General features: G+C 38.1%; 3 protein-coding genes and 1 long non-coding RNA gene across 6 annotated transcripts; all 4 read right to left on the bottom strand.

Annotated features, from left to right (window-relative positions):
* Positions 1-14,895: 14,895 nt before the first annotated feature.
* Positions 14,896-22,952, bottom strand: LOC131347453 (uncharacterized). The gene is made up of 3 exons (XR_009203770.1): positions 22,883-22,952; positions 16,907-16,960; positions 14,896-15,041 (listed from the first exon to the last, which is right to left on the bottom strand). It is a non-coding gene; the product is annotated as an uncharacterized LOC131347453 (long non-coding RNA).
* An 11,022-nt stretch (positions 22,953-33,974) lies between these two features.
* Positions 33,975-105,396, bottom strand: mtss1lb (MTSS I-BAR domain containing 2b). 3 transcript variants are annotated; one of them, XM_058381357.1, is made up of 14 exons: positions 104,898-105,396; positions 92,911-92,972; positions 92,734-92,807; positions 53,910-53,994; positions 52,556-52,647; positions 52,377-52,451; positions 48,898-49,055; positions 48,502-48,609; positions 47,371-47,468; positions 45,255-45,474; positions 44,002-44,073; positions 42,182-42,346; positions 41,091-41,256; positions 33,975-40,959 (listed from the first exon to the last, which is right to left on the bottom strand). In XM_058381357.1, exons 1-14 carry the CDS (start codon positions 104,979-104,981, stop codon positions 40,193-40,195), a joined length of 2,226 nt encoding a protein of 741 aa, XP_058237340.1. In that variant the 5' UTR covers positions 104,982-105,396; the 3' UTR covers positions 33,975-40,192. The 3 variants fall into 3 exon arrangements, with proteins under 3 accessions (XP_058237340.1, XP_058237341.1, XP_058237339.1); XM_058381358.1 differs by having other exon boundaries at positions 44,002-44,076; positions 45,255-45,387; positions 104,898-105,395; XM_058381356.1 differs by having other exon boundaries at positions 44,002-44,076; positions 104,898-105,395.
* Positions 105,397-125,548: 20,152 nt separating this feature from the next.
* On the bottom strand, positions 125,549-136,432 carry cpeb1b (cytoplasmic polyadenylation element binding protein 1b). The gene is made up of 12 exons (XM_058381360.1): positions 133,161-136,432; positions 132,487-132,655; positions 130,786-130,971; positions 130,036-130,253; positions 129,669-129,918; positions 129,202-129,315; positions 129,014-129,103; positions 128,573-128,709; positions 128,106-128,304; positions 127,741-127,835; positions 127,549-127,629; positions 125,549-126,810 (listed from the first exon to the last, which is right to left on the bottom strand). The coding sequence occupies exons 1-12, from the start codon at positions 133,173-133,175 to the stop codon at positions 126,700-126,702; spliced, it is 1,665 nt and encodes a 554-aa protein (XP_058237343.1). The 5' UTR covers positions 133,176-136,432; the 3' UTR covers positions 125,549-126,699.
* Positions 136,433-136,505: 73 nt separating this feature from the next.
* Positions 136,506-143,578, bottom strand: rbpms2b (RNA binding protein, mRNA processing factor 2b). Its single transcript, XM_058381361.1, has 7 exons — positions 143,150-143,578; positions 141,663-141,740; positions 141,220-141,258; positions 140,917-140,979; positions 138,444-138,594; positions 138,008-138,156; positions 136,506-136,576 (listed from the first exon to the last, which is right to left on the bottom strand). Exons 1-7 carry the CDS (start codon positions 143,198-143,200, stop codon positions 136,508-136,510), a joined length of 600 nt encoding a protein of 199 aa, XP_058237344.1. The 5' UTR covers positions 143,201-143,578; the 3' UTR covers positions 136,506-136,507.
* Between the last annotated feature and the right edge of the window lie 601 nt (positions 143,579-144,179).

The following is a 144,179-nucleotide window of genomic DNA, read 5'->3' on the forward strand; positions in this document are numbered from 1 at the left end:
CATAGTACTTTTTTTTTCCCCCTTCTCCAAACCTTTTCCTTTTCTTTTTTTCTACCAGAAAACCTTGGAAATACTAGACATGAAGCAGAAACACACCATACAAAGAATACATTGTATACACAGTCACACAATTATTCACACCTAATGGAAATTTAGAATTCAATGATTTGTAGAACAAGAGCAAACTGGAAAAGCTTGTGATCGAACCAGGAGCCTTGGAGCAGTGATGAGATGATGCTGCTGCCCACTGCGGCACTGTGGAAAGCTTCATTTGGGAGACTTGATTTGTGTCCTGAGGCCAATGCATTGACATGCCTTTCATGCGGTTTGATTAAAGCAAATGTTGAGCACATTAAATAAAGCTGACACATTAATACAAAATCCAATTATTGTGATGCACATTGTATATCTGGGATTTTAGTTTATCGACTTTGAACATGGCACAGCCAATGTTGCACCTTTTAGAACTAAAACTAGAATTTATAATTAGCATCATTTGCTGTAAAATGCCTCAGGTTGTCATTGTCAGCAGCAGATGATGAAGGCTAATTTGGGTGAGGGATAGAAACAGGTGCTACAGAACAGACTACCAGGGTTGGATGCAATAGCAGGGCTTTAATAGCAAAAAAAGTCACAAAAATAGGGACAGGCGAAGGTATTGGAACAAGCAAAACAGGCACAGCAGATAATCCCAATCGTCAGAGGAAAAAACAGTAGTCAAAGCAGGTGAAAGTCTACAGGGTAATCACAGAAATATCAGAGCTAGACAGGATCAAAGTCAGGAAAACAATCAAAGTCATAAATAAATAAATAAATCAATCAATAAATCCACATCCCACAGAAAATCAGAGCTAAAAATCTAAACAGCCTAGTAATGTCACAAACCTAAAGAGCTGAATGATGTAAACAACGAGGAAGTAAAACCAAATGGCTTCAAAAGATGATCTGAACATTTTGAACATAAAAGTCATGGGACTGAATGTAGGAGTGCTGGTGGTTGCTGGGAGTTGGAGTCTGTGAAAGACGCATTTGTCAGCCACGGTGAAACGGAGACGTTAAGCAGTGTGACTAAAATACAACAGTAGGTATAACTGTACACATAACAGATGCAACAGAAGATTTAAAGTGTGTTTTTTTTTTATTATTAAAAAAAAGCAAGAATGGGAAAATAAAGTGTAGAGATTAATATTTGTAGTAATAAAATGTAAATAATTTAAATAATTAGAACACCTTTATATCTTTCTGGTTTCCATCTACAGTATGGTGCATGTATGCATGTGTACATTAGTTGCATGTGCTGGTGAATATTATGCTAGTTGAATTTTTTAAGAATCTGAGAGAATTAGGTTAAAGTGGAAGCCGCTAGTTGTGAGTTAGTATCAAAGTCAAAGTTACTGACCACAGATAAACCACTTAGCCAGTTCTACACATTTACTTAAAAATGTCAGTATGGGGGAGCAAATACACCCATTGGACCCTTCATGTAGGACTTTGTCCCAAGAAACCATAGACCTTCATGTACATGGTGAACCTCATGTACATTACAAACTACATCTCGATTTAAAATTTAGCCTAACTATTCTAGTGTATTGAATAACCTTCCCAGCCTTGGCCATACAGCAAGCCGATGCTGTATAGGGGAATAAAGTCTACTATTCCAGTTTCTAGGCTCAATTCCCTATTTCACAGAGTATATCTGATATGAATTTTGAATGAAGGAGACCTCCACTGACTGCAGCGATATAACATTAATAGGTCTCCATAACAGGTTGACTCCATAACAGGTCGAACTCTCCCCTCAAAGTCGTGGGTGCAGTCGATCGACTGTGTGTATTGACTGTATTCTGAGCGATCATACCCAGCAGGTAGGTCTATGCTTTTGGCTCAACTTACAGACCATATTTCACAAGTAACTGAGAAGATAAGTGAAGGGAAGTGGGAGCTTAGTGTTTAAGGTGTTGGACTGGATCAGAAGGTTGCAAGTTTGAATCCCAAGATCACCAAGTTGCTGAGCCCTCAAATGTTCAGATGTACAAAACAATCAGAAATGTTAGTTGCTCTGGATGAGGCTGTCTGCCAAATTCCATAACTGTAAGATAATATGTTATCAGTTATGAATGAATTTATTATAATGCAAGTCTTTAAATTCTTTATATTAGCGTGCCTTCTGATCCATTGATTAGTGTCTGAAATTGGCCAGGGCTTTTAGTCTGTTGAGCATGGGATTAGCATGGATTATGTGTCTGGGATATAAACAACATGGGGAGATTATCGAGACAGACTCGCGTATTGACTTTCAGTAACCACTTTATCCTGGTCAGGGTTGCGGTTGAGCCAGAGCCGATCCTAGGAACAATGGCCGTGAAATGGGAATAAACCCAGGATGGGACACCAGTGTATCACAGAGCACCATTCTTAAACACTTATACACTCATTCACACCTACAGGCAATTTATCTTAACTGTTGAAACCCACACAAACAAGAACAGCCAAAATTTTGCACAGACAGTAACTTGAGCTCAGGATCAATCCAGGGGCCCTGGAGCTGTGAGGTGGCAATACAAGACTCATTTCATTTGCCTGATATTTTTATCCAAAGCATCTTACAATCATCCCAGGACACTGAACAGGTGAGGGGTTAAAATTCTTGCTCAGGTACCCATGATGCTAGAATCTGAAGTCAAAAACTTCTGAAAAGTAGTAGAGAGCATACAACCAAGGTGCTCAGGCATACATTTCTGTCGAGCTTCACTTTTTTTGAAATAGTAACATGGATATTGCAATGAACTCCTATATTTTTTGACTTGATCTCCCTCTCACAACTCCCACTTCAACAGGCTAATGTGTTTTATTACCTTCTACACAGATTTGAATCTCCTATTGAAGAGTGCATTGAAAGATTACTCTTTTAACATGTAGCCTTAAGCACAGTTGATTAAATGCACTGCTGTTGCAGCAAAACAAGCAGGCAAACCAAAGTGCACAGAGGGCCTTTTTGTCAGCATACATGCAATTGTTTCCATTTAACATCCCCAAGTCTTCCAGAAGTCTCATATTAATAAGGGGAATTAATTAAGCACAAGCGCACCAGGGCTTGGATTGTCAGGACCGGTAACTGAGGACAGTCTGTGAACCTTTCTGTAGATTAGCCTAAATGCACTGCTGAATATTGCCTGTGGTACAAAAAAGTTTCTTCTAATCAGTCACACATTTGAATGGTCTACAAGACAGACGAGACACTGGCTTTGCTTGCAGCACGTAATTTGATCTAATAAGAGACAGAATGCATAGCTTAGGCGTTTCTTTTCAATAATGTACTTCGTGAGCATGTGGAACTACCTAAAAAGTAATACAAAAAATAGTGAAAGTGTACAATAATAAGAGTACATTTTATATGATTTCTTTTTAGATCTTTTTTTTTAATTAATATTTTTGTTATATATTTTAATTACATAAGAAAACGGTAAATCGTGGCATGAGTACAAATTCTAATGGTAGGCCTGTTATGCAAAATGGTGCTGGCTGTATAATAACCACTTCAGTGCTTACATTCTTCACCTGCAATCACTGATGCTATCACTCAGAAGTTTTTTCCTATTCTTTCAGATACTCTGCTAATCAGACCTTTTTGCATAATCAGTAACTCATCCATCTTCAGACTACTCGCTAATCTAGCAGCCTCACACCATAATTAAAACACATGACTGATTATTCATTTCCAAATGGAAGTGCGATATTCTGAGAATCACGGCCGATCGTGTTTTATTTTTCTTTTTTTAAGGGATTTTCCAGTAGACTAACTTGCATCATAATACAAAAGAGGTTTGTTCATAAATCCTTCGGGTCCAGATTATGAAAGGGCAACCGAGCAGTCAAGCATTCACGGAGCTGAGATTGTAAGGATTACTAATGTAATAAATTAATGCCGTTACTTAGTGATTTAGGCCTCTAGACTATTCAACGATCTACCTTTGAGCCAAGATTGATTTTAGTAAACTTGATCTTGGTTGCTACGTTAGATAAAAATTCAGTCTATGACTCCCACTCATCAACACTACATACTGACAGAAGCTCTCCATGGTTTTCATGTCTACATGTTGCTACCACTGAAGAATAAGCAAGTAAGAGAGTAATCTCTGCATGGATCTTGTTGAATGGTGCAGCCCAAACATAAGGATCCATAGTACTTTTTTTTTCCCCCTTCTCCAAACCTTTTCCTTTTCTTTTTTTCTACCAGAAAACCTTGGAAATACTAGACATGAAGCAGAAACACACCATACAAAGAATACATTGTATACACAGTCACACAATTATTCACACCTAATGGAAATTTAGAATTCAATGATTTGTAGAACAAGAGCAAACTGGAAAAGCTTGTGATCGAACCAGGAGCCTTGGAGCAGTGATGAGATGATGCTGCTGCCCACTGCGGCACTGTGGAAAGCTTCATTTGGGAGACTTGATTTGTGTCCTGAGGCCAATGCATTGACATGCCTTTCATGCGGTTTGATTAAAGCAAATGTTGAGCACATTAAATAAAGCTGACACATTAATACAAAATCCAATTATTGTGATGCACATTGTATATCTGGGATTTTAGTTTATCGACTTTGAACATGGCACAGCCAATGTTGCACCTTTTAGAACTAAAACTAGAATTTATAATTAGCATCATTTGCTGTAAAATGCCTCAGGTTGTCATTGTCAGCAGCAGATGATGAAGGCTAATTTGGGTGAGGGATAGAAACAGGTGCTACAGAACAGACTACCAGGGTTGGATGCAATAGCAGGGCTTTAATAGCAAAAAAAGTCACAAAAATAGGGACAGGCGAAGGTATTGGAACAAGCAAAACAGGCACAGCAGATAATCCCAATCGTCAGAGGAAAAAACAGTAGTCAAAGCAGGTGAAAGTCTACAGGGTAATCACAGAAATATCAGAGCTAGACAGGATCAAAGTCAGGAAAACAATCAAAGTCATAAATAAATAAATAAATCAATCAATAAATCCACATCCCACAGAAAATCAGAGCTAAAAATCTAAACAGCCTAGTAATGTCACAAACCTAAAGAGCTGAATGATGTAAACAGCGAGGAAGTAAAACCAAATGGCTTCAAAAGATGATCTGAACATTTTGAACATAAAAGTCATGGGACTGAATGTAGGAGTGCTGGTGGTTGCTGGGAGTTGGAGTCTGTGAAAGACGCATTTGTCAGCCACGGTGAAACGGAGACGTGAAGCAGTGTGACTAAAATACAACAGTAGGTATAACTGTACACATAACAGATGCAACAGAAGATTTCAAGTGTGTTTTTTTTTATTATTAAAAAAAAGCAAGAATGGGAAAATAAAGTGTAGAGATTAATATTTGTAGTAATAAAATGTAAATAATTTAAATAATTAGAACACCTTTATATCTTTCTGGTTTCCATCTACAGTATGGTGCATGTATGCATGTGTACATTAGTTGCATGTGCTGGTGAATATTATGCTAGTTGAATTTTTTAAGAATCTGAGAGAATTAGGTTAAAGTGGAAGCCGCTAGTTGTGAGTTAGTATCAAAGTCAAAGTTACTGACCACAGATAAACCACTTAGCCAGTTCTACACATTTACTTAAAAATGTCAGTATGGGGGAGCAAATACACCCATTGGACCCTTCATGTAGGACTTTGTCCCAAGAAACCATAGACCTTCATGTACATGGTGAACCTCATGTACATTACAAACTACATCTCGATTTAAAATTTAGCCTAACTATTCTAGTGTATTGAATAACCTTCCCAGCCTTGGCCATACAGCAAGCCGATGCTGTATAGGGGAATAAAGTCTACTATTCCAGTTTCTAGGCTCAATTCCCTATTTCACAGAGTATATCTGATATGAATTTTGAATGAAGGAGACCTCCACTGACTGCAGCGATATAACATTAATAGGTCTCCATAACAGGTTGACTCCATAACAGGTCGAACTCTCCCCTCAAAGTCGTGGGTGCAGTCGATCGACTGTGTGTATTGACTGTATTCTGAGCGATCATACCCAGCAGGTAGGTCTATGCTTTTGGCTCAACTTACAGACCATATTTCACAAGTAACAAGCCCTTGAATTTCCAATGATGGCTCTTTGAGGATGAAGAAAATGCTCAAAACTTGAGTAAAATTCCGAAAGTAAGTCACCCAAGTCTATGAGAATTGAGCAGTGTAATCACCAGTAATGAGACAAATCAACAGGTGATGCTGAAACACTGACATAAAATTCATGTTTAAATATAAGAAAATGTTTTCAATAGCACATTAGTGACACCAACACATTTGTCATCTCAGTCCTTTTAAACAAAGTCCTGTAATGTTATTAGCAGCTTTGAATCTGCCAGTAATTCAGCAGGAGGCATTACGTTACCATTTAGTAGACTCTCATTTAAAGCTACTGATGTGCAAAGTATTAAACAGGTTTAGAAATGAACAAATTGGACATTTTAGACTTAGCTGCAAATGTTCTGTGTGACAAGATAAGGGCTCATGTTTTAACACTTGCACATTTAAATTACGGGACTTGTTTAGCAATCTTTTAGTAAAGCTTCATGGAACTGTTTTTGTACGCCAAACTAAACAAATTTCCTGGCAAATTTAAAGACAGAGAGATAGAGAGTGGGAGAGAAAAAAAAACAGTAACAATGTCTTCCTACTTGTGTGCATATTTGATAAATACCATGTTTATTCAGAGTACATCTGATCTCCCCATAAAAACCTCTGTTAAAAACAACAAAAACAATTAAACAGTTAAATAATAATCCTTCCAAAGTGGCAGACTATCCTTTCCTCAATTTTTTGGAGCACCATGGCTATCCTTATTAACCTTAATTTGTAAATTATTTTGTATTGCTTTCTTTTAAATGAATTTTTGTAAAATTTCTTTTGTAAATGTTCCTGCAAACAATTAATATCAGTTTCTATCAAGTTTGATAAATAAGTCTCATTATTAGGAAAGTGTAGAGGTATAAGCCTTTAATCCTGGTGATTTTGACAAGTCAGTGGATTAATCCTTGTCTCATAAGACATTGTAATTTGCCTGTTAAAACTCCTTGCAATGCATGATCTGTCTCACTTTGTCATTTGGTTGCACTCACAATCCAGAGCATGATGTGCATTAATTTTTAAACACTTAAAAACCAAATAAAACATACAGTTAAAAAAGCCATACACTGGAAATTGTACTGACATTTTGGTGTCATAACAAAACATACCCTATTTATTGAAATTTTGCCAGTTTCTCTATTCATTACAGATACTGTTAAAAAGAACTGAGCCATTTTGAAGTCCTTCAGCAAGCCGTTCACCACTGTCAAACAAAAGGCAGGGAAAATAATTACACATTACGCTCACTGTTGGAGGGACACGATGTGTGGCAATCATAATCAGTGGCTGACTGTAGTCAAGGTCAATGCACACACACAAACACACACACTTCAGTCTACTGCACTAAGCTCTGTATCTTTACGTTTTAATCAATTACACTGATGGAGTCCAAGAATCATGTGATCGTGACAATGATCTCAACATAGAAAATAATCAAGGGTCAGAAACCAAAAGACAGAAATCATGTAGAGGCAAAGAGAAAAGGGGGAAAAAAAACCTGTTCATGAAGAGGGAGAGAAATCAGAGAAATCTTCAACCTGCACTGTAAGTGGTCAACAATCTGATTAGATTTCTCAGATGGAGTGCTTCCAGAGTAGTAATAGGAAAAGATTCATGATATGTGATCCATCTCTGTTTTTCTTTTCCCCTGAATATAGCACCTGTGATATATCTGAATGAAACTTGCTGTATGCTTCCCAAAGATTTCCAATGCTTTGTCTCCCATTGCTCTGTAGGAGCATATAAACATCCACTGAATAGCTGAATAACTTTTAAAATTCAAATGGTCAATTATGCTTGTATTGGACGAGGGCCAAGTCATATCATTTCAAGGCATTGACACTAGCTTTCATATCGAACTGATCTGATCAAGTTGCAAATCATCTCCGGGTATACAGCTCTTCACTCAGCCTATCAATCAACTTCCAGTGGGATCTTGCCGAGACTGATTTATGATCTGTTTGCTGGAGAGACCTGAGGAGGAAGCCTCCTGCTGTAGCTAATAATGCTATCTCTACCCTGTAGCACCTGCCTCAATAATCTCTTATTCAAAGCACAGTGCACGACACAGCCTCGGTTGTAGGAGATTGAAAAACTTGTTTACATCTTGAGGTAGATGTGGAAGTAAGATGTGTACCTTCAAGCATAAAACAGATGACTTGCGCTGATCATTTGAATATATTCTTTGTGAAGACTGATTATCTAATTAAGTAGTAATTCTTAAAAACTTAGTAAAAACTGTATACTCCTTTAATAGGATTATAGCTTGATAGGATTCTTTGAGGCTAACTTGTTTATATTAGAACAAGGATATATATGATGGAGACTACAAATCGCTACAAACTCACTCTGGATAAGGCTGTCTGCTATTCAAGACTATAAATATATACTGCAATTAGTGGTAATAAAAGACAATTCAATGAGGATATTGCAATAGTGCAACTTAGAACAACAAAGCGTTTCTGGTTATGGCAGGATATGGTTTTATCTGTAAACAACATAGCTCTAGGATGTTTAGTCTGCAAGTATAAATGAATATAACTGCCTATCAGATTGATTCTGTGATTAAGTAAGGTTAAACTATGTATTGTAAGGTCATGGAAATGTATGAATGAGAAATGAAAGAGAGAGAAAGAGAGGGAGAGAGGGTGTGTGAATGTGTGTGTGCACCAACAAACTCACAGCCCATAGATTGTGCTATGCCAGAAAGCAGATCCACATTAAACAGTACTAAATAAATAAGAAAGTGAAATGCGGTAATCCCTACAGACATGGCGAGTCAGGCTAGTAAACATCTTTGAGGGAAACTGTGCATAAATCATGCTGAACTGGCTTCTAGGGAATAATACCCATGACTTTACTAAGGAAAAGACCTTCAGTTCAGCTCATGCTGTTACAGCTATGATTACTGAAGGAGCAAACAGTCATTGTACAATCAAGTGCAATGACTGTTATTAACAGCAAAATAATTAGAATCAGTAAGGCACTTGAGAAGGACAACATCATGTTCTCTTCAACAGGTCTTACTTGTAAGCATTTTATTTACTCGTACCTGCTGAGAAGTACCCTAGGGACCCATTTGTTATTTCATGCTGCATAAACAGTGTGTAAGGAATAATGTGTATTATATATGGACAAAAGTGATTCAGCTTCCTACACAATATTACAAAACTATGCATAATTCATCAACAATTGTTCGCTTGCATATTAGTTATCCTGTGAGGAAACATTCATAAACGTGTCTAATGTCTGAGTCCTTCAGAACTCCCTGAATAGACTGAATTTTTCAAAAAAGAGCAAACAATACGGCTTGTAAATCCATCATATGCAAATAAATAGAGGTCATCACAACATGATCATTTGAGCAGTTCTACTGCCTTGTACTCATGAAAAGATTGTTCTGAAACATTAGCATAAACCATATTTTCTTACTGCTAAAGATCCATTTAAAGAATACTTTTCAAAGTTGAACAGACATGCTGTGATGAAAGACCCAGCAGCACCGTGCCACTGTGGTACCAGCTGCATGCAGTAAGAGCCTCATGCTGATGGAGTAAAGACTGAAAATGGGCGTCCTAATGGAGACTCTTTTCTTGAGTGAACATACATCGTTGGTGAGATCCTGTTAGACAATAAAGTGTCAATTTCCACATGTCAATGGTAGAACAGTATGGTCACTGCCTCTCCGGTATTCCGATTCATTAGGAAGCAGTGGCGATGGGTAACGGAACAGCAGCTACCAAGCTTACACTGATTCATGCAGCGTCTAGGCTATTTAGAAAGATAATTGACAATGCTGTCACATCTAAGTACTTACTACCTTCAGCTTGAAGGGCTTCTAGTACTGTTTTTAAAGGGGAAATAGAAGATTTTTAGTCCTCATGCTGGTTTGGAAAGTTTTTGTTGCACAATAAAAGGCCTTTGGAGAAGCTTTTTCTTAAAGAGTAAAGCTACATTTAGTCTCTCTACAACCGTTTTTCAAAAGTATTCTGCTAATCATTTGAGGGTCTGAGTTTCTTGTTCAGCTAAAAAAAAAAAAAAAGCATTTTCGGACAGGGCAGATATACAGTGGATATAAAAAGTTTACACACCCCTGTTAATATGGCAGTTTTTTGTGTTTAAAAAATAAATAAATCAACGTTTCTCCCTTTATTAAAAAAAAAAAGTGAAACAGAGCCTTTTTTAAGTGGAAAAATGAAAAATAATAATGATTAAAAAAACACACACACAACAAACAATAACTTAGAAGTGTCTACACCACTAAACTAATACTTTGTTAAAGCACCATTTGATTCTGGAGATTCGTACCCAAAAAGATTGAGCGGTGTAATAAAACCTGTGTGGCATCTTGTCTTATTCTCCCACTCTTTCTTACAAAAACTGATCTGTTGAATTGTAAGGCAGCCTGCTTCAGGTCACCCGTGGATTTTAAGTTGGATTCAGGTCTGAGATCTAGCTAGGACATTCAAAAACACTGACCTAAAGCCATTCCTTTGTTGATTTGGATGTATGCTTTGAGTCATTGTCATGCTGAAAGTTAAAACTCCTATTCATCTTCAGCTTACTAGCAGAAACCTGCAGTTTTTGCCCTAACAATCGACAGGTATTTGTAGCCATTCACGATTCTCTCCACCATGATAAAAGTCTCATGGTTTGGGGTGATTTAGTTGAGCTTGGATCTCTTTTTTTGTGAGAATGGGCCTCTGTCTAGTCTTGCTACCCCAAAGCCTAGACATGTGAAGAATGAGAAATTGTGTCACATGCAGAGAGGAATCAGTACTTGTCAGATATTCCTGCAGCTCCTTTAATGTTACCGTAGGTCTATTGGCAGCCCTGGTACGTTTTTGTCTCATCCTTTTATAACTTTTGGAGGGATGTACTACATCACTAGAACTACTTTCCTCAGGCAAATCAGATCAACAGTCAATGAAAACATCTTGTTAATAGTAAAACTAAGGCCAGCAAATGCCTCATATAACCCTGCACCTCCTGCCTCTCTACCACTCAACCATCAGGACAATCAAAATTGTTGAGATCTGTGATCCAGTCCATATTGTTAATTTGAGAGCCCCTTTTCTGTAGTGCACCAAAGACTTTTCATAAAGCAATCTATCCTCCAAGCATTCTTTATAATGCCTGCAATTTTCACTAAACATGGCCTACATTCCCTTTGCTAACAAAGAGTTTTTCAATGCAAACATGACAAAACATTATTTACTCACCAATTACCGTCTTAAAAAAGAACTATTACCTTTTACAGATTTTTCTTTTAAATCCAGTGACCATGGGTTGATTGCATTCAGAAAGGTTTGTTCATTAGTACTAGGGGGAAAAAGTGGAGTGGATTAGTCCAAGCCTAAAAGCAGCATTGGGGCACTAATGGTTATTGACTATTGGTTGAAGGATGTCAAGAAAAAGAAGCCATCAGGAAATGCATTGCATGGATTTCCCAGGATTGTATTCCATTATATTTTGTACCCTTTTCATCTCCACTATTAGAACCATGCCGCTATCAGTATTATTGTGCTAAAAATGGCATTTTGCTAGTCCCGAAAAAAAAAACTTCATTTGATTTTTATCTCCACAATAAATAGAGTTCAAGCCGCACTGATTAATATTCTCACGGGTTTGTAATTCAATCAAATTAACATTAACAAATGTGCAACACAAGACAGCTACATATTTACAAAATTTGGATTTCTATAATGGAATTCATTTTCAGAAACTGGATAAAGGTTGAGCCAAGAGAAATGGCATCCGGCACTGTATGCATACTGTAATCCATTCAAAGACAGTGAAATGCGTACCAAATTTATCTCAAAGGTCCCTGCAACCAAAAAAAAATCATGTTTTGAAAGGACTTGGGCAAGCACAGGTATTGCATTTATGCGCCTCATTTCCCTCTACTACTTCAGATCCCCACTGATCCCTGCACACATTTATCACCATTGCTTTCTGGAACCAATATCTGCTGATAATTACTCACAGCTTTTAGCTAAATCTCGGTCAACAAATTTGTTTGTATTTAAACACAGATTATCTTCAATTGAATTACTTTCAAGTAATGCAAGGGATTAGTAGTCCAACCCAATAATTTTACAAGGGCCTAGATAATGCGGTCCTCACTGAACACATTACACATGTGGCTCTCTTTTTATTGGTGCGGGGAATGTGTGATATTCTCCCAAGTCAATCAAACCTAGTCTAACTAGCTGCTCATGGAAACTATGAATCAAAGGGCACAGAGGACAGAATCAAGTCTCACAAAATAGTACATTTGCTTCAACAGTGCTGGTGAGCAGCAAAGTGCTTGAAGTTTATACTTAAAGTGCATAGTTGCAGGTTTGTAGTGACATAAAAACCTTTTTGGGAAAACCACATGTGATGATGGACCTGGGCAAGCAGTTCAAGTTCTGTCAGTCTGCAGCAAGGCAAGGCTAATGGTTTTATGTAACTGCCATAGACATGGCTGGGGGCAATGCACATGCCTTTGAAGGGAGAATGGAAAGACTTTGCAAGGTGGATGGTTTACAAAACACACTCTGCCCTCTGCATCACAGAAGAAACCAGGGCATCGAAGACAGGATTCTCTTTCTTTGTTTTTTGTAAGCAGATTTGTGCAAGATTGCTGCTAGGACAAAGACTTGATAAGACCCAATCAACAACTGGGTAAATTGGCCAAGGGTCTCTGGTGCTGGATGACCTAAAACATCTGAAGACTCACAGTAACACAAGCGATATTTGACCGAATCAAATTTTTTGACATTCTTGTTTGTTCATCAATTTCAGTATATTGCAGTCTTCTAATTTAAAATAACTCACTACATCGCTTGAAAGAGCAAGGACAGATCAGCCCATGGTAAGTAGCGTTACTGGGCTCAAACAATAGCTACATCCAATAACCTATTCAGTAGGTCATGTGTAGGAGTGCACTTGTGTATTTAATCTCAATGCTTCCTGAGATTGGAGGGAAAAGGAAAGCTGGCCATCTTTTCATGCACATCCTTGCGAGTTAACAGAGGCATCCATGTGTCCTGCATTATTTGTTTGATGCCATGTTCTTCGAAGGTCAGGGTCTCATGCTGTTGCTATTAAATATCATTTAGAACTTGTTATACAAAATATTTTCCCTGGCTTTATCTAATCATATTACATCTTCATTCTAATTCAAAACAATTCATAAAAATCATTTTATGAATATATTTTTATCATTCATAAAAATAAGCATATCACCTAGTTAGTATTATCCAGAATTTAAACCCCAGGTCATTTGTATATACAGTATTGTTGAAGTATTATTTCATTGAAGTACTAACAGTAGTTACTGTAGATGATGTGATGTTTCAAACAAAAGTCCTTATGTTGATTTTGCCAGTATTCAACACAACAGAAAGCATTTTCATTAAACAGAATTACCCTCAGCAACAGATGAGGGACAAAGAAAAAATAAGCACCTTAATATATGATATGCCTCTGAATAACACTAGCAACCATTTGAGTCATTCTCCTTAGAAGAGAAAATTATGTAGGACTAAGTCACAGTGCAAAAAGTATAACTGATTCAAAATGTCAGAGACCATTCATTTGAACCTTATATGCATTATCTGAGAATTTGGTGTATAGAAGAGAGAGACAGCACATCTGAGACCCATCATACAGCTAGTAATGGACCATAGAATGGAAATGATTGTAGGAGTATGTTGTTAAAAAAGAAAGTCAATCAAGAACTTGGTCAGCCAAGCATACCAACAAGGAGACAAGACAACTGAATAACAAAAGGCTGGAGGATGTTTATACTGTCGAGACAACAAATCAAAATGATTGATACTTCAAGCTTTATTCTACAGATAACTTACAATTAACCCTTAAGATGTTACAGTTAACATGCATCGAGTTCAGAATTTATTTGATTGGGTTAATAAGCAATTAGAGTGACACAATTACAATTTGTCCAGCCTAAAATGAAGTCAATCCTAAACAGTGTTTCAATAAATGACATTATCTTAGGGATGCGACATAATAAATACACTCTGAATATATACAATACATTTATTCATAAATCACATAAACCAGAATTGTAGAGGCCTATTCGGCATTTATATGACTGTTTAATATATAGCCACAGTTAATCTTTGTGCAAATCAGCTCGCTAGCCTGAGGACCAAAAATATATATCAAATCATATAACATCAAATCAAAATCATTTAGTCACACTGAGATGGCAATTGTGTTAGCATAATAAAATACAAAGAAAGCTGAGATGGATGCAGGGGATGTTCTAGTGTATGCTGGAAAGAATGAAATCATGGAGACTGCTCTATTTACTGAGATGTAAATACTATATTAAAGTACTAACTTTTGAATTAATCTATTAGCAATCTGATTTACTGTTTATCCAGGCATTGCATTCTGTGCAGCTCCACCACTACAACACTGCCATCATGCTGTTGTTTTAAACATCAAGTCATCATCTCAAATACTTCTTTAAAGCAGCCAAGCATCTTTTACTGTGCTGCATGTCGTTAGCATACCACACGTCTTCTCTTCTTTTAGAGCCTTTTAACATGACAGTCCTCCTAACAGAACAGAACAAGAACCATTTCAAACACGTTTTCTGCAATCAGTAAGACACTCTTAGATACAACAGAGCTGTTAGGAAGCTTTGGTCTGCATGGAAACATCTAACTGAGGAGCTTTTTTTTTTTTTTATACCTGATACAACTTAAGGATAATTGTTCTTTATAACCATTTCTATATACCTCTTTTTCACTGATCGCATTTCATTTCCTTCTTCAGCCTTTTCTTTCTATCCGGCTCTCTTCATTAATGTCCAAATAGGTTTCTTTTATTGATGAAGGAAGCGTCTCATCTCTCATCAAAGCCCACTTCTGATGTGGAAATAGTGTTGAACTAAATGACAGAACAATTGTTGAATTATTTCTTTAATGCATAAAATGTCTTTATAGATCAGTCTGTCCAGATGAAACAAACATTACACAAAGAGGATGCATGCTGAGTAAGAAATTAATGTCAGCATTTTGTATGGAAAGAAAGGGAAACAATTTTTTTTCATTTAGAAGAACAAAGAGATTCGTATCACTGCAAAGCAAGTGGTACAGTACGATTGAAAATGCATGGTTTGGCTGTGCAAAGCATTAACTATTTAGTTGTAGCGTTAGCATTTGTGACTAAAATCAATGCCTCCGGGCCCATAAATGAGACACTTGATCACAAGCACACAAATCTGAAAAAGAAAAAAAAATTGTATGTCTGCCCATGGCCCCTATTCAGCATGATCAAAGCAGAGCCCTACTTTCAATCTCCATGGCCTATATAAAAGGCTAGTGTGCAAGGCCCAACACTGAAAACGCTGAAACACATCCACATGCTACGTTGTAGAAACACACGTTGAAACAATGCCAGCTGAGAAACAGAAAATTCACCGCTAATTTATACATACCAGCACAGCAACAGGATTTATCCTTCGCACTGAGTCACTCTCTAGCATTCACACAATAGGAGGCTGAATATATTAACTGCTCCAAGGTAGATTGTCTTAATGAGTCAGTCAGTTTGTAATGATACTAATAGTATCAGAGAAATTACTGCAGTCATTACTCTCCAGAGAAAACACAAGTTTAGATAACAATCACACATTAAATGGAAATGCTCCTCTTAATTAATACATTGCTACATCCTGCAACGCTCGTGGCATATTAAATTTAAGCTTAATAAGATCCCTCTTCTTAGCAAATTTCCTAATTAGTAAATACCTTGATTAGATAGGATGAATCATTTTGGAGAAGGCAAGGCTTCTTTTTCTTTTCTTTTTTTCCCCTTCCCTGTGGAACTATCCCTCAGGGTCTGTCTAATTTAACAGTGAATTTAAAAAAAAATAAATTAAAAAAAAATTAAGCACTTTGCACAATGAGCAAATCTGATTTAACAGTGCGGTAATTTTTCACAACAGACTTCTTAAATAAATCAATAAGAGTCAGCCGAAAGTAGTGTGCTTACTCAGGATGTTGGGATGAAGATGTCTGGTTGAGCTGTTTCATTTTCAATTATACCAAATCTATTATGGCTCTGTACCTCTACTGTATCTCTGCCCTTTTTATCAATGATAAGTAATTACCTCCACAAAAGGCTTGCTCAATATTGCAAGCCAAAGTGGATTCCTTCAGGTGATTATTAAATGGCCATCCATTCACTGGAGGCAGAGATGGAGTCAGGTCAACTCTGACCTGAGAACCATAACAATAGACACTGCATTGTTGCATATTTTCATTATTAGTTGCTGGTTATTTGTTATATACTGATCAAACGAGCTTAACTTGCCAAGAAAATGCAATACACACTGAGTATTAGCGCAGGTGCTCATTTAACCCAGGGACCGAGACACAGACAGGGCAGGTCATTGCAGGGAAATCATTTGGTGATTATAGACAACATTCAAACCAGGAAACAGCATACATGAGACCATGAACTCAAGCTAGAAAAACACAGCTTAGAATAAACACAGTACAGGTGAAAACATTCGGGCAACAAACCAACAAGGGGACAGGACAGGGGTAGAACAAAAACCAAAACAGTTCATCACCATGGAAACTGCAATACGATGAGGGAAACCATGACAACCAAGTCAACTACATCCACTAAGGAGAATATTGCCTGCCAAAGCAAAAAGTTGCTCCAGTGTAATAACTTGAAATGCATTACTCAGACAGTATTGTTTTGTATTTTTTTAATAAATGCTGACAACATACCATACTGACCGTCATTGCATTGCTCTTACGTCACCAATATCTTCTGAGTTAAATCAGGGATTTCTGTTGTAAAAGAAAAATTATATCAAACCAAAGTGAACAAAGTTACCCCTTTTTTACAATTTAATTAATTATTGTTCAGAGATGTTTTGTTTCAGACAAAAGCACATTAAAAACTTTGAAGTAAGTATTGAAAAAAGTGTGGGGTTGATCCGGGTCACACTGGATCCAGAGTCTATCCTGGAAACACTTGGCACAAGGTATGAATAAACTCTGGACAGGTCTTCTGTTCGCCACAGGATCAGGATTTCAATTGAATTATAAAATGTTACTAGCATTACAAGGATCCTGTGATAGTACGATCATACGGTGAGAGAATGTGTGTGTGTGTGTGTGTACTCAGCTGTAAACTGTAACTTTCCTGATTTACAAGCATGTGCTCTGTTTTCCTGGCTCCACCATTTACTCCAATGATCCCTAACAAGCTGGAAATGTGGCAGCCGGTTAGTTTATTTCCTGACAAGTGGTAGTGAAATAGGCTAAATAAATCTAATACAACGACAACCCTGAGAAATTGCAGATTTATTCAGCCTGTTTCCTTACCACTTGTCTGGAAATAAACTAATTTGGTGTGGGTTGACGGATTTCAAGCACAGTTAAACGGCGGAAAACGGAAGGTTATGCATGAAGCCACAGTTTTACGGCTTTTCTTCATACTCCTTCGACTTGATGTAGCTATTCCTGATGTATTGCAAGTTAAGGTTTGGACTGAAGTGGGCTGCCATAGCATAATAGTTCACTGGATTCTGAAAGGATATTATCTAGTATCTGAAAGGATAATGCTTGGTGAACAAAGAACACAATCAGCATAATGGAAGGTTTCTTCTGAACAATGATCATATTGGAACGACATTGTATGTATGGCATGGTTTCAAATGGACTATAGGTACCTCTCAAGCAGCCAGGAATTCTATCAGATAAATCACAGCTCACTAATAGATGGAGCTAGTCACTGCCTGAAGAAAACAGTGGAAAAAATATGAAAAGAGCAGATACTGTATGATCTACGGATGTGAACACGGGTATAAATCTATTGCTTTTCTATTTAATTCATATCTTGGTAGATTTGGAGGACTGACAATTAAAGTGAATAGTTCAGGAGTTGTTTCTAACAATGATATTCAAACTGCAGAAGTAGTTTTCACAGCATATCACTACTTGCTTCTGCCATAAAACAGTATTTAAAAAAAATCAAATCTGAATTAGATGCAGCTAAATGCAAATAATTACGAAATAAACATCAGTGATGTCAAATCTGCTATCTGTAAGTGAAAGCTCAAAGCTGTTGAGTGTTCGTGTCTGTGTTGAAGACAATTCCAAGCATATCTTGGGAAGTCAGTTCAATAGCATGTTGAATAAGACAAGCTGATCTACATTGATCTGCAGTTTTCATTAAGCAAAAAAAGCTTTCTTAGGTGTGATCAATTATTGTGTAACTTATTTTTAAAACGCAACACAGTGATACAGCCTTCGGATATAAAAGCGTAGATGTATAACTCCTCTCCCGAGAATTTACAGATCTCTATTGTATACTTAGATTTCCATCACAAGGCCAGGCTTTTGACTGTATTAGCAATTATTATATATATTTATAATTATTATAATATATATATATATATATATATATTATAATATTAGTTATTCTGGCATTTTACTATAGCTGTTCACATGTACTAAGAATGAAGGAGGAAATGTGTAAGAAAAAAAAAATGACATCATTCTTCTTGGCATTGCTTGTTGACCTTTATCCTACAGTCATATTAGCAAGTGACAATCTAGTACAATGTTGAACTATTCACCTATGGTAAGGCCTGTTTACATTTCTGACATTTTTCAGTACATTTTGTCTCAGAATCAACCCAAGTATTTCACCCATTACATTCACTCTAATGCAGCAAACCACTTGTCTAGTGACCAACAGAAACCCTGAAGAGGAATAATGTGTAGTCCTCACTAAAAGGAAACGGGGGATTGGCAGAAAAAATAAATAAATAAATAAATAAAATTCAGTAAACATTGAAAAAAAATAAAATGAACAAGCAGTTTGTAAAAGGAAATGTACTAACAGCCATTATAATAACCATGAAAATCTGTTGCTGCTCAGACCATTTAACAGAATGGTTCAAACAGCATTTCTAATGACTAAAATTATTAAGTGTTAGATTTGACACATTTTTTGTAGGCCTATTTATCTCTTTTTTTATCATAATGTCAGCCAGAAGGTCCATTTGACTACAAGATCTTTGGTTTTTAGCATATTTCTAATAAATATAGTTAACATGTTAACTAAATGCATCCATAGCGATCAATCCACATTAATGGCCATAAAGTGTATGTACAAAATGACAGAAATGCACCAGGCAGCAGGACGCATCTACTTTTGTCTGAAATCAAGGAGGTATGTTACCAACTTGGCTTGCTAGTTAGAACAATATCTATCGATTTTAGGAAAATAAATTGCATTTATCCTTACTCCTTCTGAGGACAAGTGATCCAAATGATCTGACGGTGATACAAATGTTGATGTTCCACCAACTGACCAGAAAATGTAGGAGGTAATGGATGGAGAAACCCACAGAGACAGAGAACCAGACCTAAACATACGGTCTGGAGTAAATGCTAATGCCCAGAAGTGCTTAATACACTAATCACCAAATGCTCAAACCAACGAAAGGAATGTGTTGAAGCAAAGAAATTCTACTAATAATTCGACCCAGAAGATCTTTTATATATAAATGGTGATGGCTTAGCCCTCCCAAGGGAATCATTAGGCCTAATGACAAGTCTGTTTCACTAACAGCGAACAAATAAGATCATTTTACATTGTTGAATTTATAAAAAAAATTGCATTAAAAAGTATGTGTACACAACCAGGAAATTGTGTTATGCAAAAAAAATAACAGATCTATAAAATTATGCATAACACCACTTCCATACTTACCCTTCACATGTATACTCCTGATACTGCCCTTTTATACAAATGGCCAATGCAAATTACTTCATGAATACATAAAATACAATCTGCTCCATTCACACATGTGAATGGAGTGAATGATGACAGAAAAAAAAACCTCAGAATATACATAAATAAATTTAAAAAAAATTGTAGGCAAGTACAAGGTAAAGGTTCTTGTATTAGATCAAGGTTAGAAAAGCATCAGGTTTTCCTTTTCCATTTTCGAAAAATGTACATTTATAGAATGGAAACATGGAAGTTTTGGCAATTAATGTCAGTGGTGGATATGACAAATATGTACTTATTTTAATCACCTGAATAAAGACACTAACAGGATGTTTTATTGTTCCATGTATGCTGTTACTTTCATTAGCATTCGTTAATTTGAGTAATGTAGTAAACCGAGTTAAAGGAACGTTAATGTAAAGCATTACCATGTTGCATAGTTAAACACATTTACTTTACATTTGTCAACAAGAATTAAAGAAATTCTTCGAACATTGTATTTATAAGGATTCGCTAAGTAGCTGTCTGAGGCTAAAAATCAAGATCTGGAAGACCAAAAAAAAATTCTCACAGTTTTAAATAAACCTGTTCATAATCAGGATAGAAAGGCAAAGCAAACCCCATATATGACACTAAAAATATGCAGGAAGGTTTAGTTGAAAAAGAAGTGGCGGTACATCGGTATCTTAAGTGCACAAAACATACGCCAGAGAGATGTTGGGAACAAGTGCTGTGGAACTGATGTTTTTTTTAATAAAAAGGAAGTGTGTGGAATTATTATGCTTCGGGGTTTTCTGACAGGCAGTGGCACAGGAAAAAAAAATTCACAAGTAGATGGACAGTCAGTCAAGAAAATGAACTAGAAATCATATTCTACAACTGGACATTGAACCACAACATACGTCAAAATCCACTATGAACTACAAGCATTTCAAATGCAGGATGGAATGGCTTTTGGAATGGCTTTCACAATCCTCTAACATAATTGAAAAGATCTTAAACATGCAAGACAACCCAAGAACTACAAGTGTTCTGCAAGGAATAGTGGATGAAAATTCATTAAACAACAATAGGTAGATTCCTAGCTGGCTGCAAAAAGCTTTTACATGCAGTGATATCTGCCAAAGGGGGTGTTACTCAGAGATATAAATACCTAGATGCCGCATTTGCTATTGATCGCTGTTTACGAGACAAGTCAATGGCTGAGCCAGAGCCGCAATATTGGGGCAGGATTCAGTGCTTAAAAAAAAACAAAGCACTAAAGACTGTAGAGTGATGCTTAGAGGTCTTTCCTGTAGGCGATTTAAGCTAGATTCAGCTAGATACAGTCCACAGTGTGGTACACTAAAACCTGAAAGCCTTATTAATTTGTGAACTTGTTTCTTCTCTTTGTCAAGACAAATTTTGGATATTGAAGTTTAGCTTTTTATAAGTAAATCATTGTATTGACTACTTATGAGTTAAAAAAAGCTTACCTTCAGGTTGAATTTACTCACATTAAGGCAGCAGGTGAACTTTCATTTCCCGTTTTTCAATGCATTTATGGTGGAAAGACTATAACATACTAATGTATACAAACACGATATATCCACGATACCACTAACCACAGAGCCATCTCACTTGTATGTTTATTAGGAGAACAGATTCCATACTCAAATCTAAAGTAATGATTAGACGATAGTATGAAGCTTCATCTTACAGATCAGTGATTCAAAAGCCATCAGAAACAGACTACACATTGAACCCTGATTTATTTTTATTTTTTTAAGACGCAGTGCATTATATTTCCAGTACCATTCATAAACATGATGCATTGTCCGTCATTTACAGTTATTTCACTCATGAGACATTCAAAGACTGTGTGGCATGTGCATATATCTGGACACCTCACTAAATTTGAACTTAGTAACACATAGATGCCACACTGTGTCATGGACTTTTGCATTGCTGCCATATCAGAGTGGTTTACAGTACACTTTACAGATCTGAAAACTAGGCATTTTATTTCATGTGTAGGTCATTTATTTATTGGGTGAAGGTTTTCATTCCAATGAAGCAGGAACCATACCCAGTTAATGAGTGGATCTTAGAATTCAGTAGATTCAGGTGTAGCATCTGATTGGTTGGAAGGACAACCTGCACCCACACTGGCCCTTTCTAGATAAGACTGGAAACAAGTGGTCTAGACTATGCATGCACATGTATCGCCATGTAAATTACTGAAATAAATTACTACATGTAAAATGAAAGGTCTTGTTTGCTGGATCTTTAAAGTCTGCTGTAAACTGTTTCAATATGGCAGCGAAGCAAAACTCCATGACACATTGCAGCTAGCCAATGAGGCATTTAGGTGTCCAAATATATGTACATGCCACAGTTGCTATTTTATTTGCCTTCACTTTTTAAGTTGACCAAATAAACTGTAATTGTGCCTCAATATTTGCAGAAAAAAATAGATTTTTAATAGTTTACTGCAGGATTGTTTACTTTTTTTTCTTCAAAAATCATCAAAATATGCAATATGGCCAGGCATGTCCATACTTTTGCATGCATGCGTATAATTTTTATGTTTATAGTTATATTTTCTTTTTATATTGATCAATCTTGATGTACATCTGGGAAATGATGTGCACACTGTAGATAACATTTGCAAATGAGACTCCAGGTTTATTGTCATGAAAGCATAATGACTTGAGTGAAACTTCAGCACCAAAATGTATCAAAATGTTCCTCTGTGCTCAATAACTCAACTCTTTTTGCAGTTCTACAATTAGCCCTGGCAACCAAATGCAACTAAAGTTTCTTAACTGCTGAGCTCTCTTTACCCATCAACATGCTGTCCTTCAAATCACATTTTTTTTGGACCAGTGGCAGTTGCATCTCCATCAGCTAATTTATTAAAGGTTATGGGATTGAGGAGAGAGAGAGAGAGAGAGAGAGAAAAAAAAATCTAAATCACTTACAGCATATGGCTCAAGTTCAGCTTAGCCAAGTCAGGGAAGATAATGTCACCTCCATCTCTCTGGCTTTTGGCAGCCGACTGAAGAGGAAAATAAGCATATAAATAAGCTGTCCAAATCCACACACAGGTGTAGACAGTCATTAATTACCCAATTGTTCTCCATGACTCCCTCTCTGGTTCACAGTCGATATGTGACCACTCCCCCACTGCTACAGGTTAATATATCATTCACACATTTTAAAAAAATATGTGACACCCAATAGTGAGATTAAAATGAGTAACATTAACGCAGACACAATGTCCCAAGGATTCTACATTTAATATGAGAGTGCGTGATAGGTAGCATGAATGTGTACACTTTTAATGTATGGAATAAATGGTTTTTCAATATTACAAACACAAACAAAGAATTTAAGGGAAAAATCAAAGGACTACAGTTACAGCATTATACATTTACACCCATATATCCAGAGCAGTCTTAAATTCATCTCACTTGTGTACTTGAGGGTTAAGGGCCTTGCTCAAGGGCAAAGCAGTGGCAGCTTGGTGGTCCAACTCACAACCTTCCGAGCAGCAATCCAACACCATAACCACTAAAATACCACTTTCCTAGACTAGAGTAGACTAGACTAGACTAAGGAATGTACATCTGCAAACAAACATGACACTGAAAACAAAAGGAATATGTGGTCAGTCAGATTTATGTATAGTTTACATAAAGATATTATGTTTTTCAACAAACGGGGATTTGAGGATATTTGCTTACACTAAACTTAATTTAAGCAAATTTCTAATTAATAGATGAGTAAGTTAATGAGTAATTATGAGTGAGTGTGATCAATTCATGTAGTATTAATGTAGACCAATTACACTGTGAAATCACTTGAGGATGTTGGCACTGATTGGAACTATAATTACAGTATTAAATGTAGGAAATTAAAATATGCATGGTAGAGTAGTGCAGTGGTAATGTGTCTGGTACAAAACACCACGGCTGTAGGTTTGATTCTCGGCTCAGGTGTGATCTCGGCTTACGATAAATTCACGCTCAAATAATGTTGGCTGTATGAACATCTTAAGTGGATGTATGAAATATTTTTTACACTTTTTTGGGTCACAGAGCTGTCTATTTATTCTTTTGACATGAATTGAGACATTTTGAGACTTGCAATTTGATGAGTTTAATGTCATGTCATTGTGACCAGTAATACTAATGAACGGAAAGAATATGCTTATAAACTCAAGCTTACTTTGTTCATGTGAACCCATTTTCTGCACAAGCCTGGATCTTGTTAACTGGCTGATGATGTAAGCCGTACATAATGCATTCATTTTCTTTAATTTAATTTAATTCTTTAATTTTCTTTAGTCTAATGTTAAAGGAACATTACATTGTATAATCTGACAGGGAGGACACATTATTGCACTTTTGGTTTGTCTGCCACTACCTTGTACAGAGTGTAATCATTTTAAAAGTGTGTCAACAAAACCAGGAAGCAATGACCAAAAAGAAAGTAGGAAACAAAATAAGTCAGACAGGTGTCAAGTGAGGAAATCAACCGCTGTCATGGGTTTGTTTTTGCTGATACTTTTCTGTAAGGATGAGCGAACTGATACTGATGTTTCAATACAGTCAGATGGTGGGAGCAATAACTATATCTGTACTGGGTTCTTATTTTTTGTGTGACACTTCTGCAATCTCTCTCTGCCCACCACTCCATTTCATATACACTCTCTCTCTCTCTCTCTCTCTCTCACTCACTCTTACACACAGACACACACACACACAACCAGGCAAGCATGCAGACAGGAGCAAGAGAAAGAGAAAACATTTTGTGATATTAATGAAAAGAAAATAAAGAATGTATAATGTATACTATGTTTAATTAAGAACAAAGAAAAAAATCTCCCAAACATTTATTAGAGTGTTCCTGAAAGCATTAGTGGTACGTTTTATTGAATTATTATTTTCAGTAAATTTAATTTGATTGTACTGAATTAGGCAATCCTTGAGTAACTGAAGTGAATAATTGAACAGGACCCAAAAAAAGAGAAAAGTTGCAGTATCAGTGGTGGTATTGTAATACTAGTCTTGATGCTACTTCCACTGGATTAGGGTAGAAACTGTCGTTGCTATTTAGAACTGGAGTGTATTAATAACCAAATGTGTAACCAAATGTGTTGCGCAAATGACCTGTGTTAGACTTCTAATTTAAAGGATATGATGCATAACCAGTCATTAAGACTTGTAGAATAAATAATCAACGTCAGCTCGTCAGTTCACTTTGAAATATGACACAATTTAAAAATTCAATAAGCAGAGGTCAAGAACACTGCCTGGGGTTTTACAAGTCATAATGACTTGGCTGTAGATCTGAAAAGTGAGACTCCAGATGCCACTGTGTTGTTTACAAGCTTCCTTGCCCCAGCATCCAAAAACTGCAATATATATATAGTCAAGACAGCTGATCACACAGCTGACAAACATAGAACAGATTTGTATTAGTTAACTGCAAGCTGCAAGAAAGCAAATGAAACACAGCAGTAAATGAATTTACTGTGCGAAGTATGTAAATGATTTTAAAAGATTAGGGAGATGAGTAGTTGTGCACAGAGCTGTGAGCTAAAGATGGAAAAGACAGTGATGAAATGGAGGTAGAGAAGGAATAGAAGAGGTGTTGAAAAGGAAGACCGTGCCAAGAGAAAAGAAAAGACTGAGAGAAAAATTAAAATGACAAAAGCAAATGATGTTCACAGAGTTCACAAATGATGTTCTTGGCAAAAAAAAAAAACTGCCAAGAAAGAGCAGAATAAACAGATGCTATGTCATCTGTAATTGTGCCTTTGTTGATCTCCTATCCTCTGCATGCTTATGTTGAATGTCTAGGTCAGTGTTCGTCCAAAAATCCAATCCTGATGGTCTGGAGTTGAGTACAATTAATTGGTCAGTTGAAGTAAGTGTTATCACCAAGAATCCAGGTCTAGATTTTGAGAAACTTTCTCATGGTTTTTAAACACTTAACAGATTGGATGGTTACAGCAGTTACTTATTTCTATTGCATTATACCACATTCATGTTGCTGCAGAACCAGAAGTCTAATCATAGCTTAGATGGTCCTATAAATATAACCCTAACCATAATCTTAACCTATTAGACATTGGACACAGAACAACAAATTCAACCTGACAAGGCTAAGATTAGGCTAGACAACTGAACCTTTTAGATGAGTACTTTAGTCATGTAGAAGAATTTGAGAGGACTGGAATCTTCCCAAAATTGTCAGTTCACAGATTTCTATCAGCAATTTATCATCTAATTGTATCTAATATTAGCAATTATAAGAATACAGCTGGGTTCATGTTAAATATTGGAACATCAGTTTCTAATCCTTAATAGCGCTAACATAGGTTGTATAAACTGAAATATTAAAGCTTAATTTTAAGAGTTTTTTTTTTCTAGTATGAACTGTAGAAGTCACTTCACTGTAGAAGTCAGCCTCACTTCTGGGTCACTTTGGGATTTGGGCTTGGGGATTTTTTTCCCAGCTGGAAGGTTGGAATGATGTTTTTCCTCCATATTACATGAATGCTGTGACTAATAACACATTTTGTACTGCTTAGCTTCATTCCTGATTTGTTTTAATCAGCGGTTTAGAGATGTGCCTATGCTAAACTCATTTGCCTGTTCGCTGATAGATTTTCACTATGATTATCTTAAAATTGTTAATAAAGCTCTAAAGATGGATTGCTTAGTTATTTCTGTTACAATACCGGGCTTGGAAAAGAGGAATTGTCAGAGAGTAAAGGCAGTAATCAGAATGAGATGCAGTTTGACAGAGCAAGGCTAAAAGGCAAGTGAAAACAGAAACTATTGTTAGAGATGTCAGGTGCATTAAAGCAAAATGATGAAGGAGAAGAGAAAAAGTGAGGAAGAATTAGGAGTGTGCTGCGTGTATCTACATCCTGCTTGCTCCTTAACAAGGCCTAAACTCCTCAGTTCACCCCAATTGGCCACGTTTAATCACAAACTGTCAAATGGCTGGGTACTTTATGAAATCTCATACATAAAATATCAAACCCTGTCAGGGAGTCAATGGAAGCTTTCTTTGGCTCATTTATTACTCGATATTTTATCCCACCTATTTCAAAATCATCCAATTTTCTGATTGTGTTAAGTCCGTAACTAGAAGTTTGTATGGCAGTTTAATAATTGAACTAGTTATCTCGGATGAGCACAGCTTTTCATTAAAGCATAAATTCTCATCATGGTAACACCAACTTATCATAGCCACAGTGCAGATAGGGTGATAAGTGTTCAAAAGCATTAGGAAAAAAAGAGAAGGAGAAAGAGAAGAACAGAGAGAAAGCAGCAGTGTTGCTGAGCGTAAAGACTACGATGTGTCTTCAATAGACGCAGTGATAATCGGACAATTTGAAAAATCATATTCAATTTCTACATCATGTTTAATCAGATGCTTGTTGTCAAACACGATAATGGCTTTCCATTCCATTTGCAGCAACCATCAATACTTTTCTTTAAAGGCCTGAGAACTAAGGTAAGTTGTTGCGATTTACAGACTTCGGAACAAAGACTCTGACATCCTAAACAACTTTGGAAACAGGACTTAATAAAATATTTTAACTGGAACTTGAAATGGGGAATTTGACCATGAAGATTTCCATCACCTCATGACATGATATTCCTATGGTGTGTAAAAGTGAATATTCTCTGTTGGAGGATAAAAAGGCAGTAAAAAACAGCAATACCACACAAAAAAACACCTATATTACAAACACAAATCTTAGCCTGTAGGCAAGCTATTTTCTACCCACACTAGAGAACATTATGAAGATATAGTAGTACCTTGTTGTTTGTATACTTCCCATTACAATTATATGAAGGATGAGGATCCCTTCACTGCAACTCATACATTATTTACAACCACATAAAATGTGTGTTTCTTAGCACCATATGAGCATCAGGAGGTCTGGTGAGATGGGTATAAGCAAGCTCTGCTGTGCTTTGATCTATAGGATTCATCTTTTTTTCTGCCTAATCTTATGATAGAGAGGTCATTCTCGTGCTCGAGAGACCTCATATAGCACATTTTATTTGATTGCATTTGCATTTTTCTTCTCTAAATCATCAAATAAATATTAAAATCGATAGATCAGTGTGAGGCTAAATTAAGTAGGTATCTTGTGGACAACAACATCCTTTTTTTTTTTTTTTTTTTACATGGATGATGATTGAGTCAATCTATTAAAATATGAAAAGTGCATATGTCATTAATAAGATTGTTCATAATATTCTGTTGCAGTTTCTTTCTTTGTTTTCATAGCAGAGTACCTAGACAGAGTTAATCGTGCCATTTCCTCTACCAGCTTCCCTCCATGATTTGCATTTCCAATATAAATTGGTGGGATTCTGTTTATACTTGTATAACCATTAAAAACATCAAGATTTTACATTTAAAATATGGGAGTGTTGACAGTCTCATGGCTTTGACAAATGACAAATGCAGTCTCACTTAAGTACAGCATCTCCTTAAAAAAACAGTCTACAGATTAAGAGTTAATTAAACCAATGGAGACTAGAGCTTGGGAAACATGTACCAAAACTCAGTAATGAATTCAGCTTTTTCAGTATTTCACCCGTCTTTTATTCAAAAGAAATAAAATATCTTTTCGTATGCAAGGCGTCTTATTCTTGGCAAGGTGTTTTTTCTGTGTTGCCAGGCTCATCAAAAGTGTTATCTATTACAGGAAAGAAACCAAAGGCCTTTCAAGATGATTACATGTTAAAGTTTCATATTAGCATCCCATTCCCATGAGCCTTTAAGAGCGGAGGGGATTGTAGTGGATCTGCATATCTGTTCTGAATATTAAATAAATATATAGAATAAAAATAGGTCTTGTTACTCCAAGCTGTGCTCTTTAGCAGCATGAGACCACTTGCTCTCATTTCCCACAGTAGAGGCTGATATTTGTGTGTGCTTGTGTTTCTCTTGCTATTGACCACCAAGTTTCTCTTATTCTTCAGCGCTATGTGGGCAGCCAGAAGATTAGTGCCAAAAGTAACATATTCCAAAATATCTTTTTTCTCTCATAAAAAAATGTCTAATTAACCAAGCAGAATTTCTTTAACCTGTTTATGAAAAGTCTTTAAACTTAAGAATAGAATAGAATAGAATAGAATAGAATAGAATAGAAGTTTTATTGTCATTGTACCATTTGCATGTACAACGAAATTTAAAAGTGCCAGCCAGTCAAAGTGCAGCAGTCATACATACATTCAAACAGTCTAAAAAAAGTACTAATTAGTATACAAACTATAAATAAATAAGATAATAAAATTAAATAGGTACGGAAAATTGTACACAGTCACATTCACCACTCTTAAGTCTTTAAGTCTTTAAATCCATAAATCCAAGTGAAAAGTGGCCTCCAAATGAATGAAAATATTTAGATTTTAGATTCCAGCAATAAGGATATTGTCGGAGAAACATGACTCCAATTTAAAAACTTTATTAAATGAGCTATGCGTTAATTAAGTGTTATTAGAGTTAAGTGTTAAGTCAAGCGTGTAGAAAATTGATTCTGTGAAGGTGATGGCATATTATTTCTATCTTACAGTGTAAAGTTAGTTTCATCCAAGTTTGTATCTTCATATGTCCAGGGAACACTGACTCATTCTTCTTCATGAAAGTGTAGTAGTAATGATGCTAGAAGTCTACATTGCCAGAAATGACACTGATTTCCACAGATCATTCCAAAGTAAGACTAGAAAGTGCAGACGTGCAAATTCTTCCTAACCAAGCAGTGGAAAATAAATGGTGGACCAGATAAGAGCAGGCACAGCAGAAACCAAAGACAGAAAGAGAAAATTTTGCGAGGGGAAAGAATAGGGTAGCATTTCATGTGAAAAGTGAGTCTTCCATGTATAATAACTTGAGTAAGATATAATAAGTGCTATTGCTTTTCTTTTCTTTACTGAGATATTAGCCAGGATGTGAGCATTGATATGCTCATCATTAGCTGCAGTTAATTAGACAAAATCCGGTTAGTGTGCAGGCTAGCCATGGTTTGAGAACAATACTGAGGAGCATTCACTCATTCGTTCATCTTTTCTGGTGAATCTCAAGGACATTGGATATGTGGTGGGAATACACCCTGAATGAACTGCTGGTTCATTGCAAAGCACCATGCACACACACACATTCACATCTGGGGTAAATTTAGAGTAGAAAATCCACCTTTTATGATGTTTTCAGGGCTAGGAGAAACCTGAGGAATTCCACTTGGCCACAGGGGAAAACATGCATAACTTACAGACAATAACCTCAGCCCAGGATTGCAGCAAGGAAATTGGACCTGTGAGGCAGCAACACTGTACCACCATGACGGTCCAGTGAAGAGCATTCGCACTGTAGGATCAGGTGCATCCTTTTCGTGAAGGTCTTCTGAGGGGAAGCATCGATAACGATACTAATGGATGATGAGTTGGGAGATGTACCTGTAAGAAATTCAACACAAGTACAGAGTAAGAATCTCTAAGAAAACCTCAAAAATTGTGTAAAACAAAAAAATAATATAAGATAAATAGAAATAATAAAACTAGCGAAAACAATAAAATAAATCAGTGTGTATGTATATATGCTAGACATGTGCAATATCTGTGGAATGACCACAAAGTGTTTGTGTATGGCTTACCATGCTAATTTACTCGTAATCATAAACAATGCTCTGACACCTGGATACAATACCACGTGATACAGCATTATGTATGTATGTATGTCAGTCTAGTATACGCTTCCATGCTAATGAACATCGACACCAAATGACCGTGACCTGGATGTGTTTCATGATTAATGATCAAAGCAAAGCAGACTTCAAACTCTGCACTGTGAAAATATATCAAGCGGTGGTATTACAGAATCTTCCTACAATACCAGTAACTCGGTTATAGCCTTTAAAGGGTATCTTTAATAGAGACATGAGGATGGTTGAATAGAGCACGCAGAGCAGTGGCAGCAAGAGTGGTGTTAAAAATGAGTGCAAGGGGCCATGTGTTCACACTAAGGTATTTGGGAGCATGAAGCAGTGAAGCAAGTGTACAGAGAAAAACACACGTGAGTGCCCTTCATTTCTGCGAGCACTGTGACACACTGACACACACATTTGATTGCTTTTACTTACCAATATCTAACTCAGTTATCCGGGTAAGTAGCAGCAACCAGCATAAACAGAGCTAAATAAAATTTTCTTTCATAACCTTGATTCATGAATATGTCCCTTATTATTAGTTATGGTATCAATGAGTATCATTGGTTTGGTCAAATTATATTCCTCAAATGGCATTATGTCTGTACTGTAAGTCCTAATTATTTCCTGTGAAAACAATAGCAACAACAACACAACACACCGAAGACCAGTGAGTCAATAGTACATTATTACTCATATTACATTTTTAGAAATAATGCACCTTTTCCTGTTCCTGGGGTTAAACTTTCAAGGTAGATCCATGTTCGCAGTCAGAAGTGCCATTTTCACTTCCTCTTAAAAAGCTCTCCTGTCTACAACATTGCTGCTGCTACCATACCATGATACAGCATGTGAACGATGCTCTCCATATGGAGCAGAAGATTGCTGCACTCATTCCAGCTCTCTTCAGCCTCCTCAGGAAATAGAGGCTTTGGTGGATGTTTTCAGTGATGAAGGGCTGCTGTGCCACTGATACTGAGTGATGAATATGTGGTGTAGGTTATCTTGACACTGTTTATCAGCTCCTTCTTCTTGTCAACAGTAAGGAAGAGGTTATATGCACCGGTCCATTAGCTAACCATTAGCTGTCTCACCTCCTTTCTGTTGGCTATCTCTGTCCTTTTGGTGATGAAGCCCACCACCAGTATCACCAGAAATCATGATGATACAGTTTGTTTGGTATACGCTTAAAGCTTATTTGAGGTACAAAATAATATAAGCAAGCAGAGCAACTTAATCAAGAACCTTGTCGTGGTTGATTATTGTGTGTAATGTATTTAATTCTACATTCAGTTTATAAGAGAATAAAGTGTGCAAAAATTAAAGTTCTATATGCCACAATTGTTCAAAATGTATCTTAGGAAGCTAGAGCAGATAGCAAGGCAATAGTTCTATAGTTTCCTCCAGGGCCAACTTCTGAACTTTTTTTCTGCACACCCCAGCAATTTAAGGCCAGCTGAATATAAATGGCCGAAGGATAAAACAATGTTTTATCTCTGTTTTTTTTTTTTTACAGCACCAATATTATGTATTTTTTTCATCGAATTAACATTAAGAACAATGATCTCCACTCCAAAATAACAGCAAACCATAAAGAAGTGTGTTTTTATGACAGATACCCAACATGTCCTTGCAAAAATGGCCTGAGGAAACTGATAAATGCAGCTATGAAAAAGCTGACCTGAAACACTTTAGACGGGTGAACCATGGGTCTCTACATCTCCCATTATTTGACACTTGCCTGGGAGTAGTCTTTTACACAGAAAAATAACGTTCACTCGTAGGTTGGCCTTGCTTGTTATGTAGCCTTAAGGCTAAATTCTATAGATTGTAACCAATCTACTAGTTCTCCTCTGTTCTTCTGGGCTAAACCCAGCAAACCCAGTAAACCTCTAGTCTACATGCTGTGAACTGAATTATTTTAAATCATGGTGGTTGTTTTTTCTAGTAGACCACCATAAAGTACATCAGATAAAAAAGTGTCAGAAAGATGATGCAAAATATGCATGTGGTCAGATAGAAAACTTGGGGTGAGACCAGACCTGAGTTTGTCCTTGAATAATTGTGAAGCCTATAGTGCTACATTAAGCCATATCAACATCTACTATAGGACTAAAAATAAACTACCACTAGGGAACATTTACAGTGTCATTACACACACATGTGAAGTTATTCCTATCTACATGCGGCTGGATTCAGCTTCATATTAATTATAGCTGAGATGATGTAACGGACACGTAAGACGTCATCTTTATATCAATACAAATTGATTCCTGCTGCCGCTTCGTTGTAATGGTCTTTGACAGCGTCAGTAATAACATAGGTAGATCACTCTAGTGTTGAAACCGCACAGCTGGACAAGTTCCTTTACACATTTAATTAATTAACAGAATAGAATGATAAAGTGATGAGCAACATCCCTCTGTTTCAGCCTTCAGTGTGGTTTCTGAATGAATTTCTTTTGTAAATTATCCGTGGCTTATTTCATTTTAATTAAACTCGCCTCAGTGTGGTTTATGAAGTCATTGGAGAGGCGATATGCTAAGAGGATCCATCCTCATTAAAGTCTCTTATATGAAGAAAGTCATTATGGATATAGAAAGACACTTGAGCTGTTAGAAATCCACTGCAATGTTAGGACTGGTGTATAGCATAGAAGGAAAAAAAAAAAAACGAAAACCTGCCAAATAAATTATTTGTATCACTTACTTTAATGGTATACTGATGTGTAAGACTCTCATTCAACACAGATTACACCTTATACATACTAAATAAATGGGAGTTAACGCAGTGATTGCTGGAAATATCTAGAGAAAGGTCTCTGGTGCCCCCTGGCTTTGAGGAAAAAAATAGTGAAATGGTTGTGTTTTTCATGGCTTGTCACTGTCACTGGAGTGCCAGTGCTTCTAAAGCCATTATGTTAGCCATTATATCTTAACAGGGATTGATGGACGTCAGTAAGACATTTCCGTTTTTAAACTTTGATTATACATCGTAGGGTTGATTTATTCTGGAGGATATAAAAGAAGACATTTCAAGCAGGCAAAATGTGCGAGTCAAAAATCTTTGAGTGGGATATTTAATCTCACACATAAACATTAAACATTAAAAAATCCGTCTTTCCCTCACAACACAAAGTACCCAATCCTCTTCTGTCATATTTAAACATGACTGATTTCAGCAGTGTGCTTCAGTAGTTCAGTGCTTCAGTAATTACATAATTGACTGATGAGGCTTTCTGGTGTTCCTGCTTGCTGTGTTGATGTTTGTGCTCCCAAACTTCCCATTCCAACGACATCGACGTGCACAAACACACACAGACACCAATACAGTTTAAGTACAATTTTTATTAATACTGGGATCATCACAGTGCGTTTTGTTACAATAGCAGTGACTAAAGTTAACAAAAGGAAGAGAAAAAATCTTACAAAAAAGGAATATTTGTCATCAGCAATAGAGGCAGATTAGCTTCAGAAAAAAAAAAAAAAAAACAACACAATAAATTAACGTGAAAAGGACAGAGATATAGAAGCAGAACAGAGACGAGAGCACCTGTAGTCTTACTTGACTCCATTGGAGGAACTGCGGGGGTTTTGTACACACACACACAAAAAAAAAAAAAAACGATCAAATTAAATTAAAACAAAAGGAAAAACACAAAAAAAAACGCACACTTTATTTCTCTTCACAAGAATGAGAACTAGGAAAGTGGTTTAAGGAGAAGGTCAGGTCACACTGATGCAGTATTCGAGTGGTCAGAAGTGTCAAAGCGAAAGTGTTTCTGTAAGAGAAAACCAAGGAATTTAGAGGTTTTGTGCAGAAGACAGAAAGGCGCCAGGTTGCCATGGTACCTGCTTGCATCACGCTGTCTGTCTGGCAGCACTAATGACAAGAGGAAGCATAGGTTCCACTGATGGCTGATATTTCTGAGCATGAGTATGAGTGGGTGAGAACGAGGGGGCATTATACACATAAATCAGGCCTTCAGCAGAAAATATGATGAGCAATGAAAGGCCAGGCGGATGAAAGACATGCTGCACTTTTAGTTTGGGCAAGGCTGAGTGATTTTTAGACTTCCACAGCATTTATTCACCACCCCCCTCCCACCCTCCCCCCTCCCCACTACTCCTTTCTCACCGCTGGGGAAATTAAGTCACAAGCATTAATGGCCACAACTGTAAAAGCACCGCTAATCAGCTTTTGGGAAGTAAACAGATGGAAAATTGCAATGTTTATATGAAATAATTTCATTAGGAATTTTAGAAGTAGTAATGAATGAGCTTTTATTAAACATTTCTATGTATAATAGAACATTATACATTTTTATGCATAATAATTCGGTTATTTTCATACAACTTTTGTGGCTGTGTTGCAATTTAACTGAAATCAAGGCAATGTGTGGAGGTAAGGGTTCTAATCAACAGGGAAGAACAACAACAAAAAAAAGAAGCAAAGTTATTAAGAAATCTGTATGTAAGTATGTACAGATCAGATGTGTGACAGCAAAAGCAGACTCTCATGTGTTTTGCGTCACTGACTGTAGTCTAGTTCATGTACAGTAGAATAGATTGCTAAAGTTCATATCCCGAGCCTTAAGTATTTTGCAAAGAAATAAGAACGAGTGAGAACAGAGCTCCGATCAGTCGCCCGTGCTAACACAAGATATCAATTTTCATCAGAAGGATTTCATTAGTTGCTCATGCAGAACCAGCATGTAGCTCAGTCACACCAGCCACAATCAGTGCGCTGTTTAAAATGTACTAGCATAGAAAATAAGAAATAATAGCATAAAAAGATGGATGTTTGACTGTTGGCTGCATATGAATAATGCATGAAGAAGAAATTTTAACAAGCACGGCCTATGGTGGAAATGAATGAATTGTTGAATGATGCAAAGAGCTCAGTTAGAGAAGAGGAAAAGATAGACAGGTGAGTCACCTGAGTACCGAGACAGGAGATACAGCAAGTGTGAGTTTGTGCCTGTGTGTGCTGAGTGACGGTTTAGTTCAGCGGTACCAATAGCCAGGATTCCATCCAATTTATCTGAATTAGTTATACACAGACCCTTCTTGTTCACTGCTTCTAGCAGATCTGTTTCATATTTTACTTGCATAATACATGCACAAATTTAATACTGCATTGTTTTTTCGCTTGGAATGGAGTTTGGTTACTGTGACGCAGTGGTGCATGTCGGAAAATCAAATTAGAAATGGGTAATTTAATGTGAAATGCTGAAGAGAGCTAAACAAGGCTGGTTTTATGGATAGGCTGGATATACAAAGTGAGTATGTCGCATCAGGTTAAAAAAATATTAGCTGAAATGCCTGACCAAGTCATTATATTCACCGAAAAATACAACAAACATGAATGATTTGGTCATTCAGCCATGCAAGTGCAGTATTCTAGATATTCCATACTGCTTTTCTGTGCTCATTTTTCATTTGTGCGCTTAGAGTTGACAAATTGAGGGTTGCTTTGAACAACTCGTACACTGGACTCATTTTAACTGGGTTCTTCAGGCTAATGGCTCGGTGCTGAAATATTTCTGTATGTACCTGCCTGTGTACTGCTTGCTGTCTATCAGTCACTGAGGAAGACACTTTCACTTCTGTCTGATGGAAACACTTTCACTGGAAATGGCAAATTATCAGGTTTTTTTTTCTAGCAGTGAGCTTATTAAGAAGAAGAAGAAGAAAAAGAAGCAGGAGAAGAAGCATGTTATAATAGATTACTGTGGGGAGATCAAATCGTCTTTCTTTGAGGAGCACAATGCTTAACGGTTTAAGATTTTCTACTTTAACACACCTGATTTAACCACATTTAAACATATTAGAAACCTATATAGCCAATAGAGGACAGAGATACTAGTGCAGGTTGTGTATACTCCCTTAAGATTTTCAGCCAAGGCCCCTATAAGGGTTTTTTTCTTTTCTTTTATCTCACTATCTGAGTCTATCACCATGTGAATTACACTCACAAACATGACTATTACTTCCAATATGTCACATTATTTACAGCCCTCTAAATAGAACTGCTTGACAGTATGTTAGTAAGCATATTGTAGTTATGCTTGAGGCCAAATAAACTAGCAGGCTAAGAGAGCTAGCTAAAAATTGAAGACAGTTTTCTAGCTAACTTCAACATTACATTTTCAACCACATGGCAGAAACACATTTAAATTTTGACGCAAATGAAGAACATATCATTCTTCTATATTTAATATTCTATTTTGTCCACAGATATCCGTTCATTTTACAGAGAAAAGTGGGATCAGTTATAGTATCCATGTATAGAACGACTTCATTAGCTATCTAGGCCTCTAATATGTATATTTATTGATTTCACTTATCAAATAATTGAGATCTGAATAAGTTGCGCAGGAAGAAATGAATTGAAAGGATGAATTTGACGCCCCTGATACAGATAAACGGTAAGAATGGTAATTGTTTTGTTCTTTTCTCTATATGTCTCCATTTCCCGGTGCCATTTAATCATTCCTTCAGAACCGTTTCATGTCTCCGTGCTTTCCTGTCTGTTATACTTTTGCTGTTTTGCATCCCCACTCTTTCTCTTTCAATCTTTCTTCTTCACTCTGTTCTCTTCCTTTCATCTTTTCCCCCTTGGTCTTTCTCACACTCACTGCATGGGTTCATATCTGGGTCAGTATGAAATATCAGAGCAATGTAAAGCACAAGAAATTAGCATGTTACACATTCAAACAGTATACAAATACTGACTTATTATTAGACATGGTTGTTTTTTTTTCCTCCTTGAATTTGACTAGAAACTCTGCTGTATTGCTGTCATAGATTTCACCTTTACTTTTATCCCTTCTTCCAAACTACTGGACAATGCGTCAGACATGATTTTATCCAGCGAGAGCAGTACAGTTACTCCTTTTCCACCTCCTTTTATAGTATATGTATCTACTGTATATATATATGTGATCATATATACAGAGCTGTACTGTACTTCCTGAAAGAGTGATCATCATTGCACCTGGCATATAATACCAGTCTTGTGCCTTTCTCACACCATTCCTTCTGGTACAGTCTTATACACTCTTGCAAAGCAGATACACATTTTTTTTTTTTTTTATTCCTAAAAGACAGGCATTCCTAAAACAGAGTGCTCTATTTATGCAAAATAAATAATCCCAAAACAAACAGAAAATATTAATAAGTATTACGTGTCCATTTAGTCGCACATGTAGTGGTCATTTCGAGCGACAGAACTATGCGAGACGGCAGGGGGTTATAGTGAACCATGGGAGCACAGAAGGTCACTCACAGACAGATACTACAGGACTAAAACAGTGTTTTGGCCACCTATTACCCACTCCAACCCCAAAAGGCATTCTTTTCTGTCACGCTTTGAAATGGGTACTCACAGGAAACCGCTGCGTCCATGCGATATTTTTATAAAATGCCACATTGTTTAATTTCATAACATGTCCTATTTTCTAGATCAGGCAGTGGAATGCTCACATTATAAAGCACTGGATGTCAATCCTTTGCCTTCTATCCTTTTTTCATCCTCTTTTCTCCCTGTGGTTCCACACCAGACTCTACACCATCTCTTTCCTTTTCGTTTTCACACGACTACCAGGTTTGTGCCTTCATCTTAGCTCATTTACCAACCTCCAGGACATCTAGCTGAGTCAGAGCGGCGTGGTTGGAGGCTCAGGATCTAAAGGTGAGATCAACTCACCTCAATTCAATTAAAAAAAGACAATTTCTCAATTTAGAAGAATTAAATAAAATTAAAATCATTTACCACCCAAAGTCACTCTTTCATTTACACATCTGATTCACTTTCTTTTCCACTCTTTTTTACTATCAAGCCATTTCTAATTTCTTTCTCTGTTTATCTGCTCCATCTGTTAGGGCGAGGATGCTCATCCATAGCTATGTATGGCCAGAGGTCAGTCCAGTTTGGTGATTTTTATGCTCTAATACACCTACTTCAACTTTGTTTCTTTTCTGAATACTCTATTTGTTTTCACTTCGTAGTGACTGATTTATTAAATCGGTTTTGAGCAAGAAAATTGTCGAATTAAAAAAAAATGCTTTTCAAACATTTCAATGTGTCAATCAGGGCTTTTATATCTACAATTATGACAAAAGAGGTCATAAAAGTTATTTGTTAGCCAGCTAGCCAGTGTTCTGTTAGATTCGACTTGATTTGCTTTGAGAAATCCTGTCATGTACGCTTATGGTAAGCACTAGCTGTGCTAGCACTATTAGCACTGAAGATTATGAATGTTTGCAAATGGCTTGCATATTCTGTTAATGCTGCTAGGGTTGTGCTTGATAGCAAGCTGGCTAACAAATTCTGTACATATATGGACTATGGTTTTTGAATCGACCACAAAACGTGAACAGTAAAAAACTAAATCAAATCAGACCATCCTTGTGACAGTTCTTCATTAGCCTCTCTGCAGACCCTCGACAGCTGTGTAAATGTTTTTTTTAAAATGATCTATTGTTTAATGTGTTATTTTCTTGAACAACATAAACAGATCACCAAACTGTGCTGGACTTTAGCCCTACATGCCCTGAGTTTGGTCCCTGCTTTAGGGTAAGCAGCTCTTTCTCCTCTCAGTATTTCCTGTACACAGTGCAGCTACACTGACCCCTAATGGCCACTACTGTGTCTTCAAAGTGCTTGGATTCCTATTTGCTTCTCTTGGCCTCCAATTTGCTACTCTTGGCCTCCTTTCCTTCCCTTAATATCACAACCAGAACCAAATTGCCCAAGGCCTTGCCCTGCCTACAACCTCTGCACCTACATGCATTAAAATCTATTCTTATACTTCTGTCTTTCTTCAACTTGAACAGAAAGATTATTGCTCCACGTTATATTGGCATTTTTTTAGGTCAGTTCTAAAAAATACATACAGCTGATATACACACCATCAATTTCAGGATCTGCAATCAAGATTATTTGCTTAGAATCAAACAAAAAAACGTTAACAGAGGTGTGTTAAGAGAAGATCATTTCCAAAACCACAAGCTGACCTGCAGCAGAGCCCTGCTCATCTTCAGCCTGATTGACAGTCACACTGACCAATCACAGACAGCTCTGTTGCCGTTGTTTAGCTGGCAGTGTGACATCGCAGAGCTGGAGGTGGCAGTGGGGCGAAATACAGGGAGAGTCTCTTTATGAGACTGTGCCTCCCGACCGTCCTCTATTCATTAGATGAGCTTTTCCAGCACTAAGTCCTGGAGTCCAGAATTAGGAAATGTTTTGTCCACTAATGCGCTGATTCCTTGTTCTTCCTAGAGCCTGACTATCCTGCCATGATGGGTAGTGTTAATATGACAAACATGCGTCCAGACACGCTACAAGTTACAGTGGCCTGAGCCTGTTGTTATTTAGAATTTTACTTCTATTTTTTTTTCTCATGATCGTTACTTACTATAACGACTTCTTTTAAACACTGAATTGAATTTTTTTAATCCTCTTCTTTTTGTAGGTGGTTCTCTACAGAGTCAGCGCAGAGTGCTTTTTTAAACTGCACCTTCATTTATCTCTCTAATAGCTGTCACAATATGCGTGGCGCCGAACGGTCATTGGAGACGGTCTTGCGCAGACGGACGCCTCGACGGATAGATACCAGCATGTCCTCTCCTTCCTGCGGGGGACATTTACTCTGTGGATCGGTCTGGCCCTCTGCTGCCAGTGAGGGAAAAGGGTACTGGCCATCTCCCAGGGCTTGGGCACTGGCCACCAGCTCACCAATTTTTTCCACCAGACTGTGGCGGTTTGCGGCTAGCAGCTGGTCTTCTTCTCCCGGCTGCCCATAAACGCTCATCTCGGCACCCGCTGTGCCCCAAGCTGCGTTGGGCAGGCTCAGGCGCTTCGGTGAAGCCTTCACATACTCCATAGCAGCAGGAGAGGCATCATCTGCTGCGTAGAACACACATTCCTCACTGCCCACACGTGCTGGAGGCCCAGGGTAGCCACCGGGTGAGTCTGGAATGGTGGGCGTCTTAACTGGCACTATGGGTGGCCGGATAGGGATGGGGCCTGCATTGGAGAGGGTGCGCCTCACACCAGGCTTTGTGGAAGGTGTTCGGCGGATGGTGGCGGTGCCGGGAGTGCCCAATCCTCCACCACCACCCCCAGTGCCTCCCTGGGCACCCATGGCACTGGGCAAGCCAGCTGTGCTGGCTGGCCGTTTGGTCTGGATCATGCGGCGGTAGTTCTGAGCAATATTGCTGTGGCGTGGAATTGTGGACGATTTATCAAATTCAGACTGGCCATCAGCATCAGCGTCACCGTTTACAGAGTAGCAATCATAATCAGAGCCTGAAGGGGCATAAGAAAGACAGAGGAGTGCATAAACAGAAAATCAAGTACACTGTCATATAATTGTAGTCAAATCACTGACAACAGGAAGGACAAGAGGTCTCTGTAAGTATAAAAAAGGGAGGCTTTACCCTGAGAGGGAATAGTGTCCTCAGAGCATGAAGGTGTGGTCGTCTGTGTGCTGTATCCACTAGAATATTGAAGCGAGTCTCTGCTGCTCTTCTGCTGCTCCATACTGAGGCCACGAGTAAGTACCATGGCCAGGTCACTGGCTGCTGGGGACACCTCCTCACCATGCTAGAATATTAAATAAATATATTTAACAAAAACATGTATTATCACAATTAAAAGTCGTACACTATAATGACCAAAGATTGTGGACATCTGAACATCACACCCATTTGTGCTTTCGGAATATCCCATTCATAAGATTTAGTCCCTGCTTTAATGCAATAGTAACTGCCACTTTTCTGGAAAGTCTTTCCATTAGATTCTGGAGAGTAGCTGTGGGGATTTGTGTTCATTTAGACACAAGAGGCTGGGGCACAGTTCCAATTCATCACGAAGGTGTTGGGTTGAGGTCAGAGCTCTGTGTAGACCATCCATGTCTGAAACATGTTTACACCATTTAGATCCACTGAAAAGAAATCTTAATGCTACAGCAAAGACAAGTTAGAGAATTGTGTGCTTCCTATTTTGTGCCAGCAGTTTTGTAAAGTCCCAAACAGGGGTGTGATGTTAAGGTGCCCTGTATATCTTACAGTATAGTGTGTATCATCATTCATTTCATTCATTCATCTTCATTAACTGCTTTATTTCTTTAACCACTTAATCCAGAGACTATCCAGAGTGTGATGCAGGAAATACAGAATATAGACAGAACACCAGTCTACAATTACAAGTGCACATGTGCACACTCTTTTTACACACTCACAGCAATTTCGAGTCACCATTCCCCCAAATAGCTAAGTACAACAAGGAGTTATTAAAGTCATTTGTAGTGCCCCATTCAGTCACCATCACTTGACTAAATCAAAGGGTCCTGTTTTTCTTACAACTTACAACAGCATTAAATCAGATTGCCTACATAGATTAGTAAAGAAGCACCTGAGTACCAAAGTTCATTGCCATCATAGTTCCATGCAGCACCTTCACTGGAAGAGGAAGCATATTACTGTAATCATGACTATATTGCCATTTGGCTATTCTACATGAACATTACCTTAGCTGCAATGGTGGCAGGGGTCATCCTGGACTTCTGGGGATCGTCAGGATGCACCCCAGCATAACCTTGAGATTGGGGCGATGATTCCGATTCTCTCGTCTCCTTCCTCCTCTGGAGCGTGTTGGCTGCTGGCTGCTCATGCAAGCCTGCCTTGGACCAATCCTGAAGGAGTAAGTGTGGTTATTTCATGGTAATGAACGGCCTATCCTTTTTCTCTGGGATAAGAAAACAACCTGCCCACTATCCAGCAGTTTCAGTGTCCTTTCACACAAACATTCTTGATTTGCGCATTTAGCACCAGCCTGCACAATTTGTATTAGAGTCGAGTGAACTCAGAAAGGACTGGAAAGGGCGTTCCATCCTTGGCCTGCTCCGTTTATCAAATCTCTAAGCTCAGAGATTTGAAATCAGGATAGAGGAAAAACTGAGGCTTGTGTTTAGGAGCACAATGAGGTAATGAATGAAGTTAAGCAAGAAATGAAATTAATGCAGTTGAAAAAAAAGCATTATTCAGGACAAGCGAATTAATGCAAAAAGTATAAGCAAAAGAAAAGAAAACTATCTGCAAAGAAATTGTGCGCATGGGAACAAACCTTCCAGCAAGGAACCTTTGATGTGGGAGAGGAAGTGTTGGATCCGGGGGAGCGACTATAGGGTGGGGACGCAGGAAGTATGACAGAGAAAGGCCTGATGGAGCCAGTGTGAGAGAGAGCAGGGCGGAAGGTAGCGAAGGACGAGCCAAACTGCAGAATGGAGAGACAAGATTCAGACAGTGAGTGGAGGTAGCAATCCCACAATCTTGTGACCCGGAAGCAGTGGCCAAGTGAGGGGACAAAATATTTCAGTGAAAAACACAGAACACATAAGCTGAGCACAAAGCATCTGCTACGTCCTTCCAGTGCTACAACCATCCACATTTTCATTGCTCCATACTTACACAGCAGCAATAGATTAAAAGCACAATTGAAGGAATATATAAGGTTTTATGGGGGAAAATGTTTATTCAACATAGGTTCCTAAATGTTGTTTCCACTACCAATACTTTGACCTGATTAATTACTTTGATTAAGAAAAATAATTCTAATTAACAAACTTTTTTTTTTATCAATCTTGTTTGTTATTTTTCTGAATGGAGAAAAAGAAGAAGACAGTATGATGTGTTAGGAATGTTGAGAGAATTTGTCAATTTTATCTTAACACTGTGACAATTAAGGATTGTGTTAGGATGTGCTACCATCTGAAAGACTTCTACTTCTGTCAAAATCTTTCAAAAAATGAATGAAATAGTATTTAGATATAAATATTTGTACAAATAACATGGGTTAGAAGTAATGGGATAAATGGCTATATAAAACACAATGGATGCACAAAACTATGAAAATGAAAGATACAGGCTAATAAGTTTAAACTGACCGCAGGAGAGGATTGCACAATGGAATATGTGCTGCTTCACTTTCATTTGGGAGGACAAAATGTGCTCATGATGATAGGAATACACCTTGTAAGACCTCTTTATAAGTATAAGGTCTTTATAAGAAAAAGGCTAAAATTTCAAGAATGTTTTAAAATTCCCTAAAACCCTTCTTTTTGTACCATTAGGGCGTTTGACATTGCTTGAATAGCAGATGACGTCTGAACCCAAGTACACTCGAAAGCTACTTATTTCACATGAATCAGAGATCAGCTTTCACAAAAAGCATAAGTATAAGTGTGAAAATGCTCATAGCACCCTGTCAATACCACACAGCCTAGTGGAAGAACTTGGGGAAAAAAAGAAAATTACAGGTTTGTGTGTGTGTGTGTGTGTGTGTACTTACTGTTGTAGGAGAGCTGCATTCACTCACTGACTGACATGTTTCTGAGGCCTCTGAAGATGCTGAACTTGACGACTTCTGAGGAACAAAAAGAGAACAAAAAACACATTAAAACACATCAAATCATTTACATTTATTTATTTACATATTACTCTATTTCAGTTACATTTAATTAGCACTGCTCATCTAACATTGAAAACGGTTGCTTCATTTTGACAACTTGCGGTAAAAATTTCATTTTACAACATAGGAGAAAGACACAAATAAGCTATTCAGACAAAACGTTAACCACATTTCTATTCAGACAAAACAATTTTTATTCAGACAAAACATTAGGCATTTTTATTTTCAAACATGGTGCTGTCCTTCACCATAATAACAGGTGTCTTCACAGCCAACAGATTCCTATCAGTAGCTCACTTTTCCACATGGTGTGCAAATCATCTAGAATTTCTGTGTGCCTATTTCTCTGTTTCACCAAAAAATCAAACCATTTTTATTAAACTGAGGTCTGGGTTTTTTTTAGGCTGGTCAATATATCCTGGTATTCATCATACAAATCATGAAACACTGAAATGTCAGTGCTGTACTTCAAGAGTCTGGCTAACAAAATACTAATTTTCTCACACAAACCATTATTCAAAATGTTAAATAAACTGTATCTGTACCGTATTTGCTCTTAAACTATCAACAGCAATAAGAAAAAAAGAAAAAATGATTATTTTATATATTTTTTCCACTCAACCATCATCTGAAACTTTACAACTTTGATGAAGGTGATCAGTTTATGACACATATCCGTAAAAAGCTTCTTTCCTGTTATAATGTAAATGAATATCGTAATCTGTTCCTTTATAAAATGTATAAAGCCCACTGTATTTTTTTTTATATACTAGGAAACAAACATCACTGTTTCTAGATAAAGTACATTCATGCAATTATACATCCATATCCATCCCCAATTAGAAGGATATTACTGTACAAATGATCTTTTAATATTTTTTTAAATTTTCCAACAAATCATTCTGTAAAACTCTAACATTAAAAGACTAGATTTTTTTGTTTTATATGCAAATAAAATATGAAATATGCAAATTTTGCATATTTATTTACAAATCCTCATCTGCATAAATAGATGCCTTTTTTAAGTTATAATACAACAAATAATTTTGAGAACCGTCAAAGACTTTTATACCCCAATTCACCTATATTCACAAGTTTCTAGCTTTAACTCTTTAATGATGAGGCTGTGATACCTGGCTGGTGATGTCCGAGGGCATGGGTGAGGGGGGTTTGGAGTAGATGTTGGCATCCTGAGAGATGAAGCCCGAGTCATGAGAGGAGACACTGCTGAGGCGGTGGGCACCTCCTGGAGGCGGATGTGCCAGGCTGCGGTAGCGACAGGACGAACTGGGTGAATGAGTTTGCGAGCCTCCCGATGAGCGAGAGGCACTACTGTGGGCGCTGTTCACACTGCTGCAGGGCGAGGGAGGCACAGCAGGCACAGAGGACACAGACGGGTGTGGGGAGGTGAAGGTAGGGAGGTGGGGTTCAGGGATGATTTGGGTATTAATGAGTCATGCAAGGAATTTCAAAAAGGGCAAAAAGGATGGTTCAGAAGCATGAGAAAATACGAATATGAATAGATACATGAAGGTAAAAATAATGAAGTGAGCAGTGATGAGACAAAGAGTTCACACCATTTAGAGTGAAATTTACATGATGTGATGAGTGGGATGCGATAATAAATATCACAGAAAGCCAGAGGAACGTAAATGGTGAATGGGTAATGTTTATGAAGGGGATGAGAGGGGGAGGAAGGAGAATAACATGAAAGACACACAGGTTGGAGAGAGTGTAAGAACGGGAGACACCCAGGTATGAGCTGACACTGTATAGGACACAAGGCCTGGCATGGACAGCATGGCAGATGTCCACACATGGACACTTCCTCTACCTCCATGCAAGGCTACACAAACATACACACATATATGGGCACACGATGGCACTTCCATACAGCACACTAGAGCATAACCTAGCCCAAACCTTGTTTTTTAAAAATTTATTTTTTAGCTTGATCTGTTAAATATAGTCCTGAGAATAATTGTGCTTGAGAATTAAAATCTATTGCTATTTATATATTTTTCAATGCCACATTTTTGATTTAATATTTAAAATGTTACTGCTGGACAAACTAGACAAACAAAATTTATATCAGACCCATTTGAATTAGATTATTTCATTTTTTGTTTTTCAAGCAAAATTTGGAATGCACCCTCTTTTTGGTCATGGTCTACACTGCAAGCTTTTTAAAATATTTTAATACAAAAGTCCAACGCCATTACCTTGTCACTGATTCTGATTGGTCGGGACAAGTTAATGTAATGTGCTTTTCAAATATTTAATCCTTTCTTAATTTTCTATTTTATCAGGAATATTAATTGTGAAATAAAGCAGTCTGTTTTGTCTTATGAACAAATGGAGAGAAAAAAAATGATACTGGTGAGGGAACCACTATTTATAGTTGGTTATAACATAAGTGATAACAGGAACTTATCTTTAATGGAAGCTACACCACATTAAATGTAATTTGCATTGCCATATTGTTGTGATACAAGAGGATGAAAACACACTGAGATGTTACTGAAAAGAATCAACCTCTGCTTCACAACATACCTAAATATTTCCCTGTAATAGCATAAGTTGTCGTGTTTCATTCCTTAATTTCTTTTTTGAATAGAAATGATCTGAGCTATGTCTACACCCCGCACATTATTTTATCAAGAAAATTAAATGACTACTAATAATTTAGCTTTATGATGCCTCCAGTTGTGACCGATTGGATAAAATAGGCTTAGTGTTCTATTCAAATCAATCTACAGGGACATTGTTTTACCACTGTTCACAGCAGTGCAGTTTCTAAAGCACTCAGCACTGAGGCAGAGTAATTTGTCTCCAAATCAACAGGCATAAACCATGTCAGATTACATCCCCTGTAACACATTATTACAGTTCAATACCCCACAGTTCAGTAATAGGCCATCACAGGTAATTATGGTTTCATATGACCACTCAAGCTGGGCCATTAATGTTTTGTTTGTAATGGGCACCCAGACAGGAACAGGATCACACACTGATATGTTAACACGCATCTGAAATACATAAAACCAAATGAACACGATGTGTGGGCTGGAGCAGCAGGTAGATAAACATGCAAGCACCACTTTAGCACAACTCCCCTCACACATACCAATACTATTTCACACGTCACTTAAATGCAACTGCAAGTTTACAATTGCAAAAGAAGAAGACATATTCAGTAAACAGTAGCATTAAAATAAACTCAGGAAGGCTGAGTTCTCCTCATCTCACCTGCACATGCTGCTTTTTCTAGAGCCGGAGCTACTAGGGGAGGATGGAGGGGTCTGGTAGGACCAGCTGTAGTCTGAACCTTTCAGATCCTTTATCACCTGACACAGAAATATAAGGGACAGTGCTGGAAGTTACATTTGTGTGGATTTGTTTCTAATAAAATACTCTTGTGTTTTTTTAAAAAAAAGTATCCATGTTTCTTTCTTTCTTTCTTTCATTCTTTAACAAAGAGTAAAATATAATGTAACACAGACAACTCCAAAAAAGTCATAGTAATGTCATGGCTAAAATTTTGCAGACACCTGATCATCACATCCATCTGTAGGCCTTTCCCAAACTGTAGCCCTAAAAAGCTGGAAGCACACAGTTGTATAGAATGTCACTGTATGCTGTATCATTAAGATTTCCTTTCACTGGAACCATTCCAGCATGATCTTTTGCAATAAATAAGGTCCACAAAGACACAATTTGGTGTAGAAGAAGTTTTTGAAAGTGAAACTGAACATCGGCACCCAATCTCAACAGCCACGTTCAGTAATCTAGTGGGAAGTCTAGTGGGAAGGTGTGATGGTCAGGTGTCCACTTATATTGGTCTATAAATAGTAAAAATTTACATAACTATCATCACTTGTCTATGGGGACAATAATATAAAACTATTTACCATTTACTATAAAGAAACCATGAGGGTAAACAAGGTAGTATAAATGCTATAACATGTTAGAGATACACTTATTGTGACAAATAATAACCATGTTTTAAGACACAAGCTTCATTTTAACATAGTAACATAAGAGGTTGCACCTTCCATATACATAAATCCATGAAGACACGTGAACATATACTCAGAATAACGTATATAAATCTTATAGATACTAAAATATAAACATATATTTTCTTATAACATAAATTCTCTTTCTCACTATACCAACTTTACCCATTAGTGAAATACTATTATATAATATTAGTGATAAAGGATGATTAAAAAACATTGTTGGTGGCATATAGTAGCAATTATATGCAAACACAATACATCAACACATCTTGTGCACAAAATCTTAATCTTAACCTTAGACCATGAAATCTTTCCATGATCTCTGCCATACTGAACTGAAAGCCTGGGTATGTTTTACCTGTTCACTGGCAGGAGGCAGTTTGTGGGGATCAGTTGTTAGCACAGTGAGGTCATCAATAATAGCCTGCAGATGTGTGATCTCTCCCAGCATGGCAATTTCTCCATTCTGTTGGATGAAAGGAATAGCAGATAAAATGGTCACTACTAAAGTGGACTAACACATGTTCAGTTTATTAGTCTACAGTCTAGTTTTCCTAGTAGTAAAGATGATGCTTGACACTTTTTCTTCACACTTCAGCTTTAAATTATTATTTTCTTGTTTGGAAAATACCTGTCATCATCTTGGTGTTGTTTTAATATATTATTAGCTCAAGTGGACTTTATTACATGGCCACTTGAAGAATCAAGTTACTTTTGTTGGCTGTGTTCAAAATGATATACTGAGCATTCTCACCACTACAGGCTGCAAGAAGCTGATGAAGGTACAGAAGCGCCCTCTTTCTTCCACCAGGGCGCGCCGTACTGCCTGCTTCTCCGTCTCCTCCATCAGCAAGTACATATCGTTCACATCCTGCATGGCGCTGTCTAACTGAGGCTGCAAATCCCCACGGCCTTCACGGAGGGACAGACAGAGTGCGAGAGGACAGACAGAGGACAGCAGGAAAGGAGTGTAGAACCCAGAAAGGAGAGACATGGGGACAATAAGAAGTAATAAGAAGAGAGTGGAAGAGAAAAAGCAATATGAGTTGAGGAGAAAAGATTGTGAATATCACAGTGAAGGTTTCAGAGCAAGACAGTGGACAAGAGCAGAAAGAAAATATGACATGTGAAAACGACATTGTCATTTTTTCAGTCACAGTACAAAATGAAGACAGACACTAATCCATACTGAGTAGCATCTACACAGCTAATGGAGGACAAACGGACTACAGACCCCAGTGCTTTCTAATCTCACTATGCAAAATGAAATCTCTGAAACATCTAATCATGTTACCGTTTTACAATTACATGCAAATTACTAACTGTGGCTATGACACTTAGTGACGATGCATAGTTGATGATGTGACCAAAAGAGAGTTATGACAAGCAGCTACCGATGCAGGAATATGCAAGAAGCAAGGCTTGAAGCAAACATAACAATTGGACTAGACCAGGGAGTCAGAATTTTTGTGTGCCACCATATTTTAAATCAGGAGAGCAGGAGAACGCCATGCAAAGTCAAACTCTGCATTCCAGTGTTGTTTTAAACATGCCTTTATCGACTTTCCCTTACTACCAGAAAGTGCATTACCTATAATCAGCTACTTTACAACAGGAACACACTTTAAGTGTAAGTTTTCCCTGAACTATGTACATATTATGTAAGAGATTGAATCCAATGACCTAATAACAATCAGAAGAAGAAGAAGAAACTAATAATAATAACAAATCAGTTCATTTTTGCTTAAATCTAGGTTATGTTTTATAATTGAACATTAGTGATTTTATGTTTTCACTTTTTAAACTCTGATCACTTATTATAACGTTAGTTAATTTTTAATTTTTTTTATTTTAGCTTAATAAGAAAACTGAAGGCCAAGTCTAACCCACTATTAGTGCTAATTGCGATGTTTACATTCTCACATGCAATTAAAAGCACTGAAATGTCTGCATTTGTCATAAGGGTACTTAATATTCTATATTATACTTTTCTAACTACAAAACATTAACTTTTCCAAAACCGTGCACTCTATCAAGGATACAGAGTGATTTCACACATATATTAACATGATTAATGTTTTGACCTGATCTACTTTAGAGGTGTGCCTATTTCGTTTGCTATAAATATATCCACATAAAAATAGGTTAGTGTTCTCCAGGTGGTTTAGAGGTTTTATGAAGAATCCTACAGCTCAGTGCTTCCTTAACAGAGACAGAGTGAATTCCAAGTAAACATTTAAGAAGACAAGAAATCCCCTGAGGATTTTTTAAGCAAATACACATATTTGTTTTCAATATACTACCATATATGAAAACTACTTTGCTAATTGGATTGATCAGCTACTTACTATTGCTAATAACGTAATCATTTTATATTATCTATATATTGAGCAATAGGCTACTTAAAACTTGACCTAAAAATATATATTTCTTAAATTATGAAGCACTTTTCTAAGATAAGATGAAGGGAAGTTGGCAAAGGCGTGTTGAAAAGTGCAGTGAAATGCAAGCTAGAGCTACAGAAAGAGTTACGGCTTTCTGGGGAATATCATACTTACCCTGCAGTTCTATAAAGGATGATGGGAGAGGGAGAGAGAGAGAGAGAGAGAGAGAGAGAGAGAGACAGTATAAAATGGAGGATGAAAAGGGGCATTCAGGAGAAGGATGTGAGGGGTGATGAGAAAAGGAGAGAGGAGGGAGAGCTCCATGTTAAGGTTAGTATAAAGAAGCCATCACAGCTTATTTCACAGCCAAAGGCCTTTGGGATTGTTAAAGCAAAATCAGCCAAAATAAAATAAAATAAAAAAATTAAACCGTCCTTCTTCGACTGTATTATACACAACATGAATCTTAATAAAGCATATAGTATATTCTGTTAAATACATGAACGAGACAAAACAAATATGCATCTTTCCACATAAAACTGCAGTGTTCCTTAGTCTTCCTAGTAACACATACACTTATCCTCTCTTCAAGAGCCCAAATTATTGGCTGCACAGATAAGAGCTCAACAAATGATGTTAAAGCTGTAGTTACACCCATCAGCCACCAGAGAGAGGTGTTACACAATCATTTTCTTCACTGCCGTCAAAACTACAGAAAGTGAGCTTGTGCGCATTGCATATAAACACCTTTATTAAAAAAAAATATCTATCCATCATGTCTAACAGGCATCATAGAAGAATCTGCATGTTCTTGTATGTGTTGTTATAATCTGCTGGACTACACTTTGAGGTGACCTTTCAAATACACAAGACGTTTCTGCTAAATCATTTTTAGATCAGATTGTGCACCAACAGATAATTAGACGCTGAAATCAGATCCTAAATATCGGCAGTTACAGAAAGTGAACTGAAACACTGAAACTGGAACTGTGTTTATTCGAAAGCTCGGCCATCGAAAGCTAGTCATTGTATAGTTAAGAGTAGAAAAGAACACGTTAATTAAAGCATCTAAGAATTTTTGCACTTACTTTGAATTTGTTTGTTTGTTTGTTTATTGCAATAGCATGCAATTTATTCGAATACACATGCTTTTGCTGCATGTTGTTCACAATGTTCAACTTTTATACTTAGCATTTTTTATTCACTTTGAATGTATTTGTTTTGGTTTGGTTTTTTAAAGCTTTGCATCTTTTCCAGAGTATCCTTTGTTCTGATATGAAAACCCACTGTAACTGTACCAGTGCTATTTTACCTATTGTTATCGGCTAAAAAACTAGCATGGTTTGCTAACCATTCTAATGCTAACCCTTTCCTAGCTAGCATTGGCTGATTACTTTAGCTTAGATTGCTAGCTAGTTTAATTAGTATTTATTTAGATTTATTAGAATAAAGATGAATGGAAGTTGGTTTAATTCAGTTAGCAGACTGTTTGTCTTTGCTTTGAGAAGCAAATCTGCTTGTAAGACGTGTGTAACTGAATGACAACGAACATCCCAAAATTAGCCAAGTTATTTTTAGTCACACCTTAATGTTGAGATATAAGCTAAGTAACATTTTCAACTCAACATTTCTCAATCCAGCTATTAATATCTCTACATAATGCTCTTTAAAAGACTTCTTATTGTAGGATTTCATGTAAAATGTGTGCTGGCAGCTGAAAATGGAGTGTGAAAGCAACCCATAAGTGTATCTAGCCCAGTAATAATCATATAAATGCAATGTTATGGATTGGGATAGTTTATTTATTTCATTATTCTGTTTACATTTGAAAAAAAAAAAGCTCATGTACCTTTTCTTGCTTTCTTCTGTAGTTTCATAGTGTCTGAAGATTTCTTCTTTATCTCATGACGAGATCGTTTATACTCTGTGGCAAGAATGAGATATATGCCAAACATGTCAATGTCAAGTATTAAGCATCTTAGAAATGAAATTGTAGCTCGTGTTAGTTTACGGAACACTGCGAGGAACCTTTGGCATGGTCTTTATCCAGCTGATTGGCTGTTTTCTTCCAGTCCTCAATCCGCTCTTGTAGAGGGGTGATCAGGCTTTCCATCAGAGCACTGGAGAAAAGAAGGAGAACAGATGATCGAGACCCAGATTTTATTTTGGAATGTTTACCAGGATGACTTCATACTCAAAACTCTGGTCCAAGTATGAGCCTTATTAAAATCTGCGACTGGATGCAAAAAATGTTTTTTGCTTTTTGTTTGTTTGTTTGTTTTGTGCACTGAAGGAACAAGGCTAATGCCAGAATATATGATATAAATATCTGCCTCATATTTATGACATGATTAATTATAATGCATAAAAATGATCTGTCGGTCCCTGCAGGATTTTGTGATTTCGTGATCACAGAAATGAAAACAAACTCATTTGTTTTGAAAGGAGGTTGCAAACACCAATGTGACGTCAACCCACCACTCATTCAGCCGAAGCCTCTTCGATTTACATGCAGCAAACATGAGTTCAGCCATCATCAGGTAATTACATACGTGTCTTCACTGGTAGGAGTTTAGAAGAAGAATCCTGTGGTTGCATTTTCGCCAATTTAAGTAGTTTCCCACTAAAAAACTGCACATTGCATCGCAAATTTTGATAAAAGCTGCAGCAAAATCAAGCATTTTTTAAGCCACTTCAATCACAAAATAACTTCAGGAAATACTGGGTAATATCTAACAGAACTCAAATTAAAATAAATGGTTGTTGGACAGTTATTAACAATCTGTGGCCGAATTTTATCATGGTGTAATTGTTGACGTACTTCAGATTAGTTACACTACACTGATATGTACATGTTTATGGAATATGAATATTTGTGGATGTAGGAGTAAACAAAGCACACAGAACATGACTGTAATTAAAGCACTTGTTTAACAGAAAACCTTATCAAACCCTTTTAAAGCACACAAAGAAGTGAGACACTAGAACTGTCACACATTCCACAAATATGCACTTTCATATCATCATATCATCAGTGATTGTACTGTTTACATATGCTGTGTTTTTTATATTTTGTCTATTCATTTTTGCCTCTGTTTTGCCTCAGCCAATTTTATTTTGTTTTATTTTATTTTATTTCAAATTACATTTTTGACTCTATTTGTACTTTGACTCTATTTTCATAATACAGACAGTCATGAAAAGCATTTCACTGCATGTCATACTGTATTTACTGGAGTCTATTGCCTGTGTCAGCATACAGTATGTGCTTTAACCCTTATGAAGAGCTTGGTACTGATGGGTGTTAAAGTATGGAATAATGATACACAGTGAGTTTTAGGAAAGTCTGTTGGGAAAAAAGACAGAACAGGCTGCGTCATACTTGGTGAAGTGGCGAAGTTTGGCCTCGATGCTGCGGTGACGCATACACATCCTGGTCAGGGCTGAGCCGATGTCTCTGGTGGCACCTGAACAACATACAACAGAAAAAGAGACACCTTTAAAATACTATTGTGCATTACTATCATCATGAACATCCTTTATAACTAAAACATAAGGGATTACGTGACTCTCACATGAATTGCCTGGACACTAATCACTACTATATACAAGACTTTTCTGTGTGTGACCCCAAACTCAGTCAAATATTTATTAGACATAATCTAACCATTCAGTCACAGCATACACAGTCAGAGGTTTTATCCAAACACTGCTGCATGTCTATATGTGAAACAGAGAAGGAGTAAACTCTATAATGGTGACATATGTCAAGCTATTTTTAGCAGCAGCTAAGCGTTTGGAAATTCCTGACCTCAGTATTTGGATGAGGCAGCTCTTTCTCTTCCAAAGAAGGCGGCCCGTGCCACTATTGTTTTCTCCTGTGTTTATATGAAGACCCGACATGTTGAACCGAGTGAGTAATATATAACAAAATCTCTGTGTCTGCTTTCATTCCCACAAAGCTCTTGGTCAGTCGCAGTGGCTGTGATTTACATGTCCACTGGAATTATGTTAACACTGCTGAATGGATACGAATAAAGTAAGACAAAAACATAGTAACTGCATTTAAAACATAGATCAAGATTTTTTTTTACTCATGTCAAAGCAATTTGTTAGTTATGTTAGCATGAGAAGCAAAACATTTACGGATACGGCTTAAAAAGGACTCAAGAAATCATGTCAAGTGAGCTTCCTGTTAGCACTGACTAGCACTAGCAGTGAATATCATGAACATGGGTTAAAAAATGAACGCTTACTAACGCTAACTTCTTTAGAATCCCCGTCAAGCTAGCTCATGTTAGCTATCAAAACTGATAATATGATAAACATTAAAAAATATAAATATTGGTTTAATAAATCATGGCATCCAAATGGATCTTGGAATGGAAAGCAAGTGTGTTTGAGTAATTAAGGTAAGAATTTAGCTTAAAATCACCTCAGAAATTCTGTTACATTAGCTTTATGTTAATTATCCATGATATGCTCTGCTATGTGTTAACTGTGAGAAGCACTGTGCACTTGTTAAGAATTATATACTACATTAATATTGCACAAGTTCTCTATATTATGTATATCTGTATTTAACGCAGTTTTTCGGACTGAAAAGTTAAACTGCTTCCACTTTCAACCACATGCTTTTACTATATTAAGGTTTTTAACCATTAAAGCTGTGTTCATCTGCAATGTTGATACTCGGAAAAGACCAGGCTAAACAGAGGTCGGAGATCAGTGGACTAATGGGCTCCATCAGTGCATCAGGACTTCCTGCACCACTCATAACCAGGGATCTGTGACATAATCGTTGAAGTTATCATACTCCAACTAAACATCAGCTAATCAAAATGTAGATAATGAAGCATTTAAAAACAAGAGGGCATCCCCCACACATCATTTTATCACGGTCTACCAGCTCATCATCAGTGTTAATATTTCCTTTGTACCTTACAGGAACTTCACCGTCATGCAGATTTTCCGCTTGGATGCACTGCACAGTCGAGACACGCACACATGCCAGTGCACACAAGAGCAAACACAGACAGTCACACACAAATGGAAAGAAGACCCATTAATAATTAACACATTCCTTCTTTGTGCCTACAGTTCTACCCAGCAACCATTCATTAATGCTGTGCACACACACACACACACACACATAGCAGAGAAAGCTGAAATACAGTCTAGTGTCACAACACTATGGTACTTTTAGCAAAAATGAGAGTAACGAGAGGATCAGCAGAGAGTGAGAGAGAGTAACAAAATGGAGGAGAGGTGGTATGTGAATTACACACAGTGAGTGTGAGTGTGAAAAAAAACAACAAAAACCAAAGGTGTAAGATACAGAGAGAGAGAGAGAGAGAAAGAGAGAGTCTCACACATGTTAATTGCTTTTGAATTGATTCTGTGTATGTGTGTGTGTGTGTGTGTGTGTGTCAAGTACACAAGTACACGAGTGGCAGTTCAATTACTTCATTTTTTCCTGTTTGCTGTTGTTTACTTCCTCAAAATTCTAACTCAGCCAGACTACTGACATCTGGGCAGCACATTTCCATCTCATACACTATTAAAAGTGTCTGGCTTCTGAATTCACCCCCTCTCTGCAACAGAGACCACCCCTTGTGCAACAGAATTATACGGAAACATAGTTGAGGCCATAAGTTAATGATGTTTGTCAGTTTGTCAAAGTCCCTTGTCCTGAAGACTTTCTTGTAAGCACTGATACTGGAGACTCCTTCCATAAATACACAGAAACATATTTCAACCAGCACAATAATATAAAGTCAAATAATTTATTTGAATTCTTGAATTCTTATAGAGAATTAATCAACATCTTTTGGTAATAATATTTTTATTTTATAGCTAAAACCTCACTATCACTGTCACTAAGTACCATATATTCTCTCATAATATAGATATGTAAAATGGTGGAGAAAATGTTTGAGCAAAAGCTGAAAAAATCTCACTTTTAAGTATTTTACTTCGAATTAAAAAAAAATACAAACAAATTTTCAACCACTGATGTCATAATACATACATTTACTTCTACAAACACGAGTAAATATTTCAGAAAGTAAAACGCTATTATATTCTCACGTATGTGTTTTGTATCCCAGATGACCAGCTCTCATTTATTAATCACACAAAGCCTGGTGTCCACAGCTATGTGTAAAGTGCTTCAGTTTTCACACTTCACAGTCATGTCCATCTGTTCCAGACATCCTGGGTTACACTTCTCTCCCCCCCCCCACCATGCTCAGCCCTTATTGATTTTTCTCAGGACTCTGAGTCAGGACTGCTAAGGGAAACACAAGGACTGGGGAAGAAGGTGAGGGAGAAAAAGAGCAGCAGAGGAAACACTCGCACATGCCATGACATGACCTTACAAGTGTCTATGTGGGTCACACTTTTCAACAGTCCCTTTGTTTCTCTTTCTTACTTTTTCTCTTTGCCTCTCAGACAGATTTATATTCACCTCACTGGTGTTCATATTCATTATACAGTTTCTCAAAACTACAACTGCTCACAGTGATGTGGTCACTGTAATATAGAAACTTCCCATAAACGTATTTTATACTTTCAGTGGAACTTAAAACATAGGTACTTTCCTATCTGGTGCTAAGAAAATCAATATTGTTCATTATCCTTATACAGAGTGAGATCCTCACTGAAATCTATTTTTTTTTTACATTTGGGAGTTTCCTGTCTCAGAATTCCTCCCATAAGCTTAAAACACACTTAATGAAAAACCATAAGTAAACACAAGTAAACTCCACTGTGTACTTGACCAATAAACAACAGACTGACAATGAAAATGCCTAAGAAAGAGCTTACATACTGACGCTACCCTAAGCCCTTATTCAACACTATAAGTGCTAACAATACCTCTGTTTTGTGGATTAATGCACACAAAGCTAATCTGCCGCTAACAGTGAAAGTGCAACGCAGCATGATTACATCAACACAAATCCAGGTGCTAAAATCAAATGCTAAATACCACATCTAGCATTCATACTAGGAAATAGCACTGATCGGCCGTTAGCCCTGTTGCCTCCAGCAAGTTAAACCCATCCAAAGGACACAGCAACAGTCTAAGCTCCTTGCTCGTTTCCAGGGCAACAGATGGAGTGAGTACCAAAGGTGTGCCAGTGCAGAGCAGAAAAAAATCAATCGGCCAGTGCAGAAAGATAGGGCAGCTTCGGACAGAAAAGTTGACGTTGAACTGCTTAAGCAATATTTATTAGCTGGCAGAGGTCCAAGCTGTTTTTTTTTCTTCTTTCATTTATGGCACCTTTATCTAGCACAAATTACATTTATCTCATTTTATACAACTGAGCAGGTAAAGTTAAGGGCCTTGGCCAAGACCCCAGCAGTACCAGCTTGGGATTTGAACTCAACCAGCTTAACCACTAAGCTACAACTTCCCTGAAAAGTGCAAAATTTCAATTTGATTAATGTTGGTGGGTGATGCAGGTCTGCTATTTGTTACGCTGGTTGTCTACCAAACCTCAGAAGGTTGTGAGTTCAAATCTCAGCACTATCAAGCTGCCACTGCTGGGCCCTTGAGCAAGTCCCTTAACCGTCAACTGCTCAGTTATATAAATGAGATAAAAACAAGTCCCTCTGGATAAGGGAACGATATGGGTCAAATTCCATAAATGTATATGTAAATGGTTAGATGTTCTGAGACTACCAAATGGACCATATTTAGAAAAGGCATTTCCCCAATGAGTGACTGACAGAATGATTGATTGGTCTCCTGTCTGTTCACTAAGTAGCACTATACATCTAAAACTCAAGAAAGAGTATCAGGAAGCATAGTTATTTTCTTACCAGCATACCGACAAATTCCACCTCCTGCACTTCAGCTTTCCCATCTGGATAAAAACACCACCATGGATGACATGATGGATGATCTTTGACCCTTCTCAGGATCAGTGTTTCTCAGCTTCTTACGTTATTTCTCAAACGTCTGATATGGAAACTGGGGTCAGGCTAAGTAGCATGGACTAACTAATCTTGCTTTAGCAGGGTGAACAATATATACTTATCCAGACTCATTGTACTTCTTCTTAGCATACGTTTAATATGAGTATGAGATTAAAGACACATGAAGACAAGTGCTGAAAGGCCAAAATGGATTTTTCTCAAGTGAATGTCAAAGAAGCTTTTAGATCTGACTTTTAATCAGAGCTCAGCTTTCATAACCTCCATATTTTGCTAGGAACCCTCTCTGTCCTAGCATTCTCCATCTATCTGTCTCTTATTCTCTCCTTTGTTCTTGTCATGAGACTCAGCAGTGTGGTCTGCACGCTACCTCATGACTCTGTGATGTGTTTTTTAGATATCGTACTACACTGTGGTAAAAAATTTTGCATTGTGTAAAAGCCACATTAATCTGTTTTGTTGACTTTACCTATTACACTCCTAAGTCCATGATTATGAACTCTTACCTGTGTCTTTACATGCACATGAATGTAATATGGAGTTGGCCCACCCTTTGCAGCTATAACACCTTCAACTCTTCTGGGAAGGCTTTTCAAAAGGTTTAGGAGTGTGTTTATGGGAAATTTTGACCCTTCCACTAGAAGCACATTTGTGAAGTCAGGCACTGATGTTGGATGAGAAGGTCTGGCTCGCAGTCTCCACTCTAATTCATCCCAAAGGTGTTCTATCAGGTTGAGGTCAGGACTCTGTGCAGGCCAGTCAAGTTCCTCCACACCAAACTCACTCATCCATGTCTTTATGGTGCTTGCTTTGTGCACTGGTGCGCAGACATGTTGTAACAGGAAGGGGTCATCCCCAAACTGTTCCCATAAAGTTGAGAGCATGAAATTGTCCAAAATGTCTTGGTATACTGAAGCATTGAGTTCCTTTCACTGGAACTAAGGGGCCAAGCCCAACCCCTAAAAAACAAGACCTAAATTCAATGAAATGGAGGGGTGTCCCAAAACATTTCAACCATTTCAAAAAATCAAAACATTTGGCAATATAGTGTATAAAGGTTACACATGTAAATAATAATGGTTGGGTAGATGCTGCTTTTTCAATGAGCCAAGTATAACCTTTACCTAATGCTATGTTCAGAAAAAAATAAATTTATCAGAAGCAAGTCGCCAGTCGCTGTACTATAAATTCGCCAAAAGTCAGCGTTCCTTATACTTGTTGCCATAGTAATACTGTTTATCAATGGGTGGCACAACTAGCATTTCAAAGGAGGAAGATTTGACATATATATGTATATGCATCATATCATACGATAAAGGAGAATCAGTGTGTGGTGCGGATCACATGACCCTGCTGTCTTCATTCTCACTGGTAGTTGCTGCACCAAGTGGCTCCATATTTTAATAAAGTTAAACTTTTCTTAACTTTATTGCATCACTGGACATGCCCAAATCTAGCTGCTGTCACTAGGGATGGTGTCACTCATGTCAATGGAAATCATCAGCTTCTAATGAAACAAAACGACCTCCAGTCACTCTGTCGCTGCAAATGTAGCATAATGCGAATATGAAATCAACATTGTTTAGCACTGTGTAAAGGTAGATAGGTGTGTTAGGTGGAGTGTTGTTCAGATTAGAGTAATGATAAATACAGGACACTGTAAAAAGAAACAAATGGTTAAAAATCTGGATATTTGTAAATAAATTTGCCTGGTTTAATTAATTTCTCTAAAGTCCAGATCATCTCTAATGAACAACATAACTGAAGGTCAGATTTATGCAGTAATGAGGAATTCAGCATGTAAGCTTGCAGTGTGAGCCTAATAAATCTTATATTTCTCAAATCCAATAAGATCTCAGCTTCCTGGAAGAGCATTCTCATTTTACAGACAAAGCCAAGGAGAGCACCAGAAAAGCACTGAAGAGCTGAAGAAGTAATTCACACGTCACATACTTATCTACGAGAGGCAGAGATACAGCACATCGCTTTACATTGTGATCTACATCATGCTAAAGAGTTCACTCTGAACACGTACTGACAGAACGTCTTTAACGTAAACGTCCCACAAACCGCAAGAGGACGACACAATCAGATCAAGTCATCAGCACTTGTCAGGAGTGACCTCATCTCGTTTCAGACAGCACACATTTACACACTAACCTGGTTATTCACACACACACTCACACTCACACATACACACACACACACACACACACACACTAACAGAACTGGTCAGTGCAGACACGATCTACTATTTGATCTATACCACCATTTCCAGTTTAGAAAGTTACATATAGAGGAAAACAACAAACAGGAAGCATTGATGTTTTTATGCTTCATAAGACACTCATATTATACTCAGACAAAAAACCCACACACCCACACACACCAACGTACTGCCCTAAAACCATGTTAACACACCCAGAACAATCTATCATAGACATCCATAATTTTCTGAGAAAATAGCTTTTTTACCACACACACACACACACACACACGCACACACACACACGCTTGTGAGCCGGAATAAGCATCAGCACTGAAGTGGAACTGAACCTGTCTTTCCCAGCAAGCACATAACTACTCACTCCTACAATCCACCATTTTTTGCTCAACCAGGACCTTTTTGGAAACAGCAATATCCAGTAGGAAACTTCCATCCTGTGACATTTTCTGGTTACGGCATCAGATGTGCTTCTAGAAATTCTGGAAAACTTTACAAAGCCTGGAAGATTTATTGTTTTCCTGAACAGTAACAGTTTTTTGGTAGGAACTCTAGGATCTGCAGGCTATACAATGAATTTGTGGACAGCTTGAGTGAAGCATCTGTTGTTGATTCAAACAAAATGGTGGCACATTTTAAAAAGAAAGGGGGGGGGGGTGTCGCAGCATCTGATGTCATCTCATCTCAGGAAGACAATATCACAATATCATTCACAAACATCATTCAACATATTGCACACAAAATGGGGTAATCCTAGTGGATGAGCAGATTTAAATGAATGCTGAAAGTTCCAGCTTGTTCTGATCACAACACTGGAAAAACTGGTAGACCTATGGAAGTCAAGAAGCATTTATTGTCATTTCAACCATATATAGCTGATGCAGTACATAGTGAAATGAAACAACGGTCCTTCAGGAGCCCGGTGCTACATGAAGATACACAGCTACATAAGACAACACAGAACTAAGGGCTAAAAAGTAAATGAACCTATCCTTATAGAGTGCATGTGTGTATCCTTTTGCAAACAGTGCAAGACAAAAGATAGAGACACTACAGAACAGATACACACAATTTCGCTGGATAGTGGGTTATCTTCCAGTATTCTAATTATTTGTCTTATCCGATTAGCAGAGAGATTAGATTTACTAATAGCTTTATAGCTGTGTTATTTTCTTAAGAACAGCTTGTCTAAGATGTATCTCAGTATTTTTCATTTCTCATGGTCATTTCTCATTTCTCATGGTCACTGTCTAACTGGTGGCTGGTCAGATGAAGCTGAAAGTAGCTAGATATCAAACAGCAAAACCTATGAGAATTGAAGCTACTTCTGCGTGGTTTTCTAGTAAGTGCTCTAGCACACTGCGACCCTAGTTAGTGCATTCTGAGCCTCAATCACATAAAAATTGAACATTACAAATTAGACATGTACATTTACATAAACTTGACTAAACTAAAAACACAAAAATACAGCAGCTTTTAAAAATGACTTTTATATATTCAATGCAGCACTAACACGTGTCTTAAAACTAGTTTATTAAGTGTTTTTTTGCAGTGGTATGCTAATTTGGTGGCTTTTATGCATCTTAACATCTAAGTAAATTCCAAGCATTTAGCTTAGAAGTATTCGACAGTGGATGTGAGCTAGATTTAAAGAGTTATAAAAGGTAATATAGTGAAATGTCCAAGAAATATAATATGTCTACTGAAATTTGGAAAACGCTCCAGAAAAACAGCAAACCAAATAATGCTTCAAATTCAGCTTTTCTTAGCTGAGCTACAAGCTAAGCTACTCAGCAACAAATCTAGCAGCACCAAATTAGTTAGATCACAAGTTGGGGAAATAAGAAGCTAGGCTTTTGAAGCTGGGTCCATAATTGATGTCTCATCCTTTGCTAAATGTGTATAACAACTAAAATAAACTCTCTGACCGAATTTGTCTGTAGTTGTAGTACAGATTTCATGAGGCATAGCTGAGCAGGAAAGCAAAATGACGCAAAATTAAAAAAAAAACTTTGGATGGGTTAATAAAACAAAAGGATTTATTATTATTTCTACATAATGCGACTACATTTCCCATCAGCCCTGGAAAACTAGTTTTCTAGTTAGGCTTCTGATTGAGGTTGTGATTGAAGAAATCACCTGGTTTGATCATGTGTCTCAACGATGCAGCCATGAAAAAAAGGAGACGCATATCACGATTCATGGAAGAGAGAAAGATACAGAAACACACAGAGACAGAGAGAGAGGGAGGGTGAGAGAGAGAGAAAGAAAGAGAGAGAGAGAGAGAGAGAGAGAGAGAGAGACTAACTAATCTGCCACATAAACACCCAATGTCTTTAGGGACGAATATCAATGAGAGTCTTCAAGCCTTCCCACTACATTGCCATAGCAACTGCAGAGAGATTCGTCTGCTTCTATTGCTCTTTCTGCTGCACCTTCAACACACACACACACACATACACACACACATGCCAACTACATACACATATCGGTACACCATTAACACTTTTATACCACACAAGACTGAGAAGGTTAGTAGCTTGGCCTTTTCAGCACACATGTAATCTTTATTTCCATCATTTCAACATCTGGGGATAGAGAGAGAGAGAGACAGAGGAGGGAGCAAGCTGGAGCTAATTATCAGGAGTTCCTCTGGGGGATTATGAGTTTTAATAGCCCTGTTTTATGAGTTACTTTCCTGCTGGGAGACACAGGATTACAGTGTGTATGACACACACACACACACACACAACATACAAAGCACAAATACAAGATCAGACTTGGATTCCCATATACAGACGCAAAAGAATCGCATGGGAATTTTGCTGATGCACACCCAGATAAGTTTCACAGATACATCAGAAAGTGGATCAGTCATGTGCTTCTTAATATGTTTTGATCCTATCTGCTGGGCACAGGAAACTCACACTAGATACACTAGCTTGTTGCATATACCTGCAGAAATGGTTTAGATTAGAAATGTTAAAGTAAAAACAATCGATCACTTGATTAATAGTATGATCTCTATCCAAGCCATTTGTTTGTTATTTGATTGATTGTTATAAAGCATATCTTATCATTTGGAGGCTTTGTGGTGTAGCAGATTAGGTCTCAAGCTCATGTCTATGCTTAGTTTTGCAATTCTTTCCAAGTCTCTGTGTTTGTGTTCCTTCAGTTCTCCAGTTTCTTTCCAACTACTAAAATTCCAACATTTAATGGTCACTGGGAGTAAGGTTATATTAATGTGTAAGTATAATGTATAATTAGTGAATTATTATGAAAATGGTAAGTCCTGTGTGTGTGTGTGTGTGCATGTATACAGTATAATACGAAGGTCAAGTAAAACACAGTTTCACTACCTCCAACCAGCAGGAAAGGAAAGGAAAGGAAAGGAAAGGAAAGGAAAGGAAAGGAAAAGAAAAGAAAAGAAAAGAAAAGAAAAGAAAAGAAAAGAAAAGAAAAGAAAAGAAAAGAAAAGAAAAGAAAAGAAAAGAAAAGAAAAGAAAAGAAAAGAAAAGAAAAGAAAAGAAAAGAAACTAGACTTTCCTGCTTTACAAACATTTTAGCATGTCCTAAGAGATGTGCTGCTATGATGTCATCATTGCTTACTGTACACACCTGAGTTTCTAATTCTATGTTTAGTGTACACAAAACCACCTGTCCTGTAACACACAGACGCTCCACACCTCACCTTGGCAGGTCAACATGTGGGTCAAGTCTCTTTGATTTTCCAAGTTGGTACTCTTGGAAAAAAGTCAGCCATGGAAACACAAAAGTCAGGTCATTTTTTGAAGAGGATTAAATAAGTTCATTCAAATTGAACAGCAACAAAACAGGAAGTAGGAAACTCTTCCTTTTATCTTATTAGATTTTTATGTCAGAAACTTGAACAAGTACATTTCAGTGCTATTACTCAGGAAACATGACTGTCAGTTTAAAAAAATGCTTTCCTGTAAACTGTAATGATGACATGACGAGGCATGCTGATATGAAAATAATCAGCAATGGGGGTGTGGCCTGGCACAGTAAGTTTCATTCCTTTTATTTCACAGGAATTACATTTTGTTTTACGTTTTGAACATCCAAAAAATATTCTGGCTCCATTTATCTCTTCAACAATAGTAGCTATAAACAATCACTCCATTACAAAGTCGTATATTTTTTTTTATAGTTAACACAACAAAAATAACAGTTAACAGTTTGTCATTTTAACAACAAGTCAGAAATTATAAAGTCCTCTGTCCTCATGAAGTCTCAGCCAAAGCGCTGTTAATAGAGACTCCTTCCACAATTATTAAACATGTCGTTACAAAAAGCCTCACCATTTTAACAAAGATACATTTCCAATGAATAAGATATTTGGAATCTGTGTATTACAGTGGCGGACCGTCAGGGCCAGCAAGACCTTCTCTGTTGGCCTAAACAGCAGTGATCTGAATCACTGACTTGCATTTTAATATATTTAATATATTTTTCCACCAATATGTATTAAATTATTCCCAATAGTCTATTCTGTACAATTCATAGCTTTTCTCTCGGTTGCACTGCTTCCAGTAGTGTACATTTATGATAAGAGTATTTATCCAATCATATTTCAGCCAGTGGCTGACATCATGTGTTGCCAGGGTGAAAGAAATCTGCCTTAAGGCCTTCAGAATCAATAGTGCAGGCGCCTGTAGCTTAAAATAAGTGGCAATGAAATTGTTAAATTAACCAATCAGATTTTGAGTTGGCGTCACTGGGGCCATCTAGCAGGTATACGATTTCGTCAGCAATTTCCTGTCTTTTGATTGGATAATTGGAGTAGTCAGAGGCAGCGACCCACCCATATACATTGTTTCTATAGTCGCTGCATCTCATTTCGGATGATGCGTCCTCCGGAGATTGCAGTTTGCTGCATACGTCATCAAGAATGTCTTTTTTGAGAAAGTAACCATAATAAAATTGACTATTCCTTGTGAGGTGTGAAATACTGTAGACTAATTTCGTTTTTTACTTTGTTATTTAACAGCTGATTAGTATCTGTTGCCGTGGCATCCAGAGGCAATTCTACAATTTTCATTTAAGGGGGGCTCAGCCCCCAATGAGGGTATAATAGTAAAAAATAAATAAATAAAATAAAGGTTTGACTAACAGGGTAGGATGGTAAACCTATTGTAGCATTCCACTGTATTGCATAGAGGTGTATAACATTTGAGTACTGAACAAGCCAAATACGAGTCTTCCTGATCACACACACACACACACACACACACACTTGTCCTCTGATCCTCGCTCTGCGATGCCGCGGTCTGCGGATTGAAGAACGCGCTGAAAGACGGGGAAGAGCTGAAGTCTGCCGGCGTTTTCATATGAAGTTTAAAGGGGACTGAGGCGATCACGAATTTGTGTTCAGTTTATGGAGAATCGCAGAATTTTAGGAGGGCTGAGTAGAAAATGGCCTAGCGACGCCCATGGTGGCGTCATAATGATGGTATAGAGGTGGATTAATTCAGGAAGAACACCAGTGAAGGCCTAGGTGTGAAATGCACGGCCCGCCACTGGTGTATTATTAGGTGAATATTATGTGGTTTAACAGTCATATATGAATTAACTGTTGCTATAACACAAAAGAGTGAGCACATTAATTGACCAATCAGAATCCAGCTGCATTGTGGTAAAATTTCCTGAAAATAAAGTCACACACTTTATGTAAAAAATTCGCAGTATATTATACAACAGAGCACATATATGTAGTGCAGACTTGTACATTGTATATTCTGAGGACCAACACAGAGAGACTCAGGAGCTTCTACCCTGAGGCTATCCAGCTCCTGAACAAAGACACTTCGGAGAGTCTGCTTATTCCTACCTCACCCATAGATACACAAAAAGCAAACCTGTTTGTACTGAAAAGATTACATAAGTGTATATAGGTCTACAAGAACCCTCTTTATTTTTTTTATTTTTTTTTACAATCCTCTTGTTTTTTCACAATGTACTGTATATACTGGTCAGTGCTATTTTCCTGTAGTGTTTTTGTATTGTCTGTTTGCACTAGGTTGCACACGATGCACTTTATGTGGCAGGGACAAGTTAGTTTTAGTCCTTAGCTCTGTGTTGTTTTATGTAGCTCTATTTTGCTCTATACAGTATAGCACCATGATCTTGAAGAAATGTTTCATTTCATTGTGTACTGTGTCAGCTATATATGGTTGAAATAATAATAAAAGCTTCTTGACTTGATTTTGCACACTGGATATTTTTGTATACATTCTATTACAATTTATTTGATCCTCATTACATTTCCATTTTTTTTCTTGTGTGAATCTATCATCTTCATCTGTTCTTTGTTGCACCATGGGGCAAATAAAGATCCTTAAGCATATAAGAAATACACTATCAATACACTACACTATCATTCAGCATCATTAGTATACAAAGTCCATTAATATACAAAGTCCAGCATTAGTATAGAAAGCCAGTGAAACAAAGTAAGACAACTACTGTATACCAGTGTTGGTTTTTCATGAATTTATGGTTGATGTGTATAGGAGTGAGTGTGTATAAAGTCTATAGACCTCAATGAAACAGTGACCCACTGAGTCTGGCCTAGTTCTCAGAGTCCACTGTAGCTCTCAGCAACCCATCAGGCTTTTAAACAGTCAGCTCACACTTTATACGAGTGACTGAGCATCCGGGCTGCACGCGCACACACACACACACACACACACATTCTATAAGCATTACATGCACGTCTACTGAAACAGTACAACGTAAAAGCACTTACAACTGTAAATATTAAGAACTGTTCCTATTCAGTAGCTGGAATGAACTTAACTTAATAATCACCTAATCATCTAAACTGATTGAGATTATCTGAGTCTCATTTTTAGATTAGATGCCCATCATATGTTTCCATACAAATATTTGTCATGAGGAAATACAGTATGACTTCAATTCTTATTCAGATCTTATCTTAATCTTAAACATATCTTAATCGTCAGAAACAGCTTTCTGCTGAAGAATCAACCATTTCAGTAATACAAATAAAAATGTTATATATATATTTATATTATTATTTGTGGCTGGTTTTACTTCTGTATTCCAACACAATATTTATAGACTTGTTCAGTTTAGTTTTTAGTTTTCAGCTAAACTTATAGCTGAATTGTGTGGTTGAGGATTAAGGTCCATGAACAGCAGTGTCAGTTAATATGAGCTCACCTGCTGGAACTGGAAGTTAATATGTCAATATAATGAAAAATTTCAAATAAGAAAGAAGTCAATAATAAATTACTGATGTTAGAGCATTGCATAAAATCCTGTTGGCTACATTCCTACAGAGATCAGATGTAATTCTGGGCAGACGCGGTATAACATCCCTGCACTCTAAGCACTGACTATTTCCTGTAATGAGGAAACTTTGGTTGAGGAGCTTTTTAAAAATGACCTAATTAGCTATTGTTGTAGCTCATTATGTAAAGCTATACCCAGCGACCTTTAGCAAGTCACACTGCCTCAATGCCCAACTGTGTTTCTACTAACAGGATTTTTAATAAAAATACACCAGTTTAAATAAGCTAGTTTTTTTTTTTTGAAGCATGGAAAGTCGTTAATCCCAGTTTGTTTGAACAGAAGCAATGTGTTTAGTTAGGCTTCTTTGCTGTCATAATGCATATAAATCCTCATTTTGCCTCACATCACAGCCTGTATTTCTGTTTATAAAGCTGAGCTATAGAGCTATACAGTGTTCGCACCTCAGAAAGTGATTTTCATTTTCATTTATTAGTTTAGTAGTAAATATTAAGGTCATTCAACTTTGAATGTAATTTATGGAAAGGCTTATGAAGAAAGCCCAATTCCCAAAACACCATCAAGCTTTGTATCAGTTAGAGCAGGAGTTTTACGCTAATGTGGCCTGAATACTCAAGATTCAGAGTCAGAACGTCATAATACGTTTTATTTCCTCCTAAATAGCTTAAAGACACATATACACCACCAGTCAAAAATTTGGACACACCTTTTAATTCAATGTTTTTTGTTTAGGGGTTTATTTTCTACATTCTAGAACAATACTGGAGATTTCAAAACTATGAAATAACACACATGGACTTAAGTAATCCATATGTAATGACAACAAAAAACAGTTAGTTGTTATTTTAAGACACGAAGGTCAGGTGTTCTGGAATAGTTCTTGCAAGAACAGTATTGTCAAGTGCATTTGCAAAACCCATCAAGCACCATGATGAAACTGGCTCACATGAAGACCGTCCCAGGAAAGCAAGACCAAAACTTACCTCTGCTGCAGAGGAGAAGTTCATTTAGAGTTACCAGCTTCAGAAATCACCAATTAACAGCACCTCAGATTAGAGCCTTTATGAAGGCTTTACAGAGCATCAGTAGCAGACATATCTCAATATCAACTGTTCAAAGGACATTATTGTGTATTCCGGCCGCCTTCAGCATTGTTTTACAATGTAGAAAGAAATAAACATCAGGAAAGACCATGGAATTAGAAGGTGTGTCCAAACTTTTGACTGGTAGTGTACATACCGAAATGTCTAAAGCTGTATGTCAGGCAAATACTGTAGTTGTGCCATAGTTATAATATTAGCCAAAGTTTATAGTCAACTAGTTGTACTGGTGCTGTATTCTCACCTAGGAGGAGAATTTGATTCAAATGGACTAAAAGCTGCACATATAACGAGGACCCTATCTCTACAATGATGATTCAAGCACTCACACATGACACTTCATTATAAAATTGTGGTGCGCACCTCTGTATGGTTAATGTGTCAAATCAAACCAAGAAAAAGAAGTTTAAAGGAGTTTGGTCCTAATGATGATGCAGAAGTCAAAGTACTGAGCCTTTTACAAGAACTGCGTAACGTGTTCAGGAGACAAATCTGGGAAATGAACACTTTTTAGCAAAATGTAGGTTTATAAACCAAACATCCTGTAGATGACTGCCATTTCTTTGTAAATACACATACACAGACATTTCTCCCAACTTCGGCAACAGTGTGGTGTGTGATGTGTTTGCAATTTTTTCTGCTAAAGTCTATTGCAACTTCCTGATCCATGAGAATGATATCAATACATTATTCCTTTGTCAAAGTCATTCTTGAAGACTATCTGAAAAAAATATATATAGATAGAAACTAAGTATGAAGCATTTTGAAAGACATTTTGCTAAAAGTGTTAATTTCCCAAATGTATGAAGACTTGAATATTGAGAGATCAAGAGTCAGCGGCTGACACTGAAGTCATTCATCAGCTTGTTTTCTTCCCACATGGCTCCTCCTAACCAACCAAGCCCTGATCTGCAGACTGCAAGCCCCAGCAACAGACACCACACACACACACATACACACACACACACACACACACAAAGCTTTTTTTCTTACACACATACACCGGTCTGGTTGTGAGTCAGCTTACAGAACTTGGACTAAAATTGTGTTGTGTGAAGTGTGAAGTGGGGAGACAATGTCAGAGTAACAGAGAAACCAGAAGCCCTCCATCAAGGAAATGCAGAGTGGGCTGACAAACCGAGTAATAAACGAGACACAGAAAGACTGTACCCGCACATTAGACAGAATAATTCATGCAAGGCTCTATTCCCAGCTCAGCATGCGTCCAAGATCGTGCCTCAAAAACATAGCAGCTGTGTGAGGAATCATACTGACGCATTGATGCCTCACGGAAACAAGCAAATAACACTGACGTTTATGAGGAAAGGGGGATTCTTTGAGTTCAGCTGATGATTCAAAGAGAGGCACATAATAAGAAAAGACGTCATCTACAAAACAAAAAACTTTGGAAAACACAGACTTGGACAGTAAGACAGAGCACAGATTACAAATTATCACACAGTGATTTTCAATTACGCTCTGATAAGTGACTTAACATGTGTATGATTAGTCTAAAGTGCTTTCTAAGCATGGGAGCACCAGATTAGTGGCTTTGAAAAGGATCATAAGTCCAGGTTTCTTCATTCATTCGTCTTTAGTAAATGGTGTAACTTGGCCATGGTGGAGGCGAATTCTCATCTCAGTCCTGAGGACAATAGATGCAATATGAGAAATAAACTGCATGGCTTAATATTGGACCAATCCACATACATTCTTGTTTTAGGAAATTAGGAGGTAACCAGGGAACCTTAAATTCCATGTGGACAACATGTGAAACTCTGCACAGCCAGTAACCAGAACTCAGGATCAAACCAGGGACCATGGAGCTGTGAGGCGGCATCATACGATTTCAAACATGGGAAGCAGGATTAATGCATTCCTGACATTCCTAAAAGCTAATATTCACTACAGTTATAACCTTGCATAGAAGAAAAAGAATCAACATTTGAATTCCACTTAGGTTAACTGCAAAGTCATCAACTGCATAACCTACACCAGCTCTCTTGTTAAGAGAGTTAAAGATAATAAAAGAGACTAAGAGAAAGAAAGAGAAAATAAGACTGGAGTATAAAGTGTCACTGCGATTGAGGACACTGATCTCCAGAGGGTTTCTAATATTCATCATGTTCTCCTCCTCACCAATTCACACATGTGGAACTTCTCAGGGGTGTGTAAATCATGCATGCCCGTGGACCCGCTGTCCTTTTCCCAGCACGTTCTCAGATAATTTAGAAAATGCACAAACACAGAGTGGCGATGCATAAAGTTTCTCACACCAAGCCTTTTTATCTCGGCAGAAAATCAGCCACTTTCCACATCCTCGGTGTGACCAAAGGTGCTTTAAACTACTGCATGGGGACAATTTATTTGTAGAATAATTAACTCAACCGTAGGGAAATAGGCATAAGAACATTTATTAGTCTGTTAACCTTTTATGACATTCCAATTCACTTCTACATGACCTGTGGAGTCAGAAGGGTCAGGGATTGTGTCGTAACTCAAAGACTCAAAGCTCAGGGTGAACACTTCAAAGCTTTAGCTTGCTCGTGTTAACGTTAGCCTGAAAAGAAGATTGGTCCTCAGGTGCATGAAGAAAGACAGGCGTCCAGTAGGAACAGCTGTCACTCACTATAGTGCAGTGAGCGAAGAAGATTGGAATCAGCTGGGCGCTGGGCCATGAGAGGGAATGGGTTTGATTAGGTAGCGGTTACGACGCTCACTTGGGGCTGGAGAGGGAGTGAGAAAGTCAGGAGAAAGATATTTTACTCCCTAAAGGAGGTTTCTGGCAAAAGAGAGTGGCGTGGCTAAAAATACACGAAAATGCAACAGCTGAGGCCAGATGTGTCTTATTACACCAAAAATTGGAATAGAGAAAAACAAGGCAAAATACAGCAATGAGAAAAGCTACCCCTGAACAGGCCTCACCCTTTTGTCTCTCTCTCTCTCTCTCTCTCTCTTTATGGAGTATTTCTGGAAACATGCTGACTTCATGGCTGTATACAGTATAAGCAAATCTCCCAGGACATGAGCTCACCAAAAAACAAAACAGCAGCACTGATCTGTAAAGCTGCCATAGATATTAAAGAAATAGCTTGGCAAAATATCAGCTTCACATAATTTTCCACTTACAACGACGTCATCGTTCAGCCTAGACACGTTAATTGTCCGACATCCATTTCTTCAGTGTTATACTGCAGCTACAAGACTCCTATCGCTAATAAAGAAAAGAAGTCCTTTTATACAGGCACAAAGTTTAACCGCTTCAAAAGGCGCGGCTTCCCATCCATCGTAAATTCTCTACAGGTCTGGATCAACCTCGAGCTTAACCATGATAAACTGTTCACTGTAGATGCTGAATGTTTTCACAATGTGTCATCATCATCATCATCATCATCATCATTAGACACATAATTTCCAACTTTTGCTATTCACTAAATCCTGCACTTAAGGAAAAATATGGTGCATGTGGTATAAGATGGCTTCTTTCATAATGTACACCTACACAATAGACATTACCATAGATTACCAGACCAAACATTTCCTATACATATTTCTTTTAGAGTAAGGTGCAATATTCCATCATATTCACACATACATGTGTTTAGCTTGCGGTTATTTTCAGTCAGCGTTAAAAGGCAAACTGAATCGAATCCACAGTCGTGGGTTTTGAACTCACATCATTCTGGTTGCTAACACAGAATGTAAACCTCATTTGTGTGTTTGACTTCCCTGTCTTCTCCAATTACTGCAATGTACCTCCACATGTAACCCTAATTAGAACATATTTACTGCAGTGTTATTGTAACTTGTGACATCTAAGGTCTGGCCAGATCCTGCAGGCTCATGTCACTAAGAAGAAAAAAGGTGTCCCAAAGGTATCTTCACAACCTTCCTTTGGGATGTGATAGTGGTTAAGGCATTGGACTACTGATTGGAAGGTCACAAGTTTGAATCCCAAGTCTACCAAGCTGCCATTGCAAGGCCTGTAACCCTATAAAATGAGATAAATTGTAAGTTGCTCTGGATAGCCAAATGCCAGAAATGTATGGGAAAAAAAGTAAATTCTCAATGAATGTAATGATTGTGTACTTTCAGTGGTAATTATTGCAGATAAAGATTCAACAAAGAAGACAGCTGCCATTATAGTCACAAGTGATTTGGGGAAACTGGTAGTAGCTCAGTGGTTAAGGCATTGGATTACTTATTGGAAGGTTGTTTGAATTTGAGTTTGAACCCCAGGTCCATCAAGCTGACACTGCAATGCCCTTAACTCAACTACTCAGTGCTATGAAATAAGATAAATGCAAGTTGCTCTGGATAAGGGTGTCTGTTAAATGCTGTAAATGTAATGTAAACAACTGAAGAACCAATACACACTAATAATGGATAAATCTGATCATATGTTCCTTTACTACAATGATCTGTCACATGTAAGATCTGCATAAAATATAAAACAGCTTTTGAATTATGATTTATCATTCCAGTTCATTTGTTTATGTACACAAGAGAAAACAGGAAGTGTAAGTAATAATGTCCTATACACACAGTCTCCAAGTTTAAGAACAGAGTTTTCAGCTTCAGGCCACATGTAGAGAGTCGTAAAACAGCTGTACAGCAGAGAACGAATTCAGTCATTAATGGTAGAGGAAATAACGCAATACTCTCCTGTTCCAGGCACCATGTTCCCCTTTAAAGCCAATACTGCAGTCGATCAAAGTCCTTCCATGACTCTCTGCATAAAGCTCACCATTCACTAATGCTACATGTATCTCAGTGACATGAGTTCAACCATATGAACATCGTACACTAATAAAAATGCTAATATGTGATCAGTTAGATTTAAGAAAAAAATATTACATATAGGGAGTTTACAGAAAATATGATGTATCTCAGCAAAACCTAAGTTCATTGCTTGTGGTGTTAAATTTAGGCACTTAAAACATGTATGGTAAAATAGTGCAGAAGGAATGCGTCTGTTGCAGGACACCGGTGCCATTGGTTTGATTCTTAACTCAGCTGAGAGCTTGGTTTCAGGGCTTTGCTTAAATCATGTTGGACATGTGTAATTGTGCTGTTGTTATTTAATTCAGTAACGTGGAACCGATGTATGAATTCAACAAGCCTTTTTTTTCTTCAGGTTCATCTCTGAGCTTTTCACAGTAAAACCACCTGATAATCCAGATGCATGACCCCCCACAGAGATTCCTCCTGCTTCATTTTAGAGCCATGTACAATTTATCTCCCTACTGCAAAGATTAATCTCACCTGCAAGCACTCAGAACAACTATTCGCCACTCTTAATTGCCTCTGGCTTGTACATTAAAGAATAAATCCACCCTGCATGTCTTGCAGATTAATCTTTATAATTAACATGTGATTTATTTTGTTGTGAAATTCCAAGTTGACTTCTCTTTGACATGTCGGCATGTTTTCGGTTTGATTAATGGCTTCCTACATTATCCACAATGCCATTTGAATACCTGCTGATGATGGTGCCAGTGGGATTTATCCCTTGCTTCAGCTATATCAAAAGAGCGATGCAGCAGTGCTTTAGTCCTTTAGTCTGTCCAGCTTGCTCACCTCTCCATCTGCTCAAGTAGATCATATTCTAAGCTTTATTCTAAGCTGTTTATCACCGTCAACATCATCACGGCTGTTGATGTGTTGATCATCATTAAGTCAGAGAGGCCAGACTGCACCAATGGGGTCAACTGGAGTCTTTTCAAATTTTTATACAATCAAGCCACAAACCAGTCTGGCAACATCTCTAAATGCCCTATTAAAAAGTCCCAGTGTTTATATATGTCTGGCAGTTAGCACACTTGTGCATAAAAATCTTTGTAAATACCTTTAAATCACAGGGACTTTGCTGAATGCTGTAAGCAGAAAAAAGCCACTGCTGCAAATCAGCAGCCACAGCAATCACTGTATCTTTACACCAGCCACAGTTATGAAGTGGTTCAGCCACGGTATTGCAAACATGAAGCCCAAAAGTGATTTAGAAACAGCACTTTCGGTGTCTTGTACGAAACAGTGGGCTGTGAGCAACTCTAGAGCGGCACATGTTGCAGTTGTACAATGAGTATAACAAACAGATGACAAATTTCTCCTAGTGACACATTTATGCCAGTACACCATAAACTTGGAACGTACAACCTTCCAGACGTTAGAACATCATTTTAACCACATGTTTATGTAGACTGCTTCAGAAACACACTGAATGCAGAAATACAAAAGGCAACTAGTGGACTTTAGTCCAGATGCAGGCTCAGCAAAATATTTCAGCAGAACAGACTTAGCCCTTGGGGGACTGTCTGAGACTCCAGTTTTCTAAACATGAACCATGTTCAGATTCAGTAGCAGATCCTCTGCCTCAGACAATCACATGAGAAAGGAAAATCTTTCTTGGATAATTAGTAAAGTGAAAAAAAGTACTTGATGAAAAAACCCAATGTGGAAGATGTGTTTATTCTCCATTATAAGTTTCAATTTGATGGGTTGTTTTACAGCCTTTAGCTCATCATAAATGTTCAAGCATTAAAATGAAACTGTTATTGCTATTTCGGTCATTTCAGTTGCTATCCGGATTTTCAAACTTTTGTCATCAAAACAAACTGTACTCAATTAACCCTGATCTAGATTATAAAACTTCAAGATAAACACTCAATAGTTTTATCTCATTGTCAAGATGAATACAGAGGAATTAAAAACAGTTTTAGGGCCAGCTATCACTAATGTGTTTGTTATTGTTACTGTTACCAGTGAGCTTAAGTCTTGAGTCTTAACAATGTCTCTGAACTCTGAAGATGATTTCCAGCCATCTTTATCAAGCCAGGAGAAAAAAATGATGTAGCCATGACCATAAGGAGCTTTAAGCTTCCTTAAAACAACACAGCAAATACAACGCTATTGTGCCTGTGGCTTCTGAGGGTATCTTTCTCGTATTGCACTGACAAGATCACTAAGTACCAGTTAATGTAAACGGGGGTGTCTCCTTCACTGTCTCTTACTCTTCCTACCGGAGACAACTTACCAAAGACAAACTCGAAAAGTTCTGACTACCAGTGTTCCTCATTTCAAGGAAGTTTAGGTATTTCATTTGTGTCTTGTAATGTAAACCTTGGAATGCATGTCTGTGATGTGTGACATATTTCTTAATAACAATAATAATTAGCATAGACTGACATCAAAATGATAAAATCTTATCAAAGAGATCCATGGCTTAATAGCTAAGAAAACACATTTGATGATGAAACACATTTGAACAAATCTACTGAATGACTGTGAATCCATTTCTAGCCTCACAGCTTAGCAGTAAATATGTTTTTCTTTCTTTCACAACGGCATCCCTCAAAGGTTTTGTATTTTTATTTCTTCATTGGTTGACTTTCAAGATGGAAGACAGTTGTACCCAAAACAGCAGAGCCCGTATCTCCTATGATTCGTTTGTTTCTCATTGCTGATTGTAATAATTATGGTCACGTTTCAGACACTACATGTCCTTTAGATAAAGGATTTTGAAGAGACGATATTGTTCTGAATTCTCCCTGTGTCTCCGAACGTTATGTGCTTGTGTGCTGCACCATGCTGATGGTGCACTGGTTTCCTGTGCTGCATGCATAATGCTTTGTGTCTATGTGGCATCTGTGTTGCATGGAAGTGTGCAGCTGGATGCCTACATGATATTCGCATGACACACGCATGAAGGCGCCAGATGGTTGCCATAGTAACGCGCCATCTGCAGCAGTCTGGCAGTGGATTATGGCAGCACGGACGCGCCCAGGTTGGACTCACACAAACACACACACACATGTCCTTAAAGTCATTTGTTCTTACAGATGGTGACCTGCCATCATCCTATAACACACACACACACATTTGTCTTATTGTTGCCATTGAATGGCAGTGACATAATGATTGTAACCATATTAGGTTCACAAATTGATAAGACTATACCTAAACCTTGAAGGAATGAAAAGAAACAAGCAACAGAAGAGTTTTTCCTCATGGGCACTAGCCAAATATCCTGACAAGATCAAATCTGTCAGATATTTGGTCCAACCAAGATATAAATACACCTCCCACACACATACACACATACACACACACAGACACAGATATCCAAACACCAGAAGCCATTTATTATAAAAGAAATAACATAAAATCAGTAAACATCCAACACTAACAATTTCCAACACTGAAGAAACATGAGCTTACTTTTCTTTCTCTCTTAGAGCAAACAATCTTTTACTTTCATCACATCCTGTTGTCTTTCCCAATTCAGTTCTCTTTATTTCTCCAAACACATGGAATCAATCACGTAGCAGGTTATTAAAAAAATAATAACAAAATCCTTCCTTGAGAATCATACACTCAACTGTGACTAATAAAACAGAACTGCTGTATCATCAAAGTTCATTAAGATGCTCAGAATAAAGCTTTGGGTATTCTAAACCTTCTGAGACCTCACAGGGTTTTCAAGAATTGCCCTTTTGGGAAATCCACTGGGCACAGTTCTCCACAGGTCTCTCAGCGACAGCATGCTGGGTCACTGAACAGTATGCTAGCATCCGGTCAACAGTTTATTAACAGGGTTCCCAAGTGACACAACAGAGAAGCGTTCGCCCCTTGTGTTAGCTGGAGCCTCCTGTGGCATGATCTCTGAGTGGGAGGGATAGCAGTACTCCTTCTTCCTTGCCAATCAGAGTGAACTAGCCAATCATGGGTGTCTATGAGGTCATGAAACATGAAAGATGTCTTGGAGTAGAATCTGCTGCATACTGCTCTCTAGTTGTTAGCTGTTGCATCATAGGGAGAGCTAGACTAGGAGAAAAATCCTCCCCACACATTTTATTATATGCTGATCCTAGATTTTGTTCAAAGGAACTACTAATAATGAAAAAGTATTCAGATATTATAGTAATATTAGGATGAAATTTTAATTTATGATGAAAGGCTATTTGACTACTTCTTATACTCAAGCACATTTCGTAGATTTAATGAAATTCTGGATCTTGTCCCAAACGTCTCAGCCCAACAAATCACCCCACATTGCCCTAAACTATTCAGGGGGATCCCTTAGAATGGCCTAACCAAGAACAGCTAGCCTGGCCCAGACCCAGCCTTCTTCAGTGTGCAGAGTGTGGGAAAAGCCTCCGGGATTGCAGAGCTTCATAATCGTTTCATCAGGCCTGAAAACCCTGAGGCCCCACTGACCTTTTCCACGTCCTGTGTTTCAAGAGCAACAGGACAATGGCAGTGTACCAGGAGAAAGCAAAAAAGGTAACATACACATAGGTCCTTGATTCACTCTCGCTTCTTCCTGGCCAGTAATCTTCAGGACATCATTAGATAATCTGCGTATACTGGAAAGCCACATATACCCAGTTTATATTTCACCCTGTTTTAAATATATATATATTAGACAGCAGAATTTATTCTTGGATACAAATATTAAAGCATACAAAATGCACAAAGATTAAAAAGACCTCTCAGATTGCATTACAGAAATGTTGAAATAAAAAAGAAAAGTCACTCTGTAAGGATACACACAAAACAGAGTCGCCATGCCAACACACCCAAAGGACCAACAACACAGCGTCGCGCCCAGACCAGGACCTTTTAAAGACAGTGTCCAAGAGTGGGAGAGAAGGAGGGAATAGTGAAGGAGGTCAAGGAAGGGGTGAGAGGGAACAGGAAAAAGAGGAAAAGAAAATGGGGTGGAGCGTCTGAGAAAAAAAAACTAGAATAGGGTTGAATGAAAACAGCAAGCCGTTTCCCAGAGAAGATGATAAAGACACTATAAATAAAGTGGCTTAGCTTGGAAAAAGACAGGAAAGAGAAAAGAGAAAGAATGTTGAATTAATGAGAAAAGAAGGGCAGGGTGTATGATCAGAGAAAACAGTAAGATCAGGACTATATGTAACCTAAAATTCAGATCCTGATACATATTATATTTGTGTTCATATAGCTTGCTGTATTGGTCAGTCACTTCCTGATGGTGAGAAACCGTTAAATGGAGTGAAATGAAGGCAAAGGAGTGCTGGAGATGTACTGGAATGATGTAATATACACAGAGAAATTAAGAGACATGCAAAACCTTTAGCGAACTGGCTCCAGAATCAGCAGTGGCACCTTGTTGGTGTGGAAAAGTTATTTAAAAATGTTTATAAATAAATAAATAAATAAATAAATAAAAAGGTAGCAAGGAAAAAAGATTATAGGTCCGTGATGTGTTCAGACAATGAATCTCAGATACAAAGCAAGCCGCAAGATTCAGAATTGGACATTCAGAGGCAGGCGTGCAGAAAGTACAAATGAAAACAAGGAAGAACAAAGTCAGAAAGTAAAAAAGAAAAAAGAAAATGACCAAAGGAAGGCAGCCATGTTTATGAAGTGTGTGTGTGATGATAGCAGTCGCTGAGACAGCAGTAGCAGCAGCAGTATGGTGATCACGCCTGATTGCCAACACTTAATAGCGAGGATTACCTCTAGCCTGGCCTGAACTGGCCTGTGTGTTCCTACACGTACACACACACACACACACACATACACTCCACACCCAGGCTTGTGAAACTGTCACAAAGGCCATGAGAGCGGCAGCAGGACAAGGCTGAGCAGTTACAGAGTTTTCCCATGATAAGACTCCAGCAGTCTTATCTACATGGCCAGACCAGACATTTATTAGAACATGTCAAGAATGATCAATGATTACTGCATTTATGCATCTTCATCATTCATTCATCTGCAGCTTTATCCTGACAGGTGGATTCCAGAAACACCTGGATATGAGGTAGGAATACACACTGGACCCATCCATGTAGTCCACAGTAGGGCATCATGCACATACATTCACATCTAGGGAAAACTTCTCATATCCTATCTGCCTATACACATTTTTAGAATGTGGGAGGAAGGGAAAATTTGAAGAAACCCATGGAAAACACGCAAAACCCCAGAAAGACAATAAAACAAGCTATGGATTGAATCAGCTATGGATTGAATCTGGAGATGTGCAGAAGTCACACTAGCCACAACACCACCATACCAATCCCTTTAAATCATTAAAAGTAAAATAAATAAATAAATGATATTTAATTATATCTCATATCTACAACGGTAAAATGTAGCAGAAAAACAGTGCATTGGTGGACTTGGTCATTCTTACTGTATTTAACTATTAAAAATTTAAAACAAGTACATTGTGGCTCAATTCACATCAGTTTCTAGATGTTCTATATTTTATCTACATTTTGGGTCTCTTTAATTAGTTTATATCTTTAAATATTCACATTCGAACAAAGTTTATAGCTGATTCAAAACATATCTGTGGTCTGATGGTGTGAGATGATGCCAAATACTGTGACTTGTGACTCAAATACATACCCATAACCACAGTGCTATTTAAATACTGCCAAACACAACATGCCCTACATCACATTTAATCCAAAATCATCCGTCTGGTCCTGCATGATGTCCGCCTCTCTCTTTCTACGAAACATCTAGGATCCCTCTTCCTCCCTGACATGGCTCTTTGTTTTTAAAAATGTCCAACAAAAACAACATTATTGTCTTTAATTAAGCTTCAGTCACAATGTTCATCTGTTCTCCCTCTCTCCCTCTTTCTAATGGTCTCTCGCTCCTTCTTTCTGATGCTCTCTCTCTCTCTCTCTCTCTCTCTCTTTCGTTCACTCTCTCGCTGTCTCTCTTTGCTCTGTGAGGACACTTCCTTGTGTCACAAGCTTTCTTTGTGTCTGTGGCCAGCAGCAAGTACGTGGGAAGCAGCACAAACTGGCCTCCAAAGCCAAGGCCAAAACTTGCTCTCTTCCTAATGAGAGCAGTTTTTATGTGGGTGTGTGTGTGTGTTGTATGTATGTATGTACTTTAGAACATATTATTTTACACATTATGTTTATCACTTATGCAACCCAATTAAAGTTTAAATACAATCGGCACAAAAAAAACATATTTCTCTCTCAGTATCTTGTAACTTACAGCCCTGTGTTTTTACATAATACAGGTTCATGGTAAAAGAGTCAGAGCCACATAGGGTTATGCGGAACAATTTTACTGTGTTTAATATTCTATCTGCAATGTTCAACATTTAGACTTGCTCTTTTTTTTCCCTTGACTTAATTACAAACATTGTTCTACTGAGCAAACAATGCACTACAAAGCTATTACAAGGCCAATCTGTTACCCTATGTAGTCAGCAGATATAGTCAATAGCAAGCCTTTTACGATTTGCCCAACCTGTTTGCTCGAAAAGATTAAAAAATGAACAATATATGTCTCTTTGTTGGAATGTTGAGGATTATAGTGAGATAGTCAGATAAATATAAATAGGAAGTGTAAGGTTTGCAATATAACTGCTTTTATTACAGAGACTTGTACCCATGGTGACTCCTGCATATATCCGACATACACCTAGTATGCTGGTTGTGCGCTTCCTCATTAATTACAACTAAGAAAGGTAAAATTAATTTAATGAGTCTAATTATCTGAGTATTTAAATTCAAAAGACAGCATCCAGTGTGTAGGTGGTTTATCCAGTATGTGTTGTATGCTGATTCTACTGTTCATTCATACCATTCATAAATAATTACAGGTTAATTAGTCTTTCTTCAATTAATGATGGAACAGTTTGGGACATCAAGGTCCTCCACTTCTGCTCCTCATCATCCACTGTAACCCACTGCAACATTTTTCCCAGTCGCTTAGCAACACTACAAGCGACTGGGGCACCTCCATCTCTGTTGCTAAGCAACAGTGCAGAGATCCACCTCCCAAAGCGTTAAGCTGATTGGTAGCAAGCCGGCCTGGCCGATGCTCTGCTGTGGAGTGTCTCACACTCTTAGAGAAGGTGTGATCTGTGTGAGGAAAAGCAATTTCGATGAAGAAAACACCTTCAGAGGAAATGCATTTTCTATTAAGGTACAGTTGTGCCAAAACTGACTTGCTAGATGACAACGGGTCTTAAAATATATGATTTTAAAAAAGGTTTTATGACTGCTATTAAACGCCTTCATGCAGCTGATATAACCGGATGATTCTCTCCCAAAGGAATGCCTGTCTACAAGCTCAGCCGAGTCACACAGACCCCTCCTCCCCCGGCCACCGAAATGTAAGTCTATCATGACGTGCGCTCAGGCCATATTGAGCTGTCAAAACCAATAACATGGACGGAATGACAGAATCCAGGAGAGGTGGCACAGACAGAGTGGGGGAGTTTGATGAAATTCGCCATCTGCTGTTTGGGCTTGTATTTGACCCCACATGCTTTGTACTACCCCTAAAGGTTGCAGCATCAACAACCATCAGCATTTGCTGCTTAGAAGCTGACAGGGAAATACTCAAACATTTACAGATATTCTATTCCTCTCATCAGCTCTTTTGCAGCTGGTTAAAGCATTTTACACACAAGCACACAATTTATCTATCAGCATCCAAAAGTGCCTTTTATTGAATTTCTGCCATCTTCCATGTATCCATGGAAGGGTCACTTGGGAGTTGTAGCTGGAGGGGGTTACAAAAAGTGCTTAATTGGCACTATAATACTGAAATCCTGGCAGATGTCATAAAAATACACAAACACAGCCAAGCGTGAAAATCAAGTATGTGTTAAGATGGAAATAACACAAAGATAAAATATATTAATAATTATTAAGTTAACATTGAGACATCAGAAAGTGGGTTAGAGTGATAAAACACTCGTGAAAATCAAAGATATCATGGGCAACAGCCACAATTGCCATTTTCCTCATTAATGGTCATACAGCAACACGTGGTTAGGACTTAATGGCTACCAAGAGATTTACAGTGACAGGGATATGCATTTCTGTTTTCTCCTAAAGCAAGAAATTGAGTAGATGAGGTTGTGTTCATTATAGTAACTTTGAGGAACATCAATTCTTAGAAGATTTGTTGCTAGCTGTTGAGCTTTTTCGAAACATAAGCACCCATTTATGTGTCTTCTTAAAACCTAGAGAAGTTTCCTTTCATCACTTTAGGAAAGTAAAGATTTATTCATTCATCTTCAATCACTACTTTACACTGATCAGGAATTCCTGGCTCAGGAACACTGTACAAAGTGCAAATATACCCACAGTAGGACATTGCAGGACACCATATAAACACACCCACACACTCCTTCACACTTTGGAGTAATTAAGCCCACGTAGAAATAAATTCATTCAGGCATGGGGAGAACATGCTAAACCAAAGCTCAGGACAGATGCAAGGACCCTGAAGCTCTGAGGCACTAATGCTTCCTACTGTGACACCATTCAACCACAATTAGTGATGTGTAAATTAAATTATAATTTGAACTATATGAATTATAATTTGTTTAGTTACCTGGCAACATGGTGGCAAAGAATGTAATGCTGGTGTCTCACTGTTTATGGTCTGGGGCAACATGTCTTGATGTATTCATGTCTTGCACCAGGCTCCAGATTCACCCTGCCCAGGGTACTTACTGTAGATTCCATTACATACCAGACCAGTATTCTCTGCTTTTTGAGGTTATGAATGTTTACAGATTCTTCTATAGTTTAACTCAAACCTCAAGGGTTCTTTGGGAGCCTAAAGGGAGGTCTAAATGAAGCTTTTTATAAAAGGAAACCCTCAGTTTCAGGGATTCACATGGAAGCTTTGGGGATTCCCCAAGAAGGACAAAAGCAAACTTTTAGGTTGTTAGTTTGAACATTTTTATGAATGTATCTATTGGTTCCTGATGAAAATGTAGAAATTTAAAAAATGCTAGAAATTTCAAGAAAAATGGTGGCTCAGTAGTTTTTAGCTAGTATCTGGAAGATTGCTAATTGAAATTCTAGGCATACATGAGAGCGAGACATCCGAGCATAGCCCTTTACCTTTTCAGCTGTGTCTGTCGACTATATTCTGTCTTAATCCACAGTCAATTTGGATAAAACACAACTACCAAACAAAATCATAAGTGAAATTTAAGCACTTTGTACCATTGCTCCTTCAGCTGTTTGCTCTGTATAAAAATCCCTGCCAAATTAATAAATGTAACTGGAGGCATCGTCCCTGTCAAGCAACGATCTAGCTCTTTGCCTGATCCTGTTTTTATTGGGAAGTGATAATAACGGTAGTAGCAGTGTGTGTGGAGGGTGTGTATAGAGCTCTGATCTCCACATAAAAACTCTCTCTCATTTAGAAACAGGTGTTCTAGGATGACCTGTGTTTGGGTGGTATGGAAAGAGCTGAGTCAGGTGCCCTGTGCCAACAGGAGGTGCCAAAAATGTACACCAAGCAATAGGATTAAAGAGCTGCCTTACCTCCCCTCCTGCTGTTTGTAATGAAGGAACGTAATCAAGGAGATGCTTAGTAAGACTTTTTTTCTTTTCCTTCTAGAAATGTGCAGACGTAGAAGGGTTAACCTGTAGGGTCTCATTTTATTCTTCCTGTCTGTTCCTCTCTCTCTCCAAAGTCACTAAGACACTGCAGTGCCTCATGTATGAGGAACAAGAGCTGCTTTTTAAAACCGATGTCAGAAGCAGCCAATTGCTTGACTCAATTGATTTCTCTTTAGAGAACAACAAGCTAGTCTTTTCAGTCAGAAGGAGCTTAGAGAGGGCAATAACAGCGCATGTCTGTACTAGGAAGGACTCATTCAAGGACGCTTTTGCTGAGAGAGACATTTGGAAAGTATAAATCACATGACAGGGTTGAACAAACTTTCTAGCTTTATTACTGTGTACTGTGGGATGGTGTATCTCCACTTGTTTTGGAGCTAAAACACTCTTTCATACCAGTTTATTCTTACATGTCTGAATAGTTTTGGTTATTGCAGGTTTGGATTCAAAGGCATAGCAACTACATTAGTAACTACATTTCAGATACCATATTCTAATTTCAGACCCCTAACATGAATGGGAAAGAAGTCCTTTACTGTTTGGCTAAATAGCTCTTGATGGCTGATGTAAAGAATGGCCTCATATTATTTCTTTTAATTATTTTCACATATTTTACTTTAGGGTGACCACAATAATGCATTGCATATAAAAAAAATCTAAGAAATAACAGTTATAATAGTTAACATAGATTGAACAATGTTTTCAACACACTTTTTTAGAGAACCAGGAGGTTTTGGGCAAAGCCCAGTTATCTGCTGTGTAAGCATAGTGCTTCTGTGGCTCTAGGATGTGAAACTAGCTGATGGAGGACTTTATCTATATGGAAAATAATGTTTCAAGCCACCTCTTACCATTTTACCTAAACGGACAAAGAAAAACTCTCTGTGGAAAAACATTGCAGGAATGCGTGCTTGTTAATTTAAAAATAAAATATGTTTGAAACCCAGACAACATTATGATGTAAAGAGACAATGCGAAAACAGAGAAAAGCAAGATTTTTGTCATAACCAGAATATACCATAGACCAGCTAAACCAGACCAGAATATACCATAGACCAGACTCATAAACCATAACATAACAATTGAGTGACTGGGGTCTCAGATTTTCCCTCATAAATGCAATCAATTATTCACTATTTACCCCAAAGTACTCGTTTCACATGTAACAAATTGTCCTATTCAGTATAAAACTGCATATAACCAGGCTAGTTTTCATTCATGTCACAGCAAGCTAAATAAATTGCTGAAACAAATGCTTCTAATAAAAGCCAATATAACACTTGTTTATTTAGTTGAATGCTGACATTCTATTGCTCAGATAAAAGTAAATGGGCCAGAACTGGGCCAATAGTCTACTAAATCCATTACAATGTTTCCCAAATGAGCAGATCAGCCACCCAGTGATTGAAAAGTACTGATTTCACCACTTTCACCATTACAAGTTACATATCAATATGCTTGTTCTCTCATTTGTTCTCCTTAATTTGGTCATCTGCCCATTTCCACCATGCTGCCAGCTCTCCCTGTGCTATAAAGTCATTATCTGGTACTCTAAGTAGGTATTTTGTCAGCAAGTACTTCAGAATCCATTTGGGATCTGGGCTTACTTTTATTTTATTATTACTTTTAAAGGGGCTTAAATTTAAAATGCATTTTACGTGAAACCCTGGGTGAACTACTAAACCAATTAAAATTTTGTCTATATATTATAAACAAATAAATAAAATATTTCTTAAACATTTACACATTAACGTTTATGCTATCTAGTTATAGTTCATATTTATTAATCTAACTATAAATTTTTAAACACATGTTTGGCTGCATATTCCTATGTTGTTTTTTTCATATTATTTTCATTATGTTTCACACATTTTTAATATTGTTCATATTTACAATATACATATTCATCGCTCTTTCTGTATCTCACTGTACTACTCGACTCATTGTTCTATTGCACCTTTCACACTGTTCATATTTATCATTGCAGCCCTATATAGACACATCTCATAAAGGTACATTTATATACTTTGCCTTTTTGCTTACTCTGTACTTTACTACTTGGTTAGAAACTGAATTTTGTTGTACTTGTCTGTTGCAGTAACAATTATTATTTAAATGAAACAGCTTTTATTTGTCACATATACATTACAGCACAGTGAAATTCTTTCTTCGCATATCCCATCCTTGGAGGTTGGGGTCAGAGCACAGGGTCAGCCATGATACGGCGCCCCTGGAGCAGAGAGGGTTAAGGGCCTCGCTCAAGGGCCCAATAGTGGCAACTTGGCGGTGCTGGGGCTTGAAACCCTGATCTTCCGGTCAACGACCCAGAGCCTTAACCACTTGAGCCACCACTGCCCCCATAAAAAAATCTTTAAAGAAATTAAAACCCAAATGCAATAATGTAAAGAATTTGACAACTCTACTACAATTTCTCTGAGATTGTGCAGGTTCAGCACAATGTGATGTTCCTGTTGGCTTGTATTTGTTAACAAGCTTGCGTGAAGAGTAACACCAACTTGCCTACTCAAGTCTGGTGCGCACATCTGGAAAAGCAGTAACTCCTTCCCCCCGAATGGCCACACAAACACACAATCTAAAACACAACCTGAGCCAGACTGCCACTTGATAAGCTGGCACACAGGTTGTTTTAACAGCTCTGTGTGTCTGTGAAGGGAAGCCATTCTGTCCCCCTGGTGAATGAATTAGATTTATGATGTTCATTATAGTTGACTGTGATTCGGTTCACGCAGACTGGCTGTAAAGAGCTGGGCCAACGCCATGTGGGGCATTTTGGACAGACTCGGCTTTGTTAATATTCATTCACACCAAAGAAGACTAAAGAGCTTCATATTTTGGATCATGAATTAGGGATCTTTATCTTTACTGTCTTTATACACACATAACCATACACAAGTCTGTCTATTCTGAACGTGACCATTAGACAGAGTTTGTGTTGTTCCACACTTCCTGGTACTTATTATACATATCTAAAAAAAAACACACACACACATGCTGGACAAACTCCCATTTCATTAATTTCCTATAAAGCAACATGATTACTATCAAGAATAGCTCTCAGGCTAGGGAAGGCTATACTCCTTTTCTGAAGAAGAGAAGCACGATGAGCGAATGGAGGGATGCAGGGAAAGGAAGAGCAGTAAAATGAAAGCAAATGAGAAGCAGATTAAAGGCAGTTAAAGGCAGGAAGTGTTTGTTTCCTTCCTCACCACCACAGAACCCCACTGTGAGGACGAAGGCCTGGAGTGTGTGTGTGTGTTTGTGTGTGTGTGTGTGTGTTTATTTCTGCTACACTGTGGCTAACTACTATTTTACATCTGCCTCACTACATTTCTATATTAAATTGTAGGATGTTTGTGTCAGTGAATTGGTCTCATTCTCACAGCTATTCTTTATTTATGACATCTGTATTAATATTGGACAATTTTAGCAATGGAGAAATAACAATTTATGCTAGTAATGTTTTTTATACCTATGATTACACCTGAAATATTTTAAGGAATAGTATAAGGATTAGAATAGAATATTCTGAATCAAATAGCTTTCTTAAAGAAACTAGTATTACATATTAAACTGTGTTAATATTGCTATATTATACAGTCAGCGCACTGACGGCTAGAAATCATGCATGTATAATCACCAGGGGATCAGTCTGTAAAGCATGTTCTAGAAACACCACATGTAAATACTACAATACAATACAAACTATAGTACATGCACATTGTTATTAATGCATATTATTTGATATTTGGTACAATTTGGTTTATTGCCCTGTGCACTATGGGCAAGTCTCCTAAATACCCAGAGACTGGACTAACACAACCCCCCCCCCCAAAACACCCCCCCCCCACACACACACAGAACGCACACACTCTTAGTACAACTATACTCCCTTTGTAATTTTCTTGTTAGAGTGCAGCTAACTGTGTAGTATGTTTATATCTACAGCCTTTACTATATTGAATCACCCTTTTTGCACTTTATTCATTCATTACAAAAATGTATTCTGGTCAGTGCTGTACTGTCCCTTGTCATAGGATGTGGTAGCTTAACGGTTAAGGCATTAAACTACTGCTTAGAAGGTTGTGAGTTTGAATCTCAGGTCCAACAAGCTGCCACCACTGGGCCCCTGAGCAAGGCCCTTAACCCTCAATTGCTCGGTTGCATAAAATGAGATATGAGAAAATTAGATGCCAGAAATGTAAATGTTGTCAACTACTGTACTGAACTGTCTTGTGCTGTTTGCACATGTATACACACAATCCTTAGTTCTGTGGTATCTCCTTTAGTTCTGTGTTTTATGTAGAACTATTGTCTTGAAGGAACATTGTTTTATTTTCTCTGTGTAGTGTACCAGTATTGTACCAGTAGTGTATGGGTGAAATAACAAAAGCTTCTTGACTTGACTTGACAGGGACTTGTGAGGAACTGATTTTTGAAACAAAAAACCATTTTATAATCCTTACTCACACACCCATTACACAGCAAGTAAATTTGCAACTTTTTGTTGATTTTTGTTATGATTAGTGATTAGCAAAATCTGCACAATTCCATAGGACATGATGACAGTATGCTGAAGCTTTAATAACAGCTTGGCCAAGTGTCTGAGTATGTACTTAGGAAATAACATTAGTAATCATTAGTATTAGTTAGTATTTTAGCTCTGAACTGACATCTAGCAAATCTGGCCATACTACTCCTAAAGAAATGAATTCAGATTGCGGTTAAATCACTTGAGATGTATGTTAAGATTGAACAGAGCCTGTGTTTTCTGGCACTATAGAACTGGAAGTCATCAAACTGACAGTCTAATTCTCTGAACCATTTAAAGCAGAGCACTGGGTTACAAGGTTTCTCAAGGACTAGGTACTGCAAGGATGAACACATTTAATCCCACTGTTTAACAAACATTGTGTTTTGGATTTAAAAAGATCTAAAAATCATATATGTAATTGGCTAGGGGTGGGATTAAAGAAGTTACATATAACACAGGGATTAAATGTTTGCATAAATCATTCCGCAGCTGAGTGGAAAAAAAATCGTAGCAACAGTGCTGCTGGTTTTCTGTCTTCCATTAAATGTACTCTTAGAATCATTTGTGAGGATTTGTGTACAGGTCAGCTATTTGGCCGAAACCTACTTCTGCTAAACTTGGATCTTGTATAAGCTCCTGCTTCTTCTGCCCGAAGAGCTTTCTTCAAAACTTTGTCCTGAGCTGCTGGGATTATTGTAAATTCCTTTTCTTCCACACAGTTGAACTGAAGTTGTCTACGTTATATAACACTCTGACCTCACCTTCATTTATCTTCTCTGTCTCTGCTTTGTTTCTGTTTCTCTCTCGGTTTTTCTCCGTCTTGTTCTTCCAGACTGTTTGATCCCAAGCCTAAATCTCTCTCTCTCTCTCTCTCTCTCTCTCTCTCTCTGACTCTGATGTTGTTCCCAGCATCCAGTGCAATTATTTATCAGGTCACATGATCAAATCAAACTATTACATGAGCCTTAATAGCTGGTCCTATAAAACAACCGGACCAGCTGAGATCTTCTAGAGATAAGTGAGAGCAAAACTGAGTTCACTGAAATGTCGAATCCAGGTCACGTCATGTGGTTTCTTGCTCACTTAGTTCCCAAAAGATTTCAGGAAAAGCAAAGAATAACAAAGGACAACAGTGAATCTTGACACTATGCTAAGTCTCAGATGAGGTCTGCTCTATTTCCAGTCTCATGCACTAATTTCTAAAGTCAGTTTTTCTTAAATCTAAACAAATAAGCCAAACATTGTAAATTAATAAGGAAATGAACACATGAAACAAAGGAAACTAGTTTAGGCTATAATAAGTCAAATGTGCCAGATTAAAGCGTGCAAATTTGCCAGATGAAAAGCCTAATTTATTTAGGAACAGAAAGTAGAAGACACGGCAGTTAAGCCATCGCTTTTTTGTCTCCTAATCTTTATGTCTGCTCCTATAAACCTTGCACTGTTTCTGCAACTTTTGATGTATTTCATCATGATGCCGATTTTCAACACTAATTCCCAGATTGCTAGTCTCTCTACTTTAGTATTCAGTAACCCAACCAGTCATACTTCAATAGATTAATTCTTAGATCTTCAAAATAACAATGGACTTACACTACATTTTCATTTTGTAGACTTGAAATTACAAGAAATATCTACTCTGGTCCATTCTTCCGCTCCCTCAGCACAGATTTATTTTATGAACATAATCCTACTCAAATATTAGGCTCAATATTTGGCTTTTCTACTTCCAGAAGACAGAAGTCTGATTTGAAGTGATTCCTTTTATTGGTTTTTGAGTGAGTGAAGTTTGAAGTAAACTCAATGCTAATAAATAACTTTGATAATGATGGTTTTGAGTTTTCCCATTATGACAAAATGACAAAAAAATTCAAATTACAGACTATCCGGCAATGATTTATTGGCCACTGGTCTAACTAACAAAACCCTGACTAACTCAAGCTAGATCTCAAAATTACCGTCAACAAAACCCACAAAGTTTATATTTACTTCTTCAGCAGAAACGTTCCAACTCATTCTCCACAGGCTATGAACACTATGATGCTCTGCTTTCCTTCACCCCTGACTGTTTAATAAGCATTTCCTTCCATATTCTTTCTTCTTACTTCTCAGCATCCTCCATCTGTAGCCTTGGTCTGCAGGGGAGGTCAGACAAGCCCCTCGCTGCTTTAAGAGTCCGCACAGGATAAGCTTAAAGCCTGTCACCTCATTAAAAACTCCTGTCTGCATTTCCCTTAACGCACTTCCTCAGCTTCATACACACACATTCAGTGAGACAGGATATATAATCATAACCTCAGGCAGCTTAAAATGGGATGACAAAAAAAAAACAAATGAAAGACCAAAGGAAAGAAGGCAGACTATTAAGGTCATAAGTGGTTTTTAGTGTTTTCTTTACCACCAGCTTTCTCATCAGCTAGTTTCCCTAAAGGACCACAGCTCCATTTCATAACAATGACTGGCATGACCAAAAATAACCCACAATCACTTACTCTCTCTCTCTCTCTCTCTCTCTCTCTCTCCAGCTTCGAGTAAAACCTTTGTTCTTGTTCATACCCATCATGTAGTTATTTAAAATACAGCAAATTTTCAGCCTTTTTGTCACTAAGTGTCAAAATTCTACCAATTTTAACTACAGCTCACTGTTACAAACGTACACGGTGCTTCTCAAGGGCAAAGTCAAAGTTATTAATGGTAACGCCTGTTTTCCAAAAATGAACTTCAATGCATGACTGATCCTATGGATCGCCAACCACATAATATTCCATTCATATCCACACCCACATGAAAAGATCCTCACACACATAAAGAGCATCAAATTCAGAGTTTCTGCAGGGGTGGAGGCAGATTTGTGCCACAGGGAGGCAACTGAAAGCCTGGAAATAAGCTTTGACTCATCTCATATCCTTTTCATAGTGATGTCACCGTTGTAGGTGTTTTAGTCAAATCTGTAAAGAAAAATAATACATGGCTGCAAAAATAGGCTAGTAAGGTTATAAGGCTGAGATTTTTCCATTTGCATAACAGTTGCTGTTAACAAATGGCTTGTGTATGTTTACTTTTTTAGTTAGGAACCAAGAACAGCACCGTTATCCGATTCATCCTATCACATAAAGTAATTTATGTGACTGTCATACCTAAAAACCATCTTCATCAAGATGCCACACATGAAACACAATAGTGGCTGTAAAAGCATGAACTAGAACAGTGACTTTGTTTTCAATAGTTTTAGCAAATATTGCAAATCAGAGTACAATCTGAATGAAGGAACAAACAACAGAAGCAGAGGTTTTGTGTGGTTTGAACGAAAGAGCTGGCTAACTGTAAGTTTTAATGTTTACATGCTGGTGTTTAGAAGAGACATGGCATGATTACAGACTTCATTTAAAATACTGCAATCATGAAAGATGCTGCCTATGTGTCTTGCAGTGCATGTGGTCCTATGAGTATTTGTAAGAGTGATAAGACTCCTTGCTATAAGGCTCGTCTCTAATGGTTTTGTAATTGCAAATACAAGCTGAAACGGAAAAGAAAAAAGAAATGCCTCATAAATACCTTGGTGTTCCTTGGCCCTCCACTGGAATACGGAACATAAACTGTAGACTGATCTTACTAAAATGCCTAATTCTGGAAAACCCAAATCCCCTGCTTTCCAGCAAGCCTAAAACTACTCTCTCTTACACACGCACCACATACACACAACACAGTCCTACCTCGCGTGTTGGTTGCCATGTCTGCCACCTTTTGAAAGGCATCCAGAAAAGCCACTGCTGCAAGCACGGTGGTTCTAAGAAAGGAGACAAAAAAAGTGCATGAAATAATGACATTATCTTTCCTCAGCCTGCAATAATAAGACTTGTTCTGTAATGACAGGTACAGATGGCACTCACCGGAGCTGGGCATGCAGCTTGGTAGCCTTGGCACTGAAGTCCTCCCAGACCGGATATGAATACTGCAACAGAACAAAGGTCCACGTTAGAGGCTAAGAAGTCTGTGTTTACAAGAATAACTGATAAGATTGTCATCCTTGAAAGGGGAATATAATGTTGATGTGTCGCGTCTCGTAACACTTTTAGAGCAAAACAGGGGTCAGAGGGTTACATCTGTGATATCTGTGTTCAGGTAAACGTGTAGAATATCAAACACAAAGCTCCATTAGGTGTAGATGAGACAAGTGTAGTCATGCGTTGTGTGATTTACACATCCTGTGTGCGATGAGTAAGTGTGTGTGTGTGTGTGTGTATGTGTGTGTTGGGGGTGATTTGGCCTGCAGGAAGAAGAGTCCCATGATAAGGATCTGCCTTGTTACCACGGAAACAGAGAGGGCACAGTGCTCCCTGTGACGTTTTATAAAGGACAGCGGCACCTCAGCATGTCCCAGCCATTACAAAACGCAGAATTAAATCCAGATCACAATCAGAGCAACACATTAATGATTAGCATCTTGAAAGAATTACTGTTCCCAATTCCACGTAAACTTATTGCAGGATAGAATGTACACTATGCAGCCTGCTCTTGTGCTGTGTGTACCTGCAAGGAAGGGAAGGAGATGAGGAGGAAAGGAGGTGTGTTTGATCAGCTTGGTCTTTGTTAGTGATGCAGGGAGTGTGCTGAGGGGTGAAATTAGCCTCACTTGAGAACACAGCTGGAGGTCAGAATTCACTAACACCACCCCAAACCCCTTATAAGTGTGTCCTCCTCCACCTCGCCTCACAACCTCAACACAACTGTACCCCCTCCTGTGCCAGCCTGACATCATAACCCTGTGCCTTTAACACTTTAACAGGGAGAAAGAGAGGGGCAGGAGAACAAAGAGGGTATGCAATGATTTGTATATAAAAAGAGGGGATCTCATATATGATGAGAGAATGGCAGACAGGGGGAAAGGGGAAAAATAAAAACGGGTGAAATGAGACTAAATTGGTTTAGGTTTAGGACTCATTTTAGGATGGAAATATACATAAAACATAAGCAAAAGGACAGAAGAGGAACACCAAGGCACAGATAACTAGATAACTAGAAAAACAGTCAAACAAAAGGTTGGGGAATCAATAAGAGAAGCAAAAAACAGCTAAGAGAGGTTGAGATGGCAAATAAAAAAGGATGACAAAATTAAAATTAATTTCATATACATAATAATCTTAAGACTGAGATCATATAACACACAAACTAAGGAAAACTAACTAATCAGCATAATTGGCACATGGAGGGTCAAGAGAAAATCTCCAAATTATGACACGGTTAAAGAGAAGGGAATAAAAACAAAGTAAAAGAAAAACAATAAAAGACTAACTCTGAGAATAATAAAAGGAGATGGACATAAAGAAAAAAGGTAGTAGAAGTGACTTAAGCCCTATTTGGGCTAGATTAGTTTTACATGGAGAGACTAGGTAATGTAATTATTATACCACAGTATCACTGGGTTTTTAGTTCTGTCTGAATTTTAGCTAGTATAAAAAAAACTTGCTGCAGAAATAACCACAAGTAATATATATCCTGTCTGAAGTAATACAAATTAATATTCTTGATAACAAATCTGTAATATTTGTTCCCTCCAGGAGTGTTTTTTTGTGATTGTTGCTACCAATAATGCTTGATTTTTGTGCTTTTTATGAAATTTGTGCAATTATAAGCACCGGATTCTTCTTTTAAACTCCTACCAGTCAAAAGACAGACTGTATGTAATACTTTCTATGATAGCTGAACTCATGTTAGACACACGTGGACGAAGAGGGCTTTGCCTGATTCCAAGTTGTAGAGATGTGATGATGTCGCGTGATATGTCTTGGCACAAATCTCTGGAAAATCTGTGTTTATTTTGAAGTTAATTTAGGTGTTAAAATTGCAAGCTGCTACATATATCATAGAGTTTGCTTGATTTTGTGTTCATTTTTTTTTTTTTGTCTCCACTTCTGTCATCTCCCAGAGAAACTGAACCAAAACCAAGCAGGCTGAATTTAAAAGTCAAGAAATACAAACCACACTCAAAAGGATTTGTCAGAAGCGATACTTCTGTTGGGTTTAAGTCAAGCAGAGCCCTGAAATGTTGCACAAATAATGACAAGCTACTCTAATGTGGAGTGTGTTTTAATGAGGGCAAACCAAGCGACATCACGGATGTTTGTTGCAAAGGGTCAATACACTGGAAGGCAGCAACAAACTGAAGTAATCCATAATCACAATCAGAATAAAAAACAATGGGGGAAAAACATGAAACAGATAAACAATTGCTGAAACATGCAGTTAGAATAAAGGTCAAAATGGTGAGCTTGCATTCATATAAAACATGCATATACTGTGATGACACAATATGATTTATCAATGTGATGTTGACAAAGATCAGAGATCGCTTATCTCATCTGCTTCTATCATAATTACTTCACTTGTCCTCCAGCAGGTATGTCAGGAAAACTTATCCTGTCCGAATACTGCTTTAGATTCAAAATGAGAGACATGTGGACAAACAATGTAAAGATCACGGAACAGTGAAAAGAAAGAAAATATCAGGAAAATATCAGAACAAAACATCACATTAAGCAAGGTGATAAAATAGACATAGAGAGAGAGAGAGAGAGAGAGAGAGAGAGAAGAGCAAGGAACAAAGCTCTAACTTTTAATTTTGATATAAACACTGAATTGTATGAAAATTAAACTGGAATTGGGGGCAGACAAAAATGGAAAAAGTGGGAAAAGAGGGAATGAAAAAGCATGTAATGAAAGGCTGCAAACAAACGAGTAATATGAATGTTTTGCATTAAACCTAAAATCTGACATATAAAAAAATCCAAATTGAAAAAAATAAGAATAAATACGCAGTAAACTAATGCAGGTTTGAAAAGAGAGCACAGTCACTGGTGATGGCTCTAAACTGGAGTCATCTCGTTTGATCTGCCGTCTCATTGACGCGTTTGATGTCAGACATTTCACTGAATCCAGAGAGTGATATTCCCAGTGGAACCCTAAACACACACCCAGACTGTTTGAAGTGCTCTATTCTGGTCTTCGGGCCTGAGGTCCATCATACTGAAGAGGGCTTGTGAGGAAGAGATAAGAGGATAGACAGACATGGCCGACTCCCTCTATGTCCATATCCTTGTTCATACCTCATTAGCATATTCACCGAGCTAATCTCAGAGCTGAGCAATCCCTCAAGCCCGGCTCATTTTCACTCTCGCTGTATCCCATCATCCTCTTTGTGTTCTCCCTATTTCTTTCCTGATTTGCCAAATGGGCCGCAGACTACCGGATGAGTACAAGAATGCGTCACATGCTCTCTGCAGAAAGAGATGCTGCTCTTGGATGTACATGGTTGTAAAGGAAGTGGGCTATTTTAACTTTAGCTTAAGCAGGCAGAAAAAGGTATTACAAGTGCATTTTTATCAGGACAAAGACAGCCAGAAGGTTAACACATGATAAAACAAGGACAAACCAAAAGATAAAGGTAAGTGCTTGACATAAAGATTGTGTATACACAAAAAAATTTTTTTAATGAGATTCAAATAAAAGGCCACATTTATGGATACACAAAAATCCATACCGTATTTCTAGACCCTCAGAAAATTTGCTGCATAATCAATCCTGTATTGATCAAATGCAGGACAGCGGCGTAAATACAGAATGATTTCATGACATCAGTTCTTTACAGTTCTATTCCTTGTCTTCAATAGATCCCAAAACGAAATATTACTGCATTACAAATAGGGTGACATAAAAAAAAATCTATAAATTATGTGATGTGCCTGAATTCATACACTATATTGCCAAAAGTATTCGCTCACCTGCCTTGACTCGCATATGAACTTAAGTGACATCCCATTCCTAATCCATAGGGTTCAATATGACATCGGTCCACCCTTTGCAGCTATAACAGCTTCAACTCTTCTGGGAAGGCTGTCCACAAGGTTTAGGAGTGTGTTTATGGGAATTTTTGACCATTCTTCCAGAAGCGCATTTGTGAGGTCACACACTGATGTTGGATGAGAAGGCCTGGCTCTCAGTCTCCGCTCTAATTCATCCCAAAGGTGTTCTATCGGGTTGAGGTCAGGACTCTGTGCAGGCCAGTCAAGTTCATCCACACCAGACTCTGTCATCCATGTCTTTATGGACCTTGCTTTGTGCACTGGTGCACAGTCATGTTGGAAGAGGAAGGGGCCAGCTCCAAACTGTTCCCACAAAGTTGGGAGCATGGAATGGTCCAAAATGTCTTGGTATGCTGAAGCATTCAGAGTTCCTTTCACTGGAACTAAGGGGCCAAGCCCAGCTCCTGAAAAACAACCCCACACCATAATCCCCCCTCCACCAAACTTTACACTTGGCACAATGCAGTCAGACAAGAACCGTTCTCCTGGCAACCGCCAAACCCAGACTCGTCCATCAGATTGCCAGATGGAGAAGCGCGATTCATCACTCCAGAGAACGCATCTCCACTGCTCTAGAGTCCAGTGGCGGCGTGCTTTACACCACTGCATCCGACGCTTTGCATTGCACTTGGTGATGTATGGCTTGGATGCAGCTGCTCGGCCATGGAAACCCATTCCATGAAGATCTCTGCGCACTCTTCTTGAGCTAATCTGAAGGCCACATGAAGTTTGGAGGTCTGTAGCGATTGACTCTGCAGAAAGTTGGCGACCTCTTCGCACTATGCGCCTCAGCATCCGCTGACCCCGCTCCGTCAGTTTACGTGGCCTACCACTTCGTGGCTGAGTTGCTGTCGTTCCCAAACACTTCCACGTTCTCATAATACAGCTGACAGTTGACTGTGGAATATTTAGGAGCGAGGAAATTTCACGACTGGATTTGTTGCACAGGTGGCATCCTATCACAGTTCCACGCTGGAATTCACTGAGCTCCTGAGAGCAACCCATTCTTTCACAAATGTTTGTAAAAACAGTCTGCATGCCTAGGTGCTTGATTTTATACACCTGTGGCCATGGAAGTGATTGGAACACCTGATTCTGATTATTTGGATGCGCAAGCGAATACTTTTGGCAATATAGTGTAGATTAAACCCAGAGGAACATGGCTAAACTACCAATACTGACAGTAGTTGTTTTATAGTCATGAAATGTTCCAATCAAAAATTGAAAGAAACCTTTCATACAGTACCCTCAGAATTATCTCCATCTTACTGCATACTTCCTTAAGAAACCGTACCAAATCAAATCGATGCATTTGGCAGTAAACATCTTCAGGAAACAGAATAGTGTGTCTCAGCCATTTATTATCGAATGACAATGCAGAATCGATTTTTTTTTTAAACTAAAGAGTATAAACACTGCATAGCAAAAAGTCATGTAAGAGGAAAAGACCTAATCTGTTCAACCTTGTAGTGAACTTTAATAAAAGCTATAATGATAATAGAATTATTAAATAAATGCTGATGGATAAAAGCAAATGTTAAGCCCTGTTAATGACCAAAAAACACAGCAAACAATTAGTGGAATCATTTGTACAGAAAAAAAAAAGGAGCTTGAAAGAATTTATCATTCCTTACACAGAGCTACACCTTTAAATATATAGGATCTTCTGATGGTTATTCATTCTAGTGTCCTAAGAAGGTTAATTTTAGACCTTTTTGAGAAGGAAAAACCCTCCATTGTTGAGTTCTCTATACAATGTAAAGGTTTTACCCAGAGAGGCAGTGCAAAAAAGATGGAATCATATTTCTTTTTCATTTTGGAGAAAATACATACAGTATATGGGTTTGATCTCTGCATACTGCTGGGTTAGAATTAGACCTTCCAGGAATTGTATGGCTCAGGAAATGTAAGCCAATACAGATACACTTTGTTTTAGAGTAATGCCTAAACACACTTCCTTGAGGGTTCTTTGAATGATTTCCAAATTTCTAAATGTTCCATTTCAGACCTCCTTTGAGGTATTGAGGTATTATTATTTTTCCTTTCAGAAAGGATGCCAAGTAGACCCCGCATCAGGAAGCTAGACAGCCTTAATTAACCAAAAAGCACATGAAAACCCTTTTAAATGTGTTATACACCATATTTTAATAATGTATGGTGTTATTTCAAGCTATAAATATGGATGAATGAAGTTACAGATGATTGTGGAGTGATTTATACAGCAAGAACATTTTGTACCATAAGAACACTTGTACAGTATATCGTCACCCTTTTTCATATCTAATGGAATATCATATCTAAAAAAAAAAAAAAGAAAGAAAAGAAAAGAAAGAAAAGGGGGAGCATTTATGGGTCTTTTACTATAAATGAATATTTCTTGTTCTGGCTGCATAAATCACTCCATACCCGTCTCTAGCTTCAATTGCCCATATATGTCTATAACCTCTGAAAAGACTCTACAGTCGCTTATCTTCTCAAACAAAGAGCCTCTCTCCACTTATTTCTCCACTAATGAAAAGCTATTGAACAGTCATTGCCTGGGAGTTTAAAAGACAAATTCTGTCAGTGTTCAAATGACTCATTTTCATTTCTGCTCCAAAAATGAATAGCTCACTACGCAGCTTAATTTCTTTCTTCTTTCCTATTGATTTCAGGGAAATCCAGGGAAACAGGAATGAAACCACATTAGCTTGATTCCAGTGCTCCAGAAATGAACCAGTTCAGACATTCAAACAGCAGTATAAGTAAAAGAATAAAAAGGGCTAAAAAAAAAATCCTTGTTTCCCAGTTCTCAAGAGAAATGCCATGCTTAAATGAAAAATCAGTGTTTGTAATACCGGAAAAAAAGAAGCTACAGTCTTTATTCACATGATCTGGAACAGTATATCAGTGATGTTGATAACAGGGCTCCCACTGTGAATTAGGTTTCTTAAACACTGTGTTTGGAAAATCATCCCTCACTTTACATTAGCAGACAGCAGTAAGTTGTTGACAGATGAAAAGAAGACTTTGCTGCATAATTTATGAAGGAGGGAGCATACAGAGTTTGCCACACTAATGAAAACCAATGATAATGTAGATGCCTTGTGGCACTGGGGCTGATAAATCGTTAGTCCCGGTGAAATATTTGACATCATACATGAATGTATTCATCTGTTCATTACTGCTTTCTCACCTTGGTCTAAAGAGTTACGGGCTTTTTGTCTGTTTTGTTTCACATCTTACATGGGCCACACTCAAAATGAGACTCTACACCTGCAATCTGACTCAAATCTAAACACTCACATCCATGTTACATGATGATAGGCTGACTCGCAATAAATGTGCCTGAGTGTGAAAAGCTGACTTCTGTCACAAGCCACCACAAGGCTGATACAACCGAGTTCACTGTTCACAGCAATACCCTGAAGTGTTGTGACAGGACAGTTGTATATACAAGCGGTGGCACAAAAAGTGTCCCTATTCATTCATAAACCATTTACCATCATCAAACTCCATTTCCATCTCAGGCTCGAGAATTAGACACAGGTAGGTGATGTGCTGCTTGCCAGAGCAGCAATAAGGAATTTTTTCATCTCATTTGTAAAACTAATTTGATGTATAGATTACCTCGTAACACATTTGTGAGAATCTCTACTAGTACGAAACGATCTCTTGAGCAATGGGGCTCAGGTTCTATGTAACCTTGTACATTTTGGCAGAGGAACAATGCACACTGGATATGTGTCAGGACGTATGTACAAACAGAAGTGACAAAAAAATCACATCTTTGTCAAAATATCAGGATTTTGTGTCAAGGCTTGATACAAGCTTGATAAAGTTGTCTGCTCAACCTCACACCGCAGACATCACACAGTACAAGATCTATAGGGGAACGTATGTGCATTGCCTTTCCACTGCTCCCCTCCTCCACCTCTTACACAAATGAATGTGGAAAATAGAAGAACACATGATTTGTCTGGGAGAGGGAGAGGCATTGATAGGTTGGTGGATTCCGGGAGACATCTTATGAGCTGAGCTACTACTTTAAAGCCAAGCTGATTGCCATTAATAGGCTGAGGACAAAAACAGCCAGCATGTCTTATGAGCTGTACATCTTACTCACTTCCATGAATGAATGAGCGGATGACGGAAAGAAGCAAATGATCTCTAGCTCCTACTTTTAGCACTGCAGCCTGGGACCATGCTGTACTGATTTATGGAAACCACTTACCATGGAAAACTGCCTCGCTCTCTCTCTGTCTTTAATCCTAAACTGCCATCTTTTTTCATGTGTATCTGTTTGAATGAGTCCATCCTTTGTGTTAGTCATTGGCCACTGATTAAGCATAGAAATATTGACAGACCACCCATGCATGAATAATTGATCCAAGGAATACGTGTACCCTAGTGCCTCACAACCAATCATCATTTTTCCAAGAAATGGAGTCATTGTCAAGGTCGATGGGTAAAGTGATCACAGTTGGGTCATAGTGGCGTTGGAGGCAGGAAATTATGATCTACAGATATGACAACAAAGACAGCTGATCATTTATAGGCCATCTGGAACCCCTTATTAATAGCTGAAGCTGTGGCTGGAAAATATGTGAACATGTTGACAAAACTAAGATGAACATAGAATACCATTTTTGAGTTATGTAAAATTAAAGCTTTCATATAATGCAGCTGCTAGAAAAACAAACGATCTGCTTGTATTTTAACACAAAAGTGAAAATGAACACTTTAGGCATACATGACGCCAGCAGAATTGATAAAGCTAATGGAATCAGTGCTAACTGAGAGCTAACTGAAATGTCGCCAGAATTACTGCTTTTTTTTTTTTTTTACTTTAGCATTCACGCTAATAGCATATGAATGATCAGCTGTCTTTATTGTCAATTCTGCAGACCATAGCTTTTTATCTCCAAAGTTTAACAATGTTCAACAATCGCAACATTGTACTTGAAAAAACAATTCACATTTTTATAGAAAACCTGCCAGGAACAGCCTTTAACAAGAAAAATACATCCAATACCGATTCAGTTTTGAACATACCCGTAACTGATCCTCTAACAGGGAGACACTTGTCCCTAATGCTGCCTAAATATTCCCTACCTAGACAACTTCCTCTGAAATATTACTGTAACTGTCTGCAATACCAATCTCATACACTGACTGTTTAAATGAATACAATCAAAGATGCAGCATTTGAAAGGCAAAGGGTTGGAAGGAGAAATGTCTCAAGGAACATCACCACACCTCGGTGGCTATATCAAACTGCATTTTGAATGAATACTACAACCCTTGGGATGAGCGCAAAAGCACATCCATTGATCAGACATATTTCATCTGCTACTACACAGAATAATCAGTCTTTATGAGGGTTCCCAAGAGTCACCAGACGGACGAGACAAAATGAGTTTGACAGGTCCAACAACGCCTTAACCAAGCTGGCTCGCTTCCAAAACAACTCTTCCATCCAAGATGGGACAATTCATCTTTAATAAGCCTTCAGAAGGGCCGTTGAAAAACATGCTCGATTGATACAGCAGCCCTACACACTAAATAAGTAAGTGGAAGACCATGAGGAGTCTCGCTAGGATTGTCATGTTGGGAAAAAACTGGGTGGAACTGAGAAGGGGAACACATGCTCTTGTTCACACGTTTTCCAGGCCTGCAAATAGCACTGCTTGTGTGGATACTGTGCACTCAGGAAGCTCACGTTGCATTAGAGCCAATTACAGCCATGGTTTCATGTGCTGTTGGTGATGATTTGCAGCTGATTTATATATGATATCCTTCTAAGTGAATATAGCAAGTTAAAAGGATGACAAAGTTGCATCTCAGATGGTTCCTGTGCAGACTGAGGACCAACTTTCCAGTCAGCACATACAGTGCATAGCTGAGCTGCCTTTGTGCGTGTGCATGTGTATGTTGAGTGATTCTTTTCTGTATGCTGGTATGCACATCTCAGCAGGGGGCTTTTGAAGGTAAACAGGAGTGATATATAGCAGGTCCAGCTGGCAAACACATGAGCACTTGCATCATTCAACTCTAGCCCGGGTGGTCAGAATACGCCCCCTTGCTACTCAAATATTGGATTAAAGACAGGGACATGAGGTTCACATTCAAATATGCACACAAGGTCATCCATATAAATCAACACATCTGGTCTAATGGAGTTCATGTTCTCAATGACAATCCATAATACAGTCTTATAACATGCCTATTTTATTTATAGTCAATGCTTGTTCATCTCCAGCCATTCAACTGCATTCTTTCAAAAGAAATTTGACATACAATGGATTTAGGCCACAGCTCAATAATTTGATGGGGTTCCTACTGTATTCGTCCAGCAGAACAAAGGCCATCCAGACAGCATGCTGACTGTCAGACGCATATAAGCTGTGCGCAGTCATGCCCTCAGGGTGCCATCCCCCAGCAACAAAGGAACGCGGGCAAAGAGCTACACAATCCAAGAGCAAACCCGACAAACTATGTATGCATGCAGAGCATGGGTTTTATTCATGCAACAAAGAAAACACTAGTGCTGAAGTCTGCACATCCACAGAAACCAGATGGCTGATTACTCAATGTTCTGAGAAATCACAGTGAAACTGTAGCATCCGGAAACGCATTTAATAACTTCCCTGTGGTCGTGAAGTCATCCCAGCATTCATATAAAGAACAAGTGCCACCACAATGAACAAGCAGCGTTCTATGGGTTCATCTGATTTTATGATCGTAAAAAATTCCCCACAAGGGATTCAAAGACCTATGAAATGTCATCAATCTTACCAAAGAGAATACATCTGCTGAGGAATGATCAAATCTACAAATGAGAGAATGCTGAATGAAGAATATCAGAGTAGAAGATCAGGGCCCGTGTCTGAATGTATTGATTGTTTACAACTTATAATAGTTTATAGTTATCATCCTTCTGTGATATAATATCTTGAATTCAACTACCATCATCTCCATTATGCAGAAGGCCAAACATGGATCAGTAATCTGGCACAAAGGTCGTCACAATGAAACCATGACTGTGGTGTTTCAAGACGTGCCCAGTGGAACACTGACCTCATTTTGGCCTCTTTTGGTGCTTGAGTGCAAACACTGACCCCAGTGACCTAGTACAACAAACCTATTCTACAATAGGTTATATATAAGACAGAATGTGTCATGAGTCATGTTTGGACCCATATTTTTGCAATCCAGTGGTGCACTGTTGGCACGTAACCTAGGAAAACCAGCATGGGTAAGATGATCAGCGTGTGTCACAACAACAATGGGAACCGAGAAAGTGGACATGAAACAGAAAGATAGAGAATTCCTATGGAGGAGAGGACATGGATACTCAGAACCTTGGTAGATGGTTCATGACAGTCTCTAAGTCAATACACCCTTTCAGCTCATTGTCTTGTTCACCCCAAAAAAATGGAAGGACAGATAAACATCCAGGGGAAACCCACACAACTAAGCTTTCCACCTTTCCATCTGCCAAATATCTGTTCCATTGCGTGTCTTTAAAACTGACACCGGACATTAAATCAATCAAGAGAGACATCGGGTACCTTTTCTGTAGTGCGCAAGAGAGCAAGAGCACCAACCATGATTGGATGAGAGAGAATTGTGAGGCTGTAAATGCTTATTCAGTAGCAGATGCGTCTATTTCATTGAGCTTTGGGGAATTTATTGTTTCCTCTTTTTGTTGCAATTAGCAGGGATACAGAGGAATGTTGTTCCTTTAAGGTATGCTGCAATAGCCCCCATCTTTCCTGCACAGAGCTCACCTCTAACCCATGTAAACCAAAATCAAGGAGGTCACCAATGTGGCTAATAAAGGAAAGGATTTTATCAAAATTCCAAAATGCCGAAGCACCTGCGCCTCTATATAGTCTTCCTGGACGCAATGCATGCATGTGCGTGATAGATATGCGGTGCTGGAATCTGATGCAGATCTGCAGCGATGCATGAGAGAGAGAAAAAATCACGAATGCACTGGATGCTGCATATTAATGCTATACATTGCAACCCACCTTCATGTCATTGACAATCGCCTGGAAGAGTCCACCGAGCGCGTCGCACTCCTTCTCCACCGTCTCCACATTTATGTTTTCCATGTTTAAAGAGCAAAAGGGAAAAGAAAAACAGAGCCCGAAACGAAAACGATGCCCCAGGTATTCCCTTCCGTGCAGAATAACAGTGCGGTTTCCTCTTAAACGAAGGAAGGGATGAGAAAATGCGCAGAGAGAGAGAGAGAGAGAGAGAGAGAGAAGGGATAAAAAAAAAGGAACGGATAAGATTGAATGAGTGCTGAGCGTCGACTGCCTCCCCGATTTAAAGAGAAAAGAGAGATTCACTCCCTCTTTTCTCTGCGCGAGGAGGTGAAGCTCGCAGATGGCAACTCGGGAACCACGGTCATCTTCTCCAACCGAGCCGGACTGATGGAGTGACGGCGCGATGCCGGAGCGGAGAGCGCGTGAGTTGGACGCTGCGGCGTGAGCGCGCGCTACTTGCTGCCGCTGCACTGAGCCAGGCGGTAATCCGAGCCATGGGAATGGAAGAAGGAGGTCACGTGAAAGAGGGGGAGGAGGGGGGAGGGTTGGGAGAAGAGAGGCGTGCACGCGCATTCACGCACCGACATGCATGGATAGTCCAGCATCGACACACACGCGTACACGTGTAATTCTGTCTATGTGCTGCATTTACATTGACTTGCGTAGTAACATACAACTGCACCAATACGTCCTAATTTGGGGGGAAAAAAAACATCCACAGGCTTTCACATACTGACGCCCCTATCAGTAACCCCCACCCACCCCCAACCCCCGAGCACAGGTACACGTGCAGTTATATCTTTTAGGGCATTTGCACTGACTTGTGTAATAACACACATCTATATCTACACCTGATCTCAGTAAAGATTTTTTTAAATCAGTAATTGTCCAGATCCAAAAACCACGCCACCCAGCCACCTACACACACACACACACAATAATACTACCAAGAGAACAAATTCTGAATCGACCCACACAGTACTGACTGTCTAATTTAATATAATTTGGGATGCTTTATAATAAGAGAGAAGAAAATTATGTGCATGTGATCAATATTTTAAAAACTACAACATCCTAATGTTTGTAGCTCTGGTCTTGTTCATTTCTTTCACACATCTTGCTCATTTGTTTCATGTTAACTTAGCTATATTATTAATTATTAATAAAAAAAAATTCTGCTTAACAACATACCTAAACAGATCCCTCCTTTTCTCTCCAGGACAACAGAACTCTCTAGAACATTCTGGTTAATCCATATTTATCCACATTATGCTCTGGAATTAAAGCAGCACATATGGATAGATATTAGTCAAAAATACACTGAATTCTATGAAGTAGAGGCTGTGTCTGATTTCTTTCCAGCCCAGTCTGTAGATTCTCACAGCTTACAGTATTAGTCATAGTAGTTAAATGAATTGAATAAAGTCCAACGCCTGAACCACTGTGCTAGCACATCCCCAAAGCACCTGTGAAGCCTTATAACATCAGTGTCTAATCTCACTAATGCTCTTGTAGCCAAATGAACATAAATACTCCACAGCTATGCTCCAACATCTTGTGGAAAGAAGCCCTAGGGGAACAACTGAGTATTTATGTCCATAATTTTGGAATAAGAAGCTCAGTCCTGCATAATAACATTTTTGCCATATTCTATATTTCAGTGTTATAATATATATTCAGCTCTGGAAAAAAAATAAGAGCCCACTGCCCAATCTCCAGATTTGAACCCTATTGAAAACCTCTGGAATGTCATCAAGAAGAAGATGCAAATCGGGGTTATTCCACCAAATTTTGATTTTAGGAGAAATATTGTCAGCAGTTCACAAAAAATGAAGCAAAACCAATACATGCACCTTTAAGAAGAAAACATAAGAAACTGAAGGAAGGAAGGAAGGAAGGAAGGAAGGAAGGAAGGAAGGAAGGAAGGAAGGAAGGAAAAGAAACTTCTTTGGTTTAACATGCAGCAAGTTTATAACATGATAATCTTAAAATCTGATGAGGATCTGTACTTCATGAAGCAGGTGAGTGCAGGGACCAAGGATATTTTTACCCATCCTGATGAAGGATCTCTTCATAATCAGGGCAGCTTTAATAAAAATAGCATATAGGCTACAGGAACTTTATCTCACAGAGACAGATTGACTGCTGACTACCAAGCTACAGGGAACAGAAGAAAATGTATTTCAATCTAAATTTTCCATGATAGACTTGTATTTATTTGTGTATTTTGAATACAATGAGCAGGTTTGCTTTGAAAGGTTTATATATTATTCAGCCCTTAGTTCTATAAATACTGACCTGAAGGGAACTTGTAGTCTAATGTAAGGTATAAGGTAATGTAAGGAAATGTACTGTAATGTCAGTTTTGTTTTTAACCTGTGGTGAAAGGGTAAAGATAGGGAGACAGTGGAGTTCTGGTAAGGGATTACAGTGACAGGGATCAAAGAAACACAGAATAGATAGGGTATGATGCGTCATCTTTTAGTCACATTTGAGCTCTCTCACTTACTCTCTCTGGGGGGTCCACCTGCCAGGGCATGCATTACTCAACCTGACGGAAAGTGCTGGCATCAGCATCACAGCATCAGTCCTGCTAGTCTCCACAGAGCCCATCTAGCATGCCTAGACCTGCCACTCAAACCACCAGCCCCATCCATCCATTCCTTCAACTGCACATTTTCATCTCATCTTTCATCTTGTCACTTTCTAGATAGTTATATGTTCTTTTCTGACTTTCACAATTAAATTGAAGACTTCCTGGCAGTCTGGAGTCTGGATTTTTTTTTTATTTTGCTTTTTTTGTTGCTTTTAAAATAGCTTAATGCTTTTAAAATAGCTTAATAGATTAAGATTTGCACAAATTGCAAGTGCTTATTCTATAAAGTGTGGTTTCAATCAGTAAAAAGTTTCATATAAGAAAAAACAACAACTTAAAACATCTGACCCTGCTGGAAGATACTGAGGCTGCTGAGGTGGCATGGTAGATATTTTTTTGGATAAGGTATAGCCATGACAATTTAAGATTCTGGCATCATGTATTCATATACTAAGAACACAAGTGACATTTCTTAAGATATATTTTGTGCCAACAAAGTGTTTACTTGAAGGTAACTTACCTTCTATCCATCGATCCATTGTCTACACTGCTTAACCTACTGGGTCACAGGAAACCTGAAGCCTACCCCAGGAGACTCAGGGCACAAGACAGGGCATATATACCCGGGACAGAATGCCAGTCTATCACAGGACACAATCACACACACGCACACACACACCCATTCACACTCTACCAACAATTTAGAGATGCCAATCAGCCTACAATGCATGTCTTTGCACTGTGGGAGTAAACCAGAGTACCCAGTGGAAACCCTTGAGGCATGGGGAGAATATGCAAACTTTATACATAGGGCACAGGTGGAAATCGAACCCCCAACCCTGGAGGTGTGACACGAATGTCATTCAGGGTAACTATTGTATTTTAAAAAATAAGTGAGACTAAGAAATCTTTTCAATTAGACAAGTGTGGCCAAAAGAAGCAAAGCATGGGTATAATGTTGTGATGTGGATCATTAGCCCCTTATTATCACCTTAACTTACAATGCTCAAAGAAAAATAGCTATCGCTGCTTGTTTTTGACAAATTATTAACTGGAGGCCACATATTAGATATGATGTTATTACAATATATTAATTTGTGGGCTCAAGTAAGACAATTAATGACCACAACATGTAGTTACTTAGTTACTGGCCTTTTCTTTCTTTTCTTTTCTTTTCTTTTCTTTTCTTTTCTTTTCTTTTCTTTTCTTTTCTTTTCTTTTCTTTTCTTTTCTTTTCTTTTCTTTTCTTTTCTTTTCTTTTCTTTTCTTTTCTTTTCTTTTCTTTTCATGTTATATGTTAGGTTATTTGTCCAATGTACTAAGCAAAAATTGGTTACAAAGTAAGCATGCAACTCTGAGGTACATTTTTCCTGCATCCCAATTTTCACTCTTTTAAAGGAATTCTATTGTTTTCATGTTGTTGTCATTCCTCCTGCCACATAATTGTGTCTTCTCTTTACCTTTTCACCAGGCAGCAGATGGACAAGAAGGACAGAGGATCCTGGACCGGACAAAGCTGTTTAAACTGATAACATATGGTCCACATTCTAATGCAGTTTTGCAGTTTCCTTGGATAAGAGACAACAGAAAATCACACCAGGGGCACAGTAGTTCCATGGAGAGAGAGAGAGAGAGAGAGAGAGAGAGAGAGAGAATGGGGGAAAGAACATGAGCAATGAGGGCACATTTAAAGATTTTTCAGTATTAGGATTGTAGGACATTACACTGTTGGATCTGATTATGAGAATGAAAGAATAAAGGAGAAAATATGAAACTAATATATTATATTTTATATAAAAATAAAATATCTCAAAAATATCACAAGCTGCTTTATTTGTCTTCATTCTTTAATATATAAAAGTTGTTAATACCGGCAATTTTTTGTGGTATAATATTCCTTCAAGAAGGCACTACACCACAGTGGTTATTTTCATATCCCTCTGAAATACACCACCAGTCCCCCCACCCCCTCAGCCCAACACACACAAACACACACATCCAGAATAAACCAATAACCAGTATTTAACACTTATTCCTTCCAATTTAATTGTGTATACTGCATGTTTAAAGCTACCTCAAAGGGTTCGATTAACAGATACAACAATTTGCATTAAAAAATTATTGAGGTCACCCAATATTCTGTATTTTATGGATGTAATATAACAAATTTGATTACAATGAATTTATCTGACAGTATTGATTCTAAAACACTCCCAACTTCATACCTTTTACGACCCTTTATGATGCAAATAGCTTCAAGATGGCTGCCATTGTTTTAGCTATGCAAATGAATTTTTATAGACTACAGTTTTTGTACACTGTCAGTAAACAAGTCTACTCAAAATCAGTTTGAGGAAAGTGTTATGATTTGAATTTGCTATTTTCAAGATGCTAATCTGGCAGCTATAAACATGTCTGACTTGTTAGCTTCAGACGCCTCTGGATTGTAAGTCACTTCCTCTTTAAAAGCATGTGACTCCCTATGTACTACACTGTTATATCCCCTGTGCATGTGTGTATGTGTGTGTCTATAGAGGAAGGGGAAGGGGGTGTACTGACCTTTGTTAGTGGTATCCCATCAGTCAGAGACAGTTCATAGAAAACCATTTATAGCACAGACCGTTCAATCAGCCAGTGCTGGGAAATATTTGCGGCAAATCATATCTTTACCGAAAATAACATTATGTTGGAAGTAAACAGAAGAAAGTAAATCTTTCTCTGTCAGTCTCTTCTGTGTATCTATATGCTCTTGCTTTGTTTCAGACCTTTACACACAAGTACACTTTCAGTCAAAACTAAATTCCAAATATATTGTGTAATTGTATCAGTTCAACCCCAAAGGTCAGGAGAAGACTATTGCCAAACTGTAATCTGGGCTCATGCCATTACTGTGGGAGAATGAAATAACAAAAATGATTAAATGTGTCAAATATTTATGGAACATATTTTGAACTACACAAGCCAAAGCAAACCTCTGCATCGTTTTGGGATCTTTTCCACAGTTGAGTCTCAGACATGTCATTGAGAGCACATTCTTAGTTGTCTGGCTATGAAAAATAGCAATCACATCCGCACCAAGCTTACCATTGCCGGCAGGGGTTGTGTAGTGCTAATATTAGCTTTCACTCCAGGGAATGGGGTCTTTATGTGTAACCACAAGCCACAAACTGGCTCTCGAGTGCATCTGCAGGGCAATTCGGTGTTCCGTTTTATTTCGGTTCCTACTCAAGTGTTCGGATTTATTTTTTTCCGAATTAGGAGGCATTTAGAAAGGGTGCTATTACAGAGCCTGAGAGGCGCTTGTTTCAAAATAGACATGTGCTGCATATGGAAAGGTTATAGTCACACATAAAACATGCCATGAATGACAGCTTTAGGGAGTAAGAGGGGGCCATTGCTTCCATTTCAGCGATTTGGATTTGTTGGCCACTAGGCATGAAAACCAGAATGTTTTCCAGTTGTATCCATACTGACTTGCATGAACATGGCTGTAGTCATGGCTACAGTGAAAAAAGTTTCGAGTGCCTAATACATACAACTAAAAAACAACATAGAATGATTCAATTGAAGCAATACAAAATAGACATGTTTATACACCTGTTTAAAGAAGTGTTCAGCGATTTTGAACCTAATCTCTCTTTAGCACATCTGTAATTACCACACACAATAGTATTGGCATTATCTACTGCACTGACAAAAGTACAAAAACCTATTTACTGGAACTTAATTATAATGAAAGCTTAAGGTTGCTGAAAATCACCAGCTTTAGAGAGCTTTTGAGAATTTTTATAATTAACATCTTATCTTCAGTGGCGTCCAAGATTTATTTTGCGATGAAATTCTGAGTCGACTTTTTTTGGTTTAAACTTCTTTCATCAGCATGTTGGCCTACACTGAGAGAAAATTACATCTTACGAGTATGCCCACAGTTTATTTATATTTATAGGATTACAGAAAAATCCATTTATAAAAATCCATTTATTAATCCATTCAAAAATCCATATTTTATAAATATATATATATTTATATATTTATATATTTATATATATTGTAGCCAAAAAGAAAGAAAGAAGATAGATAGATAGATAGATAGATAGATAGATAGATAGATAGATAGATAGATAGATAGATAGATAGATAGATAGATGGATGGATGGATGGATGGACGGAGGGACGGACGGACGGACGGAGGGACGGAGGGACGGACGGACGGACGGACGGACGGACGGACAGACAGACAGACAGACAGACAGACAGACAGATAGATAGATAGATAGATAGATAGATAGATAGATAGATAGATAGATAGATAAATAATGTGGCTTTGAATGTGTTTAAACAGATATAAAGATGTATAAACGAGGCAATGAGAGAGCTGAGACAGATTTAAGGACTAAAGCTGTGCTGCATCACTCTCTTTAAGTGCAGATGAAGTGATGGCTCAGCAGGTCATACAGCAGTGTGGGTAATGTAGGAAACAGTAAATGGAGGTCCGTAGTATTGAAATTCAGATGCATTACAGAACAAGCTTGATTTTTAAAGTTTATTAGACAATTTTTTTAAAGCAATCATTACGTTTGTTAGCATTGATGTCCCCCAGTGATGTCTAAATATTTCATTATCAATTTATTATTTAATGCATTTGAGGGTTGAGTTTTCCTTTAAGAAGATGTGTCTGTGGTAGTAAATAAACAGATCTAAGTAAGTATTCATTTAAATAATGTAGAGTATATTTAATGAAGGACTCAGTGATGGAAAGGAAAGCCTTCTTTCATGAGCACATTTCAGCTTAACACCAGCTTACCCATCTAGCTCTTCAAACTGGGTCAGAGTGAGTCATTCAACACTTTCACTCTCTCTGTCTCTTCTACCCTGCAGCACCCTGTGCTAGACACCACAACACTGCCTACGCTTCTCACACTCCTGACTGGATTCTCCCACAGGCTTCTGAATAGCGAGAGAGCCTGTTGGCAGAAGAAAAGCACTGCTGAAAGCCGGCCAAGAAAAAAGCTAACGATGCCTTCTGCTACGGAGCTGCTGTAGACCAGTGAAACTGCATCGTGCATGGTACATGATATACAACACTTTATTATAAAGGGTTAAATTCTCTGTCTTATTTTTGACTTTATCTTTAAGTAATAAATATGGTGCTGATCAGTGTTGCCTTAATACTGCCTGTGTGCTGGCAGGATTTTGTCCCACCAGGATTTTGCAAGCTACTTGCGGCCAAAAATGCTTGATTTAGTGATTTTTGTTTTCTTCAAAATTTCCTATGCAAAAGTGTGTGCAGAAAATAAACTCCTACCAGTCAAGACACATATGTAATGACTTTCTATTCTCATTCGACGCACATGAATCCAAGAGGGAGTTGTAATGACATCACACGATGTGTCTTAATCTGTGGAAATGCTATGGAGATTTTGAAAAATTGGAAGCTTTGCGTTCGAACAGGTAGGAGCCTTTCTGTGTGAGGTCTTCATGTGCTTGCGTGGGTTTACACCGGGTTCTCCGGTTTCCTCCCACAGCCCAAAAACATATACATTAGGTTGATTGGTGATTCTAAATTGCCCATAGGAGTGAGTGTGAGTGTGTCTGTCTATATGTGGCCCTGTGATGGACTGGTGACCTGTCCAGGGTGTACCCCTGCCTTTCGCCCAGTGTGTGCTGGGATAGGCTCCAGCAGATCCCCGTGACCCTAATTAGGAATAAAGCGGGTATAGACAATGGATGGATGGATGGAAGCTTTGCAGAATATTCTAACCAAACTTGCAAATTCCTGGAGAGATTGTCTATTGTGTTGCGGTAATACACTATGGCATGAAGGATTATGGGCTTTTCATCAGGGAATACTGGTTATGACATAGTCTAACACATTTAAATTCAAAGAGGATTTACTGTGTAAACTGCAAAAATTCAATTCCAGCTTTCTGGCACAATTCTACTTGGCAGGCAGAATTGTAGCCAAAAAGAAAGAAAGAAAGAAAGATAGATAGATAGATAGATAGATAGATAGATAGATAGATAGATAGATAGATAGATAGATAGATAGATAGATAGATAGATAGATAGATAGATAGATAGATAGATAGATAGATAGATAGATAGATAGATAGATAGATAGATAGATAGATAGATAGATAAAATGATTCTGGTCCATAATTTCTTCCCCCATAGTGATGCAGCATCCAGCATATAATGATTAATGATGTTTGGTTCGTTGTATGGGTTATTGTACATCAGACGATGTGATCATTAGAAAAATCAGTACGATTGTACTGAGAATGTATTTTGAGGCAGATATCTATAGAAAAGATTGTGGGTTAGACGATAGTTACTACTGCTGTTAGCAAAATTCGTTTTTTTTCCCCTGTGTATGTTAATACTTCAATCAATTGACTATTTGAGAAGAATGATTTTACTTTAATATATTCTGTCCATTAGGCATATTGTCATTAAACCGGTCTAATTTTTCATCCCTGGGAAGTAAATCTATGACCAACAGACCCCCATTTACACTTCTTTTTCTTTCTTTCATCTATCTTGTTAAATCAGCTTTAAAATATTCAATCCTTCAACCACATCCAAAGCTGGATATTTTAGTTCCATACAAGTGTAAACATATCTGTCTCTCTAAGCCACATCTGACAAACAAACCCTTGCCCCAAACAAGCGAATGCTAAAGTTTACGTGTTCATCTTTAGTAAGCGCTTTATCCTGGTCAGAGTTGTAGTGGAGCTAATCCTGAAAACACTAGGCACAATGCACACACACACATATTCATTCATACCTGGCACAATTCAGGGTAGCTCGTCCACATAAGCAGCATGTTTGGCAGCTGGGAGGAAAGCAGGAGGAGAAATCCATGCAGACACAGAAACCTGCAAAGCTCCACACTAAACTAAATATACCAAAAATATTTAAGCATTTTATTTAAAAAACAACAAAAAAAATTTAAAACACTGGAATTTATTGCTTTCCATATAAACATAATATCCATATCCATTATCATTGGATAAAATCCAGATCCAAGACACATGAAACAGCCAGGTGTAAATGGGGTCATAATGTCTGAACAGCTCTAAGAAACAAAGCTATATTTAAACTCTCTGTCTTCTTTTTAATCTACACTATACACGGCACTTCTACTCTCATAAGTGCATGAACTCAAGAGCCGTCTCTGATACTTCTTAAATTATTCAGAAACCTGCCTTATACTGAGTAAGCACTTTAAACCTCATGCCGTTTTACAGTATTATGAGTGACTTAGAAAAAAAAGAAAAGAAAAGAAATGTTTGATACCTTGAACTTTGGGGCTGGGTGACACTAATGTGTAGTCATCACTCCTTCAAATGGCACTGATTCTTGTGCAACCTGCTCGTAAACCTATAGGAAGCACCTGCCCTCAAGCACTACACAGTTCATGTGTATCATGTGACCTTCGACCCTTTGTGAAATTCCAGAACCCTCATCAGGGTCATCTCATAAGTGGAAACAGAAGACAGGAAACCAGTATGTATGTGTGTGTGTTTAAGCACTGGGATGTTGGGGTAGGGGTCATTAGCCTTGGAGCTATCAGTGATTTAACACATCCTCTTCACAGTGGGATTGCAGAGGACACGTAGCATGCACTTCATACGATTGATGTGTTCAACAGCATGCTGTAGATTCACAGGAAAAGTCTACTTCGGTGGAAATGTTCTAGAAAATAACGTCTCAGCCATCTTTGATAATGAACCTTTTCAGAAAGTACTAAATCTTGTTAGAATATGTACTGATAATACATAAAATCCGTATCCATATGCTTCAGATAATAAGTTAAATGTGTTAGATTATAGTTAAATGTGCTTAAAAATTGCTAAACCTGACCCCTTCATTCTGTTAAAACTATGTACAGTATGAATTACGTATCGCCTTTAAGGCAAAGGCGCAGAGCTGAACTTTTACTAACCCTAACGAACTAACCCTAACCCTGTAGGCAAATACTTTTACTCTGGGTGAGGCTAATTTTCCCGGACAGAAAATATTACAAATACAATTCATGTAGGAACCTGTAACAAATAAATCAAGCTGCAAGGAAATATCGTCAAATCACAATTTTACTGTGAAATTATGCGATTATAAGAGGCTTAGAAATATGTTCAAAGATTAGAAGTGGCACCTTTAAAAGAGCGCTCATTCATAAGGTTTATAAATAAAAAAAAAAGCAGGGTACTTTTCTTTTAATTGAACCTATATTTAACCAGGAAGTGTCTTGAGATTAGAGCAATAGCTCAATAGCTGGTCAAAATAGATCCTGTAGTCTGTTTCAACTTGAAATATAAATCTTAACTTGTCATATAAAATATACTGTTTAAGCCAGTGAAACATTATAAAGATAATAATCTATAAAACTTGCATTTCACATAATTTGATATTTAGAAAGTAGTGTTTCGTATGTATGTATTATGTTTTGTATGACTGCACATGATAAAGTCTGTGGATTAAATGTCTTTCTCGCATTTGTGTACAGCAAGAATAAAGGGATTAAACTATGAACGATTGTCCAAAGTGGTTTAGACGGGAAGGACTGGCTACATTTCAGAATGACTAATGCACTTAATAAGGAGGAAGCACAGGTTTGATCTACACAGGGGGTCTCCTGTCACACACACACACTTGTCACTAAGACGAAATGTCACCTTCACCCTGCATACACTCCCCGCATGAATCAGCAACACTTTAATATTCTCTTTCACCCTACTTATTTAATCCCTGGTACTCATACCATCCTCTCATTTGTGTGCCTTTGAGTCTGCATTTCTGCCTTGTGGCTGTTCACAGGTGTAGAAAAGTCAATGGTGTAGCTCTTCATGCCAATCTGTATAGATCATTCTGTGTGGTAGAAGGCCAGCAGATGGGGCTGCTCCTTTCCCCTCGGTGATTGACCTATCCAAGCATCACAGTGCTTTCTACCCCAATTTTCCACACCTTCCTTGTTGTATCAATGATTTTGCAACAGGTAGCAAATGCTTCAGTACCTGTCCCTGTTCTCTCGATCCTTTAGCTATAAGTGGCAGAAAAGGAGGAGCTTAAGTGGAAAAGACCCATGACTTTGGCCTAGACTCTAAGAAAACCACCCCTCCTCTCTCTCTTTGTGTCCTCTTCTGTCATTGAATGTAGGTCTCTACATGCCTACAGCGATTAGCAGCAATCAGTTCTGCCCCAGTTATTGAGGCATCATAAAACACACACTCAAAACATGTGAAAAAATACAACATGCACAAACAGAAATGATGCATACCAAAGTATCCTTGGAAGAATATACTGCATATATACACATATTACACACATATATATAATTATATATATAATACATATAATGTATATATAATTAAAATATATAAAGTATAATTCCCTTTAAGAAGTACATTCATGCTTACAGGGAACAGCAAACCAGCATGAGCAGATTAACACTGAGGTTTGATGACATATTATGCGTTCTTTCATGATTAATAAAGCCGTAAGACGGCTCTGTCTGCAGACATGTATTTGAGTGGCAGATGTGTGTCTGTGTCTGAATATAAAATCAAAGCCACACACTTCTACCATTATATGAAAATTTGTGAATATGATTTAAAAATCCTCTCAGAACTCGTGTCAGAGTGTCTCATGTTAGCAGTTGAAATATTGTTAGCTGTGAAGATTTTTCCCTTGACATACCAGAGAACTTGATTGGATCCTTTAATCAGTGCCTCCGGGATTTTGTGATTGTTGTGGACAAAAATGTTTGATTTTGCTTTGCCTTTTGCATTGCCTTTTTTTTGTGGAAATCTACTTGAATTGGTGAAACTGCAAGCACACGATTCTTCTTTTAAACTTCCAGTGAAGACGCATATGTAATGACTTTCTAGGAGAGCTGTACTCATGTTCAACTCATGAATCAAAGAGGGCTTTGGCTGTGTTTGTTGTTGTTGTATGTGTGTTGTGATGACGTCACATGACGGGTATTGGCCCGAATCTGCAAAAAATCTGTGCTAATTTTAAAAAATTGCACGCTCCTCTGAATATTGCAGAGTTTGAAACTGTGTAATATATGGAAAATACTGAAATTGGATATTTTATTTTATTGTAAACATCTACATATGAAGATCATTTGTTTAAAGATTTGTCATAATTAGATTTTTTTTACATAATTGTTTTTATGCTTTTTAAAGCTGCAGTTTTATGTAAATCATAGTAGATTTAATATATATATATATATATATATATATATATATATATATATATATATATATATATATATATATATATATATATATAGGATGGGTATCAATATTGGCTAATGCTCAAGAGAAGAAAGTGGTATTGTGCAATCTGTATTATATACATTTATGGATATGATTTAACATGCTGTCACATGAGCAAATGATAGCCATCTAAACAGCATTAAATACTAACAGTGTATTTTATAAACATTTATGAATATGAATTTCAAAATGTGTGCTCCTGTAGTGTAGTCAGAGTAGTGTCTCTGAATGTAATCTTCTCCTTTTTTATAGCTATGGAGTAAAAATGTCCAGATTTGAATATGTAAAGGCTTTTCCCACATGTAACATGTCACTGTATACATGTGAATAAATAAACCTTTATACTGTACTTCATCTAGGTCTCTGAAGTCTTAAAATCAAATTTCGTTGGCTGACCTTCTGTCTAAGCGATGGTCAAAGGATGATCTGGCATTCTCTGTATTTGCTCCTAAATTATCTCCCACATTATATTCACTTGTTTTTTCAAGTCTCAGCTGAAAACATATCTTTATACTTTAACATTTGAATTGGGGAAAACTTCGGTAGTGGAGATATTTGTTCTGATATTAATTGCACTTTGTATATGCAGTTTTACTCCATCCAGGGTGTATCCTGCCTTGATGCCCAATGAGACACAGGCTCCCCGTGACCTGAGTATAGATTGGATAAGCGGTACAGACAATGAAATATGCAGTTTTGGTGAAGTTTTTGATGGTGCTTGTAATTTTACTATTTTTCAATTTCCTAACTGTGAAGCACTCTGGTCAACTCAACACTGAGTTGCATACGAAATCATAGTAGGATTTTATTTAGCTGCCTTTCATTATGCTTTGAAGCGCATTGCATGCAGAGGATTTCAATAGTCAAGTTACGAGACTTTGTTAGAGGAACTTTGAAAGAAAAACACAGCAGGTGAAGACACACAGACGCACATCTCAAAATGTATGATGTCTACCTGACCTCTGTAGTCCTTTTACAGTACAAATCCAATATATTTCAGCCCTCTAGGATGTGTTTGAATGTTGAGACATGATGCAACCTTCTCTCAGTCTGCTGAAAAGCCTGAGGCTGAAGTCGGGTCACACTCTTGTGGTACATTCTGAACTACACTCAGATGACAAAGCCATTTCACAAGAGCTGTTGTTTCAGTGTCAACATACCTGTAGAAGCAAAACAAATAGCATTTTCCAATGCGTTTAAAAAGAACAGACAGGCTGTAATCCATGACTTATGGCCATTTTTTCATTTTACATAATTTTGCACTTTTCTGAATGAACACACATTCAAGTTCTTCTTTTTTGATCTTATGGAGAAAGAAAGAGTAAGAGAAATGCAGAAAAAAACTGTTGTATACTGTATGTTGCATTTAATAAATTAATAAATAAATAAATAAATAAGCAAGCAAAGTCTTTATATGTCTGTTCAAAACAGCCTTTCGGAATTATAAATATTACAAAAATGTATTATTCTATGGTGTATTTCTCTATTGCTTGTTTTGTATCATATCAGATTAATAAATGATCTAGCTAATAGGAAAAATGCTGATATAGATCAGTACATGCTTTTTTTTTATATACAAAAAAAGAATGTTACAGTAAAGGTGGACATGACATTTAAAAAAAAAATCAGCAGAATTGTCCAGATAAAAAAAAAAAAGCTCTTAGAAATGCAGTTATTTGTGATGGCAGCATATTTATTAGAGGTGGTTGGCTAGATCTGTAATATTAGCTAAGTTGCTGAATCATTTTCAGCAGGAAAAAAATGAGAGCTCTAGACTATTTAATGCTAGCATTTGTGTTTTATGCAATTTTAATTGAGTCATTATGTCTTCGTTTTAATAATTATGTGAAATAAATGAATTCATTTGACCTATTTTAGTGTGTGCCAAGAAAGCCCCTAAAAAAATCAGTAAGTAATGAAGCACAAGGTGCACTGACGTGAATTCTCTGCAATTGCACTCTTTGGGATTATTCAGCCTTCAGATCCTTTATGCATGGCTATAGCTTTCATTCCTTTGATGACATGGAGGGTTTCAAAGAGCCCCCAAAGTATGTGTGTGTGTGTCTGTGTTTGGAGGGATATCATGGCTGAAGATGGAAGACCCTCTTACCATCTCCCTCTGGGATAGATTAGGAGGTGAAGACAGACATATCGCTCTCTCGATCTCACTTTCTCCTCCCTCTGCCCTTTCTTACACATACGTGACTATGACAGATCTCATATATTCAGGTATGAATTTAGACTCATCAAAATTCTTTCTAATAAATAAATCATGATCTGGGATTCTCACTAGAGTAAAATGTGCATAATACACATTTAATTAGCATGACACACATATGTGCCTCTGCTGAGAAAATCATCAAGCAGGGCACTCATCTCATAGATCACAAGGCATATGGCTGAACTGCTTCTCCCGAAGCAACTAACAAGCATATGCGTAAATGTATTCTCATACTGATGTTTGATGATAATACAAGGGCTCAGGATATTGCCTCTGAATATGAGCTTGGGTTCAGTAATGTCCCTTTGACAATCAGCTCAGTGTGTGTGTTTAGTATGGTGTTATATACGATGTATACACTAATAAAGCTACTATTCTAGTAGTCAGTACATTATCCTAACTGCTGAGCTACTGTTGCCTATAATGCAGAACCTCTAGTGTATTTACTAACCACACACACACTTTGGCATTCAAAGAGTTATGGGTGATGGGTTAACTATCCTCCTGAGACTTGGAAGAGAAATGCAGACTCAGTAGCAGACAAAATGAATAGCAGATGATAAGTCTGTCAAAATTGGGTGATTGACACTAAAAACAAGCTTTTATTAACAGTTGAACATTTATTGTTAATAAAGCAGATGATAATGCTTCATGGGATGAGGAATTATTTAAGCTGGGACAGTCACATTAAAGGATTTTACTTTCTTTTACTTTGTATTTTTTATATGATTATAGTGTTGGTGTGTCCTAGTCACAGCAGCAGAAAAAAATAACGTTAACACATCAAAAAAGGATGGACGGATGGACGGACGGACAGAGAGACAGACAGATAGATAGATGGACGGGTGGGTGGAAGAAAGAATGCATGGATGAACTAAAAGGAGGGTGGGTGAGTGGAAAGAAAGGAAGAGAGAGAGAGAGAGAGAGAGAGAGAGAATAATTCCTGCTCTGTAAATGCAACAGAGAAAGAACAGAGACAGACAAAGAGAGAGTAAATGCAAGTGAAAAGACATTAAACACAAATATAAGAGACACGGCAGGATCTACATGGTCTTTTTTCTGACAATTTACATGGTGGTGAGATAAAAAAATGAGTGCAGTGAACTTCCCACCAGTCCATACAAGCTCAAGAACGCCTCTCCAGAGTTGAACAAAAAAACAGAGAAAGGAGGAGAAATGGGTTCCCCGCCTCTATACTCTTTCACCCCGTCCCCTTGGCCTCTTTCTCCTCTCCTGTCCACACTGTGTGTGCAGCGCCTCTGTGCTAATGAGCCTAGGACCAATAGCCCCCTCTCAATTCATCTCGATGTGAGCACCATTCTTTCTCTCTTTCATCTTTATCTTCTCTCACCTTACCTCCACCTCTGCCTACCCCCTCTCCTCTCCTATCCCCTTAGTACTTATCTCTTATGAGCGTTCTTAAGCATTATGAAATTGTTCTTAAATACTACCTACAAAATGCCAAGCCAAGTTCGCTAAATGATTTTCTTCTGTTTCTGGCTGTCATGGTCCAAATGAAAGGTCTCATTAAAGAGAATCATTCACTCTGGGTTACAGCTTTACATTATTATTCTTTACAGATCTTTCTTTGCTCCTAAAGAAGAGAGCAAGAGCTATTTTACAGTCGAATTGCTGACAGAGAGAATGGAGGTATTGTGGGTTGGTTATTGGCAGGATGAGGCATCACTGCTCACTTTAATGGAAACTAAAGAATGGAGCTCACTCCTGTCTATTTGAGCTTATATCAATCACATGGTGAAATACTGATATTTTCTACAACATGTAGCTCAGAAATCTACATTGTTGAACTGAAATATGGTTCGGTTTCATGCACAAAGTTATAGCATTTGGTTACACCATGAAGTGAAGAGAGTAGAAAGAAAAGTCAGTTTTCACTGTGTGTGAGGACAGGAAAAAATGTCGGTCATTTCTATCTTTATAAAGCATTTTTGCCATTTGTAATAATACACCATAATGTGAAGGTGCAGTATCAGCGGGTGGGACACTTTCTGGATATCACTGTGACTTACATAATTCTTGAGACATTTGACATCATCTCCACCTACTGGCCTGCTGTATGTGTATGCTTTGTGTGGCTGAAGATGTTTTAAAAAATGTAGCACTGAAAAATTCATTTTCAACAATATCCTGATGTGTGTGTGTACCTGAGAGGAGGAATGTGGAGGAAGAGAAGAGATACACTTTTGAGAAAGAGTATTGGAGACACACCCATGTAAGAAGAAATAATTGATACCTGCAGATTCTGGGAAGAAATAAAAACAAGGCACTCTTAGTTTAGAGGAAAAAAAAAAAAAAGAACAGAGGTATCTACGTCCTGACTAATCTTAGCATTAGTAAGCAATGAGTAACAATTAAGTCAAGTTTCTAGACTTAGTCATCGACACATAAGCTTTTAACGTCTAGCACAACAGTGCGTCATAGCTTCTTAACTCCTCCAGCCTTTAAAGTGTTTTTATTCTTTGCTGATGCGTCACTGTTTTCATTGGACACAGGACTGGCTAAACAGCTAAGTCAAGCATCAATCCTATATAATGAATGTTTTATGATGTTGAATTGTGACATGTAAAAAGCTCAGGTTTCCAACCATCCAACACTTCTCCAGATGCTTTACTCGTATCCTTTTACAAAACTCAGCTAAAGTGTAAATTGAATATTTGTTTTGACTGTGGTCTCTTGTGTTCCGGTACTACAGAGTTGTACCATACATGGTGTGCTCATTTCCGTTTCTCTGAACCCTATGGGTTTCAGAAACTCTTACTGTGATCTTGGCATTGTGATTCAGTGAGCGCAGAGTGACTGCAGTGTTACTGCATTCAGTTGGACTCTTCAGTTGTGGTTTCTGCAAGCTCCTGCATTCTCAGTGGTCATATTTCCTCACAGTGGGGGTTGTATCCAGCTGGCGCGAGTGTCTCTCAAATACACACGCTCCCCGTTCTCTCGGTCACCATTTCAGGGAACGTGACAAACCGCAGACGGCCACAGACGATAAAGCAAATGCTAAGGCAGGAAGGACTGTTAAGGCCAAGCTGCCATGAGATGAAGCCAGGATTTCCTCTAAACATTATTCCAGTCTCTTCATGCTCTCTAATGCATTCATTGATCTGACTTTGTCCTGACAATATGTAGCATAAGAATTCAAAGCAAAAGCTACACCTAGAAATGGTTAAAACAGCCAAAACATACATGAATACAGAGTGAAGAACTGGACCGTAAAAATCACCTCCACACACACACCCCCAAAGACTAACTAGGCCAATGAGGCTGTGCAGTCTCCATGACAATTTGCTGGAATGTTGGGGCCATCAACATGCTTGGCTACATCCCTCTCTCTTTCACTTGTGTTTCTTTCCTTTCATTTAATCTTTTAAATATGACCACACATTGCATTTTAAGCACAGGTGCATTTTTCATTATGTCCAATGACACCAATTAAGCTTAATTATTTAAGCTATTCATGTGGTGCACCAAGACCTGGAAAAGTAGCAAGGAATGAAATGAACATGATCAGATAAAAGGTCAAGGACAGGAAATGAAGTTATCCTCAATTTTCTGAACCCCCCGTTGCAGCAAGACATTTTGTATGATGAAGCAACCTGGTTTTATCACCATTTCCTATCTGTGCTCTAAGGACACAGGCCTGGTACAACACTAGTTTTTGCGAATGGCCTTTAAGGATACAGGGGTCATGGCTATGCAGGATGTGACCTTGGATGAGTCAAGGTTCAGATAAACTGGTCTCTGAAAAACAGAGCAGGACTGGCCAATATAATCCAGAAAGGAGGTCAAATCAGCTTTCCAGAAAATATGCAGAGAACACGTGTGCTTTGGCATTGTCTCTCACTATTGCTTCATCCTGACAGCTCAAACAACTTTATCTTGCCTTATTACGTCGTTCTTTCTTGGGGTGGCACATCCTGTTGGAGCCCTCCCTCATTCCCACGCTCATTGAGCTGTCCTCCATTCTAAACAGAGAGCCATAGTTAAAGAAAGGCCTGAACTTTAACCCCATAACCCATAGTTTCCTAGAAGTGCTGAAGTTTACAAATACAGGGGGTAAGGCATTGTAAGAAGGCACTGCCACAATTGAGCTTTGCTTCAGTTTTAGTTACTCAGACACCCCCAACTTAGTTTATCAGTTTTTTGGCTGCATTATTTTTCCTTGAGGCACAGCAGAACTTACAAAATCCAACAGTTTTTAAAAAAAAAAAAAAAAAAAGCACAATACAGTACAACTGTTAGACACCACAGCACCAGGTTATGTAATGGGCAGTGAGGGATGACCAAATGAAAGGTGCTCATGTGATAGTGGGAAAGACCAAACCCTGCTGCCAGCTATTCTTTTTCTCACTTTTCAGAAAGGCTCCACTTGACCCCTCACACTGCCTCTTACTGGCCAGAAATAGACCAGCAAGGAACACTTCATGCCCCAGGCTACTCAGATCTCTCACACCATTCTTCAGAAGGCAAGACAAGGAGGTCTTGAATGCACATTATCTTTGTGGATGCACAATACATGCCAGAAAGTGATTCGTTTCCCTGCCAAAAGATATCTACTGAAGTTTAAGATGATCTTGGAGTAGCCAAAACGCCAGTCTTGATTTTGGCTACTTTGGCACACGTGTGATACAGCAGTGTGGGAAGGATGCATATGGTATGTAGGGTATTAGCTATTCAAGATCTAATGCTAGGGCATGGTTAAAGATGAAGGGAGGGGAAATAAAGCAGCATAGAGAGCTTATATAAACCTCAATGCACAGGCATCCTTCATGCTGAGGATTTATATCAACAACCTCTAACATTTCAGCCCAATGTACCTGCACCTCTTATCCTCCTGTAAAATGGCACTTCTAGTCTAGAGGGTTGGAAGTGACATGCTGGTGAAGGACAGTCATCCCCTCCCACCCCTTTAACATGTGGAAGAATTAACTGCCAGGTACAAGCTAATCACTTCCAGGTTTGGCAAGCCTTCTTGAAAGAAGCAGAAACATTCTATCCAGAAAGCCCACAATGCAGTATGCCAGCCCACTTGGCCCATCCGGCACAGCATTCTGTCAATGCTACAGCTGATCCTTCAGGGTCTGCACTGGTTTTATGGAGATGTTGGCATCAAAAGGAATTATGAGTTCACAGACTCTCTAAAACTAATGAAGCACAAAGAAAAGCTCACCTAACCTTGCTAAATTTAAAGTCTAACCATGATAAGTTTAGAAGAAACACACTCCTTTAAGCACCTACACTGCTTGATGTGGCTTCCCTGTTAAAGTGATTATTACGGGCCTACAACAAACCTGTATAAGGATTTTCTGGATACTCATGATACTTGTTTGCGGTCACAAAACAGCAGTCAGTATTGCATTACTGTATGAGAAGATAGCACCACCTAGTGGACATCAGGAAAAGTTTAACCAAACAAGACTGAGGATTTTTAAAAAATGACCAAAGGTGTGCAAGAGTTAACCTTTAGTTGTGAGGATAAGTCAAAATCAATAAAAACCAAAGCAATATGAATGCTTAAACACCTTTATTGTGCCCAATCAAAACTGAACTTCACAGCTGTAAGTACTCAAACTCAGCAGACCACAATGAGGTAGAATAAAAGGACAAAGCAGCTGGGCTCAAGAGGCTCAGCAAGGAATCAATGTGGAGAAATGACAGTCCAGGTTCAGAACACAATCTTTTGATATTCCAGAGGCTGGAAATAAAGTGACATCTGCATTTGGTCTACTAAGGCTCCAATGGTACATTCAAGTGAAGTTTAGAGTTTTACATTCAACAAGCAGCTGTTTGTAATCTGAGGTCATGCCCATAGCAATACCTGCTGATGTTCAAAAAATAAGTGATTAAAAACCTACCCCTTTCCAAGTGCAAATTAAAAAGTGCAACAATAAAACTATGTGCAATCTATGGCCATTCACATTTCTGATTGAGTTGATCCAAAAAACTTGATGCAACCCAGTAAAAGCAATGCCTCTGGATGGCATGCACTAAAAAATTATCTGGGTTGGTGATAAGATTACACCCAAATCCCTTGTTCCACAGAACGTAAAGCCGGACAAGGGAGAAAACTCTCCAGAAAAGTTGTGGAGAAAGGGAAAAAAAAAAATGAGCAAAATTAAAAAGCCAATAGGTAGATTTCTGTTCAACCTTCTTTGTAATGACTTAAAACCGTATTATGTAAAAATTAGTAAAAAATAACTGCGTAAAATGTCTGGAAGATGAAAGTTGGGCTTTATGTACGTGTTTAAAGTAAAAAAACCCCAGCTAACTGCAATGGGAAAAGCAGCTAGGAGAAACCAATTTAAAGGCACTGTATGGCTTCGGTTAGTTAAAGAAATTTGCATGACTGTTCATGAAGGGAAAAAAAGAGCGGGGAAAAAAACCAAAAAAAAAAAAAACCACTTCTGTACCATGGCCTTATTCTCACCCCAAAAATCCAGGGAAACTTTCAAAATGTGTGGGGGCCCTGCAAACCCATCATATCACTGTGCAAAGTGCCAACGTGAACAAGCCAAAAAAAAAAAAAGTGCCAAAGTGAACTTTCTACAGCGCTTGCACAAACCCACACTGTTGGGGATGCTTGCTGCAGGCCTGGCGCTGGTCTGGAGGCGTGGTGGCAGTCCAGGCAGGAGGACGATGCTGCCATGTTAAGCAAGGCCTTTAGCTGGAGTCCCTATTCTTCTGGTTGCGCATTAGAGGGCGGTGGTTGCTCAGGATATCCATGGAATGCTGCCAGTGCCAGCAGGAGCGACAGTAGTACTTGAAGCAGGCCTGTGTATGATAAGCAGATATAAAATCAGGGACAGAATTTGGTCTTGTTTAGTAATGTTTAAGTTCCAAAGTAAAACTTCACATTGCTCAATCTACAGGCTACACAAGTTTTGTTCTACAGCACAAACACCATCAAAAAGACCCATGGCAATTAGGCTAATGTAACAATTTAACATTAAGGGTTTAGACATTCTCACACTATGTTCAGCATTATGTTTGTGCCAAGCTAAGTATAAGCTGACTGTAGCAACTCAATTCCTTTACCCTGCTAGCTGCGGCATAGGACAAAATATTCGCAATTTAAATACAAAGCAGAACTACTAACACTGAGCTACACTATTATGGAACACTAAAGTACAAAATGTTATGCTAAAGCTTATCTTGTGCTAATATGTATGCACTGACAACTTCAAGACTGAGAATGTGCCAAGAAAGTTAGGCCAGTTTGCTTAACTTATGGTCACCACCCCACACAAAACAGGGGTGGGGGTACCACTATTTCAACAGGGTCAGTGACTCGTAGCCAGGAGGTCCAATTTGCAACTAGTGATGTAGATCACCTGCATTATGAAACCAAATTAAAGGACTCAATGTGTCTGAAGGAAAAAAAAGTATGAACAAGCAGACCTACAAAAATAAATTTAAATTATAAATCTAACAGTCTGTGCCAAATTTAGAATGGAAAGCTTCTAAAGCCCTGTGCACATGTAATGCCTGAGCGATCTCAAAAGCTTTTACCTGGTCTCTGCAGAAGAAGGGTCCTGGTTGACGGCTGCACACCTGACACATGGAATCTTCCAGATATGGGTCGATCTGAACCTAAAAACAGATCCTCCAGTTAAACAAATTGGGTTTGTCTGGACACTTAACATTGTCTCAAATTTTACAATTATGTACTGACCACAGCTAAAGTAGTAGAATTAAACATACCTTTTTTGTAAATTTGGGGGTCTTGATTTCAACAAATGCAGCACTAACAGCCTTTAGATAACTGCGCTGGTTGTTGAAGGTTACACGACCAGACCCTGAGAAAGAAAAATCGATACAAATAAAAGCCCTTCAAATTGGAATGGTGCAAGACAATGCAGCCATTAGATGGATAGTACATGCTTAATTCTTTAATTTCACTTCAACCTTGAATTGCACTGTAAAATACAGTGCAACAGTGTGGATTGCTTTCAAGGGTGGATTCATGCTCAATACATTCAGCATTTAATTCTTAATATGCAATCCCTTACATGATTTATGATTGAAGTTTATATGGTCTAATCACACTGAAATTTAAACAATCTTACCAATTGGATACTTGTGCTTGTCTGTGTCTATCCCAGCATACATGACCCCTCCAAAGAGATCATTCATAATGCTTGCCAGAGCCTCAGCATTGAGCATGCCATGTAAAGCTCCCACAAACACTGTGTTACTGGGGTCTAGCCTCTGAGAAGGGCAGCGAACATAGTTGCTGTCCGAGATTACCCATGGGATCACCTGCACCTAGAAGACAATGAATTGGTGTTACCCAACAGAAGATGCACACCATAAAATCATGCACTGAATGGTCAGAGTATTATGAACACCAATAACTCCATGGGCAAAGCCTTAATCCTAACCTCAGTGAAGACCTTTCAGATGAACTGAAATGCTGACTTTCTTACCCAATGTCACTAATGCGCCTTTGGCTGCCATACTACAAAATCTAGCAGAAAGACTTCACAGGAAGCCAAGTTAGTACAATAGCAAAGGTAGCAAATATTATGCTTACATCTTTGCAGCGCATTCTCCTGCTGGACATTTTGAAGTAATATTCGCTGTAGCCCTCAGGATGGAGCAGATCCTGAGTGCAGGCCTGCAGCAGAGCACGCACAGACTTCTCACACTCAAACACCAGGTACACATAACCTATAACAGACATCTCAGTCAATGCACATGCATGGAACTGCTTGCAAACTGGAGAGACACTGTCATGGACATCAAGGAATGAAGGTAAATCTTGCACACCCCCCCACACCACATGCAGGCTTGAAAATTGCAACTACAATCTGCTGTGTTTGCAAAAGCCCATAGATGTCACATGAATTTCTACTTCTTAATACCAGTTATCCAAAAGTCCAGTGCCTCTCACCCAGCTGCTGGTGCACACCACCTCCAAAGTGTTGGAAAGAATTTAATAACCTACCCACTGCATTACCTTTAGGCATATTACCTTTAGGAGGGCAGCGAGGATGCTTGCCATCCTTACCAGGCCACTCCACACTCAGTGGGCCATAACAGTTAAATGTGTTAATCAAGCCAGCTAAAAAGCAGAAAAAAAAAGGAGAAAATAAAGCCCATATCTTGATAAATCGGGTAAATGCTTAACCATTTAAAAACAAAACAAAACCACTAACTCACCCTCTGTAATGTCCCAAGGAACTCCTCCAAGGAAGACCTTGCAGGAATAAACAGGGTTTTTGTAGTTTCTGGAAGGGAGCTGACCACTCCATGTGAAGGTTGCTTCATTAATTGCTGGCATGTAAAGGCAAGATCAGAGTCCACTGCATTAATGAAAGGACTATACCAAGCCAGCAACAATGCAAAGACCAAAGAATCAAGAAAAAGCCAACAAATTAAATTTAACAGGAAACCGAAGTTACATTTAGCATGATTATACAAGGCTCTACTACCAACTAGGGTCAGGGGTTTTGTACCACTGTGTTAGTAGCCCTTGAGAGATGCATGTTTGCAAAAGTGGCAAGTTTCAGTTCAGTGGGGTAAAATGTGCCCCACAGGGGAATATTCTATATTTAGTCAGCATTAAAAAAAAAAAAAAACCTACACTAGTTGATCAGAAAGTGCAAGCCTTTAACCATTTGACATACCTGCAGCTTGTCTGTGAAGACGTGCCTCCCTCTCAATGCTGAACGGGCCATCTGGGGTCTCTAGCAGATCCCAGCTGGGCCAGACTGATGCTCCAGGCCAGCGGCGAGACACACTGTTGCCTGGGGGAGCACTGGGTGGAGGGGTCAAGGGAGAACTGTCATGGTCCATGCGGGAGGCAAGACTAAGCTTTAATGGGTCTTTCTGCATACTAGGCATGAATGGCACAGAGGGGGAGATCCTCAAAGAGGACTGCAAAGAAAAGCAAGATTACATAAATGCTAACCAAATAAAAATCTAGTTAAAGAATAAAAAAGTTATACATAAATAGCATGTATTCCAAGCAAAGTAGTCATACAACCAACTCACCAGCAGATCAGAAAGATGATCAGAACCAGAGCTAAAGCCACTGGTCTCAGAGTCCACAGGGCTGCTGGAATGGGAACCCAGCAGTGAACGCGAGTTCATACGTGCCAAAGCTGGAAACTTCTCTAGGAAGTCTGAAGCACCTGTACTGGACTCATTTGTGATTAAGCCCTGAGGTTTGTTCAGGAGCTGGCCCAAGGGGCTTCCCAACATCCCGAGCACTGCAAAACGCCATTCACGTTAATGCAAACGCTGATTATTAAAGTCTCAGGGGTGAATGAAATGGCACTTACAAAGGGAAATGGGAAACCTTTCAAGAAATGGATAATGGCAGTAAAAACATGAGCGTTTAAAGAAACTGAGCTCTTCACTTAGTGCTTAACCATTATGAGGAATAGGCAGGGCACGAGGCAGGCAGGGAATCAGACACGGTTTCCACACCAAGCTCTGACTTGCTTTATAAGCCTTGTTTTGCTATTTCACAATAGTGATTAGTAAAGCAGAATTTAAACAGACATACATTAAAATTATCTACACATCAAAAATAAGGTTTCAAATTACACAATTTTCATTTGCCCAAAAAGAAATCATTTTAGTTAAACACATTAAGCACACACTGGACAAGCCTTTGTTTACAGGAATGTTACTGTCCAACTTCAATTTGTTCTGTCATTTCAATGTTCAAATCTGGAAAAAAAGGCCCAAGAATAGCTGAATATATCCAAGAAATAGGGGTTTTAATACATTACTCACTTGAGTTGTTTGGGGCTGATGAGTCCGAGTCATGGCTGCTCCACGGCCTCTCCCAACCGGATAAGCTGAGGGATTGCAGGCCCAGGCCCAGCTCGGTGACATCGGGCAGAGCACGAGATGACTCCTGCCCATTGCTGGGGAAAAGCATCCTACTCCGGATAGCACACGGATCAGAGTCCGCACGCTCTGTTAACACAACCGAGAAAGAAACAAAGTATGTGTATGCTCTGCATCAGCTGCTGGGTATTAAAAAAAGACACGCAGCTCAAAAGCAGCCTCTACTGATAAACACTGATTCTCTCTAAGCTCTGTCACAGAACAAATCTGCAAGCTGGCAAGCCGGACTGCACGAGGCCGCTGCAGATGCCATGCAGCGACATGTGACCGAGGTGCCGATGCCCTCACACTCTGCTGCTAATGATCAGCCCACAGCCCCCCAAGATACCACCGAATTCCTCTCGAATTCCCCTGCAAGCTAACAATCTGTGCAGCCTTCCCCAGGGCTGCTGTCCTTGGTCTGAGGCAGTGCAAATGAGGCAGCATGCAGGCTGGGGAGAAAAGGAGATGGGAGAAATGCCTGGCAAATCACAGAAAGGTGGCAGCCTGAGGCTACGTGATCAGAGGCTGAAGGATGGAAGCGCTGCATTGCTCCCTCTGAGCTGGATGCCATCCAGGAGCTCCAGGCCTGATTCAGCAGCATTAGCGCATGTCTCGGGTGCTTGACGTTGCATGACCAATGCAGCACTAGATGAGGCAATTTGCATACTTCAAGACTAAGTGAATGAAGAATAAACATGCAACTATTCGCACAAGCTAAGAAGGCATTAAGACAGGGTTGTTATTTTGGGGAAATTTGTTTCCAGGACATTACTGTTTTCTGATCTAACAAATCCCCCAAAAAAAATAGTCTTAGTTGCAAACTCAGAACCAGAAACAAGTCCAAAACCATTTAAGGAGACGTTTCACTAGAACAGAAATACACAAGCAACATGCAAGGCAAACAATGGTTAGTTTTTCTTAACCGACATTACATCAACATCCTAGTTTTCCATGACTTACCTGTAAAGGATCCACCATGAGATAAAAAGCCATCAATTAAAATCCAAAACAGATTGAAACCCAATGCCCCAGTTCCAGGCTTGTGTGTATGTGTGTGTGTATGTATGTATGTATGTATGTATGTATGTATGTATGTATGTATGTATATATATATATATATATAAATATATATAAATATATATATATATATATATATATATAAATATAGTTAAATAATGTAACAGTAGTAATGCACCAACTTCTTGCTGGGCTGAAATATTGTGCACTGGGTCCCATTTAGCAGGCATTATCTCTACATGGATGGAATAGAGCATTTAGTGTACCTTTAAGCTAGCTTGACTGAAGCTATAAAGTTGTCCTATTTAGGTTCAATTAAGCATCTTAACCCTACAATAAATTTTCCAAGTTAAAGTAGTATACTAAAGGTGCAAAGCCGGCATGTTTGATGGCACCAGCAATTTAAGTACGTTTATTTATGTAGAAGAGTTAGTGAAGTTTCACTGGCAAAGCAGACTTTATCAGGACACAGTGCTACAGGAGGTTTCTGCCAAAACCTCTTGCCAGTAAACTTCAATTCCAAACTACACCTAAGCCTGTTCCACACAAATTTTACGGCGTGTAAAATCCAGCTATAATTGTTACCCATCAAGGAATCCCGTTTGGTCTTGGCACTGGGAGTGGTGCAGACCCCAGTCAGGTCCAGTGAGTTCCCTAGCATGGTGTTCATCCTGCGAAAGATGTCTGCATTGCTGCATGTGGACAGGGCTGGTGTCTCTGAATCCCAACGGTTAAGGGCTCTGGGATTATCTCTCTGAGACAAAGACAGAAAAAGTAGTAACTTTACACACAGAAATAATAAGTATCAAGATACCTCTACTTGTTCTTGGGGCTTGTATCCTTTATCTTAAGAACAATTTTTACTTTTATGAAAACAGTGCACCTTAAAATCTCTCAAAGTGAACCTATTAAGTATACCTGGGTTAAAGAAACAATAGGTCCAAGCCTCTCGATGGAACTACCCCAGATAATACGGAAAAGTATTGCATTTTTTCCTCGTTTTCCCCTTTTAAATACTTTCCCAGTTGAAAGCCGAACTCGTCAGACAAATAAGGCCTTACCAATTTTTAAATAGCTTACATGCATGAAAATTAACAAAATGATAGCAGCGAATCAACATGGTGGACCAAAGACAGGAATAACAACATGACTGACAACCCAAACACATGAACTGGAAGGTAGCGCTAAACAAATAATATAAATAAAATAAAAGGCCATTTTCAAATACTCCTCTAGAAAAAGAGGAGGGAGAAACTTACCAGAGAAAACGCCATGGTAGAATTATCAAAGAGAATTATCTAAAACACCAACAGACTTTGTTTCACGGTAAGATGTACTTAAGCCCTCTGAAGAAAAATCAGTCCTCATTAGGAACATCTGCGTGCACGTTAACTCGAGCTGACCTCGCGCTGCTCTCATTGGCCTAGCAGATCAACCAATCAGAAGCCGATGCGTAATTGGCCCCCCACATAGGATGCACGTGATCATCGAACGGTAACTGGTTGAAATTAGGGGCGTTTCCAGCGTTATTGTAATAAATGATTTTTTATAAAGTTCTCACGAATTTGCGAGATTTTAATATTTTAAACTAGTCAAACTAATTTGGCAGATATTTTCAGTTAAGATCATGTGTTATATACCAATAAAGATTGTTTTTTTTTTCATCTTATCTACTGCAATAGGAATTTGGGATTCACCTACACTAATATTGCCAAGGACACCCCTCTAAATCATTGTATTCAAGTGCTGTTTTTCAGGGGTTGGGCTTGGCCCAAGAACTTTTAATGCTTCAGCATACCAGGACATTTTGCACAATTTCATGCTCCGGACTTTGTGGGGAAAGTTTGGAGCTTACTGTTCCAACATGACTGCGCACCAGTGCATAAAGCAAGGTTCATAAAGACATGAATGAGTGAGTTTGGTAGGGGTGTACCAAAACTTTTGGCACAATAGTCTATGTATTTTTTCACTAGTAATGAAATTTCTGGCCTTATTAGTTTGAGTGCAATAAAGAGAAACCTTAAAACCATTGAGTATATCACTACTACAGAAAGTTTCTAGAGGAAAAAGGATATTTGGGGCAAAAATACTTAAACAGTGGGGTCGTGGTCAGGGCTCTGTGTAGGCCATTCAAGTTCATTCATACCAACCTTGGCAAGCCATGTCTTCATGGACCCTGCTTCTGTACAGGGGTGTTGTCATGCTAGAATATGTTTGGACCCTTTAGTTACAAAGAGGTGAAATTGTAACGCTAAAGAATACACAAACATTTCAGTTGTGTACTTCCAACTTTGTATCAACAGTTCGGGAAAGAATAACATATTGCCGTGTTGGTTGTCCATAAACATTTGACAATATAGTGTGTATATATAGGAAGATCATTTAAACCAACTCAGAAGTGACTTGCAATTTGTCATTGCAACTAATGTATATTTAATAGGTTTATACTGTTTGCAATTAAGTATGATATTGTAATATATAGATATATAAAAAAATAATGAGAGAGATACATTTCCTGATATTACAGAGTACCCAACATTTTCAGAGCTTTGTCTTCAAGTGACTGAAGTCCATCCTAATCAAGAACTTGTGAGGTAAAGTCCCACAAGTTGGTGGTTGAACAAAGTGGGTAGAGGGAGTGTGTAGCATAAAGAGTATGAATTCTGTTGTGCCATCCTTAGATGTTGGGCATTGGCAGGCTGCATTTCTGAGATTTATGCTTATAAACTCATCAGTTATAGTTTTAGTAACCTTTGCTAAACATTATAGGAAGAGAACAGTGCACTGGCATTCTTTCCAGGACAGGGGTCATAACTGTAGAGGAGCCAATAATTTTGAAACCAGTATTTTATAGTTTAAAAAAAAAAGCTAAATATTAAATAAAACTATCCATAAACTACTGTTTATGACCATGAAACAATTAATTAGGTTTTATCAGTAATTTTCAAAGCATTTGCAGAGTCAAATTAAGTACAACTTAAAATAAGTGCATCAGAAGTTGTTTCAGTCATCAAAACCAGTACCTTCCTTAAACTATGACAATCTGTTTTGTCCTTTTACACAAGTTCTCCAATTATTTGGAGCCAGGGACCCAAAAACTTAAATATATGCAGACCTTCTCTGTACAGATTTATTTAATTATGTGCTATAATATTGAATATTTTATTCCAGCAATACAGCCTTACATTTTTGCACTGAACACAATTTTTAGTCATTACCTTTATGTTGATATAGGTCCATTTACTTTTACCTGCAGAGGGCTTGAGAAGGTAATAACTACAAATAACTAATAATTCTGGGTTGTGATAACTTTAACCCAAAAATAAAGTTACAAAATATTACACTCTCTGCTACCTTAAAGTACCCAACTCTAATTTCTCAACTTTTCTCCAATTCACCTCTAGTGGGCAGGTTTGGCCACTGAATTTTAATACAGCAGTGCTCAACTGGGCTGATGGAGATTTAGTCCCGCTGGAACTCAAGTCTGGCCGTCTACCATGCTACAACACTTCTGATCACACTCATGAAAGTGTTTGATATGTAATAGATTAAATTTCCTGATCTAAAGGGCACCACTTACACAAAACCTCTGTATTATGAAGTTATAGTAACCCACTCCTTTACTCAGAAATAGGCAAGAACATCAGAGTAATGCATTAACATGTTTTAATACTGTATTTTACAATTTTCCAGACTTTTTTTTACAAATAAATTTGTCAGTTTTGACCATATGAACTATAATCCATTAAAACCCCTTCATGCATCATTTTATGTTCATGTGCCATCATCCAGCATATATCCTTCTACAGCAATCTATTGATTAGTTATATCTGCCACCCACAAAGTGTTAGACTTGTCAGCATGACAAATCTAACAAAGGAAAAACACAGTTCTACAACTGTTCAAGATATTAAATCAGTAAATATTAAACAAAAAATAATAACTTAGATTACTTATTTAATTGCACACTTCTCCCCATATAGACTAGTTTATACTTGGATTGTATTTGGCAAGGTCAAGCCGTCTTATATGGAAACGTTTACAAGCCTAGACAAGATGGCACATTAAAATAATAGTTCACACATAATCACAGCTTGCACAAGCTGTCTGGGCAGACACCCAACCCCTCTAAACAGAGCTGGCCACTACTTGATATCCAACACAAAAGGACTAAGGTAACAAACACAAATGATTAGATTACACCAAGCCAAGGAGGAATACATATGACAAGGGGACAAAAAGCTTATTTATGTAGGACCACAAAAAAAAAAAAAGAAAAAAAAAAAAAAGCTGATTGGCTCAGACCCTGAATTGGAAAAATAGCAAGCAGCCTTACAACTCCATTGCTTACTATAAACTCCTTATTCAAAACATTTGATAACAGAACTAAGGCAAGTGCTAGTATGGTTGTACCATCTGAGCCTCCTGTTCAGCAGAAAGATGGAGAGATGTTTTCACAACCCAAGCAGCCAAGCTGAATCAAGTACAGGCTGCAATAGATTCACTCCATTTGAAAAAATGCCACCTTTATCTGTAAAATAAATGAATACATTAGACTTCATCTTTAAAAAACTGACAAATCACACCACACATTGGATACACACCTCTAACAGAACTGCCTTGATTTCCATCCAGGTTGGGAGGACTCAGACGTTGCTGCTGGATACCAACGCATCTACAAGGAAAAGCAGTAAACCACATTCAAGCGGTGTCATTACATGCAGTTATCCTCCAACTGTGCATACAACCCATCTTTGTCAGGAAATGAAAACCAAACTAATTGCACTAATTACTTTTCCCTACCAAATGTTGGAATAATTATAAAACCAGGGGAAGGAACAAAGCAAACTTCCTAGTTCCCAGTTCATTTATTTTACACCCCGGATGGAATGCCAGGCCAAATGCAAACACTTATTGCACCTAGGACAATTTAAAGTAACCAGTCCATGTACTAGCATGTTTGTTAGGATGGCTGAAGACAACCTGAATAAAACCTAAGCTCTCTTCAAACTAATACTTTTAGGTTATGCCTTTAGAACCTGTATATGGAACCCTGAAAATTTAAATATAGATTAACAGACTGAGAAATAGAGGAAATCAGTTAATGACACTGAGAATAGCTATTCACTCTGACTGGCAACGCTATCAACAGTTTATTATCAGCTCTTGTATAAACCATCTGCAAGAGGAGGGCAAAGAGCATGGGAAGTCTTCAGAGTGTTGTGAGGCACACTGAAATAGCATCTTCAGTAATATTGTACATTTTAATAGGAAGCCTGCTGTTATCACATCCCCTGACAGAACAGTTGCACATTTGCACTCCACTACAATGTCACAAATACTATTTAAGGTATTCTTGTGTACAATTCCCAAGTGCCACAACTGACAGCTTTAAACATTATAGAGCACAGATACCATTATTGAATCCATGCCAAATACATGGTGCACCATTTAATTTAGACACTAAAGAAGTCACTGTTTAGTCATGTGTATAAATATATATAGGCATCAATGCTTGCTGATGTTCAGAGTAGGTTGTATTGGAAGCTTCAAAAATGTACATTTATGCTAATGAGGCTTTGTCCAATTAAACAGTTAAAGCATCTTGTTAGAATTTATTTCATTGTGAAGACACTCCAATAGGAGATTTAACAAAATGCTTCTTGGAATATTTTGTATTTAATGCAAATGCCACAACATTTATAATGGGAAAATCCTCTGCAACATTCCTCTAATGTTAAACATGTACATCACACGTAATTTGCAAAAGAATAGGTCATTATTAGTGGTTGTGTAAATTGAAGGCATATAAGGAAGTGGCTGAAAATTTTAAAAGCATTGGTTTAAAATCATTTTCCATATAATTAGCGATTTATAAAGGAAATGGACAAATTACATTGAGAATCCTTTTGGATCATGGCACCAATTTGTTTCATACATCAGCTGCAAGTGGACAAGTGTGTGCAATAAACACTTGTTATGCATCACAAATGTAGAAGTTAGTTGGAATTTAGTTTAATAAATACTACTTGTAATGTCTTGCCTTAAAACAAAAAATTAAACAGATTTTCTGATTCTATTATTTATTGGATGTTTGAAAGGTCACCTGGGCATGGAGAGCTGCAGCGGCTGCTGCAGCAGCAGGGTAGGTGAAGGCAGTGTGGGGAAGCCCAGGGCTCAGCTCTGCTGTATACAGTGGGTATGGAGACCAGGCCTCTGGAGATGCAGGAATCAGCGCTGCCCCGGTCAGATCATCTGAGGAAGCACAGCAATATGCACATATGCGGACACCTCCATTTAAAATGGGAACTCCTGTCAAACGCTTTCCAACATTCTCAATATCAAGACGTGTTCCGCATTATTCAGATCAGAAAAGTTAAACATGGTGGGAAGTGAAAATATCGAATGCGTTGACACTGAAATGGCAGTCAGTGCTCTAATGATGCATGCATGTGCTGGAGGTGAATTAGTCTGTTCCTCAGCTCTAGGCGACAGTGTTTTGCATGTGCTGTGAGAATGCTACCGTGTGGGCGTACACTTACATGGGTCCCGTGCTATGAAGTGTGCCCCTAGAGCTGGGTGGATATTTGTGGGGTTCGGCGTGCCCATCAGCTTACTCTTTGCCATCTTCGTGTTGGCTTTAGCAAACTCTAAACGAAGGGTCTGCGGGTTCTCAGGGTCAAATCGAACGCCCTGGAGACACAAGGTGGGGGATACAGTAATAGGAGTGGGCCTGTGCCTGGCAATGTGGAAGAATGGGCAGTAGAGTGCACTAAGCTGGTGTCCACATGCAGGTGATAAGGTTCTTTTACTTGACAGACAAAGTCCTACACTAGGGCTGGAAAACAGGTTGTTAGTCAAGAGAGAAATATGTTCAATACTTTAGATGGGGCAAAACATGTCAAATTTGCCAAAAATTGCACAGAGCAACTCTCAAGCAGAACAGCCAGTAATCGGTGTGGTCCATTTTAAAAGTGAACTCTATGCTCTACTCCCTGCCAAGGCAAAGCTCTATAATGAGAACTCTGAAGGGTCCATCTCCAAGTGTAGCCAAAGCCAGGGTCCTAGTGTCATGTCACCTAATCAAACATTCATTGAAACGAGGGAAAAAAAAAAAAAAAAAACTCACCACAACCACTAAAACTAACCTCATCCTGCCAATAGTTTCTGCTTCCAGTTCATTCATCACCTAGCTAATGAACCAACACTAATAGCGATATGATTACACATGATGCTTTTGTTTTAGGATTATTTAAGGGGCATGATCAAATCTGTTCGTAAAACAAGTCAATTGTATAGACAGCTTACTCCTCACAACTTTGTGCCTGTACAATAAAACCTTTCTAGTTGGAACACGTAGATTTGTGCACTACATTTCAAATGCTCAGGTGCAGCTGAGTCCCTAAAAGCAATGAAAATCAAGAAAATACATAAACTGCAAAATATCAAATGGAGTAGCAGCCTTCAGCCAAGAAAAATAGCAAGCACCATCGTTCAGAATTACACATGTAGAAACCTCAGAGAGAAATCGATCTAATGGGGTTCAGGGCCAAAATATAATTGGTAAATGTGAATCAGAGGTGCAGGCATTGAACTTTCTCAGCTCATTAGTCCTTCGGTTGAATTATTGCCCTTTCTACATCCTAGACGCATCAAGGATGTGAGGTTTTATACAGACGGGCTGTTCAAAGATTCTGATGCCCTATGATTTTAGAAAAAGAAAAAAAAAAAAAGAAAAAAAAAAATCAGAACAGATGATTCATTTTGCTAGTCTGCTTTTCACTTGTTTGATTCATTTCTCAGCCATTCTCTTTATAGGAAGAGAGAATTCACAGATTTGTCTAGGAAAAATTTATTGACTGACCTATATTTAAATAAAGCTTAAATTAAAATCGACCCATTTTTAAAGGTCTATAATAAATAAACCCTACTTAAAAACAGTGAGGTTAGAACACACTACAACCTTTCACAGCTTTATATAAAAGCTGTACACTTCTGTACCCAACTACATTCTCTTTAACAGCAGTAACAAACAAAATGGCTGAACCATCATTTCCTCAGTTGAATGCACACTGCCAGCTGACCATTTTGTTTTCATATTGCATGCACACCTTTTGCAACATTTAGGACCTTAAAAATCTCATTTTTCTGCAACCTTGGACAGGAGTGCCTCAAATTCAGCTTTACTAAAAGTTTACTGAATACTATTCTGTTATTGAATCTCAAACACATCAGCTTATATTAGCATACGTTATGTAAATGTCAGCACATGATCTAAACAATGAACTAATGAGCAGGAGCTTGAGTTTATGCAGCTGAAGCAGATTCATCAACTGTGCTCAAATCGCCACTCACCATTGGCTCAGTACAAAGTGTATGCACGTTGAACTTGGGTCATGCAGTGTCAGTTTGCTTTGTAATGTAGATTATAATAATGCGGTAGAACAGAGCCTAAATTAACTGAACGGGATTAGTCGGTAGTAATGAATCATGATCTGCAAAATAAGTAAGCAGGATAAGTAGGATTCATACTTTAAGACAACATACAATATCTTCTAGTCATTTTCCCATTAACTTTCAAAGCAATTGCAATAAAGACAATATTTGTAACAAGGAGTTGATCAGCGGCTTTCTGGAAACGGTCTTAAGCAAGCACTCCACAGTTTACTTTGGAACAACTTTACCTAGGGCCACTGAAAATGCTCCCTCCAGAGTCCACTACATAAGCTTTAAAGGTTGTTGAGGTGGACCACACTGACTGTATAACAACTTTGGTGTTCAACCCTTTTTAGTCCAGACTAAAACTAATAGTAAATGCATATAAATGAAAAAAAGCCTACAAGTAAATTTGAAGAATCAGAACCTTAAAAAGTTAGACTTAATCTTAAACCCTTAAAAAAACACTTAAAAAAAAAATTAACAATATTTAGTAAACCACAATGTATGGGCTCCTAATGCTAAATAGCAGACTAATCAATAATTCAACACATTGCTTACAGATGACCAAGTGCTTACATTTAAGGAGTTTTTTGCCGCTTCAGCGCCAGACCGACTGTCAAAGGTTACAAACCCAACAGGCTGGAAAAGAAGGAGGGAGAGTCAATTCAACTGTGCTTTACCCTGAGGTTAAAGAAAACCCCAGCATTACACAAAGGATGAACAAGTCAAGTTGGTGACCAAACCTACCATCAGAGCAATTTGAATTTTTACACAAATACTAATATATTCAGCTTGAAGCAAAGGGTAAACAAAGGCTCTGAAATGCATTACCACTATACTGCACATACATATTTGCCATATGCATGTCTGCCAGCTCACCTGCTTTGATGTTAACTTGATCAGAGAACCTTCATAACCCTGTAAAGCAGGGAGAAAAAAAAAATCCAATTATATTTCATGAAGTCACATCTTTGCAGAAGAGAAATGCATTTTTCATAAGCAGCCAAACAATCTTTAGAATTTCCTTGACTAAACCTTAAGCTTAATTGGAAGGGTATATGCTTATTCATCACATGTAATCAGGACCAAATGTGAAATAAGAACCAACACAGTAGTGAATAAAACATTTTTTAATGACAAACCCAGATATGGTTAAAAAAAATTAAGCAGTTAAGTAACTCATGCAATCTGATCATTTTAAAATGTACCCAAAGTCATTTTAGAACAATTATAAACATTCCAGACAACAGCTGCAGGGAGTAATGCTACACTGGGTTATAGGAAAATGTACAAGAGCAATTTCTCCTAGTATCCATTCTTACCTTAAATGGTCTAAATAGGAGGTAGAGTTCCCGAGGTTTGATGTCTGTTGGCAAGCCACTTACAAAGAGTGTTCGCACCTAGAGAGACAAGTTTTAGAACAAAGCAAGCCACAAACAGGAGTTTGTCTAAATACTTCAAGTGGGAGAATCACTCGGTTTAGACATCATGCTTAAGCTTGAAAACTAGAATTAAAAAAGCATAGTCTCCAAAAAGTCTAAACTGCAAGACTTATTCTTTAAATCAAGGATTATTCATAATGCATAGCAACTTAAGTTCTTAATTCTGACTGAAAGGTTTTTTCCAAAGATGGCACCCCTGAACCCCTTCTACAATTAATCCATATCTGTAATCCACTTGAGACATCAACCAACTATAAAAAGAAAACAAAACCTTTCTATAACTATTTATCCCAGCATTAATAGGTCTACTGATCTGTATACTAAACAGTTCAAACTAGCTCAATGGGAAGGCTCAGTTTTACAATAGACCGCTAATGGACAACAAAAACACAGCATGATGGAGTTTCCTTCCTCTGCTCCGCAGCCATGAGGTCAACACAGCCATTCCCCACCTAAAAACAGATTAGAACCCTCCCAGTTTTCTAACTAGAAGGGCTGGGTTTTATAAGCTAAAACAAAGCCTCGTTTTGCAAAATCTTACTGATGTACAGTAAGACTGCATTCCCACCCCACCACCATTCCCAGAAGCTACGCCACCATGATTTGATTGCAGAGGCTCCATGGTCTAAAGCTTTAAATCTTTAGCTGTCCTAAAAAAATAGCTTAAAATGGAGCCTCCATATTGACTCAACACAGCATGGAATTGTTTGAAAGAACAGTAAGGACAAAGAGTGCTAGAAAATGCAACATGTGTGTTAAAGCTTATCAGACTTCATGTGCATTATTTCTACATTGAAGACTAGTAGAACAGTTATTGTTGATGGAAATAAGACCACAAGTAACACTGTGTCTACAAGTTTGGGAGTCAAGTTGATTGCACAAATCCAGTGATGGTTTGAACGGAGTTCAAATTGAAATCAGAGCCGACTGCAGCTGCTGTTCTGCATTGGAAACATGTAATTAGCCACATCAATTAAATTCACAAAAAAAGGAATGAACATCCCATCCACGACTAATATAAAAAGTTACACAAAGAAGGGGAGGGGAATTGAAAAAGACTAAAGCATTTACGCAAATTTAGTCTAGATATTACATTCCCAAACTTGACAGACATCCATTACTTTGGTTTTACGCGCACAAGGACTTATTTCTGAATGGGGGGGGGGGGTTAAAAAAAAAAAAAAAAAAAAAGTGTTAAACACAGGGTGTTAACAGTATAGAGGATTTTGCCGGACATCTATAATCCTAACCAGGTGTTTTCAAAGGGTTACAGAGACGCAAACGTAATACTAGCATGGAAAAAGGAAATCCACTTAATTGCGCATTAATATATACATCTCCTACACGGACAGATACCGAAATCTTACCTCCTCTTCAACAACGTTGTTGTTGGCCTCGGAGTCGGATTTGACACTCATCTTGGTGGTTGGAGAACTTTAAAAAAAAACACTCAAAAACAGCAGACAAACTTTGATCCCCTTTCCGATGCTGAGGTGCATCCAGTGTGTCAAAGTGCGCGCTGGTGGTGCGGCGGTGCCAAACCCGAAAAGTAGCAGGTGAAGGAAAAGGAACTGAAGGAACTGAAGGTGAGTTGGTGGAGGGATGAAAAGGTGGAAAAAGTGCACCGTGGGGAAGAGAAAGTGGAAGAAGTGGCGTCTTTACTGCTGCTCACATTTATATCGTTTTAAAGGTGTACAAAACGGGAGCACACGGAGAACCCTGTGCCATGTTGCCCTCTGCGCGCAAATTAGGTCATCAGTGAAGATGTGAAGGTCTTCAAAGGCAGCAATCACAGGCAGAGAAGCTACAGCTGGTCTACATGTACCTAAGCCCGTCCCCTGCAGGGTTGCCAGATCGGAAAAATTCCTTTTCAGTCCCGAACCGTTTTATGTATGGTGTCCAAACGTGTAATCCATTAGATAAAGGTTAGTTTGGGGAATAAATGCGACGTATTTTGTAATCACCTTCATGCCACCCCAATGGTTTATAGACCATTTCCTGATTAGGTGTTGTCCCATCGCTCTTTATCCAACATATGATCCTGACAGTCACAAGCAACCTATTTTCCCCCTCAGGCATTAATCTTAAATTTAAGATTTTTTTTTAAAATTTTAAATAAAATATTGTGCAACTTCATAACTAAACTTCATAATTAGTATAATTGTTCTATTTCTATTATTTCTATAATTGTGTCCAGTGTTCAATAATATTTTTCAGTATTCACAGGGTATATATATATATATATATATATATATATATATATATATATATATATATATATTACATTTTTCCCACTTTGTCTTTTTATGAAAAAATAAACTAAATTATTATAAGCAATGCAATGCAAGCCATTTTGAGTAATAAACCTAAATCTAAGAGTTAATGTTGTTTTGTTTA

Source organism: Hemibagrus wyckioides, linkage group LG27, assembly GCF_019097595.1.
Source record: "Hemibagrus wyckioides isolate EC202008001 linkage group LG27, SWU_Hwy_1.0, whole genome shotgun sequence".
Lineage (NCBI taxonomy): Eukaryota > Metazoa > Chordata > Actinopteri > Siluriformes > Bagridae > Hemibagrus > Hemibagrus wyckioides.

What these genes read in the sequence shown, in the direction of transcription:
- cpeb1b (XM_058381360.1), bottom strand. An exon ending in TCCTCGCTGCCCTCCTAAAG is followed by an intron (nt 128,710 to 129,013) that starts GTAATATGCCTA and finishes TGTCTGTTATAG; the next exon opens with GTTATGTGTACCTGGTGTTT. An exon ending in CCTTCTTCTGCAGAGACCAG is followed by an intron (nt 126,811 to 127,548) that starts GTAAAAGCTTTT and finishes TATCATACACAG; the next exon opens with GCCTGCTTCAAGTACTACTG.
- mtss1lb (XM_058381356.1), bottom strand. Translation starts at nt 104,981, where the DNA reads ATGGAAAACATAAATGTGGAGACGGTGGAGAAGGAGTGCGACGCGCTC. An exon ending in CGATTGTCAATGACATGAAG is followed by an intron (nt 92,973 to 104,897) that starts GTGGGTTGCAAT and finishes GTTCTGTTGCAG; the next exon opens with TATTCATATCCGGTCTGGGA. An exon ending in CCTCGGACATCACCAGCCAG is followed by an intron (nt 44,077 to 45,254) that starts GTATCACAGCCT and finishes TTTGTTCCTCAG; the next exon opens with AAGTCGTCAAGTTCAGCATC.
- rbpms2b (XM_058381361.1), bottom strand. Translation starts at nt 143,200, where the DNA reads ATGAGTGTCAAATCCGACTCCGAGGCCAACAACAACGTTGTTGAAGAG. An exon ending in TCCTATTTAGACCATTTAAG is followed by an intron (nt 141,259 to 141,662) that starts GTAAGAATGGAT and finishes CCTGCTTTACAG; the next exon opens with GGTTATGAAGGTTCTCTGAT. An exon ending in CGGCAAAAAACTCCTTAAAT is followed by an intron (nt 138,595 to 140,916) that starts GTAAGCACTTGG and finishes TTGTGTCTCCAG; the next exon opens with GGCGTTCGATTTGACCCTGA.